The sequence below is a fragment of the Leptidea sinapis genome, chromosome 16 (genome assembly GCF_905404315.1).
Source record: "Leptidea sinapis chromosome 16, ilLepSina1.1, whole genome shotgun sequence".
Taxonomy (NCBI): domain Eukaryota; kingdom Metazoa; phylum Arthropoda; class Insecta; order Lepidoptera; family Pieridae; genus Leptidea; species Leptidea sinapis.
In genome coordinates this window covers 4955031-5099209 of record NC_066280.1, presented here as the reverse complement: position 1 = coordinate 5099209, position 144179 = coordinate 4955031, and the positions used below count along the sequence as shown (strand labels likewise).

The following is a 144179-nucleotide window of genomic DNA, read 5'->3' as shown; positions in this document are numbered from 1 at the left end:
TGGGAAGGTGGAATTCGGCGGCAGGAATGAGGTTAAACAGCTCTTCGGAACACTCCCCGTGATAAATGCGGTAGAAGACACACAATGAAGCGACGTCTCTACGCAACGCCAAGTGATCCAGCCGTTCACAGAGCACTAAGTCCCCGACAATTCGAGCTGCTCTACGTTGTACGCGGTCAAATGGATCGAGAAGAGCGGTGATACGACAAATGGGGTTTTTTTAGTGGTAAACGCGCAAACTTGAGTCTTCTGGGGGTTAAATTGGACAAGGTTCAATTTACCCCATTCCGCGACCTTCTCGAGAGAGGACTCGATAGAAGACACAAGTTTCTCCCGGCACTGGTCGACGATTTCCCGAGAGAGACCTGCATGGCCCGTGTATACGGCATCACCAGTGCTGTCGTCCGCATAGCAATGTATGTTCTAGGTGTCCAACATATCATTGATATGCAGAAGAAACAGCGTAGGAGAAGGCACACAGCCTTGGGACACTCCAGCATTCACGGGCTTTGGGTTCGAGCAATATCCGTCGACAATGACCTGTATGCTACGCCCAGTGAGGAAGCTGGAGGTCCACTTGCACAAGCTCTCGGGAAGCCCAAATGATGGAAGTTTTGAGAGGAGCGCCTTGTGCCATACACGATCAAAGGCCTTCGCTATATCCAGGCTAACTGCCAGGCCTTCCCCCTTACTTTCAATAGCCGCCGCCCATCTATGTGTTAGGTATACCTAAAGATTACCTGCCGACCGTCCATGGCGAAAGCCGTACTGTCGGTCGTTGATCAGCTGGTGACCCTCTAGGTATACTAAAAGCTGGCGGCTAATTTTGCTCTCCATGATTTTAGAGAGCAGGAAGGTGATAGCAATAGGCCTGTAGTTCGCCGGATCCGAATTGTCTCCTTTTTTGGATCGGATGGACAAGGGCTGACTTCCATGAGTCAGGGACTACGCCTTTGAAATAAGAGTGCCGGAATAAACGCGTTAGCACCGGCGTCAACTCAGGGGCACACGTTCTTAGCACGATTGGAGAAATGCCATCCGACCCGCTCGACTTCCTGACGTCCAACGAAAACAGAGCTGGCCTAACAGTTTTCTGTCTGAACTGTACTTCAGGCATAGAGCTCTGACACCGCGGGATGGTCGGCGGTGTTTTTCCGTTGTCGTCAAGAGTCGAGTTGGAGGCGAAATTCCTCATGTGCAACGGCGGCATGGACAGCTGGTTGAAGTTACCAAGAGCAGCTTTCGACAACGACCAGAACTTGCTTGCTTGTTCCAGTCGGGTAACTGGAAAGCTGCTCGCCGATTTTGACGACGTGCTTAGACTTCGCACGGGCGATTTGCCGCTTAAAAAATCTGGAGGCACGGTTATATTTCCTCTTAAGAACTTTGCAGTTCGGTCCTCTAAATCTACGCGGAGCCAGACAGTAGACAGATCCCTACCCTCAAAATTGCCGAGACGGCGACAGCAGATATCCTCCCTAACGTACACACATACCCCGGCATGAGGCAAAAAATTGTGCTCAATTTTGTACCCGGGGTACGTTTAATATGACGTATCGCTAGGTCGCTATATCTGCGTCTCCGTAAGGAAACACAAGGCCGGCTGCGCCGTCTCAAGGTGGTGGTGGATGGCGTTTAAATTGGAGTGAATTCCCCCGATATTGTAAAAGTGGGGTGCCGTGGTGTTTCTGCCTCGTTTGTCCTCGGTCATGCGCGGTTCTGTGCCCACCCCAGAATACGAAGGGCAGCCCGAGCGAGAGTGCTCGGGGAGGGATTCTCCGGCTGTGGTAGAGCCGGTACCCTCCTGGGGTAATATCTCTTTATGGACCGCTCTCATATTTTGTTGGGGGGGGGGGGGGGGGGGAAGGGATGGCCTTCGGTCCTCGACACTAACCTATGCGAAACATAGCGGTACTAGGCCGCTACTTCACGCCGGTATTCTGTGCGAGTGTGGTAATTAACCCGGACGAGTCTGGCCCGATTTTGTTCACTTATTGAACGTCGAAAACTACAAATTCGAAGAATATTGTCTCAGCCCTGAGAAGAACGAGTGTAACAAACTCGGCGGGCTTCTTTTTTGAAATTAAATTTTTTACCAGTATAATAATATTTTACAATGAAATTTATTATTAAACAGCCTTGCGAAAGTAATTTGTGATATAGTAAATACACAAACGTCTTTTAACAATTCCTTAAAATTTCGTTACATATTAGTTTTGTACATTTTATGGCATCATGTTGTAAACAAAGCATATACATCGCCCAATAACAGACTTACTAATGCGACTAACCCAAATAGTAGGCATAACAAGTTTATGCTTGTTCCTGATGTTACCATTATGTTTATCAAAGCTTCAAGTAAATTCGCTAATCTTCATATGAAAAAACATAATACCATTTCTTTAAAAAAACATCTTATTAATTCTTTAGGATCTAGGTTATAAATAGCGCGAATCGCCTTGTTCTGCAGCACAAAGATGGTAAGTAACAGTTTATATGTCTTTAATGAGAATAACTGATCTTTAAACCTATTTGGTAATATCAGGTGTACTACCCTATAACAATATACAATAATACTATGAAATAATATAAACTGTATTGCACAACCAAAGAGTTCCATGTTTTGTTATCACTTTTTAAATATTATTTGCGTAATGTACAGGACGACGTAGTGTTGGTAGGCCCCCCACAAGATGGACCAATGATCTAAATAAGATCTCCGGAAAAAGTTAGACGAGGGTAGCGCAAGACCGACCGCCGTGCGTTGTGCAAATCTTTGGGATAGAGTTTTGTTCAGCTGTTGACGTCTTTCGTCTAAAGTCATGTAAGTAGTAAGTTTCAGAAACATCGTGTGCCCTATGTACAATTATTTTGAATCAACAGCTGCATATACAGACATACTTTATTATTTGACGACTGTGTGTTTGTTTCCTACATTTGTGAACGACGGTTTCTAGCCCATTTAGAATTAATTATAGATTAGTATTACCCGTTGTATACTCGAGTACACAGAAAACATACACGTAAATTATAACATATGGACAAGAAAATATGTTTTTATTTTACGTTTCGCCAAAACGCATTTATAAACTAATTACAGATGAAGCCATGTTATGAGCGCTATTCCATAAACAAAAACTTTCACACACAAAGTAAGAACCAGTCATTCATAGCAAGTCAAGTTATCTGAATGTTAATCAATCAAAGCAAACCTCAAGGGCATGAAACCCTAATCAGACCCTCACAATGAACTAAAATCAGTTGAAAACAATCACTTTTGTACGCTGACACAATACCATATCAATTTATGCCAAAAAAATCATTACTTATTAATATCCATGAAATTTGAACCCTAGTACAACTGGTTATGGTTGAAATTCATTAGGTTCCTGTGAATTTTGATACTTGAGCGAAATTAATAATTTATCTATGATCAGTTGGTCGTTATTATGTCACTCATTGCGTTGGTCTGTATTGAAAAGCTCCGCATCCCTAGGGTTGTCATGTTTAATATTTTTACATAAGTCAAAAACGAATAATATGCAAAAGAATTGATATGTATATAGATTTTATTATCATTAATGCGTTTAAATTACTATTAAAAAATAAAACAGATATTGTCTTAAGTGAAATACAAATTCCATGAAGTAAAGATATGGTTATCTACGATATTATCTTCCTCTTGTGATGGTGGTTAAATACCGTTCAATATAATTTAACCTAAGTTTTTAAAGCACTGATGTTCAGCTTAGCACGAGTAGACTTAGACCAGTAATTTTTGTTTATTTTTAAGTGTATTCTTTACGTAAAAATATTACCCAAAATGGATGGTGACAGCCCTAACATCGCCGGGGGATGTAACGTTGCACTCATTGTGGCTGGGTTATCAGCGGCATCTAGTTTGTGTTACCGCCGGTAATCAGAGCACCCTATTGACGGGTTATTGCCATAGGGATGGCGCTTTCAACATATTCGCGGGCTCATTTGTAATTGTTATTAATATCGTATTTAATACGGCCCATGGATTGACTGTAATTTTATACGTTCGCTGTTTCGTGATCCTGCCATACATTATATCGTGTATGTATAACGAGAATTACTTTTAGGTTTAAGGTTACGTTCAAGTCTAAGGCGTTTCTCTTTCGAATGGGCAGTAGACTTATTTTCAATAAGTGAGCTTAAAATCTTAAATTGAATAAAAATATCTATTTGAATTTATCGCTACAGGACACAAGATATCGTCCATAAGAATTCAAATAGCAAATTGTAAAGAAACACATTTTAACCTAAATAATAAGCACTTATAAACCGTGTATTCTAGGCCTTAAATTCTTCATTTAAATTGGACAATTTGCATACATGTAAGACAATTGTCGTCAAAGGTCAGCAGATTGTCTATGCATTATGTGGTGTAATTACTTGGACCTCTTGCAACTTGATAATATAGAGAAATTCATACGAGCTCTACATTGTGATGTTTGAATGACAAATAGACGTAATTTTAATTATTATATACACATGATGCTATATAATCAGGTTATACTAGAAGTAGGTATCTAGTACTCGTATGTAATCGTTTTATACATTTGTTCGAACAGGAAAGTGCACGTGTGTTTTGCTAATAATTTCCACACAAGAACTTTTTTTTGTATGGAATAGGAGGACAAACGAGCGGGTCACCTGGTGTTAAGTGATCGCCGCCGCCCACATTCTCTTGCAACACCAGAGGAATCACAGGAGCGTTGCCGGCCTTTAAGGAAGGTGTACGCGCTTTTTTTGAAGGTACCCATGTCGTATCGTCCCGGAAACACCGCACAAGGAAGTGCATTCCACAGCTTTTTCGTACGTGGAAGAAAGCTCCTTGAAAACTGCACTGTGGAGGACTGCCACACATCCAGATGGTGGGGATGATATCCTAACTTATGGCGTGTCGTGAGAAGGTGGAATCCGGCGGCAGGAATCAGGTTAAACAGCTCTCCGGAACACTCCCCGTGACAAATACGGTAGAATACACACAATGAAGTGACGTCTCTACGCAACGCCAAGTGATCCAGCCAATCACAGAGCACTGGGTCCCCGACAATTCGAGCTGCTCTGCGTTGTACGCGGTCAAAAGGACAGAGCTGATACTGGGGTGCGCCAGACCAGAGATGACAGCAATCAATGTTTTTCCGGACCTGCGCTTTGTAGAGCGTAAGAATGTGGGCCAGTTTGTAGTATTGCCGTGCTCTATTAATGACGCCCAATTTGGCTTTTCCCTCCAGTAGACCACGGAATGCAAGCACGTTGTCAAGTTCCGCTTGAACGCAGCCCATGAGATGATCCGTTTCTAAATGAGATGTTGTATCTTCTTGTAATTAAATAATATCTCAGGACAACTGGCAAACTGTACGTCAAAAATCCATCTCATAGAATTATTCACACAGAAATAAAATTTTAAATATGAAATGTAGGTACGGTCACGAAAAAAAAACTACCCATCTCTCAAGTTGAATCAAACTGCACACAGTTTTCAAAATATGATTATAATCGGTTCAGTAATTTATATGTTGGTCGCGGACGAAGAACGAGACATATTTTTTTTATAAATAAAGCCTTTCAGACAAATAAAACTATTACTTTAGAACTTTATGATCTCGTCGTAGATTAGGAAGTGGACTGTATATAGTAACGTTAAAACACGAACATAGGGGAAGGTAGATACAGTACAATCTGCTGATGAATGAAATTAATACAGAAAGCTATAGGCAGAAAGGTGTGCATGAAGGTCTTGTTTTTTATGGAGAAGGCCAATCTTCAATTTGGGATCTATATCTCAAAATCGTAAATAACAATTGTAGGTACCTACTACGTAACAACAACAATTTAAATGTATTATTTTAAGAGATGATTGATCATTATTAATTTCTACTTTTTAAGATTTAATTATAGATTTATAACTAATCATTAATATACATAAAGATACAAAGTTTATATGTTTGGAGATACTTGCTCAAAATCGGTTTGTTAACACAGACGACTTATCACCTATCCTCTTATCATTATGTAACAAATTTATTAAATTATGAAAGTATAATATCAGATATTTTCTAGTGAAACTATAACTTGTACAAACCAATATTTAAAGCGGTTACAAATTAAATAATAAATAATAGCTTCAATTTAATTAATTTATCACTATTTACCCAGGATATGAATCAATCGTAGTATGGATCCAAAACATTAAAGTTTTAGATGCAGATTCCAAGGATCCCATAAAAACAGACACGTTGACAAATTTATGTTGGTTTTTGCGATTTTTTCTGATAGCAATGGCGGATCGGTTCACTTGAAAGTTTTTTGTTTCGGACAGATTAACGACCTGTCTGTTGGTGTTAACTTTATCTATGTGACATATGCGAAAGATTTGTTATTTGATGGTGAGAAAGGTATCCTGTTTTGGTAGAAAAACTAACCAAGTACGAGTTGTATTCATTAGCAAGAGTCATAATATAATATTTGAATAGTGAATCTAATACGCATGTAGTGTGGTACACAAAATGGATGCTATAATAATGGTGATCACTTTAAATCCACCGGTGGGTCCTTATCGTATCGTCCTGGAAGTGCTGCGAAGGAAGCTCATTCCATAGATTGGTTCCAGACGGTAAGGATGATATCTATATTTATAGAGTGTGGTGTGAAGGTATGTGTTTGTACTTTGGCGGCTGGAACCAGATATTACAGCTTCCCAGAAAACTCCCCGTAATAAACACAACACCAGATAGCTCATATTATAACTTTTATTTAAAAATGAACGCTTTGTGAACGGTTAGATCTTGATGTTTCGTAGAGTCGTCACTTCATTATGTGCCTTCTATGATGCGCATTTATCACGGGGAGTGTTCCAAAGAGCTGTCTGGTCTGGTTGCTGCCGTTGTTTTGGTTTTTGACGTTCAATAAGTGATTTTAAATTCTATTTTGAATAAAAATATACATATAAATATATTTATATTTGATTTAATACAGAAATTTTACAGTTTTACAGAAAAATTACAGTTCACCACATTTCTTGAAACATGTGAATAAATAACCGCAAGACGCGTTAAGGAGCTTCGTTCCAAAAACAAAGAGAACTCAAATTATTATAATAATTGTACGTTAGGGTTGAGTGACCCTTCACTAAGCTATTTCAAACTTAATTGAATCGAAATCATTATTTGTTTGTAAATGAGCTCCAGTTAATTAAATTATACGTTTTACGAAATATTCCAACCGGACGCTTTGGCCAATTAATTGCATATATTAGTGGTTTAAAGAAAATTTATAATATTTAAATTCAAACATATAAAAAATTAATGTAAGTGATATCGTTTTTACTGTTTTTATTATTACATGCGATTATTTTTGATTACATGGAAATCATATCAATAATAAATGTACAAGTTTTGAAACGCTACTATTTTTGTTTGGAAGAAAAACTAGCGTACGGGTGACTTGGTGCTAGGTGATCACCTACGTCTTCATTCTCCTGCAACTCCTTCACCATCCACAGCACCTTTAAATTGAAACACGTTTAAGCTTGACGGCATAAAAGTGGTGCCTCTGTTATACCCTCCTCACCAGATTCCTGTGCAAGGAATAGGAGAACTGGATACTAACCTGACGCAAGTGCAACCTTTTCAAATGAATAACACTAATAATAGCTCTATGATTATTGTGAATCACAATTAGACGAACATCTACCAACCTGGGAAAACTACTGTTTCATAATTGGATGTTTCTTTCCGAGTCATGGATGTTTACATATATTTATGTCATAACACAGGCTATATGCCTAATTTGGGACAAGATAATTTGTGTAAAAAGTGTGTCAATATTATTGATATTATTATTATAATTACTACTTAACTTCAACTGAAAAAAACTACACAAAAATAAAAAAATATCACAATCAGTCAATTATTACACACTAAGTGCTTACTTTACAAGGTTCTGAGAAAAAAATCACACTAGCACACCCTTGTTTAAAAAAAGGATGTAACCAGAATTGTGACTCCAAAGAACCAGTCATATTAAGCTGCCAATAGATTATTTTTTTTGTTTTTTTGATTATTAAATTAAATTCCAAAATATTAACTTCCCCTAAGGCAAGTCTTCAAAGGCTCAATATACTTTTTTATCTAGTTGTCTTACATTGTATTGTATTGTACATACCTAACAAAATGATTGTTTGGAAGTACTTTAATTTTTAAATTTCTCATGTATGTGACAATAGGTGTTAAAATGAGAATAAAGTTTATTTCAAATCAAATCAAATCAAAATCAGTTTATTCACGTAGGTCACGGAAATGACAAAATTTAAACTTTAACCTGCAGCGACACGCACGAGGCAAAACCCACACATATAGCATAATAAAAATACTAAAAAATATAATAATAATAATACTGCAGTTAATAGATTCACTAGAATAAATTCAATAGAATAAATTCTGGCTGGGCTTGAAGAGTACGTATTTTGATAACTAACCTGACATCGATCTTTTAAAGGCTTGTAATGTTTGATTTATACAATATTACCACTAATAATACCATATAATTTAACACCTCAAAAATACAAACATTTAAAAACTGTAAACAACAAAAATCAACATGCCACGTGCTCGCGCGCAGCATCCAACCCTAGCTTAACCCTTAAACGCACGCCGAGATCAATGGGACCCACCTCCAAGACACCCTGCGTTTATCTCAATCCCTTTAGGAAAGGGTATGAATCGTGCGCAAGGATTCTGTCATGGACCACGTGCCTTTTGTTCAGGCACCACAACCCTTACCGTTTATTGTATCTTGTTGCTATTATCAAGATAATATAAAAGATTACATTCGATCGTTGTATGTAACAAATTAGTATTAAATAATATAGTTTTATATACGATGTTCTAAATATCACTTCCGATGGACAACCTTAGTTATTTATAAATGTATACAAAAATATGAAAAAAAAATATTATGTAAATCATTTACGGGCTTCCATCAAAACCAAGGCTTATTTTCAGAATTCCCATAGAATTAACACGTGAATTTCAAACCGTGGGACCACACATGTGGTTTGAATAAACTATATATCCCGAAAACCAGATTTGTTCCTTCATCAATATTCACAATATTATACGAAGCCCCTTTTTCGAAGCGCTTTTTTGTACAGGTTTAACGTCTTTTTTCTATACAGCAAAAGACGCTGGTGACCCGCGACCTTTTAGACCCGTTGAGCATTCAACGGTTGAAATCTAGTTTGGTGAAAAAAGTGTGTCTTATGTAACCTTATAATGATTGACGGTTTGTGCTGTCATGGTCTATATATTTATAGTTTATTTATAAATTGTAACTGGTTATCAGCTGTACTTTACAGCGATAACATACATTTGTACATGATAGTATAAGAACGTCTATAGGTATTCTTCAAATCATAATACGTCGCTCGAATACGATTTGAGGATTTGAAGAAAAAGAAAGATGAAATTGTTGCGTATTGTACTCATTATTCATAAAGACTTCTGCTTTAAAGTGGACAGAATATATTGTGGTCTACTCAATACAATTATTAAAAGCAAAATGCCATCTATAAGAATACAAATATCCTGCTTAGTTAAGTATTAACTGTAAAGTAATTGGTAACACAATAATAATTAACAAAATTTAACTTTCTACATTCCTATTTCATATAATTATTGATCTATTACTAAAATATTTCAGTTTTCTGAGCGATTTCGAAGCACTCAAGCTTTGAATTATAACAAATATCACAATGTAATATTTTCATATTATTTGGAAGTTGTGGAATTATTTCAATATTACGTAAGAAACCAAGCAATCTGTCAATAACGAAAATTATATTGTAATCATTAATTATTACTAACTTAACTAAGTATTAATCATTGCATAACAGGCAACTCAATTTTTTTATGAAAAACACGTCACACAATAGAACGACAGCTTCCGTTAAGTAACCCAATTTTAGCACCATAAATAATAAGAAAAAAAAAACAACAAAAGCCAACGGTCTTGGGCCGTTTTTTGTTAAAAACGCCGAAGACATACGTATTAATTTGTATAACGCCCCAATGGTTACACATAAAGTGGCCATTGATAGTGAAAATTAGCCTACATTCATTCATTCTTTTTTTGGCATCTTTTATGGCTTTTTAGATATTTTGTGATAATATTGACAGATGGGGAGCATTTCGGGAGATGTTTCAAGGATTTGTAAATAATCTTATTGAAAATTAACACAATTCTAAAGAAGTTTTGGATGCCTGATTGCTTGTATTGTTGGATGCTTTTTATCGAACTGGGAGTGTCAGTAAACAACAGTTCATTGTGGACACTTTGTGTTTACCTTCTAGAATATTTTTATATTTCATTGGATAAGACTCTAAGTATTTGAAATATACATCATATTATACTTCATTAAAATTCTGTGAAATTAGAAAATTGATCGAAATTGATTGAAATATGATAAGAAACATGATCTGTAATAAAATTTTATTATTTGTTTTTTACAATTCATCATCACCATGTCAGCCAGAAGACGTCAACTGCTGGATATAGGTCTTCCGCAAAGGGGGCCTTTTGCCAGTCGCAGTTGATGGTGGTGCTCTCTTAGAAAGATGCTGCTGCCCATCCTCCATTCTTAGAATCCCTTAGTTGACTCTTACGACACCTACGCGAGGAGATGGGGTGGTGCTATTTTGGTGCGACACCATACGAACAATATTCATTAGCTAAAATAAAGCCAAAGATATCATAGAAATACCAAAAAATGTTATTTAGAAAATTAAATTGTGCTAATACAAAAAAATATATTTTATACATATACGATACAGATGTTTTTATTGTGTTCCGAAAGAAATAAAGAACGAGTTTTTGAAAGCAAACAACTCGAAACTGTTAGAACATATTTTTATGTTTTTGAAGGGCTTGAACGTATTCATTCTTTCACGAGTCAAAAGATCGATAAAAGATCTACAGCATCCTCGTCTTCAATAGTAAGGGTTAACAATGACGTCACTTAACCCCACCACGAGCCAATGTCAATTTTTATTGTTGGTATTTGATGTAGAATACTTTATTATGTATTAATTGGTTTCAAAGTTCAAATTTTCCCAATTATTTTTTATTGTGTTTCAATTTACAATAAGAAAAAAATAGATATTTATGCAACTGTTGTGTAATAATGGGTATTAAAACACGAATGTGGGTTTATCTATATTATTGTGATAATAGTATCACATGAATCAAATCAAATCAAAATCACTTTATTCATGTACGTCACGGAAATGACACTGAATGTCAAAAAAAAATTTGAATCTACTGCTACTTTGTAAAGGATTAGCTAATGAGAAGAAGTAGCAAGATATATAATATGTAAAGTGATGCAACAAACATATTCAAATGTCAAATAGTCAATGCCTTACACAAGTAAGTCAAAAAAGTGAATGTTAATTAATACAAAACAAAAGTTATTGAGTATAGTAGCTGCAACATCCACACACACCGTGAATAAATAAGTAAAGGTATTCTGTGAACATTTAATAAGCGATTATATTATATAATATATAATAACTTTTAAGAAACTGAAGCCGAACCTCTGGCAACAGGATCATCCTGTCACCACAAGCAGCGCCCGTTCACGAGCATGACACATAAGCCAGCCATCGCCTCCCTCAACCATATTTTAGGGAAGGGGACGACTCGTCCCATGTCGCCGCCACAAGCTGTGAAATGGATGCGAGCATGACGCAGCCTGTTACGAGAACTCCACCAAATAACAAAAAAGTATGTTAATCTACATATATATAATACTCACCAAATACCTCTACTTATAATAAATTAATAATAATTAATTCAAGAAGCTTTCTCCCTCGTACTACAAAGCTCTGGAATGAGCTTCCTTGTGCGGTGTTTCCGGGACGATACGACATGGGTACCTTCAAAAAAAGCACGTACACCTTCCTTAAAGGCCGGCAACGCTCTTGTGATTCCTCTGGTGTTGTAAGAGAGTGTGGGCGGCGGTGATCACTTAACACCAGGTGACCCGTACGCTCGTTTGTCCTCCTATTCCATAAATTAGACAATTTTGCTTTAATTTGTAATTAGTATTAAATATAATAAATATGATTTATAATTATTAATATTATATGTGTACTAACAGTAATCAAAAGCTCAAGTCCTTTAGGGTAATCAAATCAAAATCACTTTATGCAGGTCAAGGAAATGACTTTTCTTTTTATATCTACCGCCTTTGAGAGTTGAGCTTTAATAAGAAGTAGAAGTGGCAACATACTCATACTCATTTACTCTTTTTAATCAACATTTACAGCTTCATCTTTATACAAATAATTTCAGTTACAATATATGTAAAGTGATGCAACAAAAACACGTAAACTACAAAAAATTATGATGAGTGTTTTCATAACTAATTATTAGAAAATTATAGCCATTCTCTGATGATGTCAACGTCGTCTTTATGTTTCGAACTCAAACGTGTGCCAAAAATCACCTATCTCCAAAAATTTTTTTACCGAAATTTTTTTAGCAACATTATCTCATTCAAAGTTATTATTAATTATTTATTATACTTTTATTACTTTATCTAATGTAATGTAAATATTCGAAGTAAAGCGACAACGAGCTTAACATGTTTCTCTATAAAATTTTTGAATATTGACGCAGTTCACGTTTTCCTGCGGATATAAAATTCATAATAGAATTACCGATATTAACAGAGCACGGACATGCATGAAATGGTTTTAATAAAATATTGCGAAATCCTCATCTCACAACCCGGGTCGGTCAGATGTAAGCAACCGTTGGTCACGCTCCGAAGCGTTGTGATGCGATTTCACGCTACAACGCGTTCATCGCGGCGATTTAAACGCCGAATTTCATTGATTGAGGAAAAATTCGGCCTGAAAATCTGTTATGTAATTTATTTTGTGTTCAAATAAAAAGTTGGCCGTAGACTTTTTTATAAATTATGCTTTGTTTTTTTTTTATTATTTTATAACTGCTTCTATTATAAAAACAGCGTACTTTATTTCATAATGTACTCCTATGCTGAGGTATACTTTTTAGGTACTTGCCATTAATTTACATTACAATTTCACAGTTAAGAATGCATTTGAGAAAACATTTATAAAGAACATAACAATGTATATGTAAGTATAATATGGTTAAAAAATAACATCAATACTGTTGAAATCTATGTTTGAAGTTTTCCAAGATTTTATTTTCCATCTAACTAACATCCAATCGTGACTCTAAGACCATGGAAAAAAAAATGGTTCCTTTCTACTAAGTACATGACGTACTTTATATTGTTGCATTCTACAGGCTTATATCATAAAATTTATGATAATTCTTTATTTGCATCACACATCTTAAATTAACATGTGTTACATATGATTTAGACTTTAGAGTATCGTATAATATGTCGAGCCAATTCATTTATAGCATGCAAATTGGTGATTTGCACGCTGAGTGAAACTTTAAGATGCGCGCGCATCACTGTAACACAACAGTAACAGGGTGAAGTTGGTAACCAAAATTTTCTGACGTTTGCGTCATTCGTTTTTTTTTTGTTTCCTCGTCCATTATTAGGACAGGCAAAGAGTTCAAGCCCATACAGCCGTATTCATTATTTAATAATTAATTGTCAAAGCCATCTTTGCAAGATTTTTACAAAATTGTTCTTTCTAAAAACGTAGAGTAACACGAGGAATAAATCATTTTTTAGGTATTTCGTTAGGCCAAAGAAGTATAACTTCTTGCGTGCATACATAAGTGCACACACACTTTTTACTGTTACTTCAGTACATAATATATCTCGTTTTTAATAAAAACTTCCTAAAAATCTCTTCACTGAAACTAATCCATCTAATATATAATCGCTCGCTGATTCACAATATCGCATTGCGAGACTCATTGTGCGGAGGCGACCAATTGTACAGAACCCCTGCCTGATCACTTAATTGACTGAGAGCTTTTTGGGGCCTACACACTCTCAACATACCTATCGCTTTCCACGTAAACCATGGATGGATTTCTATGCCGCTTAATTTACTCCCACGACTGAATGAAGCAATGGTGGCAATACAAAAGATTTAAGTTGTAGAATTGAGGGTGGAAGAGGATGGGATTAAAGTGCAGTGAAAATGGGATTTGTTGGCAGTAGCGGTAGCGTTTAATGCTACTTAGCGTGAGCGATTAACTAGGGAAGCGCAAGGTGGCACGCACGGCTTGATCACAAAGAGATCTGATACGAGGAGTTATTGGATTTAAGCCTATAACGAGCCTTAGCTCTTTTCGCTGTTTTAGTAGTAAAAGTAGAGTGGAAATAAAATGCAAATAATTTAATAAATATTCAAAATTAATGCAACGAGGCAATTTACTGAAAAAAATTGCGCTCAATAGTCGGGCTTGCCCACAAGGGGTACTCGATTGTTGTTATAGCCGCAAAAGGAATTTAGACTCTGTCAAAATTACTTATTGACAGTTCACGGGTAGAGTGACAGCGGAGTCTAAAATGGTACGTGTCAATTTTTTTTATATAAGAGTCAAACAGCTTTAGGAACACAACCCAAATGATCTAGCCGTTAGCAGAGCACTGGATTCCCAACAATTCGAGGAGCCTAGCCTAGCCAAGAATATGTTGCACGCGGTCAAATAGTTCGTGGTTTTGTTTTAATTGTTAGCTGATTACAATCTTTTCGTTTTTTTAATGAGTTGAATACATCTCAAGCTTGATAATTTTACGTTAGACAACTTCGCCTAAGGTGGATAAATATGAAATTTAATGTAATTTTTATCATTCACCGTGATTAAAACACTACTAATCATACTTTTCAGATGATTTTAATGAGAATTATTAAAGTTTTGATGATTATCTTACAAATTAGGCACAGTCATTTCAAAGCCGTACTGGACATAATATTCATTCTGCCCATACTCAAAGCATAAAAGAAAACTTTCGGGCATCCTAATCTATTCACTCCCATCTTTGAGCTATGATTAAATATTGATCTCTGGGTCCTCAGGGAAATATAATATAGTTGCCAGAACGGTAATAAGGTTGTCAAGGGCAATCGGTCTGTCGACCATCGATTTTAGATTAGCCTTTTATTAAGTTGTCATGTACGTTTTATTTGGACTGCTTTTCGAGAACGTGGCTAATAATACAACCCTGATCACTCCGTACTGCACCGGTCACATTATCTCTAACACAAGTGCAAGTATGCCGCTGTCTGATGACTTTGTTTAATTAATACCATTTCAGAAATAAGTACTGGTTTTGATTAATCGCATAGCTCATTGATTAAGTGGTAATTTTTTGTTATTCAAGCGAAGAATATATACGGGTTCAATTACGGTTGGAGTAAATGCTTTTTAATAGCTTATATATCATTTATAGGTGCGGCCCGCGACGTCATCTGCATGGACGTTATAAAGCATCAAAAATACCATATCTGCATAAAGCGTGGATAAAGTTAATTTAGCCAACTTATATAATATGGAAATATACTATATATAGGTCGGCTAAAAATAATGTATGTCAGTAGGCTATGTCCTAATCTGTTCAGCTCAATCTGTTCAGCCAATTTACCGTGAAAGAGCAACAAACATCCAAACTTTCGCCTTCATAATATTAGTAATATAATATATTGATACCATACGTTGTCGCTAAGAAAAGGCCTTACGAGGAAACTCATTGTCGCTCAGAGGGCATGCGCACATGCGCAAAACCAGGGGTCAAGTGGAGCGCTGCCAGCATTTAAGACTGGAGTATGATCTATGCTTGAAGGGCCTAAGTCATATTGGTTCGGGATAACTGCAGCTAGTTAAGTTGTAAAGATCCGCAAAGTTGGGAAGAAGTTCCTCGCGAAACGCGTGATTGTAGAACGCCAGACGTCAACATTTTGCGGGTAGAATTTCGCATTTTGAGCTGATGTCCGGTGATAGATCTCGGATGCTGGTTTCAACCCGAACAACTACTCTGAGCACTCCCCGTCTTAAACCCAATAGAAGATGTAGAGACAACCTTCATCTCTACACAGCGCTAATCGGTTTGACCGAGTCTGGTATAAGCGTGCACTAACAAACAGACAAATTGACAAACAGTCCAATATTCTTCAAAACTAGTTTTTGTGCTTGGACAACTTTTATTACTTATTTATTATTTACTTATACGTATGGATAAAGATTTATAAATATTTCTTTTATTTATCAATATCTTAAGCAACAATTAAGTAGGTAAGACACCAAACTAGTAATGTAATAACATGTTATAAATACAGCGCGGGATGCTACGTAACCTATTTTTCATTGAGATAGTGAGGTTACAGGTTATCAGTGTACTTTGCTCCACTTGGCATATCTGTAATGGCTGCTCAATGTCTCCATACTAAGATTATATACGTTTAACATAGTGTAACCTATAATATTAACATTTTCCTCATTAAAGTAATTATCATTAATACTCTTATGTTTCCCCTGAAGATGCAAAAGACACCCGATAGCGCTTGGTGACTCAGATATATTATATTTTAAAAAATCTTATAATTCTATATTCTACTATTTATATATAAATGGATATAAGACAAGACTCAACATTAGCTACTGTCGTCAAACAATGAAACTTAGACTTATGTCTCCATAAGGAGCACCCAGCGACTTGACCAATCCATTACCTTGCCGAAGCACAGTTTTATAACTAGCACGGCAGGTAAAGATACATATTAATATGTAAGCCGAAAGGTATTCATTTTAGCATCGATCTAAAAAAATAATTAACTTATGTTAGTTATCTTTTATTTTTATAATAGGGGGTAAAAAACATATTCACATGTAAGCAAAAAGTTATTCATTTTAGCATTGATATAAAAATAAAATTAACTAACATAGGTATAAGAAATGACTCAATATTAGCCACAGTGGTCAAACAATGGATCTGAGGCATAAGAAGCACACACTGACTTGACCAATCTAATCTAATTCAAAATTATATGTTATAATTGAAAAATCATTCTCCTTAAGATTCAAACATAATATTGTAAGTTCACTGTAAAAAATAGCTACTGTAGAATTAGTTCCGAATTTTTTATTTATTTAAATATGTACGTACACACAACAGAATTACAATAAATAGGAATATAATAGCATACAAGAAAACTATTACAAGATGGCTGTAACTCCACGAGGGTGTGTACACAGCCTGATTTGCAGAAATAAATAACTATTAAGATACTATAGTAATAGTAATCCTAAAACTAATTTCAGGTAAAAGATAAGGTAATATTGTATAAGAAAAAGACCGCAAATAATATGTCTGTTTCAGTGAGTCGAACATCTTTGTGCCGATTTGGTATCGAGACATTTGGCCCGTAGGACCCAGAGGCCTAAAGAGAGAAAAAATATATATTTCGACAAATAGACGTGAATAAGGAATATTGAGATTTTTTTAAATATCACCAATTTACAATGTAGATCATATATCATTTTTCATTGAGATTAATGAAAATATCGGCGATAGGAATAATCTGACATCACAATTGTAGAGGAATCAAGTTTGGTAAAATATTTAACTTTTATCAAATGCAATTTTAAAATGAATACATCCGAATTAAACGTATTTAAAGAATGATTTATTACAAGTAATTCACAAATAATTAAATAACGCTGTAAGCTAAACAATATTGTCACTGCTTTCAAGTGTTCGCTAAATACTTGAGCTTGTAATAAATCTCTCACTTCGAGTTACAATAAAAGCGATCGTAAGTAAAGACGTTTAAATCACTCGGTCATTCTGTCTGTCCGCGTTTCGTTTTGTTTTACTGACGTTTGGATAATTTAGGAGTTGGCTTGTTTTGTTACATCGCGGTAGTCATCAGAATGGATGTGCTTACATTCAATGTTTAAATAAGTTAATTTTATATTACCTGTACTGTACATGTTGCAACTATTCTACTACAAACTGAGCCTTGTTCTTAAAAAACCGGCCAAGTGCGAGTCAGACTCGCGCACGAAGGGTTTCCCCCTTAAATATTTAAATTATTTGTTGTTATAGCTCAAACAAACACAAATCATCAGTGAAAATTTCAACAGTCTAACTTTCACGGTTACAGATACAGTTTGCTGACAGACGAACAGACGGACAGCGGAGTCTTAGTAATAGGGTCCCGTTTTACCCTTTGCGTATGGAACCCTAAAAATAAAAAACAGTGTGTCCATTCGCAAGGCGTGTTAACTTCAGAGTCTTCCTTGGTAGACTCTAGCAGACTTTACCTGAACGGGCGTGACGGCTCAGAGTAACTCGATACTCACAACACGAACATATAAGTACACCTAGGTAATATTTTACTTTAAAACCTATTAAACGAACAATTCTTATTAATATAGACGTATAACCGTTATACACACTCACTCAAAATGTCTGGTGTCTGTCTGTGGTGTTATATGGTCGTCAATCGCTACCGCATTTACATTTAGTATCTTCTTAACTTCTCAAGTTGAGTATTACAAACAAAACCTGGGAGCAGGGTGTAGTCAACAACGATGATGTTACTCTAATGCCTCTGGACGATTGGCATCAGCATGCTCGCCTTCACTTCCTACTGTATAAACAGTGGAAGAGGCGGTAGGTTATGACTCGCCCTAATGTCCGCACCTGGAGTGGAGGTCATGCCCCGGTTACCACCGGCTATTTAGCCAGTCTGTAGTTATTTTCTGGCTGGCTTTGTTCCACCACACAGTGAAGGCGTAGGTCACTTTTTGTCAGATAATTGCTGAGAATATCCATAAGAGATCCATCTATGGGCGTGCTGCCCAATGTCTGCCAACCAGACGTCAACTTACACCCAAGGCTATTTTAGACTTTTTGGCTTTATCGATGTGTGAATTCCATGTGAGTTTCTTAGCATTCTGAATCGGAGCCGTTCGAAGGCTTCAGTTTATTGAGTGTTATTTTTTTGTGAGCGGTAAAGTGAGTGAGATAGTAATTAACTCTATTTTAAATATTGCCACAAGATAGTTAGTCAAACCACTTATGTCCACCATGACCTCGGGGAGAGTCCTAGGTGTCCGGAAGTATTTGACTCCGCATGTGGCCAAACTTCGGCACTCCTAGTGGACGTGTGTAGCCGCTTCTTGGAAACCCTGCACAAGGGACTGTCGATGATACCTATATTAAACATATGCTTGTCAAAATGGCCATGACCATGACATGGAGATAGGGATATAGCATAGATACGACCCCACATTCGCCTGTAATTACAATGAAACTCACTCCTTTCAAGACAGAACACGAAGAGCAACGCTGTTTGCTGCAGAAAATCCTGTGATCGCAATATTACCCCTAATTTTAACTGCTAAGGTACAGTATTTTAAGTGTACAGGGTCGACATTGAGTTGTGACATTTTTTAGTTAAAAGTGAATATGTCAAAGCCTAATTGAAATTAATTAAAAATTTTATTTGTAAAAGTGATATATAACAACGTTCCACCTATGCGCGGCTAGTTGTTACACCTTTGTTAGGGTCTAAAACCTATAAAATAATTATGTATTTATGTTTTACATATACATAATTATTTATATGTACAAGTCGCTTCGCTTCGCAAGTCACTTCTTCATTTGGTTAATTGCTCTATGCTCCAGAAGTAAACATTAAGTTACTATGACGACAAACCTAATTCAACTAAAACATAGAAGACACAAAAGTCAAATAAAAGTAGAGGTACCTGCCTGCACCCAATTACTCAGCCCACCAGGGGGACCTCCCCCTAAGGTGTGAGGTGAGGAGGTGAGGGGGGAGGTGACATACAGACACCGTTGTCGCGATCAATGATAAGCCTTAAGATGAAGTGCTTTGCTGAACTTTTGTCGGCAATGTCGAGTTCTTCCCAACTCATATAGAGCAGAAAGATTTTATGTTTTTATTTGTTTTCAATAGAGAACCTCAAAAATCACTTAATTTATGGAAAAATATAGAGAGGAATAGGAATAGGAATTTTAGAGAGAGAGAGCTGCATTATCAGCTGGCAGTCCCGTAGTTTAATTTATATCATAATGATATTTATTACAACATCAATTAAGTTGTAATCGTGCTTTTATAATTAAGAGTTAAGTTTACATTTCAATTGAAAATTATACGTTTTCCCCTCGGAACCTTTTTTTTGAATTAATTCTTACAGGCTTGAATATACTCTAATACTTAATATCTTATGAAATTTTACCGTAAGTATCGATAGTATCTCCATTTCAAATACATATAAGATTATAGCTGACCCGACAGACAATGTTCTGTAAAAAAAAAATCTTGCGGGTGGAAATTCATAAAATCCTTTCTTAGCTGACCTCTGACTACTCGGCAAAAGGAGAATTCCTACCAAATTTCAAGTGTCTACGCTTTATGGTTCTAGAGATATCGTGATAAGTCAGTCTGGCCATAAATACCGCTTTTTTCGAATCTGTCTGTCTGTGATTGCATTACACAAAGTAGGCATGGAACCAAATGCAATTATTCAAATTCTCCATACGCTTGGTAATAATAAAATGTTTGTGTACCGGGCTCTTAATAGGTAAAATGAGACCTCCTCTGTTTGTGACAAAAAAAGATCTGGCCGTCCAAGTTGTGTTCGTACGAAAAAGGTGGTCAAAGTAATAAGGGAAAGAATTCGAAGGAATTCTTTCCGAAAGCAAAAGATTCTACTATGTCGCGTATTTTAAAAGAATATTTAGGACTTGCAGCCTATTAGAGACGTACTGGTCATTTCTTAACTTATAATTTAAAAAATAATAGGGAGGTTAAATCGAAGCTTCCCAATTAGTCGACAGAGTGCAACGTGGGCACTATCTGACTTCAGTAATGGTTTGATGGGGCATTAGCTATGAAGGCGTGACTGAGCCATACTTTTGTAAAAAAAAAGTATCAATACATGGGCACAAGTGTATCAAGATACCATTCTTGAGAAGGTAATGAAGCCTCTTAACAACACCATGATAAATAACCAACAATAGTCCCTCATAAAGCTCGGTCTTCGCAGTCTTGGTTGGAAACGAACGTTTCGGACTTCATCAGAGCTGAAGACTGGCCGTCGTCTAGTCCCGATCTTAATTCGTTGGTCAGTCTTAGAGAGTACGGCTTGTTCTAAACGCCATGATGATTTGGAGTCCATAAAACAATTGGTAGTGAAGAGTTTTCCCATGGAAAGAATGCGTGCTTCTATTGATAACTGGCCTCAACGTTTAAAGGCCTGTATTGAGGCCACGTTGAATAAGCTTTTAATATTTTAAACTGTTTTAGATTTATTAAACTAATATACTGTAAAAGTAGTAAATGTTATTTGCAATATAAATATTTTTTCTTTGTTTCAGTATTTATGGCAAGACTAGTTATATCACAACGGCGCCTATTTCTGCCGTGAAGCAGTAATGTGTAAGAATGGGTGTATTTCAGTCAGAAATGTGCTGTAGCTAGTGAAATTACTTGGCAAATGAGACTTAACATCTCATGTCTGAATGTGACGAGCGCAGTTGTATGGCCACTCAGATTTTCGAGTTTTTCAAGAATCCTGTGGTTTTAATGCAGTGGCAGGGCTTATCAATTCCCATCAGCTGAACTTCCTGCTTCTCTAGTTCCTTATTGTCACAAAAAATATAAAATACAAATCAAATTAAATAGTTAAGTTATATTGGAATTGCAAGCTGCATTCTTTAAGTCTGATACTCGTCCCACACGTACCAATGTGTTCGTTTATTGAACGCTTTATAAGGTCGGCAACACTTATGTGAGTCCTCATATTATGAAGAGTGTAAAGGCTTCGTATGTCACTTACTCTTGGCGAAAAGACTTCAAACGTGGAATTTTTTTCAAAATAAATATTTTACACGACATGTTGAAGCTGCTGCTAATTTCAACATCATTTGAAAAGTTCCCTCAGTAAGTTTAGGTACTAGTGGAAGAAGAAGAGGACTCTTTGACGTTCAATAAGTGATTTTAAATACCTACTTTTTCGAATACAAATATTTCAATTTGAATTTGTCAGTTAAAGCAATACCACGAATCTCTGAAAAAAATGGTGCTTTTATAAATAGAAACTCGCCCATGTTTTTTTAATCTCAATATACAATTAACTAACACAAACAATAACGTTAAACATAAATTAGTTGGAGTTTTAAGATACTTATGATGGAACTCTGGAACTAGGTTCGGCCTTTTAAATAGGCACACTTACCTAAAGCTTACATTTTTAAATAAAGCTGAATTTCGACTGAGAGTATACTAAACAATTTGTTCATTTATATGTATTCTTAATAAATATCAATAAGTTAATGTACTGTTACCTGCAATGAAGTTCTTAATTCAAATTCATCAAATTGATGCCAATTTTATAGAATCATGAAAGTATTGGGTTTAAATTGAAGTCCATAGGGAAATTCATCATTTTTAGAATTTTGTAAGTGTATTATAAATTGTTTTTTTTTTTTTATAATATTCATAATAATTTTTATCAAAATAACTTGCGTAGGTACCTACTTTAACCATGATAGAGTTTCAATTTAAATATTTTGCGCTGCACTTTACAATCACAGTCAATTTCAAAATCGAAATTTAGTAACATTTAACCAAAGTTCCAAACCACTAGAAACTTGCAAATACTGCGTTGAAAAAATCGTACTTAATATAAGTATAAAGAAAAAATACGACTCAAAATAACAAGACAAAAGAACTTAAGATACTTCATTAAAACTTAAACATTTGCTTTTATGGTTATATCATTTAATGAGAGACAAATAATAAAAATTATGATGATATTGGCAGTTATAAACCGAAAAGCATAACAAAAATGTCTAGAAGGTCTTCACAAAAATAATATTAGAGCGATTGTGAATCTTATTAGATGAAAAACAGCCAAAAGAAAAGGCGGGGTTCAGATGGAGCTGCAACAAAATTGACAAATTCACATAATCAAAAAATTTTTGGTAAAATATACAAATATCAGACAGATACCACAAAAAAATATAGATAGTATTTATTGATTACTCCAAAGCTTTTGATATTTTGAATCATAATTATTTCTGGCCAATTTTAAACAGCAAGGAATGGAAAATGCTTATAAAGAAGTTATAAAAATATTTATTGTAATAATTAAAGTCTCATATAACTAGAATTAAAAGCAATTGTCTCTCGCTAGAAAATATCTTCAAGATAGACCAGGAAGATCTTAGACCTCACATCATGGATGTTATAATTTTGCTCAAAGAAGATCCTAAAAACTTTCAAATAACGGAACAAACCCCCTTTGTTGAAAGTGAACAATTTTAGCTCAAAATGAATGCCTAATTATTTATGAACTTTTTTATTTAAACAAATCGATTGCATGACAATGAAAGATTGCTCATAAAACCTATTATTATATATGTAGGTACGTATAGATAAGCAATCTATATTTCAGGTATGAAGTACGTATTATAAGTATGTTAACAGTACGTACAGTTTTCGTTCAGTCGGTGTCTCATACACAGGGGTAGGTAGTGGGCGGTGCGACCTCTGACCCGCCTTACCTCCCGACATTCACCTCACTTCTACTTATTAAAACTTCGCTCGGCCATCTCCACAAATATAACTTCTATATTTCTTTATGTATAACTATTTACATTACTGCTAAGCTATCTACAATTATTCTCAAATTCAATAGAGAAGAAAACTTTGGAATGTGCGTAGCTTATACAATGCATCTGTTATTTTTGTAGGAGCTGGTACATTTTTTTGAATGATGATATGTTTTTATAGAAGAGTTAGGTATGTGATTATATTTATACTAGCTTCTGCCCGCGATGTCGTCCCTGATAACATAAAAAAAGCCTGGATTCAAATATCGACCAACAGACAAAAACTCTATAAACTACTTTGTTTGGTTGGCATTGTTTGTAGATTACACAGCAAGTGTTTTTTTTAATATTGAATGTACGGTTTTTGTATTAGCTATATAAATGGTAGCTATGAAATGGAGATTATTTTTTTGGAGTTCTTAACTTCCTATCGAGATATAGTGAATTTTGCATGAACATTAACAAGAAGTCGGGATACAACATGCTAAATATTGTCATGTTAGATACAGACGACCTGTATAGCCGAGTGGTTAGCAATCCTACCTACTAAGCTAGAGGTCCCGGGTTCGAATCTCGGTAGGTGCAAGCATTTATATGATGAATATGGATGTTTGTTTCCGAGTCATGGATGTATAAATATATTTATGTATGTTTATATGAATTTATGTATGTTTAAGTAAGTATATTGTATTAAATATATCGTTGTCTTGTAACCCATAACACAGGCTATATTATATGCTTAACTTGGGGCAAGATAAGTTGTAAAAAGTGTGTCAATATTTATATTATTTTATATAGATATACTATTTTTGCTCCTTATAGCATCCACGTGGACGATGGCGCGGGCAGTAGCTAGTAAAGAGATATAATAAAGATATACCTATTGATTGCTTTTCGAAGGTATTGTACTTTGTTAAGAGATAGTGTGTTGGTTTGAACTTTGAACCCTGCTGGGACTCATAACAAATGATCTTTTTGTTGGTGCATCGATTTAAAATCGAAGTAAAAATTATGTCATAGCAGTTAGCTTATAGATCCTAAACTTCTTCAATTGAGCTTAGCAAGGTGCGTAAGTACATAACTACTTCAATTTCCTACATCATCATTTTTATTTTATCACATACATAATTAAAAAATATACTAAATCCTTCCCGTGTTCGGAATAAGAACCAATGAGATGAAGATCGCAAGAAAATTTAAAACCAAATTCAAGCTATTTGATAACCTACATCGGTTGTGTGTGGTGTTGTATTGTTATCAACTAAGTGCACACGTTCGTTGATAAAGTAAAAAAAAGATCGTCAGTTGACATTGACGTGTTGCGCGTGCGACGATCAAGTGACGAGTGAACGGGGTGGTGGGGGCAGGGGGCGGTGCGACCGGCAGCCCGCCCGGCCACGCCCCCTGATCTAGATCAATCTAGATCACACCGACCTGTGGCAGATAGATCATTTTATAGATCACTCGCACTCCACATGTTCATTGATATATCATGTTTTAATTATTTCTTATAGATCTTCTTAAGGTAGATACTAATAATTAATTATTTCTTATACTCTACATAATCCACCTTCGCACGATACGCCACAAACTTTAATATCATTCTCACCATCTGGAAGTGTGGCGTAGCAAAGCAGTTTTTAAGGAACTTTCTCTCTTCTCTTCCATGCTAAACCAATGTATGGAATAAGCTTTCTTGTTTGTTCCCGGACGATACGACATGTGCTCAAAAAAGGCTCGTACACTTTTCTAAAAGGGCAGATACGCTCCTGTGATTCCTCAGGATATTTGGGCGGCAGTGATCACATAATTTTTTTTATCAACACGTTCGAAAAACAATGAAATTCTACAAACAAATTAAGTTATTAAAAGTACTTTAATAAACACGCAAATTAATTCTTTTAATAATTCTCCGTCTTGTATAATTCTTGTATATATTTACTGGTAAATATAAAATAAATAAATAAGGAAAGAAAATATTTTATTGACATATTTACATCATCAGCTAATAAATAGATACCTAAGTAACTATCCCCAATCTTTAAAACTAATCAATATCGGTGGACCATATCAAATCAAATCAAAATCAGTTTATTCACGTTGGTCACGGAAATGGATGTCAAAAAAAAACTATTTTACTTACTGAATCTACCGCTACTTCGTAAAGGATTGAGCTAATGAAAGAAGTAGCAAGAAACTAATTGCAACTCTTTTATATCAAGATTTACATTTACATCGATATATGTAAAGTGATGCAACAAACACACTCAAACGTCAAATAGTCAATGTCTTACACGAGAAAGTCAAAAAAGTAAATGTAAATTAATACAAAAGTTATTGAGTACAGTAGCTGCATCATCCACATACACCATAAATAAATAAAGGTATTCTGTGAGCATTTTATAAAGCGAAACAAGTAAACCTATAGCTCGTGTTCGGCGTACATTTAAAAAGTAGTAGATATAACTAACTATATGCATACAAGGAACTAGTATTAATAACCTAAAAAGGCCTTTCGTTATCAGATAAAAATATTTCTACTCCAACGACGCAGTGAACCTTATCTCACAACGGAAGTGAAAAGTCTCGTGTAAAAATGAGTAGTTGAGTGAAACATCTGTAGGCTCTGAAGGAACTCTATGGTAATACAACGTATATAGATGGCTGCGGTGGAAATATGGACGGCGGAAAGTTGATACAAAGTAGGATTTTCAAGTACCGTCAGCCGATATAAGCTCTGTTCATAATTGTGTGAAAAAGTAGAAAAGCACAATATTTATTTTGATATGAGATGTATTAATTATTATTTGAATAATAATACTTTATCAAAAATAATTCTGTTTTTAGATTTATTTATGTCAATAAGGGACGAGACGAGCAGGACGTTCAGCTGATTGTAATTGATACGCCCTGCCCGTTAAAATGCATATGCTGCTCAAGATTCTTGAAAAACCCAAAAATTATAAGCGGCACTACAATTGCACTCGTCGACTTGAGACATAAGATGTTAAGTCTCATTTGCCCACTAATTTTACTAGCTATGACGCCTTTCAGACCGAAACAAAATAATGCCTTCACATTACTGCTTCACTGTCATCCTGTGTAAAGGAGCTTCCCACTGGTAATTGTGTCAAAAAGTAAAAAAAACACAATATTATGTGAAATATACAATTACCACGGCTACGTATCCACCGTTTTCCAAGCAAGATGATGATTTTTGATTGAGGCAACAACGCAAGAAAAACTACCTACTAATTGTTGATCGATCAAGTTCAATCCACTTTAAGGTATTTAAGATTTCAATATGTAGATCTATCTACCTCTATAAAAATCAAAACAATCGTATTTTTTAAGTATAGTGAAATCCATTCTCTTAAATATTTGTAATAACTTATGCTTTATAGATAAAAATAACTAAGTATATGTTACATATTTAGATGTTATGCGCAACGAAACGATAGACAAATATATAATATAAAATAAATTCGTGCAAGTTTCTATGCGCACGGTACTGACTGAAAGATTTCCCCCCGGGGTGGGGGTTAGGTGGCGGAGCCTTAGATCTGCCCCCGGGCCACCGGGCCAATGGCGGAGCACTAGCGACCGAGTCGCGACCCGAGCGCCGCAGTCGCGATCCAGACGCGACCCTTGACACACGCGCAGTTCCGCACACGTGGCGGCTACCGGCATCATCACGCACGGCGCTCTAGTGTACGGCGGGGTCGGGCCGGGCCTTTGCCCTCGAGGCCCTGACCTCCCGCCTTTGGAACTCGGCTTCCGCGGAAGCTGGCGCGATGATGAGCTGCTGCCGTCCACTCCGGCGAGCCAGGCTGCGTCCACGCAGAGCGGCTCTTCAGCGAACGATAAAGGCCAGAATGTGGAATGTGTTGTTTGCGGGGACAAGTCTTCGGGCAAGCATTACGGCCAGTTTACGTGCGAGGGTATGTAGCGTGAAAGTGATGTGTTGTGTTGTGACGTATTCATGTATAATGTGCTTAGTTTTAACTTTTTACAAAACGTCTCTATCTAACACAAATAGGCCTTAGAAAGTCAAATATCGCGCCAATCGCTTACTAACAATTAGACAATTATCAATCCGATATGTTACTTAACAATTAATTTAATGAAGCGGTACTAGTATAATTAAATTCTGTTAAATAAATATTAAAATACGTACTTCTCCTTCTTTTCTTATTTTATACCTGTTATTACCTGTAGAAGGTTTAGTCTGTGTCAAAAATCATAAGACTTTTATAAGTCGTTTAAGACTGAATTTGGTATCGAAATCACTAATTTAATTTAATTAATAATAGGATGTTTAATGAGTGAAATACAAACATTTCCAAACCGCCATGAATTAAGTTTAAAACACTTTTAATTACGGCAATAAGACAAAGTTTTCATAAAGAGCCTGTCGGTAAAGATAAGGGGTGCCTCACTTTTATGCAAATAAGGCAATTGAGAAATTTGTTGGTTTCGTGATACAAATGTTTTATTAAAATAAGATAGAGACGGGCAGGAGAAAGTTGTTCAGATTAAATCCAAGTGGAGAAATGTTCAGTTGTAAATATTATCTTTAATTAAATTGTTTTATGTGTAATTTATATATTACATTGACTTGACTTAGATTCTTTTATCAATTGAATTATCATCTGAAATGAAACATCAATAGTTAGGTAAATATAAATAGTTTGCATAGATATATGATGTGCAATTAAGCATAACTTAAAGTTAATGTGTAGAATACATACTTAATGAAATTAATAAACTATCTATGAATTTATTTGAATTATTAATGATTTTTACTGATAATGTGCTAAGGCTAAACTATGCATACTTTCATATGGAGTTTAAAGTTCTCTTAAAATGCACAGTTTTACTTTTTATGTGTATGTATGACAATATAATACCTATATACAATTTGTATTGATTTTATCTGTTATAGTGGGTAGGTAATTTCAATATATTTTTTAAGAAAAATAGTCTAATAATTGATTTTTTGACCTATATTATGAACAATAAAGCTCGAAAACATGAAACATTCTAATATTTTAATTTCAATTTAAATGAAGCTTTTGTGATTCCTCTGGTGTTGCAAGAGAATGTGGGCGGCGGTGATCACTTAACACCAGGTGACTTGTTTGTCCTCCTATTCCATAAAAAAAAAGAAATGTTTAACAGCTCTGGATGTCATTTCGCTGTTGTATTCTATGTATTTTTTTGTTTCAAAGGCTTAACAATTAAAACTAGTATTTCATATCAAATTATTTTAAGTCACTTAAACAAAACTTCCACAGCAAGCTCGTTTGAATATGAAACTGTACGGTAGGTCATGTTAATAACTTGACTTCAGCATTGCTCTAAGTCTAGTCTTAGCTTAAGCTACGCAAAATTTCATCAGTCAGATGACTATAAAAAGAAAATGAATTATTATGCTAAGCTTACACTTAGCTAAGTCTAAGTACGCTCTAAAGATCTAAAAATTTATCTCAAAAAACGTTTTAGAATTTTTCTGTATTTGTGAAATTTTCTCTTTTATAGAGATTCTTGTTGCAAAATAGCTTGAGCGGAGGTGATAACTAAATACTATTAAGAGATGCGCTACCTAGGAAGTCAATTTAATTTTTTTGTGGAAGAGGACGACAAGCGAGTGTATATCACCTGGTGTTAAGTGATCACCACCACCTGCATTCTCTTGCAACACCAGAGACGGCCTTTAGTATGTTGTACATGCTTTTTCTAGAGGTATCGTCCTGGAAACACCTTAACATTTTTCATTTAAGATATATAATTAACATAACATATTTATTACTATACCTGCCGTAATTAATGATTTCATAACTTAAACTTAATCTCAAATGAAAGCAATTATAAAGTAAATTGAAACAGTACTTTAGAATTGCTATTAATTACTATAGAAAACTTAAACAGCTATTCAGCAACATTGATAAATAATAAGCAGTTAGGTTTCAAAGATAATTACTTAAGCAACAGATAGCCTTTCTGATAATATATAATGCCTGGGAACCTGAATTCTTTCTGCCTGCAAGTCCAGTGATTGCGTGATAAGTTTTCTTTATAGTAATTTTAACTAGCTTTTGCCTGTGAATTTGGCAGAATATATTGCTCTGAGTTCCTCTTAATTATTTGTTTTATACAATTACTTAATGTAATATATAACATTTATATCTATATAATGACTTTTAAAAAAACTATAAAATATGGCTTCTTGGTCTTACATACGACGAAGTTGAAGAGTTGATGTAGTTCACACACGGGGAGTAAATCCACATACACACACACACATACAGACACACACGTTTAAGTATTCTCGTTTATTGTAAGCATAAGAATAATCCAAGTTTACACCTATGTAAATATGCCTACATATGCACAGGTATAAAGTAAATTACTACTCTGTTTATTATAAAAATAGCAGTTTTTTTCAAAATTACTGTAAAAGCTTAGACGAATTAGTACTGTATATTATAATTTTTTTGTCTGTCTAGCTGTCTGTTTGTTTTTCCGAAATAGCTGGATAGATTTTGATGCGACTTGTGATGTCGCTTGTATGAAATAAGTTCCGGACTAACACGCAAGTCTCACGTTAAAGCTTCAGTTTGAATTAACATTTTTCGTTTATTCATCATTGACAATATAATTACCTTTCAATACGTGGACAACTCAATTAGCCAGGGTTTCCTTAAATAATCTCATGATCAATTAATCACGGCATTGCCTAACCGCTTTAAAATACTTATACTGAGATTTACAAGGTTATAAAGCTTTCTCACCAGGGATCATAATATAATAAAGTATATATTAACGATTTTCGCATTAGGTCTTACACCTATGGTCACGGGACAAGTGATCAAGAAGTATACAGAAATATTGAACTGAAGTAAATATTTATCAAAGACATACTTTACTCTAATTCTTTTTACTAATTTTAAGATGAGAACTATGTAGTTCCTTCTCTCTTATTTAAATCTTAATAAACAAAATACATGATAGTAATAATAGAAAAAATGTTTACCCGAATATACCACAATATTGTAAATTTTTTAGTCGAGAGGCACTGCTGAATCGTATATAGTATATTAAAATATCTAAATATGTTATTTACAAAAATTGCTTAAGCAATGAATAACCGAAGAGTAGGTCTTTTTACCTTAATCATTGTATTATTCGATATTATTTTATTTTGTCGCTACGTATTCCAAAAACAGCTAAAATTGTAAAGTTCCGAATAGACGTCCTTAAGTGGTAGGCCATGACATGACTTCAATACTAATTTAAAAACTAAATTAATTAATTATGAGAATTGTCTTAAATCCCGTCGGTACATAGGTCTTTGTTGGTTTTAAATATATACTTTTTATGACACTAGAGGAATCACAAGAGCTTTGCTGAAATTATAAGGCTTGGAATCAACGTACATATTATTTATATGTGATAAAACATCTTATTTCAAGTGTTACCCTTTAAGATCAGTACCTGACCTTGGCACCTACCTTAACCAGGATTGAACTCGCGACCCTAATGATTATGAGATAACTTTCGGTTTCATACGACACATTATACATACAAAGTATGTACCGATGACAAAACAATTTTATCACAACATTGACCCGAGGATCACCGGGTACAAAAAAATTCACACACGCTTAAAGAAGTCGAGCCTTTTAATTATATATTCTGTGTTATAAATAAAATGTGAAGTAAAGTTATTCCAAATTTAAAACTTTTTTTATCTTACCTTTGTCGCTACAGAATTACATGACACGGAGGAGTAATTTTAAACTTGAAGTAACTTTAGATTGCTTTTATTAATAGCACAGATTGGGTTTATGTTTATCGTACCTGGTGATATCGCGCAATTAAATTCATTCCACGGGTAGATTTTTCCTAGAAGAAAATTTATTGACAACCGCACTGTGGAGCTGTTATAATTTAAAATATAAATTATTAAACACTAAAAATGCATTTCTAGTACTTATTCGGGCAAAACACTTGTCACAATAATGTAAGTTATTAATAACTGGAGCCTACTCGACAAGAGCTTAATATGTAAGTTCTCCTGGTCTCCTCTCTGCCTAGTTGTTCTTGACGTAATAAAAGTTCAAAAAAGTTCGAGACAACTCACAGTCACAGTTTTAAATAAATATTAATAATTCCGGTCAAATTCAAATATGTACTTATTATAATAATGATTCATAATAACAATTTAAATCATTTGTTGTACGTTAAAATTTACGCATTTGAAAATATTTGCATCAGATATGAGAAGAACGGGCTAGCAACTCAGCGAGACATTTTTTAAATAAAATACATTTGATTTTAAACGTTATTTAAGTAAAATACATAAATAGGAAGTACATTACTTGACACAGTCAAAGAAATAACAATCTTAAATACATTTACAATTACATTTCAACGGCGAATGTCACTTTTTAGAAACGATGTGGTCAAAGATTATGTTTTAACATCAGATATTTATAGAACTTATAATAATAACAGAGAATTGATATTTTAATGTGTTCTTTTGGAGAGGTGGGTAGCACTTGTTTAGAAGAATTTTCAAAATGCTTATTTTAGTATCAAGCAATCATTAAATAAAATACATTGCAGTAAAACTTATTCCTCAAACTCCACCCTAGATAAAGATGTGTTTTGTACATTTACTGGTATTCTGTTGTAAAGGCTTAACTGAGTAGGAGGCGTAACAAGTATACCTATGTTTGTTCCTGTAATATAACTTAATATTACAGGATCGAATACCTTATTCAGTAACATATATGACTACTCAGCTCCGTACTTATTTAGTAAATAATAATTCACAGTCAAATGTAAATAATTTCATTACTAATCTTAAGATACAGCCTTTTTGCATACATTTTTAATTAACACCTCATTTTTGTGACCGACATTTAGAATCAATAGCCTCTAAATAAATATATTATTCAAATGAAACCCAGCTTTTAAAATACAGTGTCAAGAAAGCGTCATATTATGATTATGCGAGACTTTTTATCCGCCACTTATAAAATACGATGAAAAGCTTTCATTCAAAAATGCTTGATTTTATAGCTCTTTCGGTGTTTGAGATAATTTTATTGATGTAAAAACCCGATACAATATTAGAATAAAGAATGAGATGTTTTTGTTAGTTTATAATCAGTAAATGCTACTTCTACGCCACTACGGCTTACACACTGTGCAGGCGGATATTATAACTAGCGGAAGAGATTTAATGTTTATTATTAAAGGTGGTTTAATATTTCTAAGAGTAATGATTCTAAATTAACATGATGTAACTTATTGAAATTAGTGTAATTTAAATACAAATCAGTGACTGCAGGCCATCCTAAGCAATTTACTGAATCTATTGCATCTCAAAGTTATTCGTGATATTACGAAGATTCCAAATTATTTTGCTAAAGTGTGATACCTGTAATGGAGTCTAGAACTTATTGTTAAAATATTTTGTGCCTTAACAGACATAAGACGTACATTTATATTATTATGGTAGTGTTACTAGGTCTGGCCAATTTCAGCCCTCGCATTGGAATAATTTTACAATTAAACATTACTCAGACAATTAGTATTACATTACAAAATTCAATTATTTTAATTGTAAAATTAATTACCTAATATATTTTTAATAAATTTAATATATTTTTCCAGTGGGTTTAACGCATTGATTATCTTGTGTCTTAGCATCTTATGTCTCAAAGTGACGTTTGTCGCTCAGAAATTTGGTGATTTTCAAGGATCCTAAGCGACACTGCAATATAATGGATAAAGCGCATCACTGACCATCAGGTGAAAGTCTACCTGGCCTTGTCACATTTTCTCAAAAAAAAATCAACATTTCACATTTCATTTCAATAGGTATCACTTTCACAGTGCGTAGACCAACTGTTATCTAAAACTGCGGCGACATCTTAAGCGAGCGAATAAAGTCGATCGTATTAATATTTTTAGAGTAGAATAAAAATTTCTCTTATCAACCGAAACTGGCGCCAAATAGGTCGTGAACCCGCCTATCATTTCTGTTATATCGGAGACTGGTGGATAATTTTGAATAAATTTGTTAGTTTCGGTCAATTTGAATTCGATATTTATTGGTTTATGAATGGAACCGTTCACGGAATTGATTGGTTATCGGGTTTTATAATTTATATTTTTATTGCTCTTTTTTCTTCATAGTAACCTAAAACAATAAAAACATAGAAACGCCAAGACGTTGCCCGTTAAATTTCACAAAATTGGGTCATGAAGACTGTTAGGATTGTTAATTCAAATTAAGCCATTCTTTCGATTTCCTATAGTTATGATTTTATGACAAATGACCTAAAATAATCCGAGTCTAATAATAAAAATATTGAAATAATGTTTAACTAAATACATACGGCCTTACAATTAAACATGGTATAAAGTTATACCTGAGAATAAAACAATAATATGCAAATTGTTGGGTACATCACTCACAAAGTTTTGTGCTTTTTTTTTATGGAATAGGAGGACAAACGAGCGTACGGGTCACCTGTTGTTAAGTGATCACCGCCGCCCAGAGGAATCACAAGAGCGTTGCCGGCCTTTAAGGAAGGTGTACGCGCTTTTTTTGAAGGTACCCATGTCGTATCGTCCCTGAAACACCGCACAAGGAAGCTCATTCCACAGCTTTGTAGTACGTGGAAGAAAGCTCCTTGAAAACCGCACTGTGCTATCATTGTAATGACAGCGGTCATTACAATGATGAATAGATATAAATGAATATATAATATATAAATATAGTTCTGTAGTTTTCTAAATGTCAAACAGCCTTGCAAATGAACCCGGGAAACATTATACGGCCGGATAAACCAATTAAAGTAAAATGTCTATTTGTAAAGAATTAGCATATCCTTGGTTTATTTTCTAGTATAACTTTATACAAAGTATGTTTGTAATGCCAATAAGGTTTAAGAAAGCTGTTTGTTATTCAGTAACCATTTTTTGGCCTGGTTGTACTGAGACATAGACCTGTTATAGTTTCCTCCACTTTGTTGCGACCTTCGCATGCTTTTGTTAGATAATCTTCCCACCTCTAGATTTGACGCCTTTTCAGTATTTTGCCATGTCTTGTATATCCCTGCATTACGTATTAAGTCACGTGGTCCCTAAACAATTTGCTATTTCTTAAAGTGATAACCTTCGCTTCTGGGATTAATTACAAATTTAATTTGCCCTGGTCCCTGTTTGTCCTGATTGTGTAACCAGTCCAGTTCCATTTCAATTTTCTAATCTTTAGTATAACATCTCTTAATTTTGTAGTTTTCATTATTTTCGAAGTCCTCCATCTATCACAAAGCAATATATTTATCATGCATCGCTCCATACTGCGTTGGCAAACTATAAGGTTTTGACTATGTTTGCTTGAAAGCCTAGAAATCCAAAAGTAAGACATGAGAGAATGCACATGTTGTTTAACTTTCTTTTAAGTGATATTAGTATCGTGTCGTTATCAGCTTTTTCTTATAGCGACCGGTATCGTTTCCAAGTATTACTAATTCATCTATCAATTTTTATGTAAGTGTGTATGGTCTTTTATTTAGATTCTTATGAGCTATCCTACACAATTAAGTAGTCGATCTGCGCTATACTCCGCTAGTTCTCCAAGTTGTTTATAGTTAAGTGGATTGTTTTTATTGTTTTAAGCTCCTTTTTATTATGTATCAATACAATAGTGGACTTTCATAAATTTCATATTTAAAGCTTTCTAAAGCTTAAAACTTACAACTGATAGATAATACCGCTCATAAGAGTGAAATTGAAAGCCTATGTCTTTCTTAAAAGAAATGTAAAGCTAAATGAAAAGACGAATTTGTATTTATTTACCAACGTCAAGGAAGGTTGGTGTCGTTGAATAGTTTTTTAAAGAAAACTAGATTTTGTAATTGTATTAATATTATTAGTATTTCTATTTTCCTTTATCTTAAAGAAGATTTTTAATTAAATCAGTAACACGTAACCTATATTCTAGATCTTTGAGTGATCTCCTCTGAACAAGTGGACCCAACACTATTCTGTCAAAGATAACATTAAACATTGATACCGATAAAAACGCACAGTGCATATATTTTAATCCGATCAAAATATCCACAGTAAGGTAAATCGTACTGCATTAGTGATGCCCATAAACTGTTATTTTCATGTCGACAAATCCACTTATAACAAACGGGCCTCCCGCTGATCGACTTAGGACCCTGTCGCAGTAAGCATAAGATAAAGTTTGAAGTAATATATTTAAAACTTTTATTACTGTTACGTCGACAAGGTACTATAACGATGGTTTGACTTAAATGCTCGCTCTGTCGGCAATTATAGTTGACACCTCAGTTTAGGGATGTGATTCCTTTGTTTGATATAACTATTATACAGTTTATTGTTATTATTAACTTGATGGTAATGTCGAAAATACAGCTATGTTCTTAAAAGCCATTAATCATTTACAATTTAACCGTTTACATTGTTGTAATGAACACATTAATAACATGAATGACAAAAAATGCCGTCATTATTGATGATTACGAATATTATAGGCCAAGGTACTCTAAATTGAGCCTCAAGAAACTTCTAAAACAGTAATACTTATATTATGCATGTGTGTGTGAGCATATAATAACATTAAACAATATTATATTATACTAGCTGACCCAGCAAACGTTGTATTGCCGATATTAAAATCGCGATACAAAAGTAACTGTTGATCGTAGATGGGTGAAAATTTGAAGTTGTGTGTGTTTTTTAATGCAGTCAGCATAATCAAACAAATTTAAATTCGTGTGGACCACCCTTTACATTTAGGGGGATGAAAAATAGAGGTTGGCCGATTCTCAGACCTACTCAATATGCTCACAAAATTTCATGAGAATCGGTCAAGCCGTTTCGGAGGAGTACGGGAACGAACATTGTGACACGAGAATTTTATATATTAGATTATACTAGGTATATTCATACTTATTTTTCTGCATTATGTGAGGTTTCCTTATTATTTGAGAGGCGGTAATAAAATAGTTAATAGCTGTTTAATATTGCTATCGATTAAAGTAAGAGTGTCGATAGTGATCCCCTCCCTAGTGGCCACTTTATGGTATGTTTTGTCCCGATACCGTCGCAGTTAACCCTATCTTTACGACCGCCTCTAAACATAAGTGTCTCTCCGTACTTATTTATTTTTATCTCATTCCGCTTTTTAAATTGAATCCCCGTTCGGCTCGTGTGTGGCGCTCTCTCCGGCCACTAAACCTGTCAATAAACTTAAATTGTATGAATTAGTGAACTTAATGAAATCGATTCTTCGATTTTATTTATGGTACAGCACTATCGTTTAGTAAACACGTGTTTGAGGTATTTTTTTAAGTTAATCTTGTGTTATTACGTTAGTAATTATCGTATCCCTTAGGGGCTTACTTGATAGCAGTACTTCATCTATTACTTAAATTTAAATTAATGCAAAAACTGATATCGAAACGACAATCATACTTAAGATATAGAGATTCGAACTTGTGATCTGTTTTTAGTAAAACAGCTTTGTTTCTGCTTCACCTTCAGGTATGTCAACAATATTGTGTGTCGGTACGGGTTTGAGGTCATTTTTGAGGTTATGTTGCGCATTGTCAAGCTAAAGAATAGGCAAGTTAAAATGGTGGAGTGTTTTATGAATATATACATTGTAGTATTGTTGTGTATGATAATGTAATAAACACTTGTAGGTGCTTTGCTGTTAAGTGAAGCCATTTTAGAATCGTCTGCTGCTATCCGGAACCTATACGACACATACGTAGCCTTAACGATGGTCGGACCTCGTCGACGCCGCGCTGTTACAGCGTTGCATTCAGTATGGTTCGGACAGCCATCGAACCATCAAATCTGGTAGTAATAATAATTTTGTGCCATGACAATGCGACAGTCATACGACCATTTTGTGGAATAAGCTTCCTTGTGTACTGTTCCCAAGACGATACGACATATCTGAGAGTCTAATTCGATACCTACAAAATAAAAGCCTTAAGAAGTTTGCAATTCAAACACGCATTCTCAAATTATGAACCAAATCATTTGACGCTGCAAATTGCCTCCTTAAGACCTTAAAGTTGGTGTGTCTGATGATTCAGGTAATATTACACCGGTATATTACCTTCAAAGTAAAACACAAAAGTACAATTGCACTGATATTTATGTTTAACAGTAGTGCAAACAATCTGAGGCACTAAGACCTTCTCGAGGTCACAGCATTGTTAAAATTGACATGTAAAGTAAAGAGAACCCTACTGAATAATAAATTTAAGGTACCCTTTTAAGTTTTCAGTCTGCTCATTCAACGTACATAATTCGTTAATTAATTTAATACCATTGTGTATAATGCAATATACCAAATATGAAATGTAGTAAAACACTGTTAAAATTTAAGAAGTAATTTGATTAGTAATTCAATCATATTTCTCTAAATTATATTTTGAATACTAAAAGTATTTTCAATTCGGGTCTGTACAGCTACGTATATAACTTAATTATATTGTTGAAGCAAAAAGGATTTATGAAGAATTGCCTGCCATAATTAATGGTGAGATGTCTGCTAATGAGTAAGGTCTTTGTATGTTACAGAACATATATATAATATAATGGTTTAATGATTATTGAATATATGAACATTAGATTAATAGTGCAAAAATTTAATTTGCAGTTGGATTTTATAGAACGAATATTGACTTTAATAATATCATTAACAGTATAATTGTACTTCACATACATTTAAAAATTTAGCTTAAGAAACTTAAAATTAAATTTAAATTGTAACATAAATTTTATTTACTTCAGTGTTTCTTAGTGTTACACCATTATATCTAGTAATCTACGTTCATACCGCTGTGATTGATTTAATTTTATTTGCACCGCAGTAAATAAATAAATAAAACGGAAACTGGAAAAGATTCTTGCACCGTTTCTTGTCTCTCAAAGCACCATTTATCTCCGAAGAAATTCTGTGCTTAGATTTAGTTGACATCATATATAATTTGCAAGGAATCTATTTTAATAAATAAAACTTTAATGAATTGCTACCTAATTTAATTACTACCTAAAAAAACGATCTACTAACGATTTTAATTTTGAAAGGTATCAAATGATAGTATTTTCGAAAGTGCAGAACTAATTTCGTCTGACACAAATACCAATTTTTGCCAGTTAAGTAAAAAAAGATAATGAATGAGTCTGAGCAACAACTAACAAAAATAGCTTTATAAGAATACTAGCATTTAAATTCTGTTTAAGAAAGGATTTCCGAAAAATTATCAAATTAAAAAAAGGCGTCTTAGATATTGTAGAAGCAGATACGTCAGATTTAATACTTTTGAGAACGAAAATTTTAATACAATTGTTTTTATATAAACTATAATATTAGATATTACCGCGTAGTAATTATCTTCTGAGTTCTGGTGTGCTGAGAAATTATTGAGATTCTCATCAAAATATTGCTTTTATTCTTAATTACTCTATGGTCCTGTTGAATCTATTGCAAACTTATTTGTCCATATCTGATAAATGTCATTTTTAATAGACAGTTTGATTGCTAAAATAGATTTAGTAAGCTGTTGGTGTAATTTTTATTCAAATAAGACGGATTTACCATGTATATTTTTTACATTATTTTTTGGTGATTCCGTTTTTAATTGATATTACTTATTAGTTACGAGAATATCTTGTAATATATAACATTCCAAAGCCTATCTTTGTGAGCTAATTTGCAAATATACGTGCATGGGTTGCAGTGTTGTATAACCGCTTGTTCCACAATAACTAATGGTTTTCAATGTTTGATTGATGACCAAAATAACAATCACCCAACACTGATTAAAATCTAATTCAATTTAGAAACTTAAGGCCAATATTCAAAGGTTATTGAACTAATAGTGTTGTCGTTAATAATTTTCATTTTTGATTATTTTAAATCGACTTCATTCTTGGCGATATTTATTGATTTTATTATTGGTATTCCCGAAGGTTATAATATTATTAAGTTATGATAATGAATTGATTTTTAAATAACTAAATAAAAGTATGTGTATGACTCATGTTTGTAATGTTCAATATTTTAAAGTTAAATAGGTTTTAAGGTTAGGTGGTTAGCTATTTATATTCGCAACTTTCATTTTGTTTGACATAAAATATAAATAACATTACATTTTAATATTTAACTAACTAATCTGCTTCGAATAAGTTTATTTGAATATTTTTTTAAAGTCCTGAATTAACTGGTTTAAGCAAGAAGTCCGTGTTAGAAATTTGTTTTAAATTTTGATAGGTATTACTTATTATTACAAGTTAGCATGGGAGTACGTATTGCGTAGCCCGTAGGTAGCTAAATTGATGGAAATTTTATGTGTTTTTGTAGCTAGTAGTGTTTTTTAATTGCATACAATGTGTTCAATTTTTTTTTGTAAAATATGTTTGGAATATTGATGGCAGGATCGACCAGTCACTGCAAGCAGTGTATAGCTAGTCCATGAAATCTTCCAATCTTTTTCTTCTTCTTGGATCTTCCACTTGCAACTCTATATATATGTTATATTTACCAGTAATTCGAAGAAATCGTTAGCTATTCTGTAAAATCAGTGCTGGAAAGTGTTTGGGACACTAGATTTATATTCAAACCCACTATATCTTTTATCCCATCGAGCTGACCACTGAGCTTCGTATCTCGTGTGCAACGAGCGTTTGCAGCGTTTCGTTTCGTGTAGATAATGGTAAGGCATGTTTTCACTTAATGTCAGTGGCAGTTATCAAGCGCGCGCGCAATTTGCAAGATATTCCCAGCGATAGTGGTAATTGGGAAGCACTGAGCGTCCAGAACGGAGAGTTGACTATTTATTCACTATATTTAATCATCTTTATATAAATATTATTCTGCTGCATGTGATTGTCTCTGAACACCTCCGAAACGGAAGCCCCTAAAAATCTAAATAAGAAGGTACTATGTTTAGCCGCGTTAAATAAGGCGCCCCACAGGAGACTTATAGACCGCCAAGATAGTAAGTAGTGATTTAGTATTAAACAGGACCGGCGCACGTAAAATTATGATTGTTTAAAAATTACACTGATGAAAAATGTTCTGACTGATCTCGTTACCGTAGTCGACTCGAGCTAAGTATTGAATGAGCCAACCTCCATATTATAAAGTACAACCCAATCACTTTCGAGACGTTTCAGCAGTAGTATTGAAATGCTAAACTTGAAATTGTACAGTCAGAAAAAAGAGGTACGTTTCATTTTGAAGAAGAAAATATACTGACAGTGAAAAGTCAAATAAATAATAACTATATTGAAAAACATTGCTAATTTTTGTGAGGTCTGACTATTTGGTTTTAGTTAATAACTGAATAATTTTATTTATAATTCATTCTTATGGTTTATAATATTTATTGTTCAGTGTTATTATAGGAATGTCTCTCATTAAAATGGTTTCGAATGAAAGTAAGGAGGGGGATGAGTGCGAAATGTCTTGAGTTGAAGTAATTAAAAATTATGTTTAATATTCACTATTTTAATATCGTATAATATTATTAGTTCTGTATGAAGTACCTGGCTTTAAAAATTTAAGAAGAAATATAAAAGTATTGGTTTATTTATTTAAATGCTGACCGTACACGTACACACACACAGATATACTCAACGTGCATAAAGAAGCTTCCACTTCGAAAGATAATCAATGTGTTTTTGACGGTAGGCCCTAAAACATAAATAGTAAACACAGCAGTGAGTAGTAAGTAGCAAGTATTGTAAGGTATAGAGGAAATACAAAGTGTCTACGTTCTGTTATCACAGACGTGTGCATCGCTTAGCGGTATCTCATTGCATCCAAAATGTGGAAATATTCAGCCATTGTACTAGGCTCGCGACTTAGCTAGGGCTGTCAACAACGTGCTAATATAATTACATATTTTTCTGCTATTTGGTTGCGTTCAGAGCCTTCGTCAAGTTCCCATGTCATTTTAGCAACGTCGTGGTTCCTCTTTCTCAAAATATAACAAGAGAACCTAATCTTTGCTCATGAACGGGCATTGATTGTCACTGGTTGAATCCGTCACCGGGAAAACTTCTGTTAGAATATGGATTCGCGTGGTCTTCATGTGTTGTGAATATAATTGGCTCTAGGAGCTACCGTTTATTATAATATTACAGATTTTTCATTCTGTTTCACACCTGCATGTGGCAAGATAGCTGTGTATACTCAAAATAGTAACTGGTTTGTTAAAATGTGGTACTGTTAAACTGTGGTGTACTACGAACGCGATTTTGATTGAGTTTGCATCGCGGTACGCCACGACTTGGTTGTTTTGTGATGAGTCATGACATTTTTTGCGTTCACATTATTTTAGCTCATTTCCTTCATTAAAATTATTTTATTTAAACAAAATGCGCAGCAGCCCTACTAATGTCTCCAGTAGTTTCTTCGAAATGCGTTCCAAGCGTTTTCTGTAAACCGAATATATCTAATGTGATAACATATATTATACAGTTGAAAGTAAACTTTACTGCCATTAGGATAAACGTGATTTGCATGCCTTTATTAATTGAAAAATCTAACTTTGTAGTGTAAAAATAAAGCTCGAAAAACAATTATTATTTATTTAAAATCTATCACAGCTTCGTATTGTCAGAACTTACCCCATTTATGTATATATACCTATTTCCAGTAATAATTGGAGAAAGAGTGAGACACAAAATGAATGCTTGTACATTGCTTAAAAACTATGATCTTGTATTATTTAGTAAATTTCGTTGTAATTTCGATACTAATCAATTTAAATATAACCAAAGTAGTGCAATGCAAGTAAAAGTTGACTTTGTATAATATGGGCAAACGTGAAAGATACGAACTCTACACAAGTAGTAGAAATATAACTATAAAGATATACCACTATCTGAATAGGGCGTACATATTATGATTTAAGCTCCATCTTGTTACTATTTCTCTAACCGATACGACTTAGGGCCCTTCCAGAGACCATACTCCCAACCTAAAGGCCGGCAATGCATATCTTGACCTGTGGTCTGATGTCCTCCGATTCCATATAAAAATATCTAATGGTAGACAAAGAGTCAAAAATCGCATTAAAAAAAAGTAATTTTAATCAAAAGAACACGTACATTTATAAATATGTACAAATCAAAGATAATAACCATAATTAAAGTGTCAAATAACTTCCTGTCTATTTATTTATTTATTGGCTTTTATTGAAATATTGCTCAGTAAATAACATTCTTATATTAATTTGTAAAAGCTAACTTAATTAAATATATTGGCGTTTAGGAAATTTATAACAATAATATACAACACAATAATTTGTTTAAAAACCTGAATTTCATCAAATTAAATAATTTATGGGCGAATAAATAACAGATTTGCAGCAAACGTCGACTTTCTAACTCTAATCTAAAGTGATATACCTATATTAATATAATAAATACTGTCTGCTATTATAATCTATTAAGAATACAGCTACTACATTCGGGTTCGCTTGTAGAGAAATATATTTCTGAATCATATCAAGTATTTATTTATATCCACTGGTTTTCAACCTTCTTGTATACGTGATTTATGCTGACAATATTTGAATACTATTAACAATACATATATAATTTGTTTATTCATACGATCTGAAAACGTTGAAGCTCTGTATTCTAACATTACTCTGGAGACCTTTTTAAAAGACCAATAACACTCTGTCAGTCCTCTGGCAGATCACATCAGGTGACTCTAACATTCGTTTGTCCTCCTCTTATAAAAAGAGTGAAAATTTGTAGGATAAAAAATTTTGATGAAGAAAGGTATTAAAAGTATTCCATAAAATTGTATATTATATATATATATACATACAATCCAAAATTCGATGACAAGCTGGTATCATGGCGTGTACAATATGACGACTACCAATAAATATTAATAGAAAGTTATAATGACTATCGGCCGTTTTCAATAACCTATCTATCCTTAGTTTAACTTATGGATGCATTTCTGTCACCGTTTAATGACAAGATCTTATCTACCATAGTTATATCCAATATAGTTATGGTCCAATGCTATCTGTCAATAGGTTATTGAAATGTAAGTAAGCAAGTAAGTAAGTAGATTTGTCTACCTCTAGTAAGTTAAACTAAGGATAGATAGGTTATTGAAAACAGCCGAATAACAAAAATCGAGTCCATACCGGCTAAGCTAAAATGTGTTGCACCATTTGAAAATTTTTAGATAACGTCATAACTTTAACTGCTAAATGTAACCGTCCAATCTTCGCCAGTTATAAGCTATTGTAAAGAGCGATCGGTCAAAGTATCAAATAAATATTCCATATGACTTGATATTTTACTCTTTAACTTTAACTATACCAACCAACAATCCAGGAATGTGATTGGGCAACACATTCCGCAGCCTATGTTAAAATCAGCGTTGACTTACGGCCGTTTTCAATAACGTATCTCTAGTTACGGAAACATTGCTGTCACCGTTTAATCACAAGATCTTATCTATCCATAGTTATGTCTAATATAGTTATAGTCCAATGCTTTATGTCGATAGGTTATTGAAATGTAAGTAAGCGTAAAAGGATAGATTTGTCTAGTAACTTAAACTAAGGATAGATAGGTTATTGAAATCGGCCGTTAAGCCTTAACTGTAACTGCTAATATGACGCAACCCAGATTTATTTTGTCATTACACTTAAAAAAAAGTCATTGTACGCCAAAAACGAATATCATGTAACCCAATCATTTAGGTGTGTCTTCAATAGATATTTTAACATTAAATATTATATTTTTATGCGTTTCACCTCACAAAGACAGCTGTAACAAATGTACAACTAATAAGAAAATTAGAAATGACTAATTTCATTCATTACCAACAGGCCCATGTTAATGATATAAAGCACGCAGTCATACTTAAGCCAATCGAATCAAATTTAATGTGTCTTATAGTTTAATTTAAATAACGTAAGAATTTAATTGTAAATCAGATGGCGAGTTCACACTTGCGTGTTTAGATGTCATTAATTACTGTCTTATATGGATGCAGCTTTATTTAATTAATGTCTATTGTGGTATTGGGATACGGTCCATACCGTTAGGGTAAGGAAACAGGGGAGCTATTGACTTTACTCCCAGATTCCTTCTCTGCCATTGCACCCCGAACCTAGCTTCGCCAAAATTCAGTCTCAATGAATCCTGTCCGTGCGGGTTCTCTTTTTTTTTATGGAATAGGAGGTCAAACGAGCGTACGGGTCACCTGGTGTTAAGTGATCACCGCCGCCCACATTCTCTTGCAACACCAGAGGAATCACAAGAGCGTTGCCGGCCTTTAAAGAAGGTGTACGCGCTATTTTTTGAAGGTACCCATGTCGTATCGTCCCGGAAACACTGCACAAGGAAGCTCGTTCCACAGCTTCGTAGTATTATGAAGAAAGCTCCTTGAAAACTGCACTGTGGAGGACCGCCACACATCCAGATGGTGGGGATGATATCCTAACTTGAGGCGTGTCGTGCGAAGGTGGAAATCTCGTTTTGGATCTCGTATTCACGAGATTGGGTAGCTAAGGTTGTATTTCGAAATATTCTGTTGGGGGGCTTAAGTTATGATGAAATGATATACCCCATTTGAATCCACGCCATGATGTCATGAAATTTTGGAATATTGGTAAATATAGAACCGAATGTCATATAATTCGTCAAAATTTTCAATCCTACAAAATTTCACTCTGTTTTATAAGAGGAGGACAGCGAGCGTCACCTAATGTCAAATGTGATCTGCCAGAGGTATCACAGAGTGTTGTCGGTCTTGATGCGATAAGGCAGATTTAAACTCCAGCAGTGCCAGGAAAAATTGAATACTAATATTATGATGACATTAATAACTCCTTCAAGGCGGTGGGAATAAAAGGACGCGCGATTATCCACAGACTTGAGTCCTTCAACTCCAAAATATAAAAGGAATATTATATTATGTTATTCTGCGTTTGCGCATAATTTAATTGACTAATCGACGCATCGACGCAAAATATCGGCCAGAGACATAATCGTATATGATAGGTTTTTTGTCTTCTATAACAACATACTTATTGGCTCTTTGAAAATAATTTTTGTGTATACAAAATTGTTTTCGGCATTTAAAAAAAAAGTTACATACTCAACCTATTACCAAATTTTACTATGGATCAGTATACTCCTGAAGGAAATAAGTAATTGAAATGGATGTTATAATAAACTTGATTTAAATAAGTTTGTTTAATACTTAAGATAATTTCAGTAACAGCTGCCATCATTAAGTCTAGAATGTTCTAGCTGTTTGGCTCTGAAATGAAGCAGCAAGTTTTAATTATAATCCAAAGTAGCCAGTACGTAAAAAAAATTACGCGCCACCTGACACGAGCGTGTTCGCGTGAAATTCAAAAGAGCATGATTAGAATCCAGTAATTTGCGTTATATCTTATTTAAATGATGAAATAAAGGTTTTAAAGTCAAATAAACCTTATTCAGTTCTATCTACCGAGCTCGTGAGAAGAACGTACAAACTCAACGGCCACTCTTTTCATTCAATAGAGTATTTTACAATGTCTGTAATAACCAAATAAATTAGTAGGTTAGGTGCGGCATCTAATATATGTATTATGTTTGAAGTGAAAACCGTTTTAAATATCAAATATTTTGTATAAAGTAATAAAGAATAAACTGTATAAATATAAAAAATCCCCATATTGCTAGAATTCAGTGCCCGTGTAAGGATGCTTCGTGAACATGATGATAGTTACAACTGTCATAATAATTAATCGCACCTAACAAATAGAATGAAGAATAAATTTAGTAACTACAACAGGTCGACCTGGCACCACAAGCAGCACCCGTTCACGAGATGACATGTTTTTTCGCAAGTAGATGTGTACCGACATTATAGAAAGAGCAATCCAAAATGGGTCGTCATGCCTGCTTCTTACTTCATGTAGCACTATACTCTGACACTCTTCAAAGCTAGCACACGGCGCCTAGTATCAGACTACCGCCATAATTTGTAACCGAAGCATAAACCCATAATCGTTATTCTAAAATAAATTACCCTTATCAGAATCTAATTCTAGTTAATATGCTAATATAAAATCAATTAAGTGGCCATAATAACATTAACATTTCCAAATTCCATGAAAGAATAACATTTCTTTGGCGCCATTGGTTGACGTATTGCAGCAAAACGCAAATATATTTAAAAACCTATAACATATTCATGAGTATGGAATATCTTAAGGTTGGGCACACACTAGACAAATATTAGCCTAAGTTGTTTTTTTTCGTATCCAAATGGTTACCACCGGGAAACCTGTTAATAATATTCCCTGTATGCGCTTTCGTGTACTTAATAAATATGTATCTGTTAAAAAAAAATAAGATGGATATAGTCTTACAATATCTTTTATAATGAGTATCGTGTGAGATTTAGACTCAAAATTTCACCGTTTTTAACTTTTGTTTAACTTTGTGTTTTTTTTATTTAATATTAAATATTATAAAGTATTTTCCGAATGCTTTGAATAAAATTGTAACAAAATATCAATACATATACCAGGCCAAAGTTATATACTTTATAAAGGAATAATATATAAGAAGCAAAGGAACAATATTTTTTTTAAAAGAAACCTTAGGCGCCAGTGGCTTGCAGGCGGCAGTGGTAGGAAGGTGATCACTACTTTCATCATTTATAATGCCACAGTTCTACATGTGGAAAGACTCACAGGCATCTGTGAATACTGAATTATCAATGCCTCGAGGGAATTCATTAATAAAACGGCCCTACCACCTGAAATAGCCCCAAATAGGAACACTCAAAGTAAATAATGGACCAAGGCGTGAAAAAAGTATCTTCACTAGAGTGATCAACTAGTTGCTAGGTATGCAAACGTTAAAAGTGCCACAAATCTCGTGTGGAACCAGCCTTATATCGTTATGTTTGTATTTTAAGTTTTAACAGTTCTTAAAGCCATTCCGTGGCATGGCTACATACAAATGGACGTATTAACGTAAACAAGTAGCACTGATTTATCGGATTATGGAAATATAATTAAAACTAGCATTAACTACTGATGTTTAAGATCGTTTAATGAAGATTCTTCAGATATAACGCACTTTGAGGTTAGGACATTTGGTAATGCAATCATTTTTAATATTAACACATTAAGATTAGAGAAAAATCTATTGCTGTTGCTACTGAGGATCTAATGATATTAAAATATAGTGTTTCTTGTTGCATTTATGATTATAATTATAGCCCCGCACGTTATAATAGGGATAGAACCTTATCGTATTCACACAATAGTTCAATTCTGGACGCGGTGTTACTAGGACTCAAACAGTACTAGGCATATAGCCACCCTCTGCTATAATAATTATAATATCGTATTCACCGCTGCACGACGGCACCGACTACAAACGGTCCTTTTGATTGGTGCTGATAGAAGTAATGACTTGAATTCACTAATGGCAGCGTGTGATCTTTAACTGATCAGTATTCCTAAAATTTGTGCAACCGAACACAAGTCAATATTCATTCACGGCATAAAAATGGAAGCGCTATGTCAATTCGCCTAATATATACATAGTTAAATAAGATGCAACAAACTCAAGCCTTGGTAATAAATTGAACAGTATCTATTATATTATGTCAAAAGGGAAAAAATATAAAATAATAAGAAAAATCCTATTGACTACATTGTTACAATAGTTTAGATATAAAATAGACCGTATGCTTTTACTATTTTCGCCTTCATTAGATGCGCTTATACATTCGTATATGTACTTTTACCATGTTATAACTTATTCTTATTATTATTTATTATTTAATCAAAACAAATCTTATAACTATATTTACAATACTACGACTACATAAAATTAAAACTATCATTACGTGGAAGCGTACCAAGAATACTGGCAGCATTACCGCGTTGGATAGCAAGGCTGATCCGTTGACCGAAATAGCTGCCAGCGCTTGGGTTTCCAGTAGCCTTATTGAGGCGCGAAGATAGTATTTTGAACATTCTCCGCGCCTCTGGGTCCCACGGGCCAAGTGTCTCGACACCAAATGGCACAAAGATGTATGACTCACTGAGACCAACATATTTGCGACGCTTTCTGTCTTCGGCAGTCGAAGCAGCAGCCCCAGCACCAACTGACGTAACTTGGACATGAGAAGGAGCCAGAGTGTCGAATTTTTTTGTTAACTTATTAACTTTTATATCATATTGCTCGAACATCAGCACCTATACTTTGCTTATTCTTGTATACTATTTCTTTATATATAAATATAATTATTAAATGAACTTTGCAGTCAATAATTTCATTGTTTCCAGTTGTCTATGATTATTTAATAATCTTGTATGGGTAATATAATGTAGATAAGTATATTAAATTACCTTAGCATTCTAGCTGATTATATCTAAAGTTCGTTTTTCTTTTCAGGCTGCAAGTCATTCTTCAAAAGATCAGTCAGAAGAAACTTGACATATTCTTGTAGAGGGAATAGGAACTGTCCAATTGACCAGCACCATAGAAACCAATGCCAGTACTGCCGGTTAAGAAAATGTCTCAAAATGGGCATGAGGAGAGAAGGTAAGTCACTATGTTCTATCACTGCATGACCATTGGCCATATTTAATTAACAAACAATATGTTAACGGAAGTTCCAATTAATTGCGTACTTTTTCGACGTGTTTTCTATTTATTGATTTGCACAAACTCTACTGGAACCACCTTGAAAGTCGTATAAAAGATCTTGTAAACCAACTTTAATAAATACAGACTTCATCATAGCTGCTAGAAATATTGTATTTTAGAGGTTGTCTCCAAATATATTACTAATTTTAACGAAGTTGTAGCTTTGTAACAATTTTATATTTTATTAAGCTCTATCAATTCCTCTTCATTATGCTTGTTAAATTCAACTTCCCATAAAACTAAGATCAATCCTTTGAATCCTTCTATTTCCTATCAGTGTACATAGTAGCTAATAAAAACGAGTTTGGTTACCTCATATTAATGATGGCCAATTAGCTGATCTTCCGCCCGCCATTTTTTTTTCAAATACACAGGAGAGTTGATAATAACATAAATCATTGCGTAAGTGCGTGGAACTTCCGTTGTATGGTTAGCGTATCTTTCTGTAGCGTATCTTTCTGCAGCGTATCACTTAAAATTTTATGGCTGTGTTATTAAAATATTTTCTTTTTGTTTGCCGGTACATAGTAAACTTATGTAAGTACTATGTCGTAAGTTGTAAAAATGTTGTGAAACATAGGGAGGCGATTTTAAATAGTGAATTTGTGAAGTAGTGCATGCCGGTAAAAATATATTTGAAATTTCCCTAAAATTAATATAACAAAAAACTAAAAAGTGTCAAAAGTTTTATGACATGTAGCAATCCAGAGTTGCCTTATTTTAATATTTGAAGGAAAACTGACACAAGTGACTAGTGCTGACATCTATACAGCGTACTTAGACTTTACCTAAATAAAACTTTGCTGAGTTTAAGCTAAGCGTTATCTTTGATTACTTTTTTATAGTCAATTGACATCTGAAATTATGTTGAGCTAAAGGTTAGACAGTCCAATACAAAAGTTAAGTTCGCGTTTTATAACAATCAGCTTAGTTTTACGTGAGTTGAAAAACAACAAGAAACTTTAAAACGCAAACCACAAAAACTTGAAATAATTTAAAAGCCATTACGCCACCAATGAATCTATTATGTTAGAAATTCAATTAGCCTTACATTCCTGAGACTAATTCTAGGCTCATTAATACCATTAATCAAGGAGCTGTCTTTAAAACAATAAGCACTCATATTAATCCCAACATAATAACCCATTATGGTTCATGTAATATTAACTAAGCGTCAACAGTGCGTGCCCTTGGGCGCTTGTCCGATTAATAGCTATCCGAGATTAATGATAGGACTAATTACCTGCGCTTGTGACAATCAATGGATTTACTTTTTGCCGGATTCCAAGTGTGTTTCGGAATTAGGTTCATACTAGAGATATATCCTCCGCAATGAGTTGTACTTTGAAAGAAACTTAACTATGACCCAATCATTATGTACCCAATTATCAAGTATTTAGGTTTTATTTGTTTTTATTCACCAAAAACAGACTCAAAGATGTTAACGAGGATGACTGATCCTGTACCTGGATCATACCAATTAAAGTGAGAATTGGAGATAGCTACAATAGCAAATCTGAGTTTGTATGTCATCGTTTAACAGTAGAGAGGGTTCCTTAAAATTCCTTAATCGAAGACGTGAACAATATAGCCGAGGAGTTAGTCTGCAAAGCGACTGAGACCATATTATAAAGCGAAAGCGTATAATTCAACAAAACAAGCGTACCTACTTCAGATGAAAGTGTTCCGTTGGCATGTTTTGATTCTCATCGAAGTACGAGATTACAAATACAGATTTTATGTTTGATTTCTAACGTAGTTGTTGTAAATCCTAAGCAGCATATGTGATTATGTCCAAATTCAAGAGTGACTCATCATCTAAGATTGTCTTGTAACGTACAATCTACAATAATGTCACATTTTATGCGACATTCAACTCATAAAAATCGTAAAACGTGAAATATGCCGACATATTATATCTACTACTGTTGATATTATAGGTTTTATCTGCAATATTTAATACGCCCACCAGCTAGTTACCTGAATACTTGCAAGTATACAGATGCTGGTAATACCACATTCGTATGCGGAGATCTTGTCGTAAAATTCATAAAAATAATAACATTGTTGTTATAGGTGAAACATAAGACTATATTAGAGTTTTTAACTCCCGCTTATGAATGGACAGTTAGCTAATTCGCGATATCACAACGGAGTTATAACTTATACATTTGTATTTTCAGTCAGTTGTAAATAAATAATAATAAAAATTAAAAACTCCAAAATTATCTCATGACAAATGTCTATCACATTTGTTTATACGTAAGCACCTTTCCCTACTCTGTGATGAATCGTTCGGATCCACAACATATTATCCGATCTATTAGCTGTTAACTGATAATATTGTTCACCGTAAATTATCAGAATTCATATAAAAATCCAATTAAAAGCCAAAAAAATAATTAAAAATACTTAATAAAATTAAGAAATTTGTAATTAAAAATAGTTTCGCCATCTGAATATTATAATTATCTATTAGGTGTGTGCGCAATATTATTGTTAAAACTGCACTGGTCAGTAAGGTCAACTGTCAATTTCACGAGTTTCTTCCCATAGCAATGCAATAGCACCGCTACTCGTTTGTAACCCCCGATAACGCTCAGGAAAGGCCGCTCTAAACCCTTCCATTGCCCATTACGGCCTATTCGACCCTCACCTCATATTGTCCAACAAACGATTTGTTTTCTGTCAACAAACAAAAGAAAGGTGCAAACGCTATTATTCAAGATTAACTGTTAATAAAAAATAAAGTGTGGCTTCTTTGTCGCTTGATAATCGTCTTAAACATGAGATCTGGTTGATCGGCTTTTGTTGTTTTTTATACGGATGCAAGTTCAAAGGGTCCATTTAGGAAGTGTTTGATAAAACACGCTTTGAGTGTGATATTTAGTTGTGTAGATTTTATCTTGATCGATAAGACTTTTCTTAAGTGTTGATACTGAATTTGTTTATCTTAGTCACTTTATAATAAATAATTATTTTCTATACAATACACAGTATTATTTTTTCAAGGTGTTCGCAACTGCTCGGTTATTTTTATTACATATCATTTCAATTGGATTTGTTTCATCAATTATAATTTATTATTATTATGATTTATATTTAATTTATTGTTCATGTTTCTTAGTTTTTCGTTATGATCCTTTTTTGATTGATGATTTTAAGTTTAAGCTGTAAAAAAATTAACAAATTAGTATTAGTAAAGTAGTATTAGTAGGATGCAGTCATATTATTATATAATGAAAAATAGGATATCATACAAAATAATTCAGATTTGAAGGGCTAACCATGAGAGATATAAAATGGTACGAACTAAATAAAAGGCCCTTCGTCACAAGTACAATAGAACATTATAAGGGCGCATCAATCAAACGCATTGTTTAACGCTCGTAATAAGTGTGACGCTGGTCATTTAGACCAGAGTGTACTTATGAGGAGGGTTAGTTTATTTATATCTAGTAGTTAATCGTAACATTGTAGTTATAAATATCATAAAAAACTTACAAATATGAAAAAAAATAACTGTTATTTTATTATAATTGTGAAGATAATTTATTTAATTAATTAAAAATTAAATTCGTTACATATAATACTCTAGATCAAAATATTTTTGTACATATTCTTTAAGTTAATTATTATCATTAATTTATATTAATTATTATACACTTGAGATACTTAATTTTTTTAAATCAGTAAAGGAATTCCATAAAGTTAAGTTTATGTGGCAAACACCTTATAAACGAAATTATAAACCAAAAGAATTATGTAATTATGAATGAGTAAATCTAATGGAAGTTTATTTTAATTTAATTAATTTTAAGTGTTAGTTAAGTTTAATGTAGTTTGGCGTAGTCACGAGGTACGAATAATTTCATAGTAAAACCTCAGTAAAATTGACTTTAATTTTGACATTATACCATTGATAACCACTATAAGTACTTTATCGCAATAAAAATATTTTTTTTAAATTACCAACACCGATGATGCAAAATGGTAAGTTGATGAACCAAACTTTTCTTTAAATTGCTTCCACGTAACCTTTCGTTCATAACACGTGCCCAGATCTTACAAATGAGTTCGGATCTATCGTGTCTTAATAAAATTTTTCAATTATGTTTTAAATAGAATCGCAGATTTATATGCATGACAAGTTGTTATCTGACCTAAAGATATATTAACCATCTTAGCTATTTTTCAATATCCGAGGAATCTGAACATTGTAAGAAAAGAAATTTATTGGAAACACATCTTGTCAAGAACATAGCTCTACTACAAATATAATTGCCCTTGTCAATTATTACTAAATACTATCTATTATTTGTTGGGTTATATCATGCCTTGCGTTCAGAGTATGATTCGTTCTGTTAATAAAACTATATCATCATTTAATCGAATCCAATATCTTTGCTCGTTACTGTTAAATAGAAACACAGTTCGACCATACAACTCACACAGAAACTCAGGTTTACTGTACTGGCACGTATTACTCGTTGTCTGTTTTGTAAATTATCAAAAGAAACAAGTTTGCAGATTACAATTGTTGTTACGGTCATAACCAGAATAGCAGTTGACATTAGTGCTAATATTATAATCGTGCGAGTATAACATTGTCCGCGTAGTCTCTCTGCAATCTGTTTTATCGCACTAGAAAAATTTACGAAATTCCGAAATAAAATTTGAACTTTGTTTGCACCCCTACTTGGCTTTCCCGGATTTATTTTAGTATTATCAAAAAGTGAAAGCGTTACAGAATGACAGACAGTTTTACTTCTTTCACTTACTTATAACAATGGTAATAATTTTTGTTACCAGTTTTTTTAGAAACTGTCTGATCACCATTTCAGCCGAAAAACGTTTCCCTGATGGACAAAGACCAAAGAACTTCAAGACGATCGGTCTTGCGCTGTCCTCATCCATTCTGACGATCTAAACCACATCATCGGTCCATCTTGTGGAGGGCCAACCAACACTGTGTCTCCCAGTACATCCTTACTATTTTAGGAATTTTCGAGCTATGTGACCTGCCAACTGCCACTTCCTTTTCGCAAGTTCTCCTACGGATCTCCTCGTTTCTCTTTCGGTCTCGCAGGGATACTCCGAACATAGCCCTCTGAGTGAACTGTCTGATAACGCTTATGTATTAGTAGGTTGTAATAATTGTGCTCAAAATTACTAAAAAAAAAAACGTATTTTTGGATGATGACACAAGCGTTCACTACTTCCTGGCTGATCTTAAAACAGCGACTTAAACATGTAGCATTATAATATGAGTAGTACGAATAAGTTAGTCTTAAATTATTTTTATACTAACTTGAAATGATCTAAAAAATATATCATCTAATTTAAAATTTACATTTGTATTTTAGGCCATTCGTTAGGTAAGAGTATCTGTAAATATTTGGCTTTTATCAACAATCTTTAATACGGCATTCCTTTCATGTGAATTTCAATATTTACAACTCATTGTTAATTCAAACGTGGATAATATTTACGATCTATGCCTATCAAGTTTCTATCAAATGCATAGTGCCTTTGTGCAAGATCGGTGATACCTATTGTTCGTCCCTAAATTCACATGCAAATGCCGTTCGAAACGTGCGGAAATATAATTACCTTACGCCCGAAACCCGTAATGGCAAGCTTGGGTTAGGCACCTTGACCATCGGAACCGGTCTATTTTGTCTTGGATTTAATTAATGTTTGCCCCGTCTCTTGACCAATGTCCGGTAAGGGCTGTCTAATGATTAATGGGGTGTTTTTTCGCATAACGTGGGAACGCGTTGGCACGTATGCCATGATTACATCTTTATGTCGGCTAGTAAGAGAGTTTTTCCCAGAATTTAGACCATTACGCTCGGCCCTGGAGCGTCTTATACGACATATAACAGTTATTACTCGCATTGATATAATCTTTCTGAATGTGACGCATCGCATACCGACGATAAATCCGACTCCGATTGCTGCTACGATTAACTTAAATTAATTTTGTTTACTCTAATATTGAACTAAGTATTCTCACGGAATTAGTCGGTGCTAACGTAAGATCTTACGGTCAGTTGGTCAACAATGACCGCACCTGGTCAAAAACGCAAATTGACACCCTCCTCAAAGAGAAACTTTGATCCTTTTGACGTGCCCTATGCACGAATAGGCGTGCGCAAGGCGTTGTACGTTAGAATAAAGCAAACATTGATAATTTGCAGCCCCTGGGAATGCACGATGTTTTTGACGTGTCCTGGACTTACAAAGGATGCTATTGTGAACAGTTTCCGTTGAACAAAACGGATTTTGCGCTAGAATTGATTGAAGATAATAAGGAGACGTTTATGTCTTCGGACATATATGGTTATGAGCGGTATTTGAGGTTACGCTATTTAAATTGATAATAACTCTGCTCTTTTAATACTTCTCTTTATCCGGGGTTGTAGAACTTTAAATTAAGTAGATTTTGAAAATTGGAAATGGGAACTGGTTATAGCTAAGTATAGCTAAAATTATCTACTATCTGAATATCATAATTACATTATTGTCATTTCTACCTGAAGTTTCCTAAAACATACTTATTTTTGAGATCTAATATAGTAGAAATACACTCAGCCATCGATAGGTAATCTTTACAACCAAACCAATAGATATAATATCATAAATGAGTATCAAAAATATATAAAAAGTTAGAAAATAATACAAATTTAATAAGAAGAATTTGAGAATTAAATTGGAATAAATGTTATAAAAGAAGAAACAGAATTGGATATAGGAACTAAAACACATATAAAACTAGTAATGCAACAACATGAGTTCAGGAATCCTGGATTTAAAACAGTACAAATCAATGAAGCACATAAACTCCGCAGCGAAATAGCTTCAGAGAGAAGTGTAAAATCTGTGTCGGATTAAAAAAGAAGCGAGATGTGAGCGACTATCAATCAAGCGGTGATTTATATCCTGCAGGATGATGTATCGCCTGGACCCCGACCGATGGTAAAAGTATTCGATAATTAACTTTTAAAAATTTTGATGGACGCCTTCATCTTGCGATGGATTAGGAAATTATGGAATGTATTACTTAAAGTTGGATTTAAATTTGCAATTATTGAAATAACAAAAGGTTTAATGAAGATAAATATTTCATTAGAGTACATTCTATAGCTATATTAATACTTATTAGTGAAAGCTTAATGTCTAACGTTATTTTAGCAGAGAAATGTTATTTGTTATTAATTGAAGTTATTTCCGATTTCTACATTATGTTATGTTTAAATAACTAACATTTAGTGTTATAACGGCGATAAAATACACATCTTATTATATTCTCTTTAAGTCTGTTGTAAGTATTCATGTATAAGTAAAATATTGCGTAGTAACTAATAAATCAATAGTGATGGGCTGTCAACTCTCAAAAGAGTTATAATTCCAAAAAACACCAAAATTATAAACAAATAATCCACATTATACTTTGATTGAGTTATATTTCTTCTTCCCAATTCTTATAAGCGTACCTGTAGTTATATGCTAATGAAAAGTAAACACATAAAAAGCCTCAATATTCTAATCTCAAGGCAAGTGCGCATCAATGGTAAGGCATCATTCATCACGGGCAACACGACATGCCACTATATAGCACGTCAAAATACTCACCTACAGGGGGTCACCTCAATTGCCGTTCCACTTGGCACGTCGGGAATCGAAGGTGGGCCCCCGCTGCGCCGTCGGCGTACCACTAACGAAGTATATCGGTGATTTATCGAACCGCTCCGACACAGCGTCTAATTTCTTGGACGCTCGCCGAGTTTGGATTTCATTATGATTATCTTTTATTGGCTGTTTATTTCGTGGTTGACACTTGGATTACGTAACAACTGGTTAGAATGAGTTTGTCCTGCGTTATACTTGGAAGCTACACTCAGCTCCGACTTTGCCCGATTAAATTATAATTATTTAATAATGAATTAATTTTGTTTTAATCTGTCTATTAATTGATTACAAATAATTATGGTCAAGCGAAGTTGCTTGTACATACAATGAAAAATTACTACACGCGTCTCGCGCTTCTAGGAAGAGCTTATGACTCGGGGCCGCGCGACAAATACTTAATCGCTGGTTAGGTGCCCATAAAGTTGCCATCGTTACCTACTACCTATTTTAAGAACCAATCTTATTATCTGACAACTGTAGATGTAGATTTTGGGTCACCTGTGAAATTTATAAGGTACCAATGGACCCTAAGAACACAGCATCACTATTGTAAATAATTATCCATCACCAAGTTATGCATATCCTCTGCCTTTTGATTTTCAGCAGCTTCTGCCGCTGCTTAGGCCTCGTGTACCTTCACACACCGACTGAAAGCCAGCTCTTCTCCTCTTTCTCTCGCCTAGCTTCACATACACACGTACACTTTCTCTTTCGTGTCTTAGAATTCTTTCACAGCCGTTCGTTATATGAGGATCCTGTCTTACATATGTTTTTAAAGTGACGTGTCTACAACATACACTTAGAATATCGTATAGATCACCTGACAGCCCGATAGTGCGTGACCTTTTACTTTGTCAATGAGTGCGTTAGCTAGTTTAATATTCAAAATACGAAGGAGCTAATACGTGGCTGACAACAGTTAACGGATTGTCAATTAAAATTGGTTACAGTAACAGCAACAATAGATTCTCTTTTCTTTTCTATCTTGTTGTATCTGCGTTAGAGATGTTCTTCTATCTCGCACGCCTTGTTCGCCTATACGCCAGTATATTATAGGTTTACGGTCTAGAACACTCCTGGGATTAAACATCAGACCATAAGGCCTCCTGCCATTGTCCGTCTTCAAAATTTCTCATAAACAACACAACACTATTGAATCAAAACCTAACATCTAAACAAATACCTACTAGTTATTATCTTTGACTAACGCGAGTGTTACACATTTAAATGTAACACTTTTTAAAGGATTTAAAACGCGTGTAACTGAATTCTTAATTTAGATTTTGCGTAACAGTTACATTTTTATTATTATATTAGTAACCCGTTTAGTTAACCTTTCCAAGGCACGTTTTCAGCTCGACAGGGTTCTTTCTTCGGGTTAGCAAAAATAATAATTAAAATGTAACTTTTACGCAAAATCTAATATAAAATAAAGTTACAATTACACGCTTTTTAATTCATAAAAAAATGTTTTATTTATTTAAATAAGCAAAGCTCTTCACATTCTCAAATTAAGTACTATCAAAGTTAAAGGCGTGTTTATGAAACCTATTTCCTAAATTATACTTAAACTTATTTCCAATTTCTCTTAACGTTCATTTAAAACAAATAAAACAGCACCAAATAGGTCTAATTAACCTCAACATTCATAATTATAACATTTTGAATATTCGATTACATTGCTTAATTCATTAGTGGTTCAATAAATATTTTAATTATATTATTTAGGTGCTAATTAATGTCTCGGTAGGGGACCAAGCGGCCGATGGTTGGTAATGAGATATCATTCAATCTCGTTAGCGACGCATTAGTAAGAAGGCTTTGTCTTAACCCACAAACCTTACTAATTATGTAAATATATGTTTATCTTTTGTGTTTACTTAAGGCATTATTTCTCAGTAGATTGTACGCGCTTGATTTGAAATCAGGATTTATTGATTAGTTACTTCTGTTCACGTCCGCGTTAAATTCGTATCAGGCTTTTATGGAATCTTAAACCTATGGAACCTATGGAATCTCAACCCTTTACGGAGATTCAATAAGAAAAATATTTTATTTTTTTGACATTCATAAGTGTCATTTCCGTGACTTACATGAATAAACTGATTTTGATTTGATTTATGTGCAAATTTCACTCATAGTCAGTTCAGTAATTTAAGCTTTAAATCATAAAAGTCAATTGTAAACTCACATACACATTTATAATAATTAGAAAAGGAAGTTTCTAGGTAAGTAGGATTTAAACTTTTATTACTATTATTAAAAATTGAATGAATTAGTAAAAATTTATAGAAACCTAGCCCAGTGAAATATGGCGCGTTTTATAGATGTTTACTTGTACGGTATACTTGACTTTAACCTGAAGTTCTACCTTTAACAAAGATTGTTTTTTTAATTTAAGTTTTTTATTTGGTGTTATAGTGGCAATACTAACACTCACTCTCTCTTGAAAAAAACACTCTATTGAAAATGACAGACGGACGAACTAAAGGACACTAGACTCGTAGTAATAAGGATCTCGTTGATGACGCTTTACGGAAAAAAATCCTTAACTCGGCCATGTGCTCGTAATTCCTCTAAAGCTATGATCACAAGCCATGCAATGAATTAATAGCGTAAATCAGTTTAAAAGCACAAATCTTAAGTATTCATATTAATACCGCGCATAAGAAAGTAGAGGTAGTGAAGTTCAAACGTTGGTTTACCGAGTATTTGAGCTCACAATTTCCTGTGGGTGAAATTTTCTCAGGCTCAATGTTACGTATAATCTTGTAGATGGTAATGCACACTTTGTATGTATATTGGTTACCACGGGTAGTCGGAACCAGTTCTGTGCTTGCCCTCTGTACTGGCCCTACTATATATGAATACAACCTTTGAGATATCATGCTTATAATACTCTATGTTAAATGAGGTTAAAGGAAATTTTGGCTAAGTGTTCCCAAACCTAGGTTTGTGGTCTTTATGTTATTTAAATTTATACATTATTACACATAGTTGATAGGTATGTACTTGCCATTAAAATGTATTTATCATAGTTTAATTTTGTAAACATTTGGTTTAGAACTCTACCTAGCTTTGGATAGAGCATCCAAGCAAAGCTTAAAATCTTCTCTCTTTCTTCTTATTAAAATATAAATAAAAATTAACTTAAAATAATATAAAATTCTTAAATAACCATGATATATTGAAAAGAAAATTATAATTATGTGAGTATTATCAATTGGACTACCATTTTTATTATGCCCTTCCTATTAAAAAAAATCATTAAAGTGTAGACGTAGACTGATTTTTTTTATAACTACATCGGGTCCTCCGACCGCATTTATCATGGAAAGTGTTCAAGTTCAGATAAAAAGCTGTTTAACCTGATTCCCGCCATATTCCACCATTGAACAGCACCCCACTATCTTAAATATCACACTTAACATCTGCATTTTTTTTATAAACCTGCCCATTACAATGCAGTGCCGTACAGGATTCTTGAAATGTCCCAAAAATTCTGAGTGGCACTACTATTGCGCTCGTCACGTTGAGACGTAAGATGTTAAGTCTTATTTGATCAGTAATTTCACTAGCTACCCTTCAGACCGAAACACAGTAATGTTCACTTCTTCACGGCAGAAATAGGCGCCGTTATGGTACTCATAATCTAGTCGGCATCCTGTGCAAAGGAGCCTCCCACTGGTTAATCTGCATGTGTGTTCGAAACTTTCTTCCACTTACATCTTAACTTTGTAATGAGCTTCCTCGCGGACTGTTTCGAGGCCATTATAACATGAATACAAAAAATGTGCGTCAACTTATCCATAATCGCTCTGGTACGATATGTATATGTATGGATGGAGGAGAACAAGGCTTCTTGTCACGGGGTCACCTGATAGAAAGCACCTAATTAGATGACCCATTCGTTCGTCTGTCCTCTATAAAAATATCACTATAAAGAGACTTTGGTAAATAGTGGATAAGAATTCTATCGGATTTAATTAGTTACAGTAGGTACCTTCTTTTAAAAAATGCATTTCAATTACAGACTCGCGTCTAAAAACTATTTCATTCTTAATCTAATAATGTTTATTCAACTGTATCGTTTTGCTATCGCTAGATCAATATCCCTATCCGTTATATGAGTCATGGTATCGTGCCGAAGATTTCGTGAGTTCACAGTTCAGTGTAGCGGTCTAAGCGCCCTGAGGTCGTTCTTGAAGAGCACTTGTGTCACAGAGTAGAAATGACGCAGTTACGCAATTGCTATTAAATCTTATTGAACATGTTTATTCTGGTATTAAGGGATTTACTTATAAAAAGTAAAATACCTGTGACTGACTGTAATATAAATAAAAAATAGATAACTATATAAATAACGATATTTTTAAAACTATGCATTTACCTGATTGACTTGATATTAATAACAGTTACTCATTGCGCGATTTAGACGCTCACTAAAAAGAGATATTATGGAAGTCCTATCCAAAATGGTAACTGTTAGCTATTCTACCATGTACTGTTAAAATAGAATAATGGATGATCTCAGTTGACACTTAAATCAACAATTTCAACAGACATCATAAAAATTGGGAAATTCTCGAATTCATATTTTATAGGTTTCTCTGAGATAATTTACACAAATTGTTATTTTTTTTTTCATTGATAATATACATATAAGTATTAATACAGCCTTTTTTTTAAATGTAAAGTACTTATTACAAAATTACTTATTTTGTTTTAAATGTAAAACTCCCAAATGGAAGTATTACAATTTCATAATAAGGGATCTTACCGTTTTGTATAATTACAATGTAATGTCATGTAATAAATAACACAAGGTTTTGACCGATACAAAACTACCGATGACTGTAAGTAAATACTAAGCTATATTTAACTAGAAATACTTAGGTATAAATAACACACAGTCATTTTTTATTATTGATATTTTTATTTTGATACAAATAATATATTATACCACATCTTGCGTATCGATAAGAATAGAAAATAGTAAAACTCCATCTAGAGGCTAGGACCCGTGCAGTGTAGAACACAATACCAAACACATTGATGGTTGCCATAAGAAATATTGGTTGATAATAAGTGCATTGGATGTTTCCTCCTCTGATTCTGCTTCTGAGCGAGCAAACTGTTTGCTCACAATCTGTGGCGAAGCGAGCGGTATTATATCCTCTCTCTAGTGACCGTTCCGTGACCTCTGAGCTAATCACATATCTGCTGAGTATTATGATTATCACAGGCCCTCGTATTGTGCTCGGTGAATGTGGTGGAATTTTGCACGATTCCTCGTGTATCGTACACTTTTGGTTAAGGATAAAGGGAACCTGTTACAAGGTTATGTCGGCCTTGTAATTCTCCGATACAGTTAAGAAAAGTTATAGTTAATTTTTTCTTCTATCTAATAACGTACTTAAAGAATAATCTCATATAAAACAAATCATTTAAATATGTTACAATTTATTATCTAATACACGTTAAAGTGTGTTAAATATTAACCATATCTTCAGATGCTCTAGAAGCCCATAATTATGAATTGTGTATTTGAACCTAAATACGTACCAATTACAATGTTATTTATGAGCAGTAACGTATGCTAAGTTATTATCTACAGTGATCGAATGTTCTAGTAATGAACCAATTAAATCTATTGACATTCTGAATTCCTAGTAATTACTTCGACGCACGTAAATCAAAGAACATATTCAAACTTCAAAAACATCTCATAACAGCGTTATATTTACAAACTCAATAAGATATAGCATGTTAAATTAACTCCGCAATATTTATATTATCGTCAATAATTCTGAGGACAGTTTACCTCTTGCCGGCCATGGCATAAATCTAACATAATTACGAAGAACGCGTGGTCTTAACGCCCAAAAGGAATGCATCGCACGCGCGCCCTATCGCTTCATTATTCAAATGCTTAGCATATTTTCTAAGAGTTTTATCACCAGAGATAAATTTAATTATAAAGTCTTTCCGGGCCCGGTTTCGAAATGCGATTCTGCCCAATGTGGGCGGCGGGCTTTCTAATACTTCTGAAAATATCTCTATCACGGAAACTGACGGGCTATTCGTCAAACTATCGATTCTAAATGTTGAATGTAAGCTTAAATAGGCATCGATATGTCACGGTCACGTGAAGCGAGGAACCTAATGATATTAAATACAACCGTTAGATTAACAAAGGCTTTCGATGCATCGAGTCGGTAAGGCGACAGACAGTCGTGTGTTGGTGCCTTAAAAATTACGAGCATAAATAACAGATTATCAGTTTGTACAGATGATAGGAAACAAAAAGTTGGGTTTTAAATTAAGTTGTGACGTACCCGACGAGGCTAAAGTTATCGGGGAGTTAGAGCAATGATATATTTAATCTGTGATTTGACGTATTATGTCCTGTTGAACTGCTCCTATTAAGCGTATTATGGTTATAAATGAGATTCTACTTGCTGACTTAGTTTGGTTTGGAATAAAATACCCCTTTTTTGTGTCCTGTGGATAATTGCAGTAGATTCAGTTGAGTAGTGCCAAATATTATATGAGATACAAATCACGTTCGCATTTATGCGACGCCTTCCAATAACAAATGATATGGGGCATTGATCAAAGGGCTTTTTATTAATAATATATTTAATTATTATGTTCTATCAAATGCGATAAAGACAACTATTATATGCGAATGCTACCAAAATGAGTGTGTGGCTTCTGAGCTTATATGAAGATTGCCTGATGATATCATCGAAATTGTTCCAACCATTTTTGAATGCATGGGAAATATACACGTAAAATCATAAACACATGTCGATAAATATAGTATAATAGTTATATATATTAAATATAGTTGTGAACAGAGCGTCAAGTTTGTTCTTAAGTGGGGGCGCTTCTGTCGCTTTCTATTGTTCTTTAAATAGTATTATTCAAATAAATAATTGCCGCTGAATTCCACCTTTGCACGACCCGTTACAAATTAGGTAATCATGCCCACCATCTGGATGTATGGCGGTCCTCCACAGTGCGGTTTTCAAGGAACTTTCTTCCACGTACTACAACGATGCAGAATGAGCTTTGTGCGGTGTTTCCGAGACGACACGACATGGGTACCTTCAAAAATAGCGCGTAAATCTTCTGTAAAGGCCGGCAACGCTTCTGTGATTCCTCTGGTGTTGCAAGAGAATTTGGCCGGCAGTGATCACTTAACACCAGGACGCTTGTTTGTCCTCCTTTTCACATAATAAAATATCTTTGACGAATTACTTATATTATTTGGAATTGACTTAATATTATTAAATATATTAAATCATTAATTCATTTTTTAACTGCACATCAATATGTACCTTGGACTATGTGTAGCAATATTCAAGCGTGATAAATTACTTGTCGACTGTGTCACTAAGAATTATACAATATGACTCAAGGTGAACGACACAGTCCCTAATTATATACTATCTTTAAGTCTAGAGAAGTATCTAAGAAAACTAAGTAATACTCTACGTATTACTTAGATTTTCTAACATAATGCCTTGCTGATGTTACCGGAACGCTTATTCTCGATCTAAGTTCGAAGTAAGTTCTGAAAAAAGAAAACAGCGTATTGACATCTAGATCCTATACCATACACTAGAGTAAGCTTTGCGTAATATATTGGGAATTTGGTAACGTAGAATGGATCTTCTATTTATTATTTATTACTATATAAAATTTATTATGAACGGTCGCTCCATTCCCAATCTGTGTTATCATTAAGAAAGTCATTTATGTTATAGTAATCTTTACTACAGAAACGTTTGTTAACAATCCTTTTGAATAACGTAATACTTTTGAATTGAACATTTTCTGGGATCTTGATTGTTGATAAAGCATATACATCGCCCCATAATAGACTTACTACCTCGACTTGGCCGAGTAGTAGTATAAGTTTATGTCTTGTATGTTTATGCAAATTCACTAGTGTACCTATGAACATACATTACATTATCAATAATATATTGAAAAGCAACATGTTAATTTCTTTAAATTTTGCTCTCAATGATTCTCAAGGACCTAGGTTATAAATAGCGCGAACAGCACTATTCTGCAGCACAATTTTTTTATTATTATGGACAGCGTTACCCCATAGCACTATACCATAGGACATAATACTATGGAAATGACTAATGTAAACTAGTCGCGCCGTATCTATCTAAGTCAATTAATTGTCTAATCTTTTTAATCTCGTATGCCCCATTGTAATTTGTAATCCAGAGTAATGCCAAGAAATATAGCAGATTTCACCTCTCTATATAACAAAACACTTGCATCTACGTTTTTTACATTTATTATGGTAAATTTTCGGATCATATTCTCCTGTCCCGACTTCACTTACGTCCTGATAAAACTAAGAAAAGTCATAGACATTTAGCCACCACTGATAATGCTAAATATACTTTCATGCGATGCCCATCAGATAACTGAAAAAAAATATTAAATCACATAGATACATCTTCATAGGAACTAAAGAGACTTTGGGCTGTTGGAGTAACATTTGAGAACAAATTCCTTGGCACTAAACAATGTTTAAATCCAAAACTACGTATTATATTTTTCTGCTCAAAACATAAGTTAAAATAAATTGATTTTAAGGTATGTTGTTGTCATATTGTTATTATAACTGTAATGTGTAATGAAAATTATAAAAAAGTCAGTGTATACTTGATCATAGGTAGTTTCATTCCTCCTTCTTTTACCATACCATAAACTTAATGTTATTGCAAGATAGCTGTCTATCCCTTGGTAATCTTTAGTCGACATTCAATATCTCAATGCAAATGCTAACTGACATGTACGAACAGACACAAAGAATTTGAAAATAATGAAAGAAAGAAAAAAGAAAATCAACTTAATATAAAAAGACACGTTTACTAACTATGGATTAACGAATTGCGATTGTGATCAATCAATCTTATTTTAACACAAACTAATACTACATGTACGATTCTCTGTAAGTGCAGGCTTTATGCATACAACTATGTAATTTTTTATAACTTAATTGCAAATTATAACTCTAATTATTAACCGTATTGCAATAAAAGACACAGTGCAATCATTTAAGTTACGTTCACTTACAATTATATGGACAAGTTTCAATAATAATTATAACTTAGTGCTTCATTTAAGTTAATAGATGCAATAGTTTTTGCGATCTTGTATTCTTTAATAAAGGTCTTAACTGTAACTGCATCGGAAGTCCAAAGTAGTTACTCGGTTATTTAAAAAAATGTTTTCTACCATGTTTTTCATTTTCCGAATTCATTGGAATTCTCCTTATATGTTGCCTCTATTTTTAAGAGCTATAAGACAGTTTTTTGCAAGTTCTTGCATGGTGTCATTGAAAATGCAGGCATAGAAAACTGAATAAAAGTGGCGTTCTACGAGCTTAGACACGCACAGATTGTACAAAATAAATTTTATGATACGGAATTTATGAGGTCAAAAATGAGCTAAATGCCATAATGAAGTTCTAAGAATACCTACGTTTATTGGTATTTAAATAATTATCAATATTTGTATTTAACAACATGCATAAGGATCACATGCATTTATCATAAATTCATAAACCTATTTTTATGATTCTTCGAAGTGTATTCTACTAACAGGAAAACATTACGAGAAGATCATAAAATAACTTGATATAAGTATTTAATAACAAAATTTCAATTTATTGCGTAATTCGGAAAGTTGCCGAATTTGATACAGAAATCATGAGAAAAGAAGTGCGTATTTTAGTGTTTTTTATGATAAGCAATATTTAAGCGTAGGTCCTACTCAATAGTGAGACGAACAAAACGTTCACAATGATTCTTGAAAGCAAAATTTTGAACATGATCCTATTTGCACTTCATCACCTTGAGACATAAGATGTTAAGACTCATTTCCCCAGTAATTTCACTAGCTACGGCGCCATCCAGACCGAAACACAGTAATGCTTACACAGGCCTGAAACTTATAATCCTTTTTCTGTAAATTTATATAACTAGCAGTTCTAAAAAAATATAATTGTCCATGTTTGAAGATATTATAGGTCGGAACGTTGTTGTACTTTATATATTTTCAAACCACATGTTGTAACTAAAACTTCGAAATTTTAGATGAAACCTAAACGTTCGGTTCATATTACTCAAAAAACATAATTTTTTGTTTCCAAAAATTCAGAAAATATAAGTTCATGGGGCGGTTGTCTTAATTGTTTTTTAATTATCAATTATTATAAATTAATAATTATTTTAAACTTTTAAATATATGACTTGACGCCCTGGTCACCCGGCCTCGTTGTCTAAGAAGGTCACTGGCATGTCTTACAGCTTTAAGATAGAAAACGGCACCATTGTGTACAACTGCCTAACTAGACGCCATACTGTGTAAAATAACCTATTACAAGTCCGGTAGGAAGGTCAGGAAATTACTTTACATAAACAATCACATATTTAAAGGCTATGTTTAAAAATCATTTACTATTAGATACAGACAGGAAAATAGGCTACTGGAACCCCAAGCGCTGGCAGCTATTTCGGTCAACGGATCAGCCTACCTATCCAACGCGGAAATGCTGTCAGTTTTCTTGGTACGCTTCCACTTAATGATAGTTTTAACTTAATAATAAAATATGTCGTTAATGCTCTATTTATTTCATGTTTTAATTCTTTAAACGCCTTTTATATGATAGAGAATTTTACTAATTTCGTTTTTTTTTCAAAGAACTACATAAATTGCGACTACAAAATTGTATCTTTACGATTTAAGCATAATATTATATAGTATTGTATTAAGACGTAAACACAAGCAGTGGGCGGTGTTATCAATAGTGTTCCATTAGAAAGGAACACTTAAAATATATATTTATAATATTAACATGTTATATTTAAGAGTTAAACATTCCACAAGATTCACAATATATTCCCGAACTTTTTCAAGAAAAACTAAAATAAATTGTTATTGATTGTGTCGACGTCAGATTTCATATCGTCGACTGTATTCAATTTGATTTTATAATATATCGAGCCATACACCTCAACCAATCAAATAACTCAAATATAACTTCGTTACCTACTCTGTCAATCATACTTCATCTTTCATCTCACTGTCAAGTACAACCTTCATTCATTCATTTACTCTATTCTACTTCAGCTACTTGATACTATAAAGTATATACTTGAATACTTGACTTAAACTATAATAATTATAATCCTGTTAAGACAGACGAAATATTATACATCTTTAAGAAGATATAAATCATTTTTTTATTCATCGCTAACAGTTTGGTATTTAGTTATTTATAAATTAATAGTGTGATATAATTTAGTTTTATATTTTGAGTTATGATTGGTACCAGGTTGGCAATATTATTATTTAAGACGAAAGCATCAAGTGTCAAACTGTTGAGTTGTTGAACTGTCAATAGGAGATTGAAGTTGGTTGTTTATTATGAGGGTACATGTAAGAGCTTGTGAAAGAATTAAAATAAATTTAAAGCAGACAATTGCGAATTATAACCACGATCCTACTACCTACATCTTTTTTGCTCACCGCTATAAAAGTCATTAATTTTATCAAAATTGATTCCTACAAAAATGTATACTACACGTAAAATACATTACCACCTCTTTGGAGACAAATGGCACACTGAAAGATAAGAAATGGTACGTTTCGTACATCAATTACTTACTGCAGTCCTTTTTATTTATCAATCTGTATTTTAATAAAAAGAACTTGCATTTACAGTTTGTCTAAGTATATCGATATTAGCTCGCTCTACCCGTAACACAGCACAAGGTTTTTAAAACTAGGCTAACATGATTAGTATAATTAAAAGATAATGATATGTTACAATAGTATTATGAACGTAATAAATACACTATGCAAAAGGAAAAGAAATATAATATGTATATGGATAGAGTTAAAACATAGAAGCGAACATGAAAGACATTATGTCTCTAGGTATGTGTAGAGAGAATAATGTCAGATAACTAAGGGATAAGGCATAGGGGATAAATTAAGTAGTAGTTATTTTCTTTTTTTAGTATATTATTTAATTCTTTCAAAAGATTTTGTTTTGCTTTGATATGTCTTCGTAATAGGCAACTATTCCCACTTCATCATGATTTACACTTACAATACAAATATTTTCATTCAACGGTGTTTTGTAAAGTGTTTGAACTTGTAATGTTAAGTTCTAGCCTTCTAGAGATAGTTCAGTCTATGATGATAAGCTCTTTGCCACTTTACTTTATTTTGGAGTGTAGTCCCTGTACTGTTTACTCGAGCGATTGCCAATTCCGTGGCCATCTGGAGGGCAAAGCCAAATTGGCTTCGAAGAAGCTGGGCGTCATCAATAGAGCACGGCAATACTTCAAGCCGCTGCTGTCATCTCTGATCTGGCGCACCCCAGTATCTGCTCGATCCATTTGACCGCGTGCAACGTAGAGCAGCTCGAATTGTCGGGAACTCAGTGAACGGCTGGATCTCTTGGCGTTGCGTAGAGACGTCGCATCATTGTGTGTCTTCTACCGCATTTATCACGGGGAGTGTTCCGAAGAGCTGTTTAACCTGATTCCTGCCGCCGAATTCCACCTTCGCACGACACGCCACAAGTTAGGATTTCATCCCCACCATCTGGTTGTGTGGTGGTCCTCCACAGTGCGGTTTTCAAGGAGCTTTCTCCCTCGTATATGGAATGAGCTTCCTTGTGCGGTGTTTCCGGGACAATACGACATGGGTACCTTCAAAAAAAGCGCGTACACCTTAAAGGCCGGCAACGCTCTTGTGATTCCTCTGGTGTTGCAAGAGAATGTGGGCGGCGGTGATCACTTAACACCAGGTGACCCGTACGCTCGTTTGTCCTCCTATTCCATAAAAAGAAGTCCTCATATTCGTGGTTTGAACTCTCATTCCGGATTTACGGGTTTCAGAGCTGGCTTGCTTAATATTATCTCCAATTCCTCATAAACTGATATGTGATCTTAAACAACTCGATAACCACAGAGATCCCTTCAAAGAAATCACGTACTCTCACCCATTAACTGCTAGCAACCCTTTTATGATGCTTTTGGGAACAGATAAATTCTTGTAGAGTTCAAATAAAAATGTAGTCTATAGTAATCCCCAATGGCTGCTCACAGAAACAACAAACAAACAGATAGACTTACTTTCATAAAAGTATAATTAGAGTAACTGTCGATTAATGTCTAAACACAAAACATTTTAAAATTATGTCAAGAACAGATATAAAGTTTGTCAACCAATACACATCCTTATTACTGTGGGCTAATGTTGTTTATTGCAATTCACTGCGGAGATAAATTTTGATTTTATTATTCAAAGCGTGTGTGGAATAAAACAATTGGCTATAGTGAGTCCACTGGCACTTATCTCTAAGGTTAGGCGTGGCTTGAATCTAATCAGTTTCGACATTTCTATGAGATATTTGTGCTCGTGTTCCGAAACACGTCTCAAGACGAAAGCATTTTGAGCATTGGCTGTGTTAACTCTATATATTTGCTTACTGAAATTATATTTTTTACAGCGAATTAGGAAAAAAACCTGTAAAAATAATTGTTATGATACGTTCGAATAACATGATGATAATTTTTTTTATTGAAGTAGGCGTTACTTTGCGGAAATCCATAATTATACAAATGATTTGAGTTTTCTTTAGTGTTAATTCCGCCAATATTTGTCTTTAAACAATTCGACACGTGTTTCGCCTCTACATGAGGCATCCTCAGGACGTGTTGTCTCGCCAAAATCTGGCACGAGACTTTTAGTCTCGAATTGTTTAAAGACAAATATTGGCGGAATTAACACTAAAGAAAACTCAAATCATTTGTATAACGTGACGATAATCCAACACTATGAAGTTACTCGATAATTTTTCTCTAGTATAGTGTGAAGTGATAATATTACTTATTATATATCATAGATATTATCTATGTTCAATATATTTTTAGCAAATGACACTGTCAACACATAATAACAGGTAGGTATTATTATAAAGAGTTTTGACTTCTAATGTTGCGACTTGAATGTCGCGATACGGTAACGATTTCTTTAATCGCGACACGTCTAGACAACCAATACGTCATCATTTATAAAAGTTTAGGAGTTATTTTTGTTTTGGTATTACACAGAACCTTAACTTCTTTTGTGCCTTGTTGTAAAATGTTCGATTCGTTATAAGTATAAAGAAAATCCTTGATTGACAGTACAGAATTATAGAGCTGATAGTGTTGTATAAGAAATTGGCAAATATCGATCTAGGCGTTAATATTTTTTTATTTTTATCGTACGAATTCAAACAAGAGTTGTCGAGAGAAGTTACGATTCAAAAGCGCTTAGATTAAGCTTTATTGAATAGTTTGACTTTGACTTTGAAATAATTTTCATAAAAGACAATTGATTGATCGTACCTTGATTGATTGACTGATTGACCCTTAATCGACTTCTGCCGACTTTGCCGGAACAAGCGTTACACGTCCAAGCCTGACAGTTAAGTTTCATTCAATAACCACAAAATAAAATACGCTTGTATAAAAGCCTAAAGAAAAAACAACTAAAAAAAACTAACAAATTGTATTAATACATTTTTTTTGAATGATTAAAACATGAATGAAAAAATGTTTAAAATCAACATCTGAATATCTCAGTGATCCGACAGCCTGGGACTTGAAATGATTATTTTATAGCAATAGCAATGACAATACAATATTGTATATTTCATTAAAAATAGCGCAAAATGCTGGGAGAGTTTCTTGCGCCTCTTCTTCTCTCTCAGAGCGCCATTTGGTTCCGCAGCGGTAGTACTATCTAATACATAAGTAATGACATCAAAAAAAATAATTGTAAAGGAATCAATTTTGAGAAAATAAATGCCTTTTATAATGATTATGATACGCGTTTTCCGCCTCTCACAGATTCTCACTGCGCTAGAGGACTAATAAGAGAGTTGTTAACATTTAAAACAGAGTCTAAACTGAATGTCTAACATATAAAGCTACACCCAAACATTAGAAATGCAATCTTTCTCTCGTTATATAACACAAACTGCATGTAACTTCACTTAATCTCTTAAGGTATGCGCCGGGGCAGCAGATATCTTATTACTTGTGAAATCATTTAAATATATCGCTATTTTGTATAGATTTTTATTAAACTACAGTGCTTAGATCTACTTATAATAAATTAACTACATTGGTAATGTTAATTGATTGTTTATTTTTAAAATAGGTACTTAATGTGTCTTGATATAAGCAACATTACATTACTATCAGATATTATATGTAATTACTTAACACTAAAATAATATGAATGTAAACAATTACTACTTATAATTTTAGTTTAAGGGTTTAAAATATGTCTACACAATTAGGATATTAAGCACAACCTTACTTAGTTGGTAAACAGATAACCTTCCATATCGCATCGCAATCTTGAATTACATAAACGTTAAATATAAAAAAATTCAAAACGATAGAATGTTAAAATATTTTACGACACAAACAATAAAACAAGCACAACACTAAAAGCATAATTAGTGAAGCACAATGATCATCGATTAGATAGTGATGTACAGAGATGTCGATAATGTAATGACGCGCGATTAGGCGAGGTGTTGACGCGGCGTGGGAACCTCGGCCTACTTCGACCGGATAATCATACCAGCAATTACTCTAATTCTCTCTGAATTACATCGGACCTCTTTAATTGAATTGTTTATTTCGTGAACATGTTATTTTAACTATTGATCGGTGCTATATGGTTTTGTTTGATACTTATTGAATTTAAAAGGATATTCTTGAAAATAATGTTTTTTTTATTTCTGATGATATAATAGAGACGTTTTTTCGTATTGGGTGCTATGATTATTTTTTTTATATTAGGTTTTAGAATTGTATACAAAGTATATTAAAATCCCCAATAATAACAATAAACAATAAAATCGAATCGAAAACCATTATAAACTCCTACTCATCAAATATCAAAATGAAGAAGAACACTGGGTTTATTAGTGTATCGGCTTCGACTATCTTCAATCAAGGATTGAATAAAATATTTTTATTGTTACATATATTTGTTTATATATTGTGTGGGTATTTCTAAAAATGTTAAAATAATTATTTAACTTTTAGATCAAACAGATCATAATTTTGGTATTCCGGTCCCGAACGTTATAAACAAAATATAAAAGCCCACTTTATTTTATAAAAAGCCGAGCGCGTGCTGGCCCATTCGCGTCGGACGTCGAAGCGCGTCATTCACTCGTAGAAACGTGCTCAGCACTCGAGCCGCATGCCTCGCGCACTTGACATTTTATCGAGCATTTTTACGCTCTTGTTACGGGAGTGGTACTCAATCAACCGTTCATTTCCACGACGAATCGAATCTACCTGTTACCACGATTATAAGATTTATATTTATCTGGGAGCAACTTTAATTTCATCAACTTCTGATGGTTGATGTAGCATGATAAGATTATCAAAGTATTGTTATCAGGGGTTGGTTGAAATCAATAGGTCACTTACTAATACATTTTATCATTTAACACCAGTGCGAAAAGAATGAACTTTAATTATAAAAACTGACAAGAAACCCATTGCCAATCATTTCGATCAAAATTTACACTTTCATTTAACAAATTATTTTAATAGAAATCTATGAAAAGTGAACTGATAAAAATCGATAATACTAATCTATAAAATCTTGTGTCAGGATAGTAATAATATTTTTAAATCCAAAACTTCAAAAATTTTAGTAAAGTTATGAAGAGGATACTAAAATCAGATTAATCGAGTGATCTGTCTCATTTACTTAAATAGATTTCTTGCTGTTTAAAATATTTTTATCTCGACTTATATAACGTATCTGTGTAGTTCAAAACAAATGATAAGTCCAAAATTTTAATATAAGATAGGATAAGGATACTTGATCTTAACATAAGCGGTAGGCAATAAGTAGAACCATTGACTATCACCACGGAGCCTCCGTATCGATCATAGCCTATATGTTTTCGGTTTTCGAATTAATGTGTACTTTTATTCGATACGAGTTCAGATATTATGGGCCACGTTGCCTCGTTTGCCCTCTTCTATAAACAAAATCAAAATCTGATAAGTTTGATGATCAACTCAAAAAGTCCCAAAAAGTTAAAATAAGAATACCAAATACTGTCACTTAAAATATATTCGTCTGGGAAACAGTTATTAAGTATTTTTACATATTGATAGTTCTATAAGAAATAAATATTATTTAACTGATAATTTAAATGCTACGCTTAGCGTTAGTAAATTTGCGCAAAGTGAAAATTTTCATAGTGAACAATAAATAAAGGTTTCATCCGCATTCTTCAGTTGGCTCGTCTCTAAAACTGTCATTGCGCAATGATTCGGTATTTATCAGAAACTAATGTGACGATGTTGTAATCGAGCCGGATTTCGTCGAACATAATCGGTAAATCTATCGATACATAACAAAGCACAACACTAAATTAATTTAGCATGTTTACGTAAAATAAATGATAAACTATTCTATTATACAGCTATTTAGTTAATCTTCAAACCGCTAACGAAAGCGCTACCAACTTCCGTTACAACCGTCTTTAAAATAATGTTATCTCTTCGCAGTCTAACAAAATTGGAAAATCCAAAAGTGCACGCCTCGACCGCTCATGCTATATTTTTTTTAAAAGTTAAATTTCGAATAAAATCGAAATCACCTGCGTTTTAAAAAAAACGAGAAGGCCTACAGTAGTGATTTTCGGAAGAAACCTTCTCTGCTTAATTCTGAAAATTGTAAAAAAAATTAAGTCGTTTCGTTTAGTCGTTCTCGAGATATATGTACCACGCCGTTTTTTTGACCCACAGACTAATGGACGTCCACGATAAATTTTTTTTAATGATCTTTTTTTTATATTAATACGTATTCGACAATTTAAAAAAATATCAGGATTATTCATTAGTGTTTCAGCTTTATATTGATATGCTTTTTGTAATGTGTAAGAGTAATAGAAAAAAAAATGCAGTTTAAAGAGTGGAAATCGTGTGACCTTGACAGGTCGGCTATAAAGCACAACCTCGCCGCTTCTCGTTCGAGGCGTGCAAAATGTGTTAGGAAGTCTTTAGGAATAAAGACAAGTTAAAACAAATTCTTATAAATATTTAATTTATTTATATCAATGGGTACAAACATTTACTCAGTTAGTTACTTATTGAAATACAGAGACTTAAAATGATGACATTGCATAGACGACGAAAACGAATCCCTCAGGGTTCGTATAAGCTGTCTTAAAGACCGTATTCCAATAGACGATGTAATATGTAATCCGTGATCGAGTATATATTTTTGCCTCTTCTATGTACAGTTATGAAGAGAGTGACAAAACACACTGGATCATGGGTTTTGGTATTGAGACGACTTTTGGGTAAGAGCTGCAGGTTCTTCAGGAACTAGCTCGCGTAAATTGCCTTAACGTGGCCATTGATATTGCCCACGATTTTATGCATTTTTAAAAATATATTTGAGGCAACAAATTTTTTAAATAATAGATACACAAGAAATCTTTCACCAGTGGGAGGATATTTTGCACAGTGTGCCCGCTAGATTATGGATACCACAACGGCGCCTATTTCTGCCATGTGGAAACATTATTGTGTTTCGGTCTGAAGGGTGCCGTAGCTGGTGAAATTACTGGGCAAACGATACTCCTGAATATGAGACGGCAGAATCCTGAGTGGCACTGCTATGTAATGGGCAGAGCGTATCAATTACCATCAGCTGAACGTCCAGCTCGTCCCTTTTTCTCATAAAAAAAAACTCTCAATGAAAGTTCCGTCGGAATTGGAGAGTAGCCGAAACAGACAGATAAAAATACAGACATAATTGTATGTAATATGTATTTACTAAAAATATATTATTTTCATAAAACAGGCTTACTAATAAAAATACACGACTGTCAAATTAGATTTACATAAAATTATAAATCTAAGTCGTAATTTTGTTTTAAAACTTATTAAAATCGATTCATAATTGTTGGAAGAATTGAGATTCAAACCCACTGAAAATACAGACGACAAATTGAGAGCCTTCCTTTATTTGAAGTCGGTTAATATATAATTTATTCAATTAAATTTGTTTGGAATCGAAGACACAAACAATGTCTTAAACTCACATACATAATTCATACAGGTATCGTTGGTTGGAATAAATCCGATGTACAGCATAAAACAGAAAGTGCAATCAAACCTGTTATGAGGTCATAAGGTCAAATATTGCTTCACATCAATTTAAATCGCATTAAACCCGTTCATACCGTAACGAGTGGTCTCATCACGCGAAATTCGGCTTTTTAACAAAAACTGTTTACAGATACTATTACGGCTTCGCGTGTTTGAAGAAACAGCTTTGTTGTTCGATATTTAAACCACAATTTAAACTTGATTTGGAAGTAGCTAAAGTTACGGTAATATTTTTCAAATACAGGAATTGATATTTAGTAACAGGCTTATTAATGTAGCAAAGATAAGCATACAACTTTATAAAAAGTTAACGCTCCTGTAACACCTCTGGTTGCAAGAGTATGTGGGCGGCGGTGATCACTTATCAACAGGTGACCCGTACGCACGATTGTCCTCCGTTCGTTCACCTTTTTACAATATTTTTGACGCTGTTAGGACTGCACTGCTGACTAGGTTTCTCAAACTAAAATTCAAAAAACTGTGTTTTGTTAAACTTTTATCATACATAATTTTTTATAAAGACCTCAAAAACATAGAACATAGAAATAACTCTTTGAGCTCGGAGAGCTCAAAGTAACACAAATTATATCGTATGGTATAGGTATGGAAGTTGCGGGGATGGCCCATAGGTTCCACCGGTTTCCTAATTTTTTTTATACATTACCATCTTCTTGTTACACCGGCTAGATGGGCACCTAAGTGGCGCTTCTTTTGGTTTTTTTTTATGTCAATAAGGGACGGACGAGCAGGACGTTCAGCTGATTTTAATTGATACGCCTTGCCCTTTACAATGCAGTGCCGCTGAGGATTCTTGAAAAACCCAATAGTTCTGAGTGGCATTACAATTTCAGTCTCATATGCCCAGTAATTTCACTGGCTACGGCGCCCTTCAAACTGAAAGACAATAATGCCTAGTGCCACCCATAATCTAGCTGGCTTCCTGTGCAAAAGAGACTCCCACTGGTAAATGCCCTTAGTCGCCTTTTATGACACCCTTGGGTCTGGTACTTCCTTGTTATATCCTATTTATCCACCGGGGAAGCAGAGAGTGAATTTGTTTTCAAGTACCCTGACCAGCACTGTTTTGTAATGTGGAATGGCTTGATCGTATCGACGATGGTGATTTCAAATATTTTTAAATTTAATTTCAACTCTTCACTTCGTTCAAGTCAACTGAGGTTCAGCTAGATAGTAAAATAAATTATACGATATAATATTTATGCAAATATTTGGCAATGTTCTTTATTGTTCCAACCATACATACGTCTGGAGTTTCAATGGATTGAGTGATTGTCTTTGTAAGTTACTCATAGCCAGTAATAATATAGGAAGCAATATTAATTTACGCAACGGAGCTGGGACCGACAGTTGTTAAAGTCGTAAAATGAGATATTATGAGCTCACTATACATTAACTTGTGTATGTTAATTGCGATCTACTCCTTAATAACGCTTCATATAACTGATTTTAGTAGTAATACCTACATAAAGTTTCTTAAAACAAATAAAACTTACGTTTCCTATTTCAATAAGGCTTAGCAGTGTATATCAAAAATTTTAAAAGTGTGACTAGAAAATATTTGTAAACAAAATATAAAAAAGATAAATTTAAATAATAATAATAACGTCATCATATTTTTGTTTATCTAAAGACTTGTATTCACTTATGTCTACATTATTTTATTGGTACTCAGATGTTGGCTACGATATTAATGACAAGTTTATTGTTGTAAATGATAACCACTATAAAGATGATATTTAATGCATTTTGATTGTGTAGTATATAGTGCAATAATTAAAATGAGTATTTCTTTTGTTCCAGCTGTACAAAGAGGCCGAGTGCCGCCCACACAGCCTCCCGGCCTCTCCCTGCCCGGTCAATTCGCCCTCACAAATGGCGATGCCGCGGCGGGCCTCAACAGCCATCCCTACCTCTCCTCATACATATCTCTATTACTCCGAGCTGAACCCTACCCAACCTCAAGATACGGCCAATGCGTCCAAACCACCAACGTCATGGGAATAGACAATATCTGCGAGCTAGCTGCGAGATTACTCTTCTCTGCCGTGGAATGGGCGAGAAACATCCCCTTTTTCCCTGAACTACAAGTGACAGATCAAGTCGCGTTACTCCGACTAGTCTGGTCTGAACTCTTCGTCCTCAACGCGTCCCAGTGTTCAATGCCCCTCCACGTGGCACCGTTGCTCGCCGCCGCAGGTCTCCACGCATCACCGATGGCTGCGGACCGGGTGGTGGCGTTCATGGACCACATTAGAATCTTCCAAGAGCAAGTGGAGAAGCTGAAAGCGCTCCACGTAGACTCGGCGGAGTATTCCTGTCTGAAGGCCATCGTACTCTTCACGACAGGTAAAATTTTGGACAGTTTATTCGGGGAAGCGAGGTTGTTGCTATACCGGGTGGCGGGAGTCGCCGTCACGAACTATAGCGAACTAGTCTCGCTCATAAGAACTCATTTAGACGCGTACGCTGAAGCGACAAGAGTCCCGCAGCCTGCGACCGCGCCACCCGCCTCAGCAACTTCCTCTGGGTACTATTCAACTTTGGACACGTCACTCGGCATCAACTCCTCACTCTCGTACGGCAGTTTCCTGTCCCCTACGAGACTACAGCCCAACTACACGAGCAGCCCAAGGGCTCCAGATCCGACGTTATCGTTCAAAGTTTGGGACGGCAAATACAAAAGCGATCAGGGTTGACGCCGAGTGACGTAAATATGGGAAGCATTTGAGGTGTCGGGTGATGACGAATGCTTTGTCACTTGGCATTGAAGGGAGTGCGGCATTATCGCGTTAAGTTTGCGTTGATCGTATTCATGTTCGGGACGCTCTGTTGTGTATGGGGATAATAACTCACGCGTCTCGAGCGCGCTTGGGGCGGCGGCGACTTATTGTTCTCGAATATTCTATTAACATTTGTGATACTGTAGTATAGTCAAATTATTACCAAATTACCTAGTTATAGCAGTCGTATTATTTCATGTAAATAGCTTATTTATTAATACACGCGTTAAATTTTAATTACATCTCTAGTTTCATTTGAAATATCCTTTTAGTTTTAGAATAGTAATACAGGTAATTTATTTATTATCGAAATTTATTAGTTGGGAAGTCATGGACAGTTATTTAACGTTATTAAATGGCTTGAAAGTGGTATTGCAAAGCTAGGCGTGTCGTATTGAGAAGTTATCTTACCTTCACTTAACGGCAGCTAGGTTTTGGTCCCACGGTGTATATTATATGAACTAGCATTAACTATGTTTAAAGCAGGTACTTGATCGTGTAATAGATTCAATACATTTCGAGTTTGATTTTTGTTATCTAATGAAATTAACGTTCGAAAATTAATCTAAGGATTTTCTCAAGATAATTATGGTAAGTAATTAATAATCCCAGGAGCAGTTGTGATATGACAAAAAAATTAAAGTACATCAAAAAAGAACAATTAAGATATTATTAATAATAGTTCGTTTATTATTAATAGAATAGTTCAGTCTTTATCAAAAATATACGTATTAATTTCTCAACCAATTAATTTGCACTTAAAATAATATCTTTACTTTTTGAGATAAAAAATGAAAGGGAGTAATGGGAGAAAAGGGAAAATTTATAAATTTTAAAAAATAGAACTATTAAATAATTTACAAATTTAGTTTAAAGCAAATTTCATGAACGATGTGGGACTTAAACCCACGGCGCTCGGGTTCCGTCCGAGCGCTCTTACCAACTGAGCCTTGACTTGAAAATTTTCAAATCTAAACAGTTTTTAATTTTAAGTGATATGCCTTACTTCCAGGATTAAATATACAAATTTAATTTGTATTGTAAAACCTAAAAGTTGAACAAGACACCAAGATTACGGTTGATCCGTCACTCGGACGGTTGGCTCAGTTGGTAAGATGCTCGGACGGAACCCGAGAGGTACGTGTTCGAGTCCTGTATCGTACATGAACGGTGGTACAAATAAATAAATTTGTATATTTAACCCCAGAAGTGAGGGATACCACTTAAAAATAAAAAACTGTTTATAATATTAATTACGGTGTAGGTACATGCCATCTCTAAGATTCTCTTTAAGACAATGTGAGCGGTCGTATAGTATCGTCATATCGTATGGCGGTACACTAAGTCTTAGATTCTTGTGAGTCGTGTTATGATTGAAACGAATATAATTACTGTCGCTATTATTCGAGGTATAAAGAAAGAAGTTTAAAAAAGAAAAAAAAAATTATAATAAGATATTCTTAATTCATACATTTGGGTGACTTTGCCTGCATATTTTTCGACGTTGTTAAACCAATTGAAATGAATCGCTCTCAAATCAGTGAGGACATTTTTTAGATAAACATGAAAAATAAGATCATGATTCTATATCCATTTTTGGTCTCAGTTATATAAGTAACACATATATTTTGTGTCTTCTACCGCATTTATTATGGGTAGTGTTTCGTTCCTTCCGCAGAATTCCACTTTCGCATGACACGCCACACATTAGCATACCATCTGGATGTGTGGCGGTCCTCCACACTGCGGTTTCCTAAGAACTTTCTTCCACGTACTACAAAGCCGTGGAATGAGCTTCGTTGTGCGGGACAGAAGGCATTTTCATAAAAAAATATGTTTACAAAGTAATATCATACAATTAAACTTATTATTTAATAGCCTGAGGGTGGTCGCTCCATTCCCAATCAGTGGAATCATAAGGAAAGTCATGTATGTTATAGTTACCTTAACTTTACAAACATTTTTTAACAATTCTCTTGAATATCGTAATACTTTTGCTTTGAACATGTTCTGGGATCTTGTTGTAAAAGCAAATCTCCCCACAAAATACGTACTAACTCGACTTAGCCGAGTAGAAGGCATTATAAGTTTATGTCTGTTCCTGCTAACATTACCTTCAAAAAAGCGTGTCAAAGGCTGGCAACGCTTCTGTAACTTCTTTGGAGTTGCAAGTGGGCGGCGGTGATTACTTAACACCAGATGATACGTACGCTCGTTTGTCCTCCTTTTCCATAAAAAAAATATAAAATGTTTTTTATTCTCTACATTACATAGCGTGCTTGCCATTTTATTTATTTGTTTTATTAGTAAACTACTTATAATTTATAAATTTATTAAAAAATAATATACTTCCAAAACTCTCTGAATACATTTGAAAACAATTAATCTCACTCCGTTTCGAGCATCAACTAAAAAAGTAAAATATATCATAATATTGCAACATAACAGACCAGTTACAAAGAGCTATCGCTGCATCATTTTCCTGTGTAAGAGTGTGCATTGTGTTATACAGCATAGTTCGATGTAGTCTGGTCGCCGGGGGGTACTATGAATATGCAATAGTTAAATGTCGTTTCATTCGCCTGCTAACTTTCTCTCAGTACCTGGCTGGTGAATATAATCTGTAGACGATACAATATACCTTCGTACATTTAGCTGCTGTTGTCTCATAAGGCCACTACATAACTATATCTATCAATCTTATATCATTTATACGTCTAGGTAGGCTATATATATATATAGCGGTGAAAACGTCGAAAAAAATTGAGTTTAGAACTAACCTCTATTTAGAGCATTTCATCCAAACTAACACAAAGTGTCATACAAATCGTGAAACTAATATTCCTGGCCTGTTTTTATCGGTTCTCTAACAAGCAAGAGACTCTATCTAAACGTAAAAATTATCTAAGCTATATCAATAGAAATATTAAAAAGTAGACAGATTTTTATTTTTGTTTTTAATAAGCAATTTGTTGCAAATTGTTTTATAAAAATCCACCAGCAGAATTATATATTATCAGTGCGTATTTATGTACAGTCGCTCTATAGCTGCCTCGCGACTTCGTCCGCCTGGATGATATAAAGCAGCAAAAATACTATGATTGTATCTTGACAGTATGTACCCTATATGTTTATTCCGACCTCCTGTTAATATACATACCAAATTTGAATCAAATCTATTTGATTTCCGTATTTCCCAAACATAGATACAATAAGACGGTCTGGTTTTGTAGAATAAGTATTCTGAAAAAAAATATAAAAAGTTTTCACTTTGTTACGATTTTATAATATATGCATGGACCGTGACCAAGCAATTTTGATCCTAATTAATTTACTTTTAACGTTACCTTTTTTTTATGGAATAGGAGGACAAACGAGCGTACGGGTCACCTGGTGTTAAGTGATCACCGCCGCCCACATTCTCTTGCAACACCATAGGAATCACAAGAGCGTAACCGGCCTTTAAGGAAGGTATACGCGCTTTTTTTGAAGGTACCCATGTCGTATCGTCCCGGAAACACCGCACAAGGAAGCTCATTCCACAGCTTTGTAGTACGAGGAAGAAAGCTCCTTGGAAACCGCACTGTGGAGGACCGACACACATCCAGATGCACATACCTATGGAGCAAAACGCAATATTCTATTTTTTTACTTGTCGGCCATCTTGTTATAAACAATCAGTAGGTATTTGATTTATTGTAATTTTTGTCCTTGTTTGGCTTAAACTGAAAACCACTAAATAACCTACTGAAAAAAAATATTACCTACGAAAATGTATATATTTTAAGGCATAATGCATTGATGAGCCCTTTTAACCTGTATGCCTCTAATTCTAAATAAAAAATTCACTCCTGTCACTTTTGAAACCTAGCTATTTATAACAACAGAGTGTTAATTGTGAAGAAATTAAGAAAATAAAACCGACAAATTGGCTACACCTACATAAGTAAGCCACGTTCCGTGTGGGTGTCCAATTGACCTATTTTAGGTGGTCACTTTTACTAATTTGTTAATTGCAGATTAATTGTAGACATTAGTTTGGTTAACATAAAGTGTCAATATTTTGGACATAGCCATAAAATATTTCCTGAACTTATTTTAAATAAATCACAAGGTACCAGTTACAATTTAATGTAGTGAACGATAATTATTACTTTTTTAGGATTCTGAACTGTAATGAGCAAGGACTTAAAAGTTCATTTAGTTGACTATGTGTCTGTTTGTTCCTGTTCAGGAACAGGTAGACTACCAAGTCAAAATTAACTACTAGTGGGAGGCTCCTTTGCACAGGCTGCCGGCTAGAATATGATTACCACAACGGCGCCTATTGTGTTACAAATAGCATTAGTACAGCTACAAACTGTCACGTCACCTTAGTCACGCGGACTTTAATGTGACAAGGTTCCAACGCGCTTAAAACTTTTATTTGATGATTTTCTATGTGTATGTCTGGATCTGGTCTGTTATTAGAATCAAGCGCTTGAATTAAATGAATAATGATCATGAATAGGTAACGGTCATACAACACATTGTTTCACAATGATCGTCTCATATACTCAAATGTTAGCTCTCGAATCTGTCCTCTTGTTGACTATGATGTCACTAAGATGGCGGCTGGTCCCCAACTCTACGCGCGTTAATCACTCTTGGCTTATTAAAAATAGAGTGTGAAATACTGTACCATATCTGCTTTTTTCCCAACAAAAAATAGTTCTTCGTTAGCTTACGTTACGTTCTTAAAATATTTTTTTCATTGAAATACAACCTAGTAAATAAATGATTATTAATTTTAGGTCATTTCGTCACATAGTAAGCGTGTTCTTATATTAAAAATAACGTTACAACAACAACTGTAAGACGAACAAAGTGAAACACTAAAGGACACCCCTTTACTAAACTTAAACCTTGGCTAAACCATTTGCTTATTACAAAGCTGAAACAAATCAATAACAATAATAGCAGTAATATCAATTTAAACAATTTAATAGAAATTAAAGATTGCGAGCTTACGGGCCCACTCACACAGCGACAGCATACAATAGGAGTAAGTGAGATGCATGTGTGTATAACGGTATATAATCGTGACGCTTCGTTCGCGGTACGAGTCACGATTTTCAAAAAGTGTCGGACCCATGGGTTCCCTTGCATTCTATGCGGCCAGCGTTCGGAACAAGTCGTGGAATTTTACATTTAACTTGTAGAATCTCTACGTGTTTTTCAATGAATTTACGGAATGCACTCGCTGAGACGACACACTATTTGGACTTATAAAAACTATTATCTATCTGTACTTTTTGTTAAAAGTACTTGTTTGATTGCTTCTTACGGAATCTTTTCATTGTTTTTATTACAGGATTATTTATTTGAAGATCAGTAACTTTTATACATTCTTGCTTTATTATTAGCATTATGAGTAGAATATCTTTATTTATAAAAAAACCGTAGCTTTTTCTACAATAATAATATGTAAATGTTCTCACACACAGCTTTGCCAAACTAATCGTTCGAATTTCAAAACATAAATTGTACTATCAATAAAAATGACAGTAAAAAATCGTAGAATCATGCAAACCTAGATATTATTAAATCTATTTGCGTGATACTACATTACTCTTCAACGCTTCCCGGACTCAGGTGTTTGGAAGATTCGATAAAATTCAAAACTTCTTCGAGATAATAATAATAATAAATCTTTATTTGTTGCAAAGAAATCACAAATGACACGTTAAATTTACTTATATCCATTATCTTTTCTAATTAAAGATAAATCGAAGATCATTAAATCAAAAACATCATTTATTTGAATTGAGTAATCTATCCGCTGAAAATTCGCAATAATAATTTTGCTATCACAGACTACAGTCTGGTCACAGTCTCCGGAAGTAGCTTATTTTCTAAAGGCTGTAACAAGTTATTATAATTAAAAAAAAAAAATATTTAGACGCCTAAAGCTTACAACTTAAGCCTTTACAATTGTTACAAGGTTCAGCAGGCGACTGTATTGTTTCAAGCTTATGCTCGCAGTATTTTGAATTATTTATTACTTGTAATTTCAAAATTATATGATACGTTGTTATATCCTTAATCTCAAACAGTTGAAATTACATAAACTTAATATTCTTTATTTTTACTAAAAATTGACAAATATTACTCGGTTATCGTAAATCCCACTCGTTATCAACAGACGATAAACTGTCAGTATATTGAGTTGATATATTATTTGTAGGTGGGTACTACACTTGTGAAGTTGTGCAATATGTAAAAAGTTACACGAAATCCGATGTTCGCAAGATATATGCCGCAAAGGCGCAACCAGCGAGACTGTTAAATATTATAATACTTGCGTAAATCTGAAATATCGAAATTTGAAGTCTCATAGATAATACAAATGACTTCAACCGTTAATTCTGTATTGTGTATTCAATCATGGCCACATTGTGTGTACGTTACTTGCAAAAATCATCAAAAAGATCGATAATGCCTCTCTATTTAAAGTTAGTCAAAACCCATTCATTTGAGGATTTTTACACATGCATGTACATGTTCTTTTAGTTCTGGAAAAAGTGTATGAATTCATTATTGTCTCTTCTTTTTCTCAAACTAATTATTTTGTTAGACACAGTAAATATATTCCATCAATGTAATTATTATGACGGGTACTCGCGCTATATATTTTATTAATTTGATGCCGATATTTCGATCCAATTGCATGAATCGTGGTTGCGGCGGAACAGTTCCGAAAATAGGTATATATCGTGAGTACCATATAATTACAATATATAAGTTCCGCGATGATAATAGTCTAAAAACATTTATAAATTCATCCATTTTTTTTTTCATTAATTTTTTCATCAATAAATGTTTTCATGCTTGGACTTCCATTATTTCAGTGTAAATTTAAATATTTATATTCCTAACAGTATCAAAGAGCAAAATGGCGACCTAGCCATAAAAGTGAAAGAAAAAAAATGAACTATAATTATTACCACTAAAATGAATGCTAGATGGACTTGTTTCCAAAGCCGTAAAATATAACATAATACAATACCACAGATAATACAATAATACCTAACGGTATATCACAAACGTCTTTCGAATCTGACAAGACGTCAAGTTCGCATTTTGGCGGGAATTCCTAGCGCCTAGTTTTTGTGGTCAAGACGTATGATGCATGACGGTGCGTTTTGCGAAGATTGAAACGTCCGGCACACACGTTGCTTTATTTTAAACAAATATTGTTGCGAACTCAGGCTTGACTTTACACAATCATTTACGATTACACGCTTTGATGCCGTGGATATTTCGCACAGTGAGAAATAAATGAAATAAAAGATTGATGTACTCTGCTAACTATTGAGTTTTTGTCAGTTGAGACTTGGTTTTTATGATTTGATTATTAACGTTTATCTGTATCTACTGTTAGGATATTATTATAGCTGCTATGATAAACTTACAATTTACCAACTGTAACACGAACAAAGTGATCAAGAGAGAAAATCATCTCTAACGGAAATATAGCAAGATAGAAAAGCGAATCCATTGTTACTATAGCGGATTTTGCTTGACAAGTCGTAAACAGTCAGCCACGTTTGGTATTAGCTCCTTAGTATTTTGAATATTAAAACACTAGCTAACGCACACATTGACAAATCAAATTGGTCAGGCATTATCGGTCCGTCAGGTCGTCTATGGTATGATGACCTTAATTTTAACCTTAACCGCTAATTTTAAATTTTAACCCTTTACTGCAAATACTTTTAAAAGTAACGGCATAAAGTACCTATTATGCGATCGTCATCAATGTTCGGAGTAGAATTAAATTACATCAGTTATTATTGGCGTATTTTACACCTATCCTGCATCTATATTATCGTTGAATTACCTAAACGAAAATCCAAATCGCTAGATTGTCTTTAAAATCTTGGCTATTTGTTTATTATCCAATTTAATGAAAATTTTTAACCTTTAAAAACTACAAAGATATAAATGTTCGAGACTTTTGAATACCAAAGCAAAATAAAATTAATCTCATACTTGCAAGCAAGGGCGTTGCGCCTCATTTCCCCCTGAGGTCACGCTGTCACGTTGACGTAATGTTAATAAAAAAACAACAAATGTGACGAAAATTGGAACCACAAAAGTGCACCCTCATCAGCACGTGTCAAACTAAATAGTAGCCCCGTCATTGTAAAATAATCTTTATTTATACTGTCGGAAAAAACATATTAGTTTGAGTGAGGTAAAAAGTGTATAATTTGAATGCGTTCGACTTTTAAAAGCAATTTGAACTATATATTATTTGGAATGAGACTTAAACTCGAATGATGTTTTTACCCTAAAAACAAGTATTAATCAGAGCATAGAGTATGGGGTAGATTGGTGGCGTTCATCCCAGTTTGTTTATCTGATAAGAGCATTAAAGGGTTAAGTGTATACTTCTTTTATTTAAAAGAATACGAACAGAATTCTCTATTAAGCTGAGTGAAAATTGCAGGATCGTCACAAACTTAACTAAGAACCACTTATCTTGTTTAAAAAGTGGAAGTTTTATTTAATTTGTTACCAAATAATGTCTCAATCTACTATTTCTGAATTCTCTATTTGATTTCTCGCTTTTTTTTCAACTTTTAAATTCATATCTTATCTATGACTTTGACATTTGACGTATGTGTTTCATCAAAGATTTAATAACATTATAATTTTAAAGAAGATCCGATAACACGTATGTATATATTAAATAAGTAAATATGAGTCGAAGCGTAGTGACATTCGTTTGAAAACTTTAAGGTTCTTCGTTTAGTTTCTGGTTCAATGTATGTATTTTAAAGTTTGCAATAAACTCATCTAAGATACATTGAAATTTGTTACAATGCCAAACTTAAAAATGATGTATCCCTCACGATAAAAATTATAATATTTTCCAACAATATGAATATAATCTTTATTATAGACCACAAGAAACAAATATTTTCTCCATTTCAAGATTTGCCTATATAGTCAGGTTCTTATAATAACAACATTAGTAAAATTTCTTAATCTCATCCTAAGCTATATTCTTTTTAGCTGTGCCTTTACTACCAATTTCAACTGATAATCCATTTTTATAAAAGCAATCTGCTAGAACATTGATTCTATAAAGACATATTCAAAGACGAAGCATAAAAGTAACTCTAAATACAAATCAGTAAAGGTTACACTTGAATGATATTTATGTGGTATTTTCGTTCATTTTATAGAAAGTTGAAATGAATCCGTCACAGCAGAACAAGTATACAATAAATATAATATTGAATTTATTATTGAGTATTGTTGCTTGTTGAGGCTGCGGTATTTGGAGCGTTAAATATTTCTATAACGTTTTAAATAATATTTAACTGGCGTTGGAAAGATTCTTAGCGTTGTATTTGTACTATAGGTACATCAATGTTTGGCACGCGCTGAGGTACCTAACGGTATTACCACTAGTTTAATTACTCTCCTTTACAATATTGAATATTCATGTAGTGACGTGCATTGTTACATTTGATTATAATATGGAAAATTGTGCTATTAAAACTATCCACATTACATTATGAGGTTAATTAATTCTAAATACATTGAAGTTAAGTTAAGTCGGATCATGGCCTTGTAACTGATAGCCATCAATCATGTTAAAATATCACCACCATCATTACACACTTCGTTTCTTAATGCCTGGCAAAAAGATGAAATATTAGACATCTATGTCTCACAAAATGAAACTATAAGTTTAATACCTAGATTAGGCATAAATTATAAATTATCAAGTTCTATCTAGTAGGTATACCCAATCGGACCGCAGAATGTAATCGGTCAATGTTTCACAACATTTCCAGTAACATTTGCTGTATGAACAGTACAGTCATTCTACTTTTATCCAGCCTCATTACATGGCCAACAACGACAAACTCAAAAACCAAATATTAGAAAAATAACACTTTACTTTATTCTGATCATTCAATGCGCTTTATAGATGCAAATAAAGCGTCAAACTGTCATTCTATCAAACACGCAAAAACACAGAGCGGGGTCGGTCGGACCACAGACCGCACAATGGAGGGTTGCGGTCACAGATGTTGTTTATAGGCGCTACTGTCTAAAGTATAACCCTCGCCCTTAATCAACGGATGCTGGATAAACACGTGACTTGTTGATATTTACACATGTAAAAATATTCCTTGTATCGTTTTTTAGGTTACGTAATATTTGGCTAAGAAAAAAAGCGATGTATTGATGATATATTGTTTTCATTATCAATAGTGGATGGAATTGTTACGAAAAGTTAATCTGGGCGTACATTCAAAATATCGACATCAAAATCAATAACTTCAGGCCTCAGACGAGATTTTATGACCTTAAGAAGAAAATATATTTCTTTTTTCAAAATGGTTAAGTTTACTATGTAAGTAAGAGACGCAATCTGCCTGTTGCCCTGTTGCAATTGATGACTTAAACAGTCCATCCAGTATTTACATATCTTTTGCCACCGGGGATTTTACACTTATTTTTAAACCTTTATGAAAAGTTCAGAAACCTATAATCTTTTTTTTCAAAAGGCTAAAACGAAATACTGAATATGTGGGCTTATAAAACCACGATGCAAGTGAAAATGATTTCCTTATTCATTAAATAAAAAAACCATCTCAGGTTAACCCCCGCTCCTTCTCTTGGGGATCAGACTTTAAACTGTAGACTGCTCGGTCAACCTGACTGGAAAGCAGTAGTTCAAATTATTAATGATATAATAACTTCATCTCTACTCCGCGGCCTCATGTAATGCAATGCAACGTAAAAGTTTAATTTTAAAAATCTTAGGAGTAAGTGGCAGAAATACTTTTAACTTAGTGAAAGACAGTTATTTTATTTATTTAGATTTTAGTTACACCAACACATGATAATACAATTAAAATTTTTTGCAAGTACACAAGGTATAGTAGAATACAACATGTCTTTACAGCTGGTGTAACAACATTTACAATAGTGCGATAAGTATAACAAAGTTGAACAATTAAACAGTTGTTTTCAAATATTTTAAAAATCCTTATAAACGTTTCTTTTGCCAAAATCAGTTTTACTACAAAAATGTCCCTTAAGTTTATGACTGTATCATTCTTCCATAAATGATATTTCGATACAACGAAATGAGACATTAATGAGATCAATTTACATTCAATTCATTTGTCTAGTTATATATTCGATCATTTGTAGATTAATTTATTGGTGTTTGTATATCAAGGAATTTGAAGTATAGACCAATTATTTAAGAATATCATTTATTTAAATATCAAACGGGTGACATTTAAATGTTTTAGTGTAAATATTTTTGGCATTCATCATTATATCTTAAGGTATGCATTTTTTGATATTTTTCACTCAAACCCATACTTTATTAGAACGTATTCATAAAATGTATTCTTCATTTTAACTTTTACATCCGATTTATATATTCATCGTTATCTTAGGTTGACGATACCGGATTAATACTTTATTATTTTTATACTTTTGGAATGTTTATAACAGATCTATAGAACGCTTTGTTGATCTCTTATTTCAATCCATCTATAGGATCACGTATTGCTATTTTCAAACTAGATTTTCTATGCTGTTTGGATTTGAAATTAAGATTGTCACTATGAAATACACATTCAGAATTGATTGACGGATCAATATTCTAAGTAATCTTAAACTAGAGATCTAAAGTTCAATTAGTTTCAGTTCAGTTCAGTTTAATTAATGTCACTTCAATTATATTGGTCATTTTATGTGTTAACCTACATTACAAAAACTATAAAATTTGCTGCTATTTGCTAATATTCGCTGATTGGTAGTAAGTTGATCTTATCAATTGTCTTTTTTGTAAACTGGTGGCTAGTTCAATTCTCGCTGGGGCTTGATTATAAATTAATTATCTATGATATTTCAAGCTACTTATTTGTACTTATAAATATGATAAATATTGGGTAGCAAATCATTCCGATTATCATAATGTAATTATGTTTCTCTTTTATGTAAATCTACGTATAAAAGAAATCTATGAAAGTATTTACAATGCCAACCGGGTTTTCTTAAGAACATCAGTTTCAACAAACTTTGTTCAGAAATCGAACATAGATTAGCCTCATTCAAACGCCGTCATTCTTGCGTCCAAAGTTGGCGCGACATTGACATGATAAGAAACAATGGATAGGAAGTATAATTGTAGGATTTGAAAGCACACAGATCCAACAGATTCGTTCAATTATCCAACATCGTCTACGTTTTTGTTGAAAGTATAAGGATACCAATTGGTTTTTAGACTAAGTTTGAGACCAAACTTAATCTGATTTTTTTATTTAGACACATGTACCTATGTAAAAGGCATTGTCGATACAAATATAAATGACTACAAGAATTACATTTTAAAATCTTACAACCGTTGATATTTTAGATAAAAATTTCCAAAAGCATAGGAATTAGATGAATTTCGTACGTTTAACTTAACTTAACCGATTCATAAACATTATCCTTAAAGCGCTCTGAAATAAGTTAATAATATTTATGTGACCAGTTTACAAAAGGCTTAAAAATCTTTAAGGTGTCGAAATGAAACAAAATATTCAAGAAGATATTATAAAGTTAAAAATCTCATCCTTACGTCTATTTAAATTATTAAGTATCTGCTTACAAATTATGTGCATAAGTCCTACATTATAAGATTTATCTTATTAATAATACATAATGGGATCGAAGTTTTAGTTTGTTTCTGCAAATATTTCTAAAATTGCTGTTATTTTAATGTTTATGTATGTATGTATATTTATGTAATATTCTGAACAAGTAGAAGCTAATTTCAAATTATCATCTTTAAAAATAATATGATGGAACCTTTAATAAAACTAAATTTATTTTTTAACATTAATAGTTACTCAATGGGTCACCTGGGGGCTGCTGAAAATCAGCGCTGTGTTGGTATTATTCCAATGCAGCATGACGCTGAGTCAGTTCTTTTTGATAACAATGACTGCTACACAGTACTTTTAAATTAAGATAATCACTATAATATTATGCATACATTTGTTTCATTTTTTTTTTATCATTTGTATATTTTTATGCTAAGTATAAGTTTTTAATTATTATTTTTTTACCTCTAAGTCTTTTTTAGTTGTATTATTCTGTGTGGTTTGTGTTTGTTATTAATAAAGTTTTCATTCATTCATTCATTCATTCATAAAAAAGTAACGTTAAATCTTTTTTAATAATAAGATTTCACGCCAAAGCTAAGTAAAATATTTTCTACATAACATTTGAATATCATAAAATAATAGCTTTATGTAAACGTTTAGTTAATTCTTTTATACAATTCGTATATTTTTCTCGATTTATAGTTAAAATAAATGGGAGTATGTAACAAAATTTATCACGTTATTAATCTTGATATTAAAATGCTTGTAAACAATAACTATTATAAGTGAGGTGAAACGTGGTAATGTTTAGTCGAGAACAGCCGAAAGCTCGTAAAGATACATATCGTTGTCTTGTTGTCGGCGACGTGTTGTCAAGTTCTTTTACTATAATTGATTGTAGACTTAGAGCAATGATTTTGAATAGACTGTTGGTTGTATATGTCGCTGTAAAAGCTCGTATATTGGTTGATCTTAGGCCTTTACTGGTAAATCTTAAGATTTACTATTCATAAATAAGGGACGGTTCTTCAGATTTTACCAGTAACGGCTATTAAATGTTGATTTTGAGAATAATACAAAGTGAAGATCCGAATTACGTTAGAAGGCTATTTATTGTGACATGGCTCTCAATATTTTCAGCTTGGTTTTCCAATTCTATAATAGAAACATATTTAGTTATAATCCTAAGATTTACAATGTCAATAGCGGTAAAGTTCGTAATAAATGAGGATTACAAAATTGTCCCGACTTTGTTATTAAGACGAAATGCATCCACTTTTACAAACAACTTGTTCACGACACTTCACTTTGCTTATTAGTCTAGATCAAAATTTTAATTTACAAAAAATATCGACATCATCATTATCTTTGTCAATTTATTATTTGTTTTTTGTAAGTGCTAAACTTCAAGCAGTGTTTAAAAAAGCTTAATAATAGGTAGCAAATATAAGCCTGGTATACAAATCGAATAACAATAAGAATACTTTTCAGAATATTTCCTTCCGATTCACTTTCCAAAATTTAATGATTGGTCAATTTTCGGAGGAGGAAATAATGGATCTTACGGTAGCATTTATAACATGAAACAATAATATTGTACTTAAATACAACCCCTCTTTATTAAATACAGTCTCCACAAAAGAAGGAAGAGAATACGAACTACTTTTTGCCATGATCCTGGTATACCTTCTTTTCTGCTTTCTTCTAGTGCGTTCAGTCAATCTACTTTTTTATCCTCTCTTCGTGAGCAAGTCACCACAGCAGTAATTTTTCAATAACTATCAATATTTCTGTTTATGCCTCATCGCACTCTAATTACATTTCTCTGTCTCTAAAACTAGCTCCATACATAAACAGAATTTGGCAGGATATTCGCTATGATTTAAGAGTGTTTTGAATTTCAACTTAATTTAACCAGCTTCCAAATGACAAGTTTTGAATAAGAAATCGGTAGTTATAAGGAAATATATCAGTAAAACCTCTTTTTCACTCTGTGGTATATCCCTGTAAATATTGCTGGTAGTTTAAAAAGCTATTACTACTACATACATTCAGATTTACACTTCTTATTCAGGTAATATCTTTCGTAAATAAGCATAATAAGACAATCAAGCATATATACAAAGTTACCAAAAACGGTATCACCCTATAAAAAGGCTGGTAATGCCCTTATAATAAGGCCCTATTAGAATATATTGTTTAAAAATTCCAACCGCAATATATTTTCTCATAAAACTAAACCGCATACCCACAAATATATTAGCCACTAAAACAACCAATTCAAACAGACCCCTGCAACTATTATTATACTTTACATATTTAATCGTTCAGGGATCAAATTATAGCGGTTAATTATAGCACGCGTAAGCATTATTGTTTAGTGTTTGTTAAGGTCGGACATCTAATGCTGACCCCTTCATTTACAAACTATTATGCTAATTAAATACATTTGAACAGGTGTAAACACACAAATATATTTAATCAGTACAGGAATGGTTTTCGATAAAGTTAAGTAAAATAAATGCTACTTAATTATTCGGTCATAAAACAATTCCATAGAATCCAGCTGGAGGTTAAAAAATAATGTTAAACAAAGATGATGTAAATACTACGTAATAGGAGACGAGACTGCCTTAGTAAAAATTGAAATTTAGTTTAGTATGAAACGTGCACATAAGTTTGAAATAGTAGTAATTACAGTATGGTGATTGGCGACGAAGTATAATCCGGCTAAGTTTGAAAGCGAACAGTTGCTTTTAGAACGTAGTGGATTTGGGTTATCTCCGTTTTTTACAAGATTATAGCCGTCATCTGTCAATCTATGATGAATGATAACGGCTATAATCAATGACTGCACGTTTCATTCAATCGAGTGAATCGCTTTTTTCTTAGAGAGTTTCGCTAGGCTGATGTTAATACTCTATGTTCTTTCTTTCGATGTTCCTTTTCTCAAAATAGTGATTATTTTGTACACGTTAAATCGAACAGTTAGCTAGTTAGGATAGACCATTAGCAAATAGTCGCAGAGATTATTAAGGTTGAACAAGAAGGCACACAAATCACGCAGATATTCAATCTGAGGAGTACAATAACATTAGGATTCTACAGCTGATAGGGTCGCGGTCGACATTACACCCTTGACTTTGAGGAATTATCTGTTACTGGATATAACCTAAGTCAGTTGTAGTATCGATTGAATATTTTGTCTATAATTATTTACCAATGACAACTGCTTCAAGCAAAGAGTTTTACTTCACAGACCTAAAAAACTTAACAAAAATATTTCTTTAAGTTTTATAGTCAGTGTCATATTAGCTACATTTTAAAAGTTATCGATTGTATATAAAGAAGGTACAAACATTAAATTGAATCGATCATTATATATACCTTACAAATATCTTATACCGATTAGTAATAGGTAGTTACTTATATACAATTTAGTTAATTAGATAAATCTTTTTATAACATAAATTTAGGAAAACCGTCTCTCTAATAAAGAATATAATATTAAGTATAAAATTATTAACTATGTTGCTTATGCGTAGATAAGTTTTTGTCGCGTCGCAAGATAATTGTTTAAATATTATTAACTCAAACTATAGCAAATACGTGTCCTTTGACCTGTATTGTTCTCAGAATGTTTTATAATTCAACATGGCGTCGTGTTTCCACTAAATAATAATTAACATTTTACGTAACTCAAGAAAATTCTCGAATAATCTTTAGTGTAACCTAAATTCAGTTAGTTACTGTGTAGAAACTACGTAAAAAGGCCTCGTATGGTTTACTATTATTGTGTAAACTCCAAAAATACTTTTGTTGCTTATAATGTCCATATTTTTCATGCATTTATTTAAAAGCATTTTTTTTAAATTTGCTGATTGAAAGCCATCTATGAAACTCATCAATAAAGGCGAATTTATTTTCAGTATAGTTTCAATATACGCTGTGCGTCACGATTTTCCGACACCAAGTCAGTCGATTAATCTCCGTTTGAATATGCAATAGTATAAAGTGATATCAGAGTTTTGTATTTAAAATCGCTGTTGCGATACATCTGGACAGTCAATCCTTCATATACATAAAAGTAATATAGTTTTTTTTGTTCTACTGTGCCAAAGAAGTATAGCATCATAACAGTTTGTTATTTTTAAGTGATATGGAATGGAATTAAAAATATACAATTTTAATTTGTACCAAAAATGAACGATGCGGGACTCGAACCCGCTCGTCTCGGGTTCCGTCCGAGCGCTCTTACCAACTGAGCCAACCATTCGAGTGACGCAACGATCGTAAATCTTGGTATGTCTTGTTCAACTCTAATAGAAGTATAGCTTCTAACGTGTGTTTTTCTCATTTTCTGTATATATTCCTTAATGCCTCATCCAGTGAATCTATATCCCCTTATCTCTTTGTAAAGGGATACGGAAGGGATAGGTGAGGGGCTCGTACAAATTAAGGGATGCTAATGTTTATCGGTGGGATCTGAACGTTAGCCGATGCTAGAACCGACTTTACGCCGTTGAGATGAATTTTAATGCTGCACTTAGAGGGTGTTATAAATTGTAATATATTATATGGTAACACCTTGTTTTTGGGTTACGTTTCGAGTTGAGCAATTGGGACATTAATGATAGTGAAGGGGCTATAACTAAATTAGCATTTTTGAACAACCATTATAATTCTATGTACCAACCTACTAATTTAATTAAATATTTATAGAAATCGTCTTTATTTAAATAAATTTCTTGTCCAATTGTTTGTCCACGATGAACTCATAAAATACTCAACCGATTTTAATCAAATTTTGCTCAATTTGATCCAACTTGAGCGATAGGAGAGTTTTTATTTCGATTCGTTACCCTTAATATTTTTAATTTCAAATTTTATTTCTATATCTATAATTCTAATTTTTGACGCACAGTTTGACATTATTTTATTAAAAGAACAAGGGGAAACGAAAGTTATTATGGTAATGATGGAACTTTTTTATATGTTCATTTGTTTAAGTGAAGCTAAGCGTACTAGTCTCTAGCAGGTTTTATATATAATCATCATCAGTGAAAACCACATTTAAAATGTACCTTATTTTAAATAACACGCACTGGCAACCCGCAAAATAGATAAAACTTCTTAAAACAATTTTTTAACCTGCTCTTAGGTAACATTATTAAGTGTATACCTACATAGGTTTTACAAAATATTACCAATTTACGTCCACTATTATATAATATTGTTTTCATATAGAAGTTTTGATATTTATTCCGCAAGTTTTCCTTTTTCTTAGCAATGTCATCTCGAATCTGACAGATTTACTGTTATGGTGACAATAATAAAGCTATCTAATTTAATAACAAGGCGAATAAATCATTATTGATAAGTTAAGCAATGAAATTCAGTCTGATAATCACAGCTTTTATTAATGATCTCGCATCAATTCATCTTCAGATCTTCATCAATTGAACTAGTAACTACTAGATTATTGCAACTAAGATCCATGGCACAAAATGACATAAGGTTTATTTAAAGTAGATTCAAATCCGAAAGCTAGCAAATTCAATCGATCAATCGTTCGTGACAAATGAGATCGCTAAGATTGTCAATATCAATCGATAGATAAACGTGGCTGAATAGATAAGATTGATATCTCGACTTCTGAATGACTTGGAAGGGTCAATACTACGATTGTTAGAACATTTTTATGGAATGAAGAAGCTTACGTAATAGTAAGCCTTCACGCTGCCTTCCTTGCAATAGGTACCACAGGAATTACAAGTGTATTGCCCGCCTACTTAGGTAGGTGTACTCGCTTTTATGTACGTCGTACAACTGATTAAACTGGAAACATCTTGCAAGAATATTTATTTATTTATTTACTGCACCAACAAAGTATACACTAATTCATACAAAAAATATATATAAAGACAAAAATACAAGTCGAGTTCTACCTCAATTATAGGCGCAAATAAAATTCTTATATAAAAAGCAAGTACTTTAAAAAGTAAAACTTTCTATGTTTTGAAAATTGAATCACGTTTATGTCATAGATTAAAAATTCAATCACTATTAAATTAAATTTAATTACAATACATTAATATTGACACACTTATTACACAAATTATCTTGCCCCATGTTAAGCATATATAGCCTGTGTTATGGGTTACAAGACAACGATATATTTAATAATTACATTTAATACATACATAATTAAATTATTAATTTTATAGTAATAATATAATAATCAAATTTAAATGAATCTACAGTTTTTACTAATAACTATTTACTAACGATAGAATAAATAACATTAAGCTTATTATACAACAAACAAAAACAAATAATTATTAAAAATTAAATAATTCTATTAAATTCATATTTTACATTACTTCAATTAACTACCTACTAACTAAGATGATTTTTTATAGTCTCATCCGCCAATTTCTTAAATTGTGTTATAGAATTTGAGAAAATGTTTATCTCTAAGCTTTCCTAGTTCTGTTTTTCTTGGTCGCTATACCAACAGGGACTATGTTATGAATCGAATTATAACTTTTCATATATATTCATTCCATTCATTCGAACCATGCTGGAGTTATAATTGAAAATGAAAGTTATTATGAAAATGCACTAATTTTTTTTAAAGATTGTATTATGTATATAAAAAAATTTACACAATTCTTCTTGACAAACAGTGTAAAAATCAAAATTTTATACATAAAATAAAAATACTTCCTAAAAAAATTTTTAACATCCTAACAATGTTTAAGGTACATGTGAAGCTAAAATCGAATAAATATATTATCGTGGTTCAATATGTGACATAATTCATCGTTTTCATTTTAGCTAATTATTTTTTTTTGTTTTAAATAGTTTTCAATCATAAATTTAAAAAAAAAAACTACCTAGATTCTAATTTAATTGTGAAGTTAATTTCAAATACATTTTATCATTTGATTTTATACTCTAGTAGCAAGTGTAAGTTCAACAGCAAATAACCAAATATTTCTGTATAAGGAAAAGTTTTAAAGATGGAACATTTAACCTAATAAAAAATGTTGTAGATAGTTTAATTTGATACCTAACTACTACATATGACACGTTACAATACGACTACTTCTGATAAAAAATGTGTCGTAACAGCCTCAATTATTAAAGTGGTAAACTATCTCGTAGATATTTGAATTGAATTTATCGTATGAGGCCCTGACTGGTACGATGTTACGTTAATTGGACGACAAATTGGTTTCCTGACACTTCTCAGTGTTAAATATATTTCGTATAGATAACAAGAGTGTAACGTTTTATCATAGTATTACAGTGAGTTAATTTTTTTATTTTTGTTACCAATTAATTGAATAGTTTTATCAACTCTTTCTGGTTATATTTTAAGGCAGAAAGTTGAAAGGTGTACTTTAAATTCAAACTAGTTAAGATAATTTACTAAACTTACGAAATATTTGTATAACTGGCTATTTATTTGTTCTCACTTTGCAGTTGTATTAGGGCTTTCTTCAAATGCCTACTCAACTTTGAACTTCCTTCTGGAGTGTACTAAAAAGCCTGTAATAATAGTAATAATAAAGCCTCTTTATTTTCCTTAACTTACATTTAAAAATATCAATTTACAGTAAAAACTAAATTTAAATCTTAATTTTATACACTAGATATAAAAATCATTTGTTTTGAGAAAGTTATCGCCCTTGTCGAGTATAGCCTTCCCAGCAGTTCCAAAATTTTTCTTGTCTTTGCTTTCATGGTCCAGTCCTTTCTAGATGTTTTTTTAATTTCGTCAACCCAGCGTTCCTTAGTATTAGCTCTCTTTCCACTTGGACTTGTCCAGTTTGTAGCCAAAAGCGTCCATCTTGCATCGCTCAGGCTTGCGACATAGCGAGCCCATTTCCACTTGGGCGTTTTTATAGTATTTTAATGTTATGTTTTCTGATTTTATTATATCCTTTTCCTATAAAAAGCCTTTATGAAAAAGCATGTAGTTACCTTAAGAGCTGGCAAATGTCTTCTGTGTCCTCTGGGTTTAGAGGAGAACCAGAGCGTGACAACTCAACATCAGGTGCCACAGGCAATACGTTTATCGCAATAAAGAATGGTAGAAAAAATTTTGATTGGTATTGAATTATTAGTGACAGCAAATTTAAAATGGTACAAATCACAACTGGTATTTTGAAACCACAAGAGCATCACGAATTTTCTTAAAATTACGTCTACGGTACTTAACCATAGCAAATTAATATTATCTCTATATTTGTTTTGTTTACCCTATTTATAAAAAGAATATTTCAGGCTATTTAATGAAAAAAAACATAATGTATTAAGGCAGGTATTTATCAGCCATAGAATATATTCAATAGATGTATGTAGGTACGTATGTAAAATATGGATTGATTAAAATATAATATAATAATTTTAAATCATGGGTACTGGTAAACTGAAATATTGAATGTAGGCACAGATTCAGTTTGTTATGAAATAATTTAAATATTAAGTGCTCCAGCCAAAAGGCGTCGTCGCTCGAGTACTTTTAATTATAAAAGCCATAGGTTTAAGGAAATAGACATTCATCTTGCGGTGTCTTACTTGCGGGTAATTATTCAAATTACTTTCTTATCACCTCACGACAGTTTCTTACCACCCTCCACACCTAATTAGGTAATTTAAACTCTTATGAGACGTGATAGAGCCTTTAATTGTAAATACAGTTTGTTGTTTTAATTAAGAATACATTTTGCTGTAAAAATATTGGCAACATTTGAGATATAATAATACCTACTTGGGGTCTTTTGACTGTGCCTATTTTAAAATGTAATTTACATGATATATATAGGAACATATTGCCTTCACTAAATGTATGACATTATATTTTTATGTACGTAAATTCATAACACACTTAATCTACGTAACATTTTTTAAAGGTCGGGATTTTTTTTTAAATATATTCATTTGTATTAATTTTGATAACCTTAAAAAGTTTTACATTTAAAAAAAAAAAACAAATAAAATTCCTATTACAAAAAGTAAAAAATTTATAACGGTTATGAACCTAATGTAAAGTCAATAAGTAGCTCTAAGTTGGTTTAAGCGGTTCTATCCGGGAATTTTGAAGTCAAAGATCTGGATAGATGTTACCTCGCTTTGGTCGCAATGTTTCGGATAAAATGGACCCCATTTTTGAAACAGTTGAACAAGATCGGCTTATCATATAGTTTAATCATAATAAGTATATCTTATAGTTTCGAAATATATAGTTGACGAATTGGTAAATTACCAGAAAACAGTTGGTGCCAAAAAAAATTGGACCCATTTGAATAAAGAGATTTTAATGAATCCCAACCCGTTTTTGAAGAGATTGAGAACAAACCAAAGAGGATGTAAATACTACGTAATGAGAGGCGGGACTGCCTAAGTAAAAATTTATATTTAGTTTGGTATGAAACGTGCAGTGATTTGACATAAGTTTGAAGTAGTAATTACAATATTATGGCGATGAAGGATAATCCGGCTAAGTTTGAAAGTGAACAGTTGCTTAAAACATAGTGGATTTCGGCTATATCCGTTTTTATACAAGATTATAACCGTCATCCGTCAATCTTTTAATGACTACACGTTTCATACAATCGCCGTTTTCTAAGAGAGTTTCGCTAGGGTTCAACAGACGATCAAAATCAAAAGTATTATCATACAAATAAGGATTACGTTTGAAACATTTTCCCCAACATAACTTATAGTCTATGGTAAAAGGTTTCTAGACAATGTGGACAGTATTCAATGTATTTGGTTTATTGTAACGGAGACAAACAAATAATCGACTCGTGTATCGAGATATGAAATCGATTCCCGCCATTGTTCCGTACAATCGATTTATTCGCCCAGATGTTAGATACCATGGGCTTCTTTCTTACTCGGAAGCTGAAAAGCTTTATTTAACTTGTACTAATATATAGTACCTACTATTTTAATTTGCAATATAATAACTGGTTAATAGATAGTATGTAGGTATTCCAGCGATCCTAACACAGACCGAAATTAGTCAAGAGTGTGTTCGTATTTTTTTTTAATAATATTTCATATACTGAAAATAGTTAGTGACCACGCTTTGTACAAACGTGTATAATTCCATAAAAATCTGTTAAATGTTTTCTTCTCAGTGATGAACAAAAGATTAAAAATGCTGGTTGAAATTTTCTAATTTTGCCAAACCATTTATTCTAATTTTTAACTTTAAAGTGATGCATTATCCACACGATTTCCATTTACTTTATTTTTTAATATACTTACTCATACGAAAATAGCACACAAAAAAAAACAGTCAATATCGAGTTGGTCTTTTGACTGAATGGTTCTAGATAATTTTGTAGAAGCCTTTTTTAATACGGTTACTTTGGAACTCACCAATAGTAGGTAGTAATATAGACTAAAAATTCAGCTGTCTATTACAGTTTATGAGATATAGTGACACACATACAGACAGACGGATGAGCGACCTGCGAAGTCATAGTACGATGCTTCCTGTTTTTAATCTACGAGTACAGAACCCTAAAACCTTAAAGTGAATGAATTTGAATTGAGACAGCATATTAAGACACAGAGTAGATATGAGATATAATAATTTACAAATTAAACAGCCATAGAGTCTAAGTCGCACGCTGAGCTGTCACTGTCAATGTCAGGCAACGTTGACAGGTGTTAGACCGCAAGACAGCGCGCGCTCGCGGTATGTACGAATAGTTGAGTCATCACTATTAAGTAATGTTCGGAGATGATCCGCGATAAGAGTTATTATTGAACAACTGTCATCGGCTTATGTAAGCCTTTTTGTTAAGCTTTGAGCTTTTTGTCGGACGTTTTTTAGGTTGGAAAAGTTTCATTGTGAAGATTCTCAAGCATTGCTGTAAATCCTTATTGGGATTTACAGATTATCTTAACTATGACTAAATTTAACAAATAGGAAACTCTGGTAATCGTACAATTTTCCATCATACAAAACTTTTTTATAGTGCCATTTCCGATATCCAAAATCATATTCAAATTTCGAATAGTTTCCACATTATATCTATACGAAACAGCAAAAAAATCCGTACGTGCTTATGCATGGACATAATAAGTTACTTATACTTCTTTGGCATAACAAAATATATGAATCGAAAACTTCCATATATAATAATAATAATAATGACACTCTCTTACACAAATTATCTTGCCTCAAACTAGTCATAGCCTGTACTATGAATGCAAGACAACGATATATATAATACAATATACTTACTTAAACTTAGAAATGATATTATAAATTGCTTGTCTCGTTTTCTGTCGTGACAACTTAAATCTTCACCTTAACGGGGCATTGTAGCTACATGCTTCAGCTGAAGCATGAGAATCACAAGTTAAAAATATTTTGAATTGAAGGAACGAGCAGGACGTTCAGCTGTTGGTAATTGATACGCCCTACATTACAATGCCGTCCCACTCAAGATTCTTGTAAAACCCATACATTCTGAGCGGCACTACAATTGCGCTTGTCACCTAGAGACATAAGATGTTAAGTCTCATTTGCACAGTCATTTCGCTAGCTACGGCGCCCTTCAGACCGAAACATAGTAATGTTTTCACATTACTGCTTCACGGCAGAAATAGGCGCCGTTATAGTCAGAGTTAGGCGCCACCAAGACTATAATTAACATTATCACTTGCAAAATAAATAAATTCAATATTCTTCACTATATTAACTGAATGTATGTTTCTCTTAAAGTGGATGTAAATACTACGTAATAAGACTGCCTAAGCAAAAGTTTAATATGAAACATGCAGTCATTTGACATAAGTTTGCAGTAGTACTAACTACGGTGTGGCGATTGGCGACGAAGTATAATCCGGCAAGTTTGAAAGCGAACAGTTGTTCTAATGTAGTGGATTTCGGATATCCCCGTTTTTTTTACAATGACTGCACGTTTCATACAATCGAGTGAATCGCTTTTTTCTTAGAGAGTTTCGCTAGGCTGGTTTCTTTTTCTAGGAACCCTCCCAGGGGTGAAGTATGTAATGGGATGGTATAGGTACTTCTTGGACACCTTAATTGGGCTCATTTTGCGTATAGGACTGGCTGGTAGTTTCATCTAGTCCATCTCCTTACATAGCTTTAAAACCCTTACCGAGACGTTCGCAAGAGTGATAGTATGTTATTAAAAATCGATAAACAGGTCCTATTCACGTGGTCAATAACCATTAATGCACTGGGCAAAGAGTGACGTACAAGATTTGTTTATCAGTGAGCGATACCTCTTCGTATGTTGTCACACAACCGCTTATACGGCAGACGTTGATTTACATTCAACAACGCGAATGCAGCGATACTTAGACATTGAATGCACCGTTAGAGATATGCTCCCTTCCTTAACTATTTGAGACTACAAACTATACAACATACCGACATTCTTCTCACTTCGATATTCATCCTAAAGGAAATGTTTAAGAATACTAGCAAAAACGATTTGAAAGTCACTTTAACAAAGAAATTACATGACATAAAAAATATGTTTAATGCAATGCAACATTATTTTGAATATCTTTTGGGATAGGAAGTAGATTCTCATTTTAAAATGCGATACATATATCCTAGAACAAACAAATATTTTATCATACTATACACTAGAGTAGTAAAATATCACCTTTTACCGTCTACAGTATAAACTTCAATTACTCAGATGCTATTGTAATATTTACACACTTTTACACAATTTATCTTCCCCAAACTAAGCATAGTCTGTACTATGGGTACAAGACAACAATATATTTAATAAGATATTCGTACTTAAACGAACATAAATACATATCTATATATATCCATGACTCGGAAACAAACATCAGTATTGATCATAGTACAATACTGTGCACCAACCGGGTTTCGAACCCGGTACTTCTAGCTCAATGGGCAGGTTCACTGATTAAACAGTTTAGAATATAAACATATCGCTATTGCGAAACTATAAATCACAAGAGCGTAAACACACGCCGTCAATATATACAAAAATTATTTATTACTTTTTATTTGAACAGCACGTCGATATAATAACAGGCCAGCCTTAGAACAAAAGGCGTGACTCGTTTCGGGCGTCAGTCATAAATTCACATTAAAGAATTAGATGCCGCACGCCCATAATGTCCTTACGCTGCCAATTAAAATAGTCATCAACGAAACGATCTCTGAATACACCTGACAAGACAACCTCACATGGCAGGTTAATGTTGGTTCACACGTGAACCGGTGAGAGCAATCTACCGCCGGCAAGGCCGAGAAAACATTCACACAAAACTATGACTTAATCAATGCGTTTATGGTTGCTAATCGATTGAAAACGAAGCGCGGTACAATTAAGAAAGTATCCGATAATGCGCAATGCGCGATTGTTGAAAAAGGACCATATATGAAAGGATTAAAGTCGTATTCCGTTTGAATGATGTGAGAAACCGGTTGTTCGGTCGCGAACTTTTACCTATAAATTTGTGCCGATAGCAAGCGTAGTAAGAAACTATTTGAAGCTAAAAATTAATGATTTTAGAAGTTACAACTTTCAATTAACTAGTATCTCGACTTATACTTACGTTTCACATAGCCAAGATTTAATAGTATGTTTATGAGCTCATTTTGATAAATATCTTAAAACAGTTTAGTTAACAGTTTAGATTGTGTTAAGTACACAAGTTACGGGGAGCTTGCAATAAAACATTGAAAACTTCATTTGAATCTACATAGCTATTTCTGAGATAAGCCTGTATTTTTGTTTTGTTTTTTGGCCACGTTTTTGGCCAGAAAGTATTTATTGTAAAGAGATGGTACCCTTATAATTTTATTATAACTATGTATCTGTATATAACAATAGGTAGGTATTCGGAGTATCAATTGCGGAATCAATAACTAAGAGTGATTTATCCGGCTGTATACTTTATGTGGTGTGAAACATCGTTCGCGTAAGTAAGAGCTTATTTTTTATGCACCCTCGTAGGCCACACGTTTTCGTGATACGCGTTGCAAATATAGTAGTTGTTTGGCTCAAGGCACAGGCTTTAGAGTGAAAAAAGAGAAACAAAAAAGTACTCTGAAAATAATAATTTGTGCTAGTGCATAAAAATAGACATAAAATAATAAATAAAATAATAATTTAAGCTTTAGCTTAAAAATGACCCAATGGACTCAACTGTACACACGTAAACTTTAAAAAACAACTGTAGACAACGATAACGAATATTAGATTCCTGTGAGAGATATAGCACACAAAATTTAGTTAAATTTTCTATTATATTTCATGTTGCCCGCTTGATATTAAATTATTTAAAAGTATTCTAATGCCATGAAAAGTATAAGTTATCAAACTCTAACACATTTATAATCTTAAAATTGTTAATACTCGAAAGAATATAGAATGAGAGCAATAAAGTAATATTTAACTTATGTTATACAACTTTTCGCGATGAACACAATAAAGATTGATATCTTCTTAAAGATTTATATTTCGTCTGTCTTAACAGGATTAGATAAATAGTTCTTGTGTAGTTGAGGTGTCGTGTGCAAGTAGTCGAAGTAGAATAGTGAATGAATGTTGTATTTGACAGATAGATGAAGGATGAAGTATGATTGACAGAGTAGGTAAATGGAGTAATATTAGAGTAATTGTTTGATAGGTTTAGGTGTATGGCTCGATATAATAATAAAATTAAATTTCATCCAGTCGACGATAGGAAATCTGGCGTCGACAACAACATTATTCTAATACAGCTCTAAATTTTGTCTACTCATGCGCTAAGGTTTGAAAGTTAATTACATTATCAAATATATATTTTAAAATCATACACATCGTATGAATTCAGGCCTTTCATATTCGAGGATTCTGCAAGAAGCACTATTAATTACAATCGATACTTGTCTTATATAAAAATCCTACTACAGTTTCTAAAAAAAGTTATTTTTAAAGTGATATCTTCTGGGATTAATTATACAAATTAAATTTGTAACTAAAATTTATGAACAATGTGGGACTCGAACCCTTGACCACTTAACATTTGAAAGAACGACATCCCAAGTCAATTTCCTAATATACAAATATTGGGGTTGAGCAGGTTATCAACTGTAAAGTAGATCCTGTAGATGGAGCCGCAATCTGAGAGTTGAACAAGATATTCCAAAATTTACGATCTATGCGTATTTGAACGGTTGGTTCAGTTAGAAAGAGCGCTCAGACGGAATCCGAGACCTACGCATCGTAAAGTAAAGACTCTGTCAAAGTATGAAAACCATATATGGGCATGAAAACAGTAAAGATATACAAATCGCTATTTGCTTGTAACTTGTAACACACAACCTGCATTCGTTTTACTTAGACGATGTGTTTGGCGGTATTTTTTGATCAATTTAGAATATTAACTTAAGTGGATTTATCGTGTGTTATACTATATCTAAACTTATGGTGCCTTATAGATCTTTAAAGACACCACAAGTTATATTAGTATTTTATATATAAAAATATATTATATTTGTAGTTCAAAAAATATACTAGGTAGTAGGCATATATATGAACTGGAAATAACTAGTAGATATTTTAATAAACTTCGTTCAACGAATAAGACTGAAAAATAACAAATTTTGATTAATTTCTATTATTTTTTATTTTTTAGCTGGAACAAAGTCAAAAACAGGGCTTAGTAAAACCATACTGTAATCATAATGTAACTTATAATGAACTTATTTTTTTACCTAAAAATGTGAAAACCATCTGAAAACTAACCAATTCGACTAAACTTCACTTGCTTAATCAAATATCAATAGAAACTTACAAGCAATGTATCAACGTATCATAAATATTTTAAATAGATCGATAAATAAAACAAAATATTTGTAGATAATTAATAAAAATGATAGAAGCATTCGATTAATTATCTTTAATTACCGATGGCTATAAATGTAGAAACATGATATTAATGTTTTTCTAATTATAAACATAAATTATGTAGAAGCTATGACTTTCAACACCTACGTATTACATTTTTATTAGGTATGTTCTAAGTTTGATAAATTGACTTGTTAATATTTGATAATGGAGATATTCTTCTTAGTTTTGAGGCTTTGTTTGGTCGACAACTAGCTGAAAATTTGCACATCAATAGAATAATAATAATAATAATAGCCTTTAATAACAATCTTTAGATAGTTTTAGATTTGCAATATACAACGGCACAGATAGTTTTGCTTTCGCATAGACCTCCCCCAGGCACTTCCAGTGTTCTCGGTCATGACATGATCTGCTCCTCGTCGTACCAGCGGCATCTTTAAATCGTCGCTCCATCTACGGCTCGGCCTCCCTCTCTGTCTTTTTCCTTCTCTACTCTGTTACTATTTTGGCCCATTTTTCTTGTTTGCCCCGTATAAGTTGTCCTGCCCCTTGCCATTTGAGTTTACATCATTCCATCAATGGAATACTGTGGTAAAAATGCTTTAAAACTTGATTTTAGCAGCGATATCCTTATTCCTAGGAGAACCAGAGAAATCTAAATAATAGGTCAATTATTACCATTCAGTTTCTCTCACCCAAAAATAATGAACTCAGCGCTTCTTACAACGTCTTCACTTCAATGTAAAGTTATAACTTTAGGCTATCCAGTGATACCCGCGATATATACCAGCCCATTGCCACTTGACCACTTCGTTAAAAACAAAACACTACGCAAGCCCAACTGATTTATTTGGTCCCACCCCTCAACACAGAACAAGCATGAACGGAAAATTTATCTTTACCCGAGAAAATGGGTAATTTAGGACCCGAAAAGACCGATACACATGAGATATTTTTCAATAACTGTCTACGAATATTTACTACTATCCCTTGTGTATTGACGCAACTCGTGCAAACGATTTAAGGCATAATAATCACTTTCTAAATGAAATTAGGTATTCCAACGTTAAGACTGGTATCGTTTAACAAAGAAGGTTTATATAATACATATTATTTATTATATATAGGTCCTATTTTGTTAGAGGTATCTTTTCTCCGGTCATTCATTTCAATGTGTTTTGTTGAACAATTAACGCACCAAATTAATTGATTGAAATCTTTTAAGCCTTATTTTGTCCACTACATTAAAATATAATTTATGTAACGTTTAAAATAATTAAATATTAATCAATTACATTTACATTACAGACCTCGTTGCGAGTTATCGCGTTACTATGATAGAATTCGTTTTTTTCATAAAAATATGGTTACAATGTAATATCGTACAACAAAACTTATTATTTAATTGCTTTAAGGCGGTCGTTCCATTCCCAATCTGTGGTATCTTTAAGAAAGTCATTTATGTCATAGTATCCTTTACCACAAAAAAGTTTTTTAGACTTAACCGAGTAGTAGGCATTATAAGTTAATGTTTGTTCCTACTGTTAACATTGTGGTTATAACAGATTCTAGCAAATTCACTTTTGTGCCTGTGAACAAACATCACATTATCAAGAATATATATACACAAGTACTCCATTGTTATCTTTTGACCTGATATAAGTTTAAAATTTCATGATGATTGGGTTAGTTATTAGTTATTAACTTATAAGTAGAAAACCAATCGCCGATGGACATCGAGTCCTTAAGTCATATGGGTTCGGGAATGAAATGTGAAATGTGAATGTGTCTTTATGCAGTGTTCCCAGGACCTTTCTAAAAAGCTGGCAAAGTTCCTGTGATTCCTCTGGTGTTGGCAGATAATGGGGGAGGTGAACACTTAATATCAAGTCACCCGTACGCTCGTATGTCGTCTTCTTCCATACAAAAAACGATAATTAAGTAAATAAAATAGACTGAAAACTGAAACTGATTATGATCGTCTGCAAAAAGTACAATCTTCTTTTGTGGGAATGGGTGTCATTTATAATAAAATACCAAATTTGCCTGCAAGACTTGCCCTTTAATAGTTTTAAATTGGTAATAAAGAACATCTTAGTTAAAAAGCTTATTACAATGTAAATTATTACCTGAATGACAAAGACTTTAAGCGAAATACAAAGAGAAATAATACATCTATGGTATGATTTGATTTTTTATAATTGAATATCGGTGACCATTCAGTGAACTAGTGGCTAACAGGCCACTACCAACAAAAACAAGCTCGGAATGAGACCGCCATAAAACGCCAGTATATTTCACAAGAACACAGGAACTATTTCCGACACAAAAAACGTTTCCGGCCAAAGATTTATCGAGTGCCTCACTCACAGCCCTCCGTATAAAATGCGTGAAATGAGGTGTTGCCAACTCCCCATATTTCTTGAAGACTTTCCCTTTCATTTGCCAATCTTTATGGCTCAATCAATTAATTTATTGAACGGAATATAATTCAATAATAACTAATAAATTAATAATTGACAAGAACAAAACAATTTGATTTTGTGATTTTAAAAAATTAAGAAATATTCGCTGGTCCTCACTTTGCTCACGCTAAATTTATTAGTATAAGAAGAAGAAAAAAACGCCTATGAATATAAGGGACGAGCCGAGCAAGACGTTCAGCTGATGGTGATTGACACGCCCACCAGATTACATTGCAGTGCCGCTCAGGATTCTTAAAAAACCCAACTATTCTGAACGGCACTACAATTGCGCTCGTCACCTTTAGACAAGATGGTAGGTCTCATTTGCCCAATAATTTCACTAGCTACGGCGCCCTTCAGACCGAAACACAATAATGTTTACACATACTACTTCAGAAAAAGGCGCCGTTGTGGTGCCTATAATCTAGCATCTTGTGCTACGCCTATTTCTTCTTCACAGCTACGTGTTCCGAGATGCCTCAAGTAATTTTATTTAAATTAAAATACAGCCCTTGTTAGTAAGTGATAATAAATCAATCTAGGTATTGATGAAATAAATTTTAGATCGGTAATCGAATTGGAGATTTCTCATTACGAACAGAAATACAAATTATTCTTTTTTGAAATTTTTGCATAGATAAACCACGTCACAGTCTTAAAACCATGTCTTGCTAATTAAAATTATTTTAAGTTTTACTACTTTCTATAATATTTTCATATAAATGGGAGGATAAATCTTGCTGAGTTTCTTGCCGGTTCTTCTCAAAACAAGTAGTCTCAGCTGGCTCAGTCACTGCTGGTAATCTCTAGCTAACCCATAGCATCAAAATTGATTTCATGAGTGGCAACAAATGGTACCTTAATAAATACAGAAATTTCAGTTAGTTAGGCTTGATTATTACGTATTTGTTTTATAACAGCATCAAGAGTATATACTGTAACAAAAATATCAACAACATATACAATCAATTTGCTTCATCGTTGACCACAAAGCATATTATTACTGGTGATCTAGAGATTCGGCGGAAAATCGGGCGTTTACAGATGATATAAGTTTAACGTCACGTTTTTTATAATAGAAAAAAACGGTAAACGGGCTAGAGGTTCACGTGGTGGAAAATAAAAAATGAACCCTCCATGGACATCCACAATACCAGCGGTCAGGAGATGCGTTGCCAGCCTTTAAGTAAGGACTTGAATACATAAGTATTGTCGGTTCGGGAAAGCTAAAGTCGGTAATTGATTAGACAAAATATTTCTTGCGCGGTTCTGCAATGTTTAATTAAGAAGGATATAAATAATAAGATAGATAAGATTCAAAGCTGAAGCGAGGATCATATATTTTCTGATCTCTGTAAACAGAAAACAAAAATGGATATCTTTTGCCAAAAAGCTTGTAGTATACGAGTAGTACTTATAAAGTACAAATATTCTCAATTTGCGGTCACTCAATAAAAGTAAAAGAGTTCCAATACATTCAGGACACGTCTGACTTGTCGACCATTCCTTTCTGAAATTGATACACATTAGACGTTTGCAATGTTTATTTCTCACCTCACATGACTGCTAATTCAAATCCATAAGGTTCATATTTCAATGTCAAGAAGCAAATTTGTTATTTCGTTAAGGAGATGACCAGTACGCAATGAGCTCTGGGAAAATAAAGAATACTCTAGATGAATTGTAACTGACAGAGGGTTGGTGAGGTCTTTTTGTGTTGGTAATTTAAGAGCTTCTTGCTTCTTGACCATTGGCACTTCTGAAGGTGATATCCTCCCAGCAATTGTATAAAGGATTGCTGTGTGTGAAAATAAATAGGAAATGTTTGGAGCTGATATAACTGTTACTTTGGAAATTAAATTTGGTTGCGCATTATTGATTTTGTGGGCGGAAGTTTTCAAAAATAAGCTGTCCTCTCTCCGTTGATGTTTGACATAAATAAAATATAATAATAGTTCCTCTAATATATTTACATAATATGATAATCTTCATAACATACTTTGTTTCCAGTATGTATAAGCCGTTAAATGTTATAATAATGGTTCTCGGATGAAGTGTGGGTGTGCTTCTTGTGGAAAAATGTGATAAAAATTGGGATTTTTCTTTTTTTTTTATGTAATGGTGATTGGTAATACCTGAAACTATTTTTATTAAAATTAAGTTTGAATTTTGTATATCAATTTGATTTTGTAATTACTTATTTGTTTTAGTCTGCACTTTAAAAGCATAAAATATTAATGTCAATTCAATAAACTATGGTAATTTCCAATCTTAAGTGTGTGACTCTTTGAACGTTTTGGCCTCATACATTATTTCATTCAGATTGTTTATATTCCTTGTTTAATTACTATTGCAGTAGTTATTAACAGGTTTATTAACAGCAACAAAGTGTATTCAACTTTTTTTTAACTATCCTCTTTACTATAAATAGAAAGATGAATAATTTTTATTTAAAAGACAGATTAATTGTCATAATTGCCAACAATAAAAATATAACTGCTTTCAATTGATGGTACGCATGTTATATCAACGTGAAAACATCAATGAAGAAAAGAACATCCTTAAAAATTTAATGGTTTTCATTAATTGGTTTTTTGTTGAATATAAGCTTTGTAGTGTGTGACCTTTTAGTGTTTTTGTTTAAATATTGCATGATTAAGCATCGCATGCTTTCCGTGTGATGGTTACTCTTGGTGGTGGTAATTTACAATATATAACATAACATACTAACCACTTTCTTTGTTTGAGCAAATCACCCATAGTAACCAGGTCACTTAACATTGTCACTAACCTGCCTGCACTCATGGAACCCTGGTATCTGCAACAATTTAACATGTAAGTATTTAGTTATTATTTTATTTGATTTGTTTTGTTTTTTTAACGGAATTATTCAGTTTTTAACTACAGCTATTGTCAAAGCTCAAGTCACTTACTTATAGTTAAGTTAAATGGTAGGAATTGTATAATTGCCGATATAGTTCTCTCGTTCATACTTAAGACGTTAAGTGACAACGTGCCAAACTAATGTGGATTATTTTGATAAAAATATTGATTTTATTATTGTTCAAAGTATTGCAGTCACAAACGAAGTTCATCAATTTTTATATATAATTATTTTTTTACTGCTTGGTCATGTTTAGTTTTAGTAAACGTCAAAGTTTCTTAACAGTTAAACCTTCTATTGTGAACATATAGGGTCCAATATCGAAGTACACTTACTATTGTAATATATTGTTGTCAAATTTCAGTAAATACTTATGCATAGATTTTAGTAGATGATATCGGAAAAACATAAATAGTTCCGTTAAATTTATTTTTATTAACATTTTGTTTACACTTATTATGAAGTAGCTGCACAAACATTCTGTCATTCAACGTTTTTTTAAAATATTTTTATACGAACGATTAAAAATTTAAATTAGTTACGTTCGCATCAATATAAATAGAATATCCAAAATATCATACTGAAATAAACAGAGAAACACCACGTCTAACCCTGTTTCGACACCGCAGATCGGGGTGACCCATGACGGTAGGGAAAAGCGGCTAATAAGTGAAACAGAGATTTATGAGTACAGAGATATGCAAATAGAAATTTGCAGCCCCTAGCCGATAAAAAGACGTCGGCCCCCGCGGGGGACTGTTTGTCCAACTGTTCAGGGACTGCCCAAAGTAATTATACATATTGTGATGAATATATTCAGATTGAATATCTTTGGATTTTCATTCCGAACAACATAAGTTATTTTTGGATGCTTAAACTAATTTTGTTCAAAACTTACAGTCCACACGACCAGAATTCTATACTTTACAAAGAATTCGTCTTATATTAATACAGAATCAACGTGTGAACTCTTGTTTTTAGAACTTTATTCCATAATCTATTAATGATCAAATCTGAACCAAATTCAAGGGGAGTTATTATTAAATAAATATTTGGTCTCGCCAACACACGTGCATTAGACTATTTCATATTATACGACGTTTTAAAGTAATGTCTTTACAGCGAGGGTTACATTCTAATTCGTAAAACTTGTTAAACAGATTCAGTTATCTCGTTTTACGCTCGCGTCGGATTTATCAGAGAATTGCTAATTATTCACACCGGTCGTGGTAGTATGTCGGGGTAAGGTTATGTTACAAAGGATTTTGTATTTTTATATCTTTTAAACTAATCGTTTGCCAATGTTTTCGGTATAATAACAACATTTGAATTCTCTGAGTATTTTTAATTTTAATTTCGTTCATCTTTTCTTTTAATTATTTTATACATTTATACAATACTAATAATATACAGTACTATTATTTAAATATAATTTATATAACAATATAGAGAAATATCACCAAATTACGCAATATTTTGATAAGTCTACAATTTCATCATTTTGTTTTCTGTGATTATTAACAACATCAAAGGGTTTCATAAATCACGAGTTTAAACGTTAGACGCTTCCAGAATAAATACAGGAAAATTTCTAATATTGACTCATTAGTGACATTGCAAGAGAGAAGGAAAAATATTGACATATGGTTTTAGCGTTTATACGTTTAATTTGAGGGTTTGCCTTTTTGTATTGAGTGCAGTATTCTATTTTATAAAATCGAATAATTTTAGTCTTATGTGAAGTAGGTATTTTTCAATTTAAGCGCAGCGATACTGTAGGCTTAAAATAGGTTTTTTTCTTGGGAAGATATAAAAATATATAAAATGTGTCGTCTTTTTCGCATGATAGTTTCGACAGAGCTTAGTGTAGGTGTTTATTTAGTGTATATTAAAATATTTGTAATACCATTTCCAAAACCAACAATTTATATCTATGGCATATCACGTGTTGATGAACAGCGGGCTCTCATTTCAACCCTTTACCGACAGATTGTTAATACTGACCGCCGACCGCCGACGACCTAACGAGCTGTGACCGCATGAATATTCAGATCTCCCTTGCACTGATACACAGAATTAATTATTCAATTCGTTGACACTGTCATATTTAAACTCATCTACATACGGAAGAATTATGGACGAACAAAAAACTTGAAACATCCCATTTCATCCTACCTTATAACGATATCATAAGAAAACTTACGCGACGCTTCTTCTTTTAAAGATCCACTAAACATTTTACCAAATCAAAACATCACTAAACTTTTCTTAAGAAAGGCTTAGGTACGTGCTAAACCAACTTTATACGTCGCAAAAACCATCGTCATGCACAATGAAGTTTAATATGCTTTCAACAAACTTGCAGCTGTTGTGTGATAAGCGATAAGACTCTTTCCTAATAGATACAAAAATTAATTACTTACCTCACTCCCTTACTGCATCACACCCATTTTATTACTCCCCTATCACAAAGTGCTTTATACAACAAATCTCTGTACTTCAATGCTATCGATATACATATATAATTGAGTCTGTTTGACTTTACACAGGCAATCTTACATTCTGTAGGTGTGAAAGCTTACTTAAATCACAGATGACTGATGTAAAAAAATTAATTCATGTACATTTCAAATATGCCACTAACCCATGATTTACCATTTAAAAACCACACAATAACCTTATCATGCGTTCAATTGTTACAAAACTAAAAGTAGTAATTTCGTCACCATGGTGTCGTGTTTCTGATTACAACTTACTAGTTTTTTGTTGTGGATATATATTTCATTGTTACGGCTCTGTACTGAATCAATTTTTGCACCCAAATGTATAATTAGAAGGTTGATTGGTGATCGGGTGTTGGGGTGTTAATTCATGCTTTAATTCACTGACGTTCGCTGATATGATTATTTGCACCCTCGGGATTATGTACATCAAAAATGGTGGCACACGACGCGATAGGACAAAAGTTTAATGAAATATTCTGAATTCAATTTGTATAAGTTCATTGTTTTTTTTATTTTTTTGAAAATCCAGTTCAAGAAATTGATTTGGATTTGTGATAATTCCAACTCAATCAAAAGCAAAATAAAGATATATTCTCAAAAGTTTTCTGTTATATGACTACAGACATATTTGGGTGATTCAGCAATTATCAACTTGTAAAAATTTGGTTTTGAAATACTATATGCTCATTTCTCGGTTATTCATTGCTAAAATAGTTTAGTTCAAAGCAAATATAGGTATAGAATAGCTTCTGTGACGTATGAGTAAAATTGTTAAATCAGTCAATTCGCCTCCGTTGTGCTATCCAAATGGTCCGAAATGTCTGAAGCTCATCATAAGAATACGTCATATTAGTTATATGTTTTTTCTGAACGCTGAACGCATTCGTTTAATTTACATCTTCATATAACAAAACTATAATTAGTTATAGTTATGTTTCGTTTAAAATAATTATTAAGCAAATTGAAACTTCCAATCTTTTATGTTCAATAAATATTGCGTAGATAATATTTCATACATTTATTGGTACCATTTGACAATATCATATCATCAGGTTATCTACAAAAATCATTAGTTTCTTTTCCTATCGTTTTTATGCCATCCACAATTATAACATAAACAATTAATCAAACGACAAAAAGTAAGATGTCCTTACTTCCTCATATCCATAATAATCAATATCCATCAGTTATGTCATATCTTTGAGTGAACAATCAATTAATAATATTTGAGGGTTTTATCGCGGCAAATGTTAAGAGATTGTGGTCTAAAGTACCCCGGAGTCCGGACACCGGGGGTCGCGCCCTGAGCTCGTGCACTTGAGGGTTGAACCACAACGACTTTTAGCTTTTTATGGTAATTCATCTGATTTTATTCATATTTAGCGGGTTTAATTTTAGATGAGTGCATTCAAGTTATTTTTTACATTTCACAACACCTTTGTAGGGTTCCGTACTCTAACTAAATTACTCCACTATCTGTCTGCCGCAATAAATTGCAAAAGTAAGATAGTTAAAATTTTAAATTAAAACCTAGATAACGAATTTCAAATTGGCGCACTTGCAATAAAAAAATTGAAAGTATTTATTATAAACTATATTGTATGTTGGTAGGGAACCCAAATTTCGAACGCTGGTGAATAGTGTTGTAACCAATTACGTATGTACGTTATTAATTGAGGGTGGTACCAAGTACCCTACGTGGTGATCCCAAAGTAAGCTAATAATTGTTAAATTTAATATCGTTCTTTATTTTCGTTACATATTCACCAAGGAACTATACCAGTGGTAGACCGCGTTTTTGCCTTTTTCCTATTATTTTATCAATGTAGTTAAATATCTACTGCGCGCTATGGCATATATATAGTACTTATTCTATGAGGATGACATCTTTATTAGTATCTTCTTACTGTCCGTATTTTTAAATATAATGTTCTGTAATAAAAGAAAAAATGCAAGATCCACTTTTTATCATATTGTGTACTTATTCTACCTACACCTGTAGTTTAGTGTTTTCAATACCAACTTCAAATATTTTAAACAATTAATTAAATTGTAAAAATTTCATATCTTTATTTCATTGATATATTTCATATATGATACAAATTTTTTTCTGGGATAGCATTTTTTAAGGTTTACTTGATTTCTCAATTTAATGAAATTTTGGAATTGATGATTATTCAAAAATCTAAACATTTGATTTGAGTAAAATAAAAAGTTTCTAAAATTATTGAAAAACTAGAAATCGTATTATTTTATAAATCGAAGACACAACACTCCAAGGCAACAACCAGACTTTGGTCGGTAATTAATTTAACTACTATCAAATAAACCTCATGTTCTATTTTAAGTGTTAAATAATTAAAACCGAACGCAGTGGACAATTTTGTTTAAAAGCTCATTAAAACAACGTTGGAATCGTTAATTTCAACGAGTCGTGATTTCCCGTTGGCTCGGCTTCGCAAAGTTTTTCTTTTGTCAATGTTTAATTGTGGATTACAGAGGCTGTATTAACCAAATGAGGGCGACACACCTCGCCCCGTTGTATGGGGTACAATCACATGCAAATGTCATCTTTGGATTTGTTTGTTTTGTTTTGCTTCAAATCGATATTGTTTTTTGATGATTAGCAATGGACTATTTGTTTTCCAAAAGATTTCGTACATCCTGTTTTATCTGATTCCTGCCGCCGAATTCCACTTTCGACACGCCACTAGTAACTATACCATCCCCACTATCTGGATGTGTGGCGTTCAACTACAGTGTGGTTTACCAGAAACTTTCTTCCACATACAACTAAGCTGTGAGTGTGTCCTTTCTAAACGGCCGACAACGCTCCTGTGATTCCTTTGGTTTTTCAAGAGAATGTGGGCGTCGGTGATCACTTCAGTTAAAATCACTTAAGATGTTAACATCGAAATATTTTAAATTTTATAAGTTGGTACGTGTAAAGCTCTGTTAAAGCAAGTATTTTATTAAAAGCAAATACCTTTTACACAACATATTATATCAACAGTTTGTCTCTTTAAAATATAAGTGACAGCTTAATTAATATCAAAAACAGCAATTGCGCTAGGAGTCACTCTCACACATCTCAAGTCGCATTACCAAATAAGTGTACACAAAAGGAGTGATTCGCGAACACACGACGCCATTAGCGAGACGTGGGCGTAATTAAAGAGTTACATACTATCCTGGCGAATTAAAAACAATTAACCGGCGACCGAATTGAGCACAATGGCCGACCAGCTCACGATCTGGCGAGCGCTCTGACTCTAATCTTGTTTACGTGGATTGTGTGCGCGACTGTACCATACCGTCTTGCATATTTTCTAGCTTCATAAAATCTCAACATCCGTTTTGACATTCTTGTTGTCATTTTTTATTTTTACATTTATTTACAACATATCAATGATTTGAAGCATTTGCGTGATATATAAGTAAGCTGATTCGTTGGCCGAAATGCCTGCCAAAGCTTTGATTTTGAAGTAGGCATATTGGGACGCGGAGATAGTACCTACTTTATACAATGTCTACGCCTCTGTGCTTCATGAGTGAAATGTCTTTAAACCAAACGTAACACATATCTAACACTCGCCATGACCGACGTATTTGTGTCGTTTGCTATCTTAAACAGTTAAGCAAGTCCCGTCCCCTACTTGTACTTGTACCCGAACCACCAACATCATACCATCAAGAAGCTTCATTATCATCATCTTATCAGCCAGCAGACTTCCTCTGCTGGACCAAGGCCTCCCCCAAAGATATCCACGACGATCGGCCCTGCGCTGCCCTCATCCGTCCTATTCCGGCGACCTTGACCAGTCCATCTTGTGGGGGGCCTATCTACCTTCAAGAAGCTTAGAAAACGTGAATTATAGACGAAACAGGTAATTTACACATTTGATGGAAAAAGGGTATCACCTGCATTAATTAACAATGACCTCAGCCCAGTAGACTCCACATGCAAACAATTAAGTCAAGAACTGAAGTGAGCGGGAGCGGGTACTGAATTCTCATTGGCCAGTAGATGATCAGAACATATCGTGATTGGCTCGGCTTTAAAGTCACAGACAATGTGGTCTAATTGGTAACACATCAAAAAACTGCCTAGAGGGAATCCGGGAATTTTAGTTACCTTTGACCTATTGTTTCAGATTTAGAATACGATACAATTGACCGTCAGTGAGCGCAATATTTACCAGAGAGATTTTTTTAAACAATTATAATTAGACAGATATAAGTATTATTATTTACCTCGCCTCGACAATTGACGACAGACTGTGTGGATATTCTGGTCAAATAGTGTGACAACAACGATGCAAATTTCACTTTCTGGGTCTTTCTTTCGTTTTTTTAACATATCTATGAATAGTGCTTGGTCTTTGGTATAAGAAAAAGCCCCCAGTGCGAAATAATAAAGAATAATGTGACACCCTCATCACTGAACCGTGTTCAGATCGTCAGCAGTTTACGTAAAACCAATTTGACGGACCGATTAGCACTGCTTCGTTCAGGGGTCTTTATAGAAACATTTCTATCGCTTTAGAGTTCCAGTTTGAACAATTTTAACATTTTTTAATCGTTAACATTTGTGCAGATATATCAATCATTCGAATATTTTGCAAATACTTATTGATTAGTACGTGCATTGTGTGAAAAGCTTTGAAAAGTAAGCATTGTACCAAATGCTAACAAAATCGGTAAAAGCATCATTGCTTTTTTTAGCTCTTGCTAATGAGCGTATACAGCAGACTTTGAACATTTCTGCCACGAAATAAGGTGTTAATTTGAATTTTAATGTTAACTGTATAAGTTAATGTAGGTATATATAATAATATCTATATAACTACTTTTTTTGACGACCTTTTTAATAGTTGATGGGGAGTCCAGTTGTTGCTTGTACGTCAACGAGTGAATAATAACAACTAAAAAAAAAGAAATAAGGATCATTCAGCATTTCATTATATAGCCTACAGCCTTATAAAAAAACTGACATCTATTTAACCACACTACACAATCAAAGTGATAATCCGATGTAAAATCAAAAATAATCAATAATTATTAAGTAAGGGTCGCCGGTTTCGAGGGCTTAACCAAAATCCTTTGTATGACGCGTGTCGTAATATGATACAGGCATAATTATTAAGCCCTTTGTAAAACATGCATTTTATCCCAATTGTGTTTTATTCTGTTGTTTAATTAAGTAATAAAAAACTTGTTGAAGATACTTCGTAAATACAACTATTAAGTTTCTGACAACAGTCTATTAATACGGAATATTATATTAGCTGGATCTGTACCTCTGTAATGGAATATACTACCCCCTTAAAGGCCGGCAATCTCTTAGACCCCTGGTGTCTCACTACTCCCCATCACGTAAACCTCTAGCCCCTTTACCTCTCTTATATAAAAAAATATGTGATTTTCATAAATAATTCAAAGTTTTCACACATAAATAACAGCACAACATTTTGTCTTATTATTACTACTAGAAATCAGATGTAAGGAATTTTAATGCTTTTTTAAATAATAAAAATCATTTTTATGATACCTTTAAAGGATAAAACGGGACCCTTAAAAGTATTACTTTGCCTGTCTGTCAAGATCCTCTATCTTGTATAGAGCTGAAATGGAAACTCAATATATACTCAAACCCACAGTACCTTTCTGTACAGTTCTGCTATAAAAAACTACGCCGAAAAGTGAAAACGTAATACTAGTGAGGATAGCCAAAGTAAATTATATACTGTCGACGAACCTTTATATGTGTGTTATTTGTGATTGAAATTCCAAGTCAATTTGACGTGCTGAACTGATCAAAATAAGGTTCAACTATTTCGCTACATACATGCGTACATTTCATAATCCTGGTGATCCTAATTGGGATACAAGGCCAAGATAATAAAAAAACCTATTGTCATCGATCCTTGATATGTTTTTAAAATTTTCAAATAAATCTGAGGTCTTGAAGTTGATGATAGTGTAATATATGATGATGTGTAAAAGATTCCGTTACGTTTATATTATATAAAGGCGAAGCCAATATACAGGCTATATTAAAACCTCCCAATATTGTTCAGTATATCACTATAACACAATAGGTGAGTACTATATGGTCCTGGCTTTTTGAACCGACATTTTTTCGCTCCATTCGTCCCTGCCTTCCTTTGTGTTCGGACAGCCTTTTAGGGTTGATAGACATCAGTACGTTTTAGTCCAGTCTAATGAAAAGGCTGTACATAAAACCTTTTATCATGTTTATGAAGCTGGTATATCATTTGAAGATTTTATTGAAGCATTGTCTAATAATTTGTTCAAATTTGTATTTTATAAAAATACTAAGCCTAAAAGATATAGGTACTCATATCTAACGTTGCCATAATAGCAAAGGGAGTAGAAAGTAACAATTATTTAACAATTTTAGTTTCGACATTAAATGATTAAATCCAGTAATGACGAAATCAGTAAACAGTAAGCAAGATACAATCGATATCTATACGTTGATACCTCAGATAGGCAATTGTAAAGCGTCATAATCCAGCCCTTGACCGGAGTCAGAATCTCTGCTATCAGCAGATCGCAACAATACGCTACAGATTTACCCCGGTTCGAGGGCCATCGATGTCAAGTGCGCCATCATCTGGCCGAGATCCACACACTCCAGCCTACTAGAACGTGATCAAACTGGGAAATGTCAGAGTGCAAAGATCCTCTTTTGTTTCAATGTCTTTTGTCGTTCTACAGCGAGTGATTCACGCGTTATTCAATCGTTATTTAAGTATATAATTTACGTGCCACGTTGTTTGTCCGCGACAAACTTCTAAACTACTCAACCGTTTTATAATAGGGTAGGTTTTATTTCGATTCCTGATCCTTAATACTTTTAATTTCAAATTTTCATTTCTGTAAGAATAATTTTATGGGATAAATTGTTGACACTTACTTTGATAGTTCTGCTATGACATTATTTCGTTATAAGAACAGGGACTAACTAAATATACATTAGTATACTATAAGTCAATGGTGACAGCTCAGCTTCTCTCACCCACTAAATAAAGAACTCAGCGCATCTTACAAAGTCTTCACTTCAATGTAAAGTAATAACGTTAGGCGATACCTACTATCCAGTGATACCCGCGATATACTAGCCTCACGGCATTTGACCACTCAGTTAAAACAAAACACACCCCTGAAAACAGAACAAACATGAATTTTCTGTTTGAAGGGCGCATATACTGATATTGCAGAAGAGGGCTATTCGCACTATTTATAAGCTAGGTCCTAAAGAATCATTGAGAGCAAAATTTAGAGAACTTTCAATATTTTCTTAATAATGTTATGTATGTGCTACACGGCCCCATTATCTCTGGTCCTCGCGGGAACGTGAAGCCCGTTCCCCTTTCACCCCCTGCGCTCGTTCTGTTGCGTCAGTACGGTTTGCAGTTTCATTACCGTTAGGTACATGCCATGATATTTTCGTGCTATCACTGCTTTGTTTTTGAAGTTTTCAATGTTACGTTTTGACTTTTGTTGTTAATAGTTCTGTAGTGTGTAGTTCTGTGTCGCTTGACTGCTAAAAATTTTCTTTTTTACTTAAACCAGATTCTTTCATAAATTTTTCATAATAATAATCAGGATCACAATACAATACAAACTTTACATAAATCTATAAGACTGCAAAAATAAATCGTTGTTTATATTTTATATAATAATAATATGTGATGCTTGTTTTGCACATCGTATCTGGACCTAAGTCCAGAGATAGTGTAACCTTGCACTACAAGGGCAGGTATGTGAATTTGCTATAAACTGTCTTAAACATAATGTTAACACCAGGAGCAGACATAAACTTATAATGCCTCTGCTCGGCTAAGTGATAGCGATGATACTTTTACAAAAAGATCTCGTCACTTCTTACTTATTATTAGAAATATTTCCGTTGAAATGTTCGCGATGTTTCCAATGATCTTTTGCATGTTATAATGGGCGTATATCATTAATTTCTTAGATTTCTCATCGGGTATAATATTAATTCAATACCTCTAACTCCAAACGTCGCAGAACCCAAATGAAGAGAAATAGCAACCAAAAAGTGCAAAGCCTTTGTTTTAAGTTTGTCAATGGTTTGAATGTGTTCATTTGTCAAGAGTTCGCTTCGGGCGCGTACGATATTAAAACTAAGGGCATTGTTTCTGATGTGTTAAGACGAACTTTTTATTTTAATTATATTCTACATTGTATTTGAATTGAAATTTATTTTGGATATTCCGTTTGAAATGTAATCTGCGCCTTTTGTGTCCAGCTTTCACACAATATCTAAATATATATTAGAATTTATACTTATTAATATTATCTACCAGGCGACCATAGTCTATAGGAGTGTTATATTAAAATAATGACTACATGTCTAATTCGTTTGAAATTTTTACTCGCAAAAAATTATCATATACCTCAGAGGTATACCTTTTATACAATTTTCACTGTTTAGGGATACAATACAGTCTAGAATATTTTGACCATCTCCTACAAAAATAATGTTAATTTTAAAATAAATAAATTTGTCTTAATAATTAATTACTACTTAAAAAGGTTAATCAAATTATAATTGGATTCTCATATTAATTATTATTTTATTAAAATTAACATTATTTAACTATCCCTGTATATATGTATATCCTTTTTTGAAAGTGTAATCCTTTATCGAATAAAATACAAGGAATATATCCTATCAATCTATGGGCCGGTCCATAAATACGAAATATAACGTTAATAATTCAATGTTACCACTTAAAATGTTATCTAGAGATTGTTACCGTACGTGATTTACTCTATGGTGAGGCTCTTCCGCGTTCTACACCTTATTATCAGCACATCGCGTTAGACAGAGATAGGCTATATCTCTTTTGCACGCCAAGTTTACGACTTCATTACATCTAGCAGAAGTTCTTTATAAGTTTTGAATAATTAAGTTGTAAAATATTTCTTTTGTTTTTATTTAAATTTATCGTTATAAGTAATATAGCGTTTTGCATTTTCATTAAATTTAAGTTACTTTTGAAAGGTTCACATAACCGTTCTATAAATACAAGACTTCCGACGTAGTATTTTATCACTTACAAATAAAAAACTCGGATGTTTAAAGTAAAAAAAGACGGTATGTGTTGATATAATTCTATAATAAGAATAACAGCAAAAAGGAATAATATTTATGACATTATAATAAATATCTGGACGACTGAGCCTTGCTCTTAAAAAAACTTTAACAAAAAAAACTAATAGGACATCTGGATTCGAACCGGGGTCTTGTGCTTTCCGGATCACCCAATGTCCGATCTGAGCTATAATAGTCTTGTATATAATGGCGAAATTTTACCTTTGCATTCTAATGTTATTGTAGCTGTTTTTCATTAAAACACAGATAAAACTACATTTTTTTAAAATTGAAACCTGCATCCCTCGAAATCCCTAAATCCCCCTGCATACTAGATTTTATGAAAATCGTTGGAGCTGTTTCCGAGATTCAGATTATATATATATATATATATATATATATATTTTATTATAATTGTTCGTTTAAATATATTAAATATAAAATAATAACGTTTATATTATTATGTTATAAATTATTCTAATATGGTTCTGGTACGACAAAACTATGTATTTCGTCGACGTGCTCTTTCTCGTCACACATCAAATAGTACTCGTAATCTGTGTTTCCAAGCGCCGCGAAAGAAGTAAAATAATTCAAAAAATGTCCAATAATGTAAAGTAAAGGCGCGTACACAACAATGTCACAATATTTGACACGTCGCACGACATAAACAACGCCCCGGGTGGCGAGTGCACCGTCGAGCGTTGCGCTTTTATACCACATTACTTACGACTCCAATAAACCAATGCGTTTACAAGTTGGTACTTCACATTGAGTAGGAACTGATTTGTAGCGATAATAATTCTAATTTGTAAACTTATACATAGCTCGTGCAATAACTTGCTATTCTTAATTACTGTATCAATGAAAGTTCTGCGTTATGATATAATGTATGAATACATAATATTGTGTAACAAGATGGAGTTTGATAAGCAACGTTTGTATTTGGTTTGGTTATTTGATGATTATAGGCCGACCTATATAACACCTTAATTTCCTATGTAACCATATCAGAACAATATTTTATGATGAGAGCCACGGACTAGTAAAAAAAGAAGGACTCCGCGCCGTGACATTAGCAAGCGAAGCACCTTATGCTAGTGTGTGTGCGGTTACGGGGTATACCAGATACACAATTTTTTCTCCCTTAAAGAATCATATTTTCACAAATACTTTTATAGTATTGTTTTTACACTTTATCACAACGTACGGCGGCATTTTGAAAATATTTTTTTTCAATATTTTTTTTTAATAAGAATTATTTAACTCCACGTTTCGTGACCTTTTCAGAAGCATGTTTTCAAGGGGATCAGGTTATGTTGTCAATGTTATAGGCAGCTGAGTAATCCACACGTTTCATTACTTATTTTTATATAAAAAGCACTCTGTAGCATAGTCACACTGCTATAAAAAGATAAAAACGTCAGTCCATTTTCTAACTTTATACCTACACACGAGTGTAAACTTCATCAGCAGTTTGTAGCGAACAATGGTCGTATCAAACTGAGCTGAATGAAACAAGTGGGTCAGAGCATCCCAGTGCGATGTCAACCGATGTCGGGGTGTCGCGGTGTCGCGGTGTCAACGTGTCACTAGATAGTGTCCAGGGTTCAGGTGTCAGTGTATTGTTGCCGATGTGATCGCGCCTTTATACAACAACCAATTGTCTTAGTGACCTGGGAGATTTATGTTATGCTTATATTCAACGATATATATGTTGCAGGTATATTATCAAAGCCGTGATATTACAATTACACTAGTGATATTATAAATTAGCGGTAGATTGTCAATCGACTTCATTTCTTACAATTAAACGCCCTGGTTTTAGTTGCAAAGTTTGGGGATTTAGAAAAAACAATAGTCATACTTATTATTAACCTCGCTTTGATGAAGTTTTTCATGTCTATCATGGGGTCTTCGTTTTTTTCCCGATATAATATATGTTTATAGTTTTTGGATTAATACCACTGAAAAATCCCCATTTGTCGTATCACCGCTCTTCGACAACACTTCCCTTAAAGCCTCGCTTAGTATCGGAATACCGGCTCGCCAAATCTCGAGCGATTGCCAATTCCGTGGCCATCTGGAGGGCAACGCCAAATTGGCTTCGAAGAAGCTGGGTGTCATCAATAGAGCACGGCAATACCGGCCGGCCCACATTCTAGCGCTCTACTAAGCGCAAGTCCTGCCACATATGAAGTTTCATTTCAGATTGCTATCATCTCTGGTCTGGCACACCTCCATTATCGATCCCTCGATCCATTTGACTGCGTGCACCGCAGAGCGGCTCTAATTGTCGGGGACCCAGTGGTCTGTGAACAGCTGGATCACTTGGTGCTGCTTTTCTTGTCCTCCTTTTCCATAAAAAAATAATAAACGTAAACTGAAGAAACATTAAGTAAGGTGGTAACAGCTAATGTTATATTTAAAAAATCAAAACTATACCAACATGAACTTTATAACTATGTGTAATGTGTATGTTATAATACTTATGTAAAACATAAATTTTTTGTTAACTTAATTTTTATTATTATCTAATAACAGTTAACTATATAAGTTTCTATTAAGACACCATCTCAAAATATCTTCTGATTATTGCATTTCGTGTCATTATATTTATATCTTCAACAATTTCTAGAGATAGAATAAATAAGGTAAGAGCCTTTTAAATAAATGTGTTTAATCTGCAGCTTAACTTACTATCGGGTACTAAGTAAAACTAATCGCCGTACGCGCCTGTTACAGTGTGAAATTATCAGACCTCATAAAATAAATGTGTTTTAGCAAACCGATACCATTATAATTGAAGCAATAATAGCTCTTAAATACTAGATGTAGAGTCAAAATTCATTTGACTGTATTATTTGTTTTAAATAGTTTATTTTGTTCTGTGTTTTATCGACAATAACTTACATATGTATTATGTGTGGCGATACTTGATCTAAAACCTCGTTGTATTATGTGCATATTTTTTTTAAACGACTCTTTCTTGAACGAAATAGAATAGTCTTGGAATAATATAGCATTCACTCCATTGACATTCAAGTTTCAGCGGTATGAGTAATGAGTTGTAGTATCAGGATCGTATCACATCTCCAAAGGTTGTTTTATGATAAAATACCACACTGATCCGTATAAATAAAGTTTAAGGTTGATTTTTTTTTAATATGAAATAATCATAGAACTTTGAATAAATATAAATTTAAGGCCACTGTATAAAATTGCGAATAAGATGAATCGCTTAATTAAAAAACAAAAACTTTACGTAACTTGTTTCCGAGAATTGTTATCAAAATCCTTTATTTTAGTAAGTTAGTTATTTGTAATAAAATATGAAAAGAATTGAACCCCAACATCCAATGATAATATTATAATTATATTATATTATAGACTTTATAATTGTTAATAGGTTTATATTAAATATATTACACAATGTAATTATTTGTAGGAGACATTTGCAGAACCGCTTCTAAATCGATGCCCGTTGAATTAAAATAAACAATAAAGGCACGTGTCACCGGTGACATTTTACCTCCAAGCGACCCAAAGCTGATTCATAAAAACACAACAAACCCTATTTACAAATACTCGCTCGCCCGCCCACTCAAAAGGTGTTTATTTAGAAATTCGCGGTACAATGCCGATGCCATCTTTTTTCTTTTCGCGCCATTTAATTCTATTTGAAGCCATTATTACGTGATGCTTGCATTGTGTCACAAACGTGAAACGAAACGGTTTTTGTGTCTATGGTCATAATCTTATTTCAAATTTGTTATTTTATTTACTGAATTTTATTCATCTTGCAATGATTGAATCTTCCTAATTTTAACATATCTAAAAATATACTTGTTAAAGTTTTTAAATCGACATGTCTTTTGTTACGATCCTATTAACATAATGGTAGGCCATGAGCCTTGACATAACTACGTATGTTTGAAATAGAAGAGTTGTATGACGTATATTGAGTCTTCAACTTAATTGTAGCTGTATCTTCAGCTTATATAAATATCAATACTGGCAACATTGTATAATCAACGCAGTATTTGTATAACACGAGTAAACATCTTAAATCTCGATAGCGTGGGGTGTACTTAGATTAGAATCGCAGTGACAAACACCCGGACCCATTGTGGGTGCTAAATTTGTTTCACAATTTCCGATCTGCTCACCAGATTGTTACGATAAACATCCTATTGTTGGAAACTGTACTTAAACGTAGCTCAAACAAATTTGAAATTAGATTTGTGGAAATGGCCTAAAAGTCTTTAATTACAATAATTCATACTCATAAACTCAACGTAATTTAATTCAAAAATTGCATTTTTAAATTTCGTATATGTCAAAGTTTCTGTCGAAAAAGTGTCCATTATATCCACAGAGCATTGTTCGCTAATTCTCTATTCTCTATGATCCGTCTACGCAAACATCTGCTCTACGCCCACGTTGCTTTTGTAAATCTTTTATAGTCTTGTTTATGCTATTTGTTGGTGTATTATCTATGATGATATTGCTGATTTATAATCTTTGGCACCTTCTACATTCAATGGAGGATAATTTTAACAAGTTTTGATGTTATTTGCTATACTTTCGTTCCTTTTTCTTCGATGTTTCCGTAATAAGAATATTGATTTGTTTTACAATTTTTATCAAATTATATGTATTGCTTATTCTACCGTACTTCTCTAAGTCTCGATCTGACTCTAAGCTTAAAATAATTTAAATCTATAGGCAGAGCAAAAAGAAAGGAATATTTATTGATTTATTAGTGAACTTTATTAATATAATAGTACAGTAAGCATTTATTAATGACATTACCATATAAGATAATATATACAAATAGTAAGTGTCTCAGTTGTGAGTTGTGGGAGTTCGTTCCTCTTGTGCCTAAGTACGTGCCCCAAATATGCGATTTTTCTCATCTTGATGGTTTGCATGAGTTTGCGTTTTTGATAGACGCGGCGCAGAACTTAATCATGTAAATCCAACTAATGGCCAACATGACATATGTTCTATCTATGCCCACATTTCGAGAGCTATACGATTCCTGAGGTCCTCTTTAATAGTCCAAATCCTCACATACGTATAGAAGTATGGGCCAGATAGGTGCTTTGCACCACTTCAATTCTGGTCTTAATTTCTTGGTTGCTATTTCAGTTCTCATTTAACTACGAACCTAAATATTTGTATTTGCGCACTCTTTCTAGTTTTTGGCCTGCTACTGAATATGTAGGTAATAGTGAAATTCAAAAATTAAAAATATGGTGTCACGCACAGCCACTCAGCATTTTTTTCGATATTATGATTTTATAACAAGAAACAGACGAAACACATATACGAATGATTGTTTTTTCGGCCTCTGCCAGTTGTTGTCAAAACAGGCTAAACCATTTTAATTCATTTCCTTGTATAAAGTCAATCACAAAACTTAATAAGACATTAAATCCAACACTAACCCGCATATATCGTTTAATAAGCAACAATATTTATATAAAGTTAGGCACGGTCGTATGCGGGTCATTGAATCCCGCGCGATCAACAGTCAACACCCTTTACTTGATATACTTTATTAAACATATTAGATACGTCACCATTAATTTAAGGAGAATCGAATCTGAGTCCTTTGTTGTCTAGTGAACTATATTTAGTGCGGGCTTCCCATGTTTAGTAATAATTGGCCTTTTTGGAAACAAAACACTTAAAATTAGTTCATCGTTTACTTTAGTTTAGTTTATCATTAGATAACAACTTTTTAGTCCGCTTAACGCACGTCATGTTCTTGAAAATATATAATGTAATAATAACGTTTAAATATAATTAAATTAATTTTATACAATAAGAGAGAAATCTTTTTTTTTAAACTTGTATATCAATTGAAATAATATATATATGGACATTTATTTAATTCTCGTCCATTCTGTAGACAAATGAAGCTGAAGTTGGTTGCAAATGCTGTAGTTGACCAGCTAACGTCAGGGTGTCGAGTTTGTGCAAAAAATTACTCTGATAATTTTTCCCTAACGCGCCAAAAGAAGTGTAGGTACTATTATTTTCGTTGGTATATCTTCAGAATATTTTTAAATTTCGAACATGTCAAAATCGAAATATTTACGACTCCATTGAAGTCTTGAGTGTGTCGTCTTCGGTTAGAATCCTGTGGCTTATTACGAATGTTAATATAACCGGCAGAATGGCGCCGAGCGACGGGCGCACGCTTCATGATAGTTCATTACAGCAATGGAACATTGATTTACCGGGTCACATCAATTGACACTACCATCAATACTATTTAAGATAAATATTGTTCCAGTCTGATACACTTACACGGTGTCACGTTGATACACACTGGTGGAAAGTTTTAATAATTATCAATTTAGTTTCATGAAAACAAACTTATTACTTGAGATCATATTAGAGTTTAAGAAAGTATAAAATTATTCTTAATAATATTTTAGTTTTTATTATTGTACCTATAGATATTTACTAGTTTTCCTGTTGAAAACTTTGATTAAATTAAACAAAATTTAACATCGCAAGGCAATTAAAAAAGAAATAGTATACTTCTTTTTAAAACTAATATGGCTTCTGTAGTAAAAAAATACATCTTGACGTTTCGCATTTAGTATGCAACATACACGGGATGCAACGCCCTCGGCCGAATTGAGTTTGTTTTATAAAAATGTTACACGTTATGATAATAAATAGCCACACAATTTATTAACATTTGAAAATTTCCATTAAATAACACTAATGAAAGATGCAAAACTTCAAAAAATTTATTTCTTAGATTTGACAGACTAACAGGTACTTGGCTGTTTGAGCTTCTACCTTTGCCCGTTTCACCAATTAAAGACGATCACACCGGAAGCAAATGAATGAAAATTCTCATTCATTAGAACGTCGCAATAGGGTCAGATGGCCCATGTTTTCTGATCGCGGTTGGGTCATATCAATTAAACTATATTACATTGTTAGGAAGACGAGCGCTGAGTTAATTGCTATTGGGACGTCTCCTCGTGATCTTAGAGACCAAAGATCAGGATTATTTGTGGTACACCTTTTGATTCTTTCCACGACGTCGCGGTCGGTATCTTATCGATACATTTTACAAAGTTAGCTAATTATGTTTTCAGATGTAAACTTTTGTTTTTGTTTGAATTTTTAGTTTTTTTCAATTTTAAATGAAAAATACAGTAGTTCTCACACATAAATTAGTAGAAGACAAAGAGTGACACATTTTAACCTGAAACCACATTCACAGAGGTAAATAAAAAAGGATGCAGTAGAAAAGAGTATCTTTTAAAGAATTTTAAATTTTGGAAAAGTATAAGAATATGTATTGAGAAGCCTTACCAGCGAGATTGCAAAGCACGTAAGTATGTTCATAAGATTACTAAAAAAATCAGAAGAAAATAGCTAGAATTTTCGCATATGCATAATAATGTTTGTGTAACAAAGAGAAGCCTATCAAAGATAAAAATGACATGAATAAAACTATACTGTATTTATATTAAGTATTTGATGTAATTCAAAGAACACAAATTCGATTTAGTAGTTTCTCGGTATCTTTATTTTTTGACCGAGTAAGTAAAATTTTAAGCAGAGCCATTAAAATTTGTACGTCTTGTAAGTTCAACTGCGTAATACGCATCAATTATAACATATTATCAGGGACATCTGCCGCTGTGAACAATTAATGGGACTTGCTACAATTGGCGTTACGTCACCCGAGAAGGCGGGTAGAATTAAAATTGATAGCGGTCATCTAGTTATAAAAATCTAGGACACATTAATTGTGGCGTGATGGTTTTCACCATAACTTACGTGTCGTTTGGAAATCTAGTTCCGTCACAGAATATATAACTTAACTTTAAGGAGATTCTATATGGCAAAACAAAAATATAATTTCGTATCATATAATAGGTATTTTATGAGCGGGTGGCACTCAGCAATCGAGCGCAGTTATGTTGTAGACATAGTAATTTTTGTTTGTTTTAACAATTATTAGATTTTTTTTTTAAATAATAGAACTTAAGTGTCTAGAAATTTAAAAGAGTCTCTTGCTGCTAGACAACCGATGAAAACGGGCCAAGTTTATTACATTAGTGTGCGTGACAAGCTAAGCGATTTGTTAAATTTTAAATTTGAAAAATCGGTCCAGCCAATAGGAGGAGTTCACTAACATATACAGGAATTCTTCTGCAAGAATTATATTATATGGATGGAATTGAGAATCTAAATAAATCTCAAATTCACTGGAACACACAAAAACATCATCATGCGTCCGTCCATTTAGGAAGTAGTTGAATTGTGAATCAAAACCATTCTCAAATCCACCTGAAGATACATAGAAAGTTTCATTAAAATCGGTCCAGCCGTTTAGGAGGAGTTCAGTTACAACAGACACACAAAAGAAATATATATATATATATATATATATATTAAGATTTGTAATGCAGTTTTAATGCTAAGAATATTTTTTGTTAATATTTTCTTTTGTGCTATATTGTACGTTTTTTCATGGAGTTCTTGTAGTGATTATAATTGACGAAGTATATTTTAAAAGGGTGTTCTATTACGCTTAATAACACTAAATGACATGACGTAAACGTGTCCTTAGATGTTCGAGGTTTATAGAGCGCTCGTGTGCCATTATTAATAATTAAATAGAAACTCTTCTAATTAGGTTATTTTTTTTAATTAAACGTAATTTAGCCATCAGTTACATTTCTTAAGAACATGGAATACATATATATGTATATATATAAGACGTCCACTGCTGGAGAAAGGCCTCCCCCAAAGATTTCCATGACGATCGGTCCTGCGCTGCCCTCAACCAATGTATTCCGGCGATCTTGACCAGATCGTCGGTCCATCTTGTGACAGGCTTACCAACATTACGTCTTCCGGTACGTGGTCGCCATTCGAGGACTTTACTGCCCCAACGGCCATCTGCCCGTCGAACTATGCCGACTGCCACTTCAGTTTCGCAATCATCTAGGCCATGTCGGTGACTTTGTTTCTTCTACGAATCTCCTCATTTCTGATTCAATCTCGCAGGGAAATTTCGAGTATAGCCCTCTCCATTGCCCTCTGAGCAACCATGAGCTTTCTCATAAGGCCCATAGTTAGCGACCACGTTAGTTAGTCATTCATATATAAATGTGACTATATAATATTAATTAATACTAGTAAATAAAAGTGTATAATACAACATATGTATATGAAATATCAAAACATGGAACATTTTATGATCTATTATAAAGCTATTCGGGTTAAAAACATTTTTCATTTTATTTTATAATAAAAGTTTAAGATACATAATATTGCATTTATTTATTTTGTTTCTTCAGTAACGCCATTGTAGTTTTTTTTTAAACTTATGACAGAGAATAAATCATATCGAAATGACGCGTTGTGTGCTGTTATTTGATTGGTCGAAATTACCCATCTTTGTTTCATTCGATCTGGACAAGATTCGCGAACTTACAATCACTACTCATCAGCTCAATCAACCATCTGCTCACTATAATGACCCTTTTGTTTACCGCGTCATTTCTTCCTTCAATAACAATAAAAAATATTAATGTTACATTGAGTTGGTGCCCGCGTGTAATGTACCGTTGGGGTACTAATCGCATTAAGACGGTCTGCGACCGTTCACGGGTTGTTATGTTTATACGTTTTTATTTCGAGGGCTGGATAACGGAAAGGATTAATGTTGTAGGATTTCCTTGAGATATTTCGGAGGTTAATTATCTGGAAGCATGAAAATAATAGAAAGGATAGACTAAACACTTCAGCTTACTGTAGGTTATGTCAGGGAAACGGTATTGTATAATGCGTAGAAGAAAATAAATAGGTCTCAACGGCGGAAGGAGAAGGGGGGGGGGGGGGCTATTCACAAATAACGCATATTATTAATTCTTTGCTTATAGTTCGTCGCGCGGTGGTTATCACCTGTGTACAAGCAACGCATTAATTTCATTCGCCAATTAGGATCCTTATCAAGTAGTATACGAGATTAGTTCTTGGGTTGAAACACGACATTTTCAGTCATCTTATAGGTACGTCAAATTCATTTAACATTGGACGATTATGTAAACATGGAATTAAAAAGTTTGTTTCCTAATAAATTGCCAGATTGTATGTTCCGTTATTACTTCGGCCTATAAAATACGTAATAACATATTTCAAAACATTATAACACGTAAACATAACGCTATAGCAATAAAGTTACCTCATTCTGTAATATAATGGCGATTACTTGACACTTTACTGCTAATTACTCATTAGTTGACCATTACAATACCTACATTTATAGCCGCGCTATTTACTATTGATTACCTCACGAAATGTGACAGTCGGCGAGGGTAAATAAACAACAGTAAATGTAGTGCAGTTTTATTACCAGTATGGCTTTATAGTGTCTTGTTTGTGTTACGTCGTTGTTATGTATTGGTTTCGTGAAATATTTAAAATGTTCTGAACTTGGCTGATAAAAGCTGCGCTAGACGGTCATTCTTCCATACAAACGTAATGTGGCGATTACTGGTCGACACGTGTACATTATAATGAAAAGTAATGTTTATTTGTCTCATTATTATGTATGCAAAGTAAAAAGTTAAAAAAAAATGTTATACGCGGAGAAACTTCCATAATTCAACAGTATTTTATTTTGAAATTTAGTATCTACATTCAGTAGTTTCTTGAATATATTTATAAGTTTTTGTTATAAATAATTGACTATTTCAATAGACATTTACATTTTAGTATAATACATACATTATTCACAGCGTGTATAACTTTTGCAAATGATGTTGGATGAGATAGCATGCATTCTAGCCGCGCCCAATTACAAATTGTCGTCGACTAGTGTATCCTTAAATGCGATATTAGAAGCTTGGAAATAATAATATGACTTTCTTTGATATTATTTTCGTTCTCTATTTTGAATAGGCTAATGTTTAAAATGTAAAATATTATGTTACAGTAATAGAATGCGCAACTTGTATAAACAAATAACCTAAAAATCATTTAAAACCAAATCGTCGAATATTTATTTTTGTTCTCAATATATAAATGTTTGTTTTTTCTTCTATTTCAGATGCCTGCGGATTATCCGACGTGCCACATATAGAGAGCCTCCAAGAAAAGTCACAATGCGCTCTAGAAGAGTACTGTAGAAGTCAGTACCCAAACCAGCCGACGCGCTTCGGGAAACTACTCCTCAGACTGCCTTCACTGCGGACCGTGAGCTCGCAAGTCATAGAGCAGCTATTCTTCGTGAGATTGGTCGGGAAGACACCTATAGAAACACTAATCAGAGATATGTTACTCTCTGGTAGTTCGTTCTCGTGGCCGTACATGGCGACCATGTGACATACAATGTGGCGCCAGCTTGCAGCGGCCTGATCGACGCCTTACGGCTTCCCGCCGTACCTGCCAAGCCAGCGGTTCGACTTCCACAGGTTCCGTGAAGCGCCAGAAGACGCGGTGACGTCATCCAGTGAGATTCACGACGCGGAGCCGAGCGCTGACGACTGCTTCGCCTCCCGAAACAGAGACAGCGCTAGAGTCGATCCCTGTCCCGCGTTCGATCAAATATCTGCGTTCTACCCGCCAAAAACGTCGGAACAGGATAATAATTCGGATATGCACAGTGAAAGCCAAAAAACTCAAAAGACTTTGATGATTGACAGTTTATTGAATTTAAGAAATGATTCGTGTTCTCAAACAGAGTAGGGTATTTTGGGTCAGTAGTGTATTAGTTGAAGTTGTTCCTCTGTAATATACTTAGGTTAGATATTTAATTTTGTAAATAAAATGTTTTTATTATTGTAAATGTATGTATATTTAATATAAGAGGCATATTTTCTACGGTGTTCACTCTATGAGTTACATAATCTCACTGGAGAGAACTTTACTTTAGACTATTTATAAAATAGAAATCTATGGATTGATGACGGCAATAAAATTGTGCAATTTAGATTGAAGTGGATATTGTGTAGAATGTTTTGTACAAAAATAACAGAAGAAATCTTTTTTATTTTATAATATATTAAGCGCAGTACATGACTTTGTCAAATACATAAAAAATCAGAATAAATGGCATTTTATATAGGACTCTGAATATTGTCTTGGTGCTCTTGTTTTCATTGTATGACTTCACAAAAACATAGAATAATATAAAATAGCAATGCGGGTCTTTCTAAATTACAATACTTGATCATATCCTCGTTAATGTAATTCTTATCCTAGAAACATATATTATTCGAAAATTTGTGGGCGCTTATTTTCCTGTTTCTGTTAACAGAAACAGTTGTTGTTGTTTAAACAAGGAACGAGTGATTCTTAATATTAACCAACCTTTTTTGTTAATAATTTTCTAAATCAAATCTTTTATGGTCAATATAATTTTTGCTCATTAAGTTTTGCATTTATAACAGCTTTTATACCCACTGCTAACTACTCAAAATATTAAGAAAACGCTGTATTTTCTATGTTTTTATGCTGAGATAATTTATACGTCTAGATAGAGCCTCTTGCTGTTAGGCAACGCATAAAAACAGGCCAGGTTAATTTATTTAGTGTGCGTGACAAGCTACGTCTTACACTCGCGATACGTTAGTCACTTTGTTTTATAGCACGTGGGTTGCTGAAAATAGAGGTTAAAAGCTCGACTCTTTTTTTTCGACGTTTTCACAGCTGCTATAGTCTATATGGACATACTTATTATCAAAAGTTTTAGGTCATTTTTTTTATGTACAATTCCATATTGCATTTATAAAAACATAGCAACAAATTATTAATTATTTTTAAAATTCTAGTAGTTTGTATTTTATTCTGTAGATGAGTTTTGTGAGTTTTGTTGTTTTTTATATAGCTTCTAGGCTTTTTTATTGAAATAAAATCCTATTGTTTGCCTATACAAGATCTTTTTATATCGAATTTGATTGGACAATATTATAGATCTTTGCCGTAAAAGATTGTTTCTGTGCACACGATGTATTATTAAGAAGATCATTCATCTGTTTTTATAAATTTCAACTTTTCAATTTGATCTCTTTCAAATTATCAAAAGTTAACTGAAATCCAATATAATTAACAATTAAACCCTTACATCCATAACTTACTTTTTTCATGTTTAACTCAAAATAAATGAATAATAAAAGTGACATAACTCGAAATAGTTTATTCAAGCCAGATACGAAAATGTTAAATAGCTTTAATAGTCTGAAGAAAAACAAATATATATGATAATATTTATATGTTGCTTTACTTAAATAAGGGGGAATGTGTTTTTTGAGCCTCAACGCGTATAAGTTGACACTCCTTTGTATGTAACACGTGCAACTATCGTTTCGATGTATTATTTTCTACCAGTAAAAAGTTTTGCTTTTATTTTATATCAAAATATTTTTCGTGACGTCACAAAATGGCCCAACGGAAGACCAGCGTTGGTTTTCAAACCAGCAACATGCTGAGTTGGGACCATTTTTTTTAATCGTACTTATATAATAGAAATGTTTCAGTCTTTTTGTTTTTTGCTTGTTATTAAGTTCATATTTATTTTTTATGTTATGGTCTTTGTACAAAACTACATACTTATACGTTTCAAAATAAAATAAATTTATTTCTTTCTTTTCTTTCTGTTTATTCAACAAAGACTTGTTAGTGTAATAAATCCATTGTCCATTAACTATAAAAATAATGAATGATCTTCTAGTATATTCTGCTTATCTCTACTGCCAAATTGTAATATAAAGCAATGTAGTTATCGCAATAATTATTGTACAGTTAATATATTAGTGTGTACGAAGTTGTATGGAAAGGCATGATGAAATAAATAATGTCGATGATGTACTCTGTGGTTTTTTTATGGCCATTTCAATAAAAGGCAACTACATAATTATTCGCTGAATTATTAAGTATACACATAATACTATGAATGAACTTGTTACCACCTCTGACAGTTCGTACTTGATCATTTTTAAGGAGCAATACAACTGTAAACTGCTCTTTCTTGCATAAATGATCTATTTTGCTAGAATGACGGATGTCTTGATAAGATTAAGTACCGTAACGCAATTTTCATATCTGCCATGGACAGACTTAAGAAACAAAACTGTCGTAAATCCTAATATTCCACAGCGGAATATCAAGTTATCGGACAGCCTGGGACTTGATTATGATTATTTTATATCAATAGCAATCATCATCATCATCAGCTGAAAGACGTCCACTGCGGCCTCTCCCAAAGATTTCCACGACGATCGGTCCTGCGCTGACCTCATCCATCGTATTCCGGCGATCTTGACCAGATCGTCGGTCCATCTTGTGGGGGGCCTACCAACACTGCGTCTTCCGGTACGTGGTCGCCATTCGAGGACTTTACTGCCCCAACGGCCATCTGTCCGTCGAATTCTGTGCCCTGCCCACTGCCACTTCAGTTTCGCAATCATTTGGACTATGGCGCAAAAAATTAATGCTTGGGAGAGTTTCTTGCGCTGTTTCTTCTATCTCAATGCGCCATTTGATTCCGAAGCGGTGATAGTGTTTGAGGTGACATCGAAAAGAAATCTTAAGAAATCCATTTTGAGCAAAAATAGGCCAAAATCCACCAAACCTGCCAAGGCCTGCCGAGCCATCGTACGAGTGAAAGTGTTCCTGATTTCTCTCTATCTACACTGGTCCATGTAGGACAAATCGAAGAAGCAGATGCTTTTAAGATGTGGTGTTGAAAAAGAATACTTGGGATATCAGGGACAGAGTTTCATTTCAACCTGTCCATATTCTAACAACTTACAACAACGATTATCGTCAGTGGTAAAGTCTCCCATCCTCACATTTATAGAATAAGTTTTGTGACTTAGAGAGGAGAATGCCAAATGGTGCAGGGAAGGGTTGAGGGCAAACGAGCAGGTGGCAGATCGCCTTGAGATGGACAGACCAACTAAGAACAGCATAACACGGAACGTTATACGAGTGTAACTGACTGTAACGGCAACATATCTTGACCCTATTTTACAGATGTGAAATCTAAATCTTAGATTTGAAAGAGTAACATTTCAAGACAATTTCCTGATATGCAATTATTGGGGTTGAGCAGAATATCAACTGTAAAGTAGATCCTGTAAATGAAGCTACAACCTGAGAGTTTAACAAAACATTCCAAGATTTACGATCCGTGCACTTCACTATCAGCCGCGGACGTGATAGTTAAGTGCGTAAAATTTTTGTTTTTTTTTCAGTGTTTTACCCAATATTTGATAAGTTGCTATTTTTATAATACATCTAACCTATATTTCGAAGACATTAGTATGATATTTATTTATTTTGGAATAATATGTTCAGATATGTTTACTTCACTTGAAAAACTATCGTAAAATATGATTCAGTAGTTATTTTGCTCAAATATAGCGCAGTTAGCAACATTTTATACTCAAAATTGTTTATATTCAAGTTCTACAGTACTTTAAAATAAACCATCAAAGGTTGGAATAACTATAATTTCTTTGCACGGAAATAAACTGATATTTGACCCTGTATAAAATCAGCACATTAGCTTCATCAACACTCGATGCTATCGCCCTCGATTTATCGATTGTACATCGATGTATCGAGCGAACATCGATTCAACGAACGAGTATCGATTTCAAGTAGCTGTTCCCACGTGCCAAGCTGCCGTATTACTTCAGTACACGCGATCTTTGTGGATTTAAATCTACTATAATGTAAAAGATTTATTTAAGGAAAAGTGAGGCTTATATCTGTACGATTAGATTTAGATTTCGTTTGGCTCAACTGATATTCTAATTTTATCCCACGGCATGTTACATAAAGGCTTGCTTTAACTCGTGATTTCTTCTTGAAATATATCTACTTCTAATGTATGATACATATAGTATAATCAAAACAGAGTTTAATCTACAGTTTTTAAACTGTATATTGAATATTTTAAAATAATACTTGCTGTGCGTTCTACAAATAATTTCGAAACCTTCCGATATCCGAGTAAAAGGCAAAAAGTACTGAATATTTTTTTATTATTTTGTATGAACATTAACAAGACGACAGAACAACATATAGGCCAATTATTATAACGCCAGATTCATCAGATCTGCTGCATTTACATTAGCGTCCACGCGGACGACGTCGCGTGCAGCACCTAGTGTATGATAATAGAGTATTCAAACTGCTATTAGAATACATTTGCTTAAATTTCCAGTAGCAAGAAAAGAGGTAGCATGTTTGCCAGCTTGGGTGATCCAGCTCAAAATGGTTAAGATGAAGTTGGGTAAAGAACCTGGAGCTACGACTACGCCCAACGATTTCTTTTACCCTCATAACTTTTCCTTAAATTCTTTTCTTAATATATATTACCACTAATTATTTTATAATACTTCTTATAAATCCTCTTTCGCTTAGTCAATAGGCATTACCTGAAATATCGGCAATGTGTTGTACTCCTGTGATTGTATGTGTAGGTAACAGTAATTACTTTCCATCCCGCACGCTCCCATGTCCTCCTTTTCCATAAAAAGTTAATATGGTATCCTTTGAAAAATAATTATTTTTGCTGTGTGGTCTCTATGACCTAGGTAACTCTTTAAAGTACCAGGGCATCAAAAACTTAAGCAAGTCTCTCTAAAACTCTTGCTATCCTCACAAAATACCACTTAGAGTGTACACATACCGACCAGACCGTCGCAGTGTACAGACAATCACGACCAAATGTGCTACAGCCAGGTGTAGACAGGTGTCTGCAACCCGAGGTCAGGAGTCACCAACCGCTGGTCACGCACGATGCTTCTTTTGTTAACAGCCACAGTAATTGTTATCAACGATTACTTAACGGAAGTATACACGGAAGCTCTGATTTTTATATAAATAGGGTTGTTATCTGTTTTGTTTCGATTTGTCATTTTAGTTTCACAGGCTTTCAACGTGACGTTGAAAGCTAAATTTGAATTCTAGCAATGAGAAGTTTTATAAGCTGAGGCCAATCCATTACTACAAAGATGTGGGAATGAGCTTCCTTGTGTAGTGTTTCCGGGACGATACGACATGGATACCTTCAAAAAAAGCGTGTAAACCTTCCTTGAAGGCCAGCAATGCTCATGGCGGTGATCACTTAACACCAGGTGACCCGGACGCTCGTTGTCTTCCTTTTCCATAGAAAAAAATCCGCATTTCAGTGAAGTTATAGTGAAATAATTTACTATTTCTTGTAATATACACACAAACAATTTTATTGGGACTGGAGACTTGAGGATAGTAATACCTAATTTATAATAAGAAATGTTTGATAAAGCGGGAGTTATTTAGTGTAACTTCATGAAAAAATTAAAATATCGGGAGGCTTGCGTAAGCTGGGAAAAACTTAAGAAATAAAAAAAAAATATTAAAATCGAACGTTTTTACGAATACACATTAAATATTGCGTAGCATTTAATAATAATTCTTTCTTCTGTGAACATTACGAAACTCTGTAACTTAAAAAGGTTTTTAGGGTTGTAAATGAAAATGATTAACCACTTAATTTAATATTTCACTCCGACAATAACGATAAATACATGTATACACAGTTAATGCGTACGAAATCAGAAAACAGCTAGTAAAAGTAATAAAATCTTAGACTCTTTATTTAATTGATAAGGAATTCTTTATTAAAACAATTAGATCTTAAACTTATTTCACTTATCACCCTAAAGCTCAGTTGTTTCATACTAGCATAAACTTTAACGTGAACAGTAACGCTGACTTTAACATGGACTGCGGAATGTGTATTCCTTGGAATAGTTACAGTTAAAAACTAAAATGTCAAGTCAATATCGAATATTTATTTAAAAATTTTGATAGTCGCTATATTTTAACTATTTAAAATTAACAGCAGCCTTAAACGGCGAAGATGGGACGGTTACGGTTAGCAGTTAAAGTTATGATGACCCCTAAAAATTGTCAAATGTTGCAACTCATTTTTTACTTAAACGGTACTTTAACATGTCGTTATTGCTAAAGTTAGTTGACTTAGAAAGATAGGCTAAATTTTTACCCTGGATTTCATCCTCACTAATTAGTTACGCGTGCTCTTCTAGTATCAGGGTAGCATATGGCTAGGGCTTTCCTTCCTTCGTATACAGGTCCAAACTTAATGAACTAAAGAGTGACTGCTAATTTACGAGTATGGATAGTCGTTTCCATCTTGAAGGACGAGAAAATTGGATAAAAATAAGAACTAAAGAGTTTAAATATGACAGTATTGAGAGTTTCAGATGCTTCAGCGAGGGCGTTGGGCGTGGCTGAGGTCGTCCAATGAGGTCGGAGGTCGTGAACCCCGACCTCAGCGAGCGCGTCTATATCTACCTCTCTATAAATATATATCTATAAGTAAGTTCTGCTGTCACAACGCGCAAACTCGATAGATTGATACCAACGCCCCTGGAATAAATACTCACATAATACGAATTTAAAATAAATGTATTCTCTCTTAGGTTTTGAAGCGCTGGAACAGATTTAATCATAGACGTAGAATATACTAACGTATATACAACCTGACAGCCTAATAATGCGTGACGAATTGTAATTTTTAAATGCATGCATTAACTAATGTGTTTAATATACAAAATAATAAACAGCTAATAGTATTTTCTTTTATTACAGCGAGTAATACACGTTTTCAGGGGGACTGGAACGTGATCTGGAAAGGCCGCGAAACGTCGGGTTAACTAAAATAATAATTAAAACGTAATTTTTACGCGAAACCTAATGTAAAATCAATCAAGGTTTCAATTACACGCGTTTTAATCCTTTAGAAAGTGTTTTATTTAAATAAGTAACAAGAATGTTTACTAATTATCAATCGAACTCGGTTACAGTAACAATAGATTCTTGAGATGTTCTTCTCTCTCGCATGCTTTGTCTATACGATAGTATGTTGTAAGTTTTAACACTAGAAGGAAGGCAAAATGTTGAGTTAAATTTATAAGAATTTTATAACTTCAGAACAATATTTTAAAACCAACGTGTCATTATTGATGTCGTTGGGATGTTTTTTTAAATAAAACCCCCTAAACCTGGCCATCCTGGAAATAAGGACCTGTGTCTGGAATCCATACGAGGAAAAGTGCGGACTACTATTACAAAAAGTGCAGAAAGTCTTCTTAACCTATACCAACGTTGCTACGGATATTATCCTTTCATGTATCCAACCAAATTTCTCTTAGGTTGTACAATTCCTTGGAGGTCAGGCGAACTTGCGACCACCAAAAAATTATGTGTCAAATTTTACGAGGATACACAGATCTTCATGAGCAATTATGTACTATAGGTGTCCCTAAATTCAATAATATTTGCTTGCGAAAAAATAAACTTCTCGTGGTGGCGCCATGGCATCTGTACCG

At 33.4% G+C, this 144179-nt stretch overlaps 1 protein-coding gene across 1 annotated transcript; it reads left to right on the top strand.

Moving 5' to 3' along the window:
- Positions 1-27305: 27305 nt before the first annotated feature.
- Positions 27306-138639, top strand: LOC126968836 (steroid receptor seven-up, isoforms B/C; the record flags this gene model as incomplete). Its single annotated transcript, XM_050813987.1, has 4 exons — positions 27306-27585; positions 49181-49330; positions 78223-78768; positions 135881-138639. Coding segments are annotated over 4 exons (1251 nt in total), but the record flags the coding sequence as incomplete, so codon positions are not given.
- Positions 138640-144179: the final 5540 nt, after the last annotated feature.